This window comes from Sorghum bicolor, chromosome 1 (genome assembly GCF_000003195.3).
Source record: "Sorghum bicolor cultivar BTx623 chromosome 1, Sorghum_bicolor_NCBIv3, whole genome shotgun sequence".
Taxonomy (NCBI): Eukaryota; Viridiplantae; Streptophyta; class Magnoliopsida; order Poales; family Poaceae; genus Sorghum; species Sorghum bicolor.
Window position 1 is genome coordinate 1,964,507 of NC_012870.2, and position 136,929 is coordinate 2,101,435.

At 42.6% G+C, this 136,929-nt stretch overlaps 19 protein-coding genes, 1 long non-coding RNA gene and 1 other non-coding gene across 28 annotated transcripts in view; 11 read left to right on the top strand and 10 right to left on the bottom strand.

Moving 5' to 3' along the window:
* On the top strand, window positions 1,632–6,773 carry LOC110433542 (epoxide hydrolase A-like). Its single transcript, XM_021455901.1, has 3 exons — window positions 1,632–2,143; window positions 3,703–3,903; window positions 6,042–6,773. The coding sequence occupies exons 1-3, from the start codon at window positions 1,856–1,858 to the stop codon at window positions 6,534–6,536; spliced, it is 984 nt and encodes a 327-aa protein (XP_021311576.1). The 5' UTR covers window positions 1,632–1,855; the 3' UTR covers window positions 6,537–6,773.
* Window positions 7,102–17,246, top strand: LOC8080204 (epoxide hydrolase A). Of its 3 annotated transcripts, none has more exons than XM_021455889.1 (5): window positions 7,102–7,590; window positions 7,694–7,876; window positions 8,686–8,918; window positions 9,844–10,161; window positions 16,424–16,555. In XM_021455889.1, the coding sequence occupies exons 1-4, from the start codon at window positions 7,174–7,176 to the stop codon at window positions 10,127–10,129; spliced, it is 1,119 nt and encodes a 372-aa protein (XP_021311564.1). In that variant the 5' UTR covers window positions 7,102–7,173; the 3' UTR covers window positions 10,130–10,161; window positions 16,424–16,555. The 3 variants fall into 3 exon arrangements, with proteins under 3 accessions (XP_021311564.1, XP_021311567.1, XP_002463580.2); XM_021455892.1 differs by lacking the exon at window positions 16,424–16,555 and adding an exon at window positions 16,939–17,246 and having other exon boundaries at window positions 7,104–7,590; window positions 9,844–10,152; XM_002463535.2 differs by lacking the exon at window positions 16,424–16,555 and having other exon boundaries at window positions 7,106–7,590; window positions 9,844–10,259.
* Window positions 13,731–15,020, bottom strand: LOC110433544. The gene is made up of 2 exons (XM_021455906.1): window positions 14,129–15,020; window positions 13,731–14,021 (listed from the first exon to the last, which is right to left on the bottom strand). The coding sequence occupies exons 1-2, from the start codon at window positions 15,003–15,005 to the stop codon at window positions 13,975–13,977; spliced, it is 924 nt and encodes a 307-aa protein (XP_021311581.1). The 5' UTR covers window positions 15,006–15,020; the 3' UTR covers window positions 13,731–13,974.
* Window positions 17,520–20,758, bottom strand: LOC8079678 (acylpyruvase FAHD1, mitochondrial). Its single transcript, XM_021455913.1, has 8 exons — window positions 20,538–20,758; window positions 20,244–20,418; window positions 19,594–19,646; window positions 19,100–19,162; window positions 18,793–18,843; window positions 18,587–18,704; window positions 18,369–18,506; window positions 17,520–17,875 (listed from the first exon to the last, which is right to left on the bottom strand). The coding sequence occupies exons 1-7, from the start codon at window positions 20,655–20,657 to the stop codon at window positions 18,391–18,393; spliced, it is 696 nt and encodes a 231-aa protein (XP_021311588.1). The 5' UTR covers window positions 20,658–20,758; the 3' UTR covers window positions 17,520–17,875; window positions 18,369–18,390.
* On the bottom strand, window positions 22,732–26,442 carry LOC110432001 (calreticulin-like). 3 transcript variants are annotated; one of them, XM_021451918.1, is made up of 15 exons: window positions 26,212–26,442; window positions 25,552–25,659; window positions 25,260–25,452; window positions 24,905–25,163; window positions 24,750–24,806; window positions 24,477–24,524; window positions 24,276–24,362; window positions 24,129–24,186; window positions 23,941–24,008; window positions 23,760–23,855; window positions 23,630–23,677; window positions 23,451–23,495; window positions 23,274–23,354; window positions 23,155–23,177; window positions 22,732–23,069 (listed from the first exon to the last, which is right to left on the bottom strand). In XM_021451918.1, the coding sequence occupies exons 1-14, from the start codon at window positions 26,330–26,332 to the stop codon at window positions 23,166–23,168; spliced, it is 1,281 nt and encodes a 426-aa protein (XP_021307593.1). In that variant the 5' UTR covers window positions 26,333–26,442; the 3' UTR covers window positions 22,732–23,069; window positions 23,155–23,165. The 3 variants fall into 3 exon arrangements, with proteins under 3 accessions (XP_021307593.1, XP_021307592.1, XP_021307591.1); XM_021451917.1 differs by having other exon boundaries at window positions 22,732–23,072; XM_021451916.1 differs by having other exon boundaries at window positions 22,732–23,177; window positions 26,212–26,441.
* On the bottom strand, window positions 27,949–31,370 carry LOC8080205 (huntingtin-interacting protein K). The gene is made up of 4 exons (XM_002466112.2): window positions 31,134–31,370; window positions 28,982–29,037; window positions 28,458–28,524; window positions 27,949–28,379 (listed from the first exon to the last, which is right to left on the bottom strand). The coding sequence occupies exons 1-4, from the start codon at window positions 31,302–31,304 to the stop codon at window positions 28,299–28,301; spliced, it is 375 nt and encodes a 124-aa protein (XP_002466157.1). The 5' UTR covers window positions 31,305–31,370; the 3' UTR covers window positions 27,949–28,298.
* Window positions 34,062–37,271, top strand: LOC8080206 (probable protein phosphatase 2C 36). Its single transcript, XM_002463536.2, has 4 exons — window positions 34,062–34,560; window positions 34,668–35,035; window positions 35,128–35,364; window positions 36,647–37,271. The coding sequence occupies exons 1-4, from the start codon at window positions 34,230–34,232 to the stop codon at window positions 36,857–36,859; spliced, it is 1,149 nt and encodes a 382-aa protein (XP_002463581.1). The 5' UTR covers window positions 34,062–34,229; the 3' UTR covers window positions 36,860–37,271.
* On the top strand, window positions 40,098–43,841 carry LOC8079679 (pentatricopeptide repeat-containing protein At1g11290, chloroplastic). The gene is made up of 3 exons (XM_021462865.1): window positions 40,098–42,626; window positions 43,160–43,228; window positions 43,349–43,841. The coding sequence occupies exon 1, from the start codon at window positions 40,319–40,321 to the stop codon at window positions 42,524–42,526; it is 2,208 nt and encodes a 735-aa protein (XP_021318540.1). The 5' UTR covers window positions 40,098–40,318; the 3' UTR covers window positions 42,527–42,626; window positions 43,160–43,228; window positions 43,349–43,841.
* LOC8079680 lies at window positions 45,188–51,463 on the top strand. The gene is made up of 13 exons (XM_002463538.2): window positions 45,188–45,600; window positions 45,895–46,081; window positions 46,365–46,437; window positions 46,852–46,996; window positions 47,402–47,511; window positions 47,811–47,942; window positions 48,018–48,159; window positions 48,231–48,368; window positions 48,886–49,043; window positions 50,099–50,173; window positions 50,265–50,403; window positions 50,695–50,961; window positions 51,120–51,463. The coding sequence occupies exons 1-13, from the start codon at window positions 45,364–45,366 to the stop codon at window positions 51,291–51,293; spliced, it is 1,977 nt and encodes a 658-aa protein (XP_002463583.1). The 5' UTR covers window positions 45,188–45,363; the 3' UTR covers window positions 51,294–51,463.
* Window positions 53,925–59,066, top strand: LOC8079681 (galactokinase). Its single transcript, XM_002463539.2, has 13 exons — window positions 53,925–54,287; window positions 54,406–54,578; window positions 55,237–55,283; window positions 55,416–55,510; window positions 55,601–55,683; window positions 56,001–56,069; window positions 56,216–56,401; window positions 56,658–56,792; window positions 57,384–57,518; window positions 57,766–57,836; window positions 57,978–58,055; window positions 58,200–58,341; window positions 58,659–59,066. The coding sequence occupies exons 1-13, from the start codon at window positions 54,104–54,106 to the stop codon at window positions 58,767–58,769; spliced, it is 1,509 nt and encodes a 502-aa protein (XP_002463584.1). The 5' UTR covers window positions 53,925–54,103; the 3' UTR covers window positions 58,770–59,066.
* Window positions 66,250–69,592, top strand: LOC8079682 (probable glycerol-3-phosphate acyltransferase 3). The gene is made up of 2 exons (XM_002463540.2): window positions 66,250–67,014; window positions 68,547–69,592. The coding sequence occupies exons 1-2, from the start codon at window positions 66,250–66,252 to the stop codon at window positions 69,489–69,491; spliced, it is 1,710 nt and encodes a 569-aa protein (XP_002463585.2). The 3' UTR covers window positions 69,492–69,592.
* On the bottom strand, window positions 71,140–77,571 carry LOC8079683. Of its 2 annotated transcripts, none has more exons than XM_021446990.1 (10): window positions 77,289–77,571; window positions 75,601–76,442; window positions 74,411–74,540; window positions 73,838–74,292; window positions 73,632–73,712; window positions 73,442–73,534; window positions 72,586–72,744; window positions 72,408–72,494; window positions 72,159–72,230; window positions 71,140–71,754 (listed from the first exon to the last, which is right to left on the bottom strand). In XM_021446990.1, the coding sequence occupies exons 2-10, from the start codon at window positions 76,363–76,365 to the stop codon at window positions 71,446–71,448; spliced, it is 2,151 nt and encodes a 716-aa protein (XP_021302665.1). In that variant the 5' UTR covers window positions 76,366–76,442; window positions 77,289–77,571; the 3' UTR covers window positions 71,140–71,445. The 2 variants fall into 2 exon arrangements, with proteins under 2 accessions (XP_021302665.1, XP_002466158.2); XM_002466113.2 differs by lacking the exon at window positions 77,289–77,571 and adding an exon at window positions 76,532–76,816 and having other exon boundaries at window positions 71,252–71,754.
* On the bottom strand, window positions 79,756–81,010 carry LOC110431411. Its single transcript, XR_002448912.1, has 3 exons — window positions 80,742–81,010; window positions 80,596–80,664; window positions 79,756–79,866 (listed from the first exon to the last, which is right to left on the bottom strand). It is a non-coding gene; the product is annotated as an uncharacterized LOC110431411 (long non-coding RNA).
* Window positions 83,259–84,699, top strand: LOC8080207 (short-chain dehydrogenase reductase 3b). Its single transcript, XM_002463541.2, has 2 exons — window positions 83,259–83,528; window positions 83,643–84,699. Exons 1-2 carry the CDS (start codon window positions 83,515–83,517, stop codon window positions 84,433–84,435), a joined length of 807 nt encoding a protein of 268 aa, XP_002463586.1. The 5' UTR covers window positions 83,259–83,514; the 3' UTR covers window positions 84,436–84,699.
* On the top strand, window positions 84,841–88,287 carry LOC8079684 (tRNA:m(4)X modification enzyme TRM13 homolog). Its single transcript, XM_002463542.2, has 9 exons — window positions 84,841–85,565; window positions 85,655–85,729; window positions 85,821–86,117; window positions 86,199–86,436; window positions 86,986–87,043; window positions 87,241–87,327; window positions 87,413–87,538; window positions 87,717–87,855; window positions 87,951–88,287. The coding sequence occupies exons 1-9, from the start codon at window positions 85,441–85,443 to the stop codon at window positions 88,171–88,173; spliced, it is 1,368 nt and encodes a 455-aa protein (XP_002463587.1). The 5' UTR covers window positions 84,841–85,440; the 3' UTR covers window positions 88,174–88,287.
* Window positions 88,310–95,052, bottom strand: LOC8079685 (squamosa promoter-binding-like protein 6). Its single transcript, XM_002466114.2, has 11 exons — window positions 93,910–95,052; window positions 93,232–93,413; window positions 92,297–92,584; window positions 91,984–92,213; window positions 90,943–91,017; window positions 90,762–90,869; window positions 90,571–90,688; window positions 90,309–90,450; window positions 90,049–90,193; window positions 89,303–89,893; window positions 88,310–89,012 (listed from the first exon to the last, which is right to left on the bottom strand). The coding sequence occupies exons 1-11, from the start codon at window positions 94,500–94,502 to the stop codon at window positions 88,575–88,577; spliced, it is 2,910 nt and encodes a 969-aa protein (XP_002466159.1). The 5' UTR covers window positions 94,503–95,052; the 3' UTR covers window positions 88,310–88,574.
* LOC110434745 lies at window positions 108,486–109,868 on the bottom strand. Of its 2 annotated transcripts, none has more exons than XM_021459461.1 (3): window positions 109,521–109,868; window positions 109,129–109,267; window positions 108,486–108,712 (listed from the first exon to the last, which is right to left on the bottom strand). In XM_021459461.1, exons 1-3 carry the CDS (start codon window positions 109,691–109,693, stop codon window positions 108,662–108,664), a joined length of 363 nt encoding a protein of 120 aa, XP_021315136.1. In that variant the 5' UTR covers window positions 109,694–109,868; the 3' UTR covers window positions 108,486–108,661. The 2 variants fall into 2 exon arrangements, with proteins under 2 accessions (XP_021315136.1, XP_021315142.1); XM_021459467.1 differs by having other exon boundaries at window positions 108,486–108,709; window positions 109,521–109,865.
* On the top strand, window positions 118,143–120,825 carry LOC8080208 (mucin-5AC). The gene is made up of 4 exons (XM_002463543.2): window positions 118,143–118,390; window positions 118,564–120,012; window positions 120,117–120,150; window positions 120,271–120,825. The coding sequence occupies exons 1-4, from the start codon at window positions 118,315–118,317 to the stop codon at window positions 120,557–120,559; spliced, it is 1,848 nt and encodes a 615-aa protein (XP_002463588.1). The 5' UTR covers window positions 118,143–118,314; the 3' UTR covers window positions 120,560–120,825.
* Window positions 122,733–122,813, bottom strand: TRNAL-AAG. Its single transcript has one exon. It is a non-coding gene; the product is annotated as a tRNA-Leu (tRNA).
* On the top strand, window positions 129,802–133,944 carry LOC8079686 (probable polygalacturonase). Its single transcript, XM_002463544.2, has 7 exons — window positions 129,802–130,138; window positions 130,273–130,451; window positions 131,185–131,502; window positions 131,820–131,940; window positions 132,077–132,251; window positions 132,348–132,418; window positions 132,987–133,944. The coding sequence occupies exons 2-7, from the start codon at window positions 130,434–130,436 to the stop codon at window positions 133,709–133,711; spliced, it is 1,428 nt and encodes a 475-aa protein (XP_002463589.2). The 5' UTR covers window positions 129,802–130,138; window positions 130,273–130,433; the 3' UTR covers window positions 133,712–133,944.
* LOC8079687 (guanine deaminase) overlaps window positions 134,684–136,929 on the bottom strand; it is a 2,686-nt gene continuing 440 nt past the window's right edge. For both annotated transcript variants that reach the window (XM_002466115.2, XM_021446452.1), the window contains 4 exons: window positions 136,147–136,206; window positions 135,787–135,977; window positions 135,143–135,247; window positions 134,684–135,055 (listed from right to left, as the gene is read on the bottom strand). In XM_002466115.2, the coding sequence (XP_002466160.2) occupies window positions 134,867–135,055; window positions 135,143–135,247; window positions 135,787–135,977; window positions 136,147–136,206 (545 nt within the window). In that variant the 3' untranslated portion in view covers window positions 134,684–134,866. The remainder of the gene's footprint in view (window positions 135,056–135,142; window positions 135,248–135,786; window positions 135,978–136,146; window positions 136,207–136,929) is intronic.

The window sequence follows — 136,929 nt, forward strand, 5'->3', positions numbered from 1 at the left end:
AAAAGCATGGCAAACGCGTGGGACCTCTCTTCCCTACTGTGAAATGTCCCCCGCCCATGAATGAAGCATTGATTTTCCTACTAGAACTAGCTACCATGACAATATTCCTCCATTCTAAATTACAACATATTTTGTTTTTTCTAGATATATTGATAATATGTCTGTATATTTAGACATAAAAGTGCATAGCAAATTTTAGTTACCTATAAATATCAAAACATCTTATAATTTAAAAATGAAAAGAGTAGAAAGAAAAGGAATTTAGAGAGGGACACACCACATGTAGAACGTGTAGGAGAGAAGAGGAAAATGGATTTCATTTATTTCACAAAAGTGAGAGCTCTCTGATAAGAAAGAAACGCGGAAGGTGCGGGAACTTCTTGCAGACCATAAGTTTACTACCACCATCTCTCTCCTAAATCATAAATCATTTTGTCATTTTTAGGTATATAACTTTTTACTATACATATAATTTATATCTAGATGCATATAAAGAGCCATATATATATATATAGAAAAATGCAAAACAATTATAGTTTAGAAAGCGATCGGAAAAGGCAAGTACTACTATGTACTCCCTCTGTCGACGAAAGAATCAATTTCTAGAATCCGTACTAGTCAATTTTTTTTAAGTTTGACTAACTTTATAGAAAAGAGTAGCAACATCTATGACATAAAATGTGCATCATATGAAAATATATTCTATGATGAATAGAATGATATTAATTTGATACCATAAATTTTAGTAGTTTTTTCTAGAAATTGAGTCAAAGTTTAAAAATTTTGATTTAGGACAACTCCAGAATTTGACTCTTTCATGGACGGAGGGAGTACTCTGCTATATTAGTTAATGTGCTTAACGGGTGCCTAAAGAAATGAATAATGATTCACTAATGGCTAATTGGAAAAAGAAAAATTGTGGTTGCATTGCATTGATGGCTATGCATGCAGGCAGGACACAAGAGTTAAGGCCGGGTTGAACAGCACGGCCCGGGATATAAATTAAACTGGAAGAAATCACGGACTGGGCCGCTACTGGATTTCCGATCCGGGCTGAGCATGCCGTGCAGAAAGGCAAGCGCAGGACAAACCGCCCCTGGCAGGAGTAGCATGGTCCTGTGTTCAGAACTCGTGTCATCCTTCAATTCTTCTTCCAACTTTTGCCTTCAAATTCTTCTTCAGTAATCAAACAGTATAAATATAGATATAGATATTGTATTAGTACATATATAATTTCCTGCACATCTGCACTGCAATGCATGCGATCCAAATCTCGAAGTCAAACAATAATCTCGATCTCAGAGCCTGGCATCACATGACACTTGTTAGCGTACTACGTGCATCGGGATGCCCGTATTCATCTAGTAGATCAGTCACGTGACAGTGGACCCGTGACCCGTGATTGTCAAGCTTGCTTTGCATGGGTCTTCCTCCCCTTCCCGGCCCGGCCGCTGACAAGTGAGGATCTCGCCGCCCACCGCTGGCGCTGGGCGGTGCCGGATTGCTGCCTGCTTTGCGTTTGCGCCCATGACATCCACGTGTGTGCCCGCCGCAACTCTCCACACCCCCATGATGCGTCACCGTCCACGGCAGCTGCTGGCTGCGCTGCACGAACACGAAGAAGTTGACCCTCCAACCGCCCCGCCCCCTCCGGCCGGTTCACAGTTCACACTCGCGTCGCGTGCGGGCGTGCGCGCGCGTCTCTCTCTCGCTCTCTCCTTTGATTCCGCATATATATCTCCGCACCGCACCGGCCGCTTTGCCAGCCCAACGAAACGTGAGTCGTCGAGAGAGAGAAGCTAGCTAGCTAGCTAGAGATAAAACCAGCCGGCTGCTGCGGGCGACGACGACGAGCATGGCGGCGATCCGGCACCGGACGGTGGAGGCGAACGGCATCTCGATGCACGTGGCGGAGTCGGGCGCCGAAGGGGACCCCGCGGTTGTGTTCCTGCACGGCTTCCCGGAGCTCTGGTACTCGTGGCGCCACCAGATGGCGCACCTGGCCGCGCGGGGCTACCGCTGCGTGGCGCCCGACCTCCGCGGCTACGGCGGCACCGCCGCGCCGACCGACGTCGCGTCCTACACCGCCTTCCACGTCGTCGGCGACGTCGTGGCGCTGCTCGACGCGCTCGGCATCCAAAAGGTACGTCCACGATCCGTCCGTCCCCTTCCGTGTCTCAAAGCTGACACATGGTGGCGCCGTGTCTCTTCCTTCCCTTTCCACGAGTTTCTCATCTGATCCGGAACAGGATGTCGTGCCGGCAAAAAAATCCGGACCTGAACGTTGAGGATTCTACACCACCACAAACTTTTTATTTTTTTTTTACTGTAAGCCCGCGCGCGGTAGTTTTCTTTAAAATTGATATGTTCTTATTTATTAATTATATATAGTTTCATGTGTTTTTTCAGATGATCCGACTTTATTTATACTGAGGTTGACGACCGGGAGATAATCTTAATTTTTTTAGTTTAAAATCAGAGAGTTTTGATTTTTAGAAACGATAATGCTCTGTGCAGTCTGGTTAGGCTAATTTTGAAGCGAATCAACTAGGTCAATGAACTTTTAATTTTATATTTATCCTGGATGATGGGATAGCATATAGTATATATGAGCAGATATGGATGGGAAGCCATAGCCATATCCGATAATATATCAGTCAACGTATGATAATGATATATGAGGTGTTGCTAACCGGCCACCCTACTCTGCTCTCTTCTCCTGTAATAAACATACACATGATATATATTTTCTCCGGAATAAAAATTAATACACATGTTGTGAAGATATATATACAGTCGTAAGTTGTCGTTGTATAGCATCAGCTTAACGTGTGCATATATGTAGTAATCAACTAAACTAGCATGACAAAACAGACAGCTACCAGCATCGATTAGACTGTTACTCAACTTTAAATTAAACGCATGGACATATGTATATGTACCTACCTATGCTGTGTGCTGCTGGTCCAGCGTACATTGCTGCACATAGATTGGAGTCCCTTTTTTTTTTCATAATATAGGCCTTGTTTAGATATGATTTTTTTTAAAATTTCGTTACTGTAGCACTTTTTGTTTGTTTGTAGCAAATATTAGGATTAAAAGATTCGTCTCGCGATGTACAGGCAAACTGTGTAATTAGTTTTTGTTTTTGTTTATATTTAGTGTTATATATGTATGTGACGCAAGATTTGATGTGACTGAGAATCTTGAAATTTTTTTGGATTTTGATGAGAACTAAACAAGGCCATAATATATAAGTATATGCTCCGGAGCGCACTGCTCCGTTCGGTGTGAAACCAACTTTTCCAGACTGGGGTGTTGGAAACACCACTAGGATAATACAAGCAGCATACTAGAATAGGCTGTGTTGGAAACGCCAAAAACACACACACACATGGAAAAAATATTGTCCATATGATCTAGCATTCTAGCTAATCTATTCGTTGAAACCTCACCTCCATGTACTACTGTACTGTGTACTCTACCAGTGGTCCTGTGTCAGTATATACCGCATCGATCGATCTCAAGGCAGTCATCAGTCATCATCAGCCCCCTGGCGCTTGATTTCGTTTCTGCACGGCCTAGATATATATGTGGTGTGGTTGCATGGCATTAGCATGCATGTGGAGGAATGAATGAACGTGGTGACGTGCACTGATCGATGCATCATGCATGCATGGTGAACCTGATGAATTGAAACAGGTGTTCGTGGTGGGTCACGACTGGGGCGCCATCATCGCGTGGTACCTGTGCCTGTTCCGGCCGGACCGGGTCACGGCGCTCGTCAACACCAGCGTCGCCTTCATGCGCCATGTCTTCATCCGCGCCGGCGCCTCCGCCGTCAAGCCCACCGACTACTTCTGCCGCAACTACGGGCCCACCTACTACATCTGCCGCTTCCAGGTGTGTACTACTACACCGTAATAATTTCGATATCGTACCTACTGTACTTGTCTACATTATCGCAGAACAAGATCTTGAATTTTTACACTCCAGGATACGTCGCGACTACTCTCACCATAATATCTTGAATTTTCACTTATTATGGTAAGAGTAGTCGCGGCTACTTGTCTACATCCGACTACTCTCACCATAATATGTTATCATACATAACCCTGTGCACGTCCCAGATTTTCTTGTTCCATTTTTTTTAGAAATGGCGTTTATTATCAAATTAGTTTGGAAACTTCCATTTCTATATTATGGTTTATAGCGCTCTTATCACGTAAAATCAGAACCAAATATCTCATGCACGAGCAATTTGCATGAACTGATGCATATAGGGCACCTATTTAGGAAGTTAGGGTTTGTTTGGATATAACTTGTCGCATCTCAATTCATATGTGTTATGGAAATTAAACTGGTTTCACCGCAATTTAATCCAATACACATGGATACTATTGAAGTTTGGGTACGTATAGGAGCTATTAAAAAAAGTGTGGTACCAGCTAGGAGTGGGCGATTTGGATGGTGTGTGCGCACATGTCATCGCACAAAAAGGTGCACTAGGGACTAGGGAGATCCATCCACAACGTCGCAGTCCGGAGGTGCCTTGCAAGTAGAAGCAAGGACAGCTCGTCCAGTACGCAGCTAGCTTGCATTATTGCATTGCATTATATTGGTGCAAAGAAACTAGGACATCTCAGACACGCCAAATTAAGAACTTCGATGAACAATCACGACCAAACAAACAAACAAACTTTTTACTTTTATATTGTTTGTACGTAAACGAATGATTCTTATTCATACCGGGAATATATATATAATAGTAACAAATTAAACTAGCAGGGCTGTCAAAATGAACCCTGCGCGCATGCAGTAGGCTTATTAATTGGCTTGCACAAACTTTTGCTCATTGCTGACTCCACGCACACACGATAGAAACAGACACGTGCGACTGACTGACTGATCGGCCCCAGCTTCACGGGACACGATCGATCGACGACGACCATGATCAAAATTGCGATAGAGAACACTGGACGAGAATAATTGAACTACAGAAGAAGATCCAGTATGTGTGATGAGCATGCATGACAAAAACTCGCTCGCTCCAAACATATGCCGCTGTGTCGTCCAGCCGGCCGGCGGTCGGATCGGACGCCGGCGACGATCGACTAGCTAGCTCGGTGGGTCACTGCACGGTGCAGCAGCCGTTGGGGTTGTCGTCGTTGAAGCACACGGGGGCCTGGTTGGGCACGTACTGGCGCGAGGGGAAGTAACCATCGTCCCAAGTCGTCGTCGTCGTCGTCGGCACGTACTGGAGCAGGTGCTGTGGCGCCGGCGCGGGCACCCAGTTGCCGCCGCCGCCGTAGTAGGGGTAGGCGGCGGCGCCGAAGGCGGCGGGCCCATGTACTGCATCCCGCTGTAGTGGTAGTGTTGCGGGTACCCCGGCGGCGGCGCGGCGTACTGGTACTGCGGCTGCGGCTCCGGGTCCGCGCCGTCGCTGACGACGGTGACGGGCCTCCGCGTCCTGGTCTGGATCCGCCACCGCAGCAGCGAAGCGTCCAGCGACGTCCCGGCCACCACCACCAGCCCCGTGTCCACCGACACCCATACCTCCTCCACCCCTGCACGCATGCATGTACACATGGTCCGGCCGGCCGATCGACGACGATGAGCAAGCAAGGTGTTATGCCGCTAGTATATGCACACACAGTAAGATCGGTCGAAACATATAGGACGTACCGGCGAGGAGGTTCTTGACAACCCTGCGGATCTTGCCGGCGCAGCCGTAGCAGAAGCAGTGCACGTCCATGCGGAGGATGACCGGCGCCATTGCTTGTCGTCGTCGTCGTCGGTGACGATGAGGCCGGAGACCGTGAGTGGGAATGACATTTATAGCTAGAGGGAGGGATCGAGGAACGAAATCACATCACGCGGAGACGACGTCGATTTGCATGCATGCATGCATATGGATATGGAGGATCCTTCCATTGTGGCTTTCAAATTTTGGCTCACGTCCTTCCTTTTATTTGCTTTCAAATCACACACTGCTGAATTCAACAACTTTTTTATGTTGCACATACGTACGGTGCATGCAGGAGCCTGGTGTCGCAGAGAAGGAGTTCTCGCCGGCGACCGCCCGGTACCTGATGAAGCCGATCCTGTGCAACCGCTTCACCTCCTCGGCGGCAGGCGGCGAGAAGCCAGCAGACACGGCGGCGCCCGCCGCCCCCGTCGAGGAACCGCTGCCGCCGTGGCTGACGGAGGAGGACGTGGGCCACTTTGTGTCGGAGTTCGAGCGGACGGGCTTCACGGGGCCCATCAACTACTACCGCAACATGGACCGCAACTGGGAGCTGGCGGCGCCGTGGGCGGACGCCAAGGTGCAGGTGCCCACCAGGTTCATCGTCGGCGACGGCGACCTCACCTACCACTACCCGGGCATCCAGGACTACATCCACAAGGGCGGGTTCCAGGCCGACGTACCGGGGCTCGACAGCGTCGTCGTCATCCCCGGCGCCGGCCACTTCGTCCAGCAGGAGAAGGCCGACGAGGTTAGCCAGCATATCTACGACTTCATCTCCAAGTTCTGATGGATGGATCGACGACCATCGTCAGCTTGGCTGCTGTCTGCTGAAAACTGAAATCAACCTCGATCATGTTGCCAATTTGTTTTGTATTTTGAATTTAAATTAACAATAAGTGTATGCACAATACGTGTTTTTAATTATTTGTGACTTCGATATGGAGTGAGTTGTTCCAAGTTTCAGCGTACATACATTGTATGATCGATGTGAAATGAATAAACCATGTATTTCAGAAAATTGAAATGCACAGGCCTAATCGATCTCATTATCAATTGCAAGCAAGCAAGCAAGAAAACTTCAGTTCCGAGCAAAAAGCTAACTAACCTGCTCGGATTCAGCTTCACTAGAAAGCTAAGTAATCAAGCTGCATGCTGCCAGTATAACTTATCGTGATTATATTATATATGGGGTATTACTATACCTTTTTATTAACCTGCCTCCACATGTTATAGATTATTTTCTTCTCAAAATTTGGCAGAAGTTGAGTTTTATTTGCATTTTGTGCGGTAACCATGTGACATGCATGTTTAGGCAGCAAGCAGACATCAACCAAACACTCGCCTACCAGAATTCCAGCGAACACAAACAGGCTGTGCAAATCGCTCAATTGGGCCTGGCCCAGTTTGCGTTTGGGCCAACCCATATGGTCCCGGCTCTCCCCTCCGACACGTCGCGATCACTCGCACCGGTCCCCGCTCTCGGCTCTCCCCTCCCAGTCAACAGCAGCGGCGCGGAGCACGACGCCGACACGCCACGCACCATGGCGGCGATGACGGTGAGGCACCGGCAGCTGGAGGCCAACGGCATATCGATGCACGTGGCGGAGGCCGGCCCCGTGGACGCCTCCGCGCCGGCGGTGCTGTTCGTGCACGGCTTCCCGGAGCTCTGGTACTCGTGGCGCCACCAGATGGACTACCTCGCCGCGCGCGGCTACCGCTGCGTGGCGCCCGACCTCCGGGGCTACGGCGGGACCACCGCGCCGCCGGAGCCGTCGTCGTACACCGCCTTCCACATCGTCGGCGACCTCGTCGCGCTCCTGGACGCCCTCCACCTCCCGCAGGTACCCGCGCGCGGCTCCGTGCCTCCGTTCCCCGTCGAATCGAATTCCATAACGAAGCTTGTTGAAAAATTCCCCACATGTGTTGGGATCTCTGCGGGTGCAGGTGTTCGTTGTGGGCCACGACTGGGGCGCCATCGTGTCGTGGAACCTCTGCCTGCTGCGGCCGGATCGGGTGCGCGCGCTCGTCAACCTCAGCGTTGCCTTCATGCCCCGGAACCCCGGCGTCAAGCCTCTTGAGTACTTCCGCGCCGCATACGGCGATGACTACTACGTCTGCCGATTCCAGGTGAGCAATAGTTTCTCCTATCGTCCTTGGGATGTGCATGTGCCACTGCCACCTAATTATCAGTAACCGATGGACTGAAGAAAGGTCGGTTCTGCGAATTTTAGGCATCCACAGATTGGTTGGCAATCTGTTTGAATTGGAACGTATTTTTCTACACAATTATCATTTGCGCTGCTTATGTAAAGAAGGGGATAAAAGTGATAGGATTACTCAGTTCGCGGATTTCATTTCTTATTGCAATTCTAATACGAAGGGGCTATCTGGCTATTTCTATATGGTTTGCTAATGTGAAGAGGATACAATTGATAAGATCACTCAGTTGTGATCCAAATGCATATGGGTTACTCAGTTCTCACTGAAACGCACATGGGGCCTGTGGAGTTCAGTCGGTCACATTGTGCTGATTTACTGAATGCTAAGGATATGATGATGTTTAAAACAGTCCAAACCGAAGCCCAAAGTGCTGCACACATGTGTCCTTCAGTTTGATGTAAAGTCAATTATGCACAATTCTACGTAGTATGTTCATGCATTGGCATTTCCCATCAATTGATCTTCTAGAGTTGTAGCCTAAAATGTGTGTACAAATTTGCTTCTTTGGGGGTATACTTCTGTTGTAACTTGTTCTCTTTCTTTGAGATCTCTTCTTAGTTGGGTAATATAATATTACTCTTTCTTGAGTTATTAACCAACCTCTTGTTCTGCGGTATGTGAGTTATTTACCAGCAATTTATGATACCTGCGTGGACTGCAAAAGTTAGGATCATATATGTCTATGACCTCCATTAAAGTGTCACATTGATTGGCAGGAACCTGGACTTGAAGCAGAATTTGCTGCTTTTGACCTGAAGAGTTTCTTCAAATTGGCATTGACTCTTCGGGCCACAGGTTCTTCAGTCATGGACCTTAGAAAAATGCAAACATACGCTAAGCAAATAGAGCTACCTTCTTGGCTCTCTGAGGAAGATGTCAATTACCTTGCAAGTGTGTACTCAAAAACTGGATTTGCTGGTGGAGTAAATTACTACCGCTGCTTGGACCTGTAAGTTCGCAACCAATTTATATTCATATAAGCGTGAAATCAAATCATGATGTCCTGAAAATTCATTAAATTTCATAAGCGTGTAATCAAGTCATGATCTCCTGAATTCGTACATGTCGTATTTTCCAAAAAAACTTTCTGTACACACCAAACATCTAAACCCCATCAGCATCACCTGTTTCTACATGGAATATAGTTTTTCATGTAACACACAGGCCACAGTAGAATTAAGATGCAGTGTAGCGCTTCAAATTACAACATATTGCTTTTAATGGTAACACTTTGTGTTTTTAAAAAAACTCAGCAAGAGATTTGCTGAGCGATTTTATTAGAATAAAAAGGTTTTATGTGCTCAATAGAATAGGAATATGAAACAGAGACATGTTTTTTTTTGTTTCATTTTCATTTCAATTTGCCTTGTGATGTGAGTTGGATGCCTTGGACTGACTTTCTTTATATAATTTATTGCTTTGTATCAATCATTCTCCGATATCATTCCACTGCTATGTTAGTGTAGTCATTGTGAACATAGGAATTATCACATAATGTTTCAAAGATAGTGGCACCACTTGTTTTTTAGCAAAAGCAGAATCTCACAGACAACATGAAGTCATAAACCACAATTGAATATGAAATATGAGGAGGTTGCTGGAAATCTACATCAATGTTTGCAAAAATGTTGGAAATGTTTCTTTCATTTTTCTTCCAAAATTAGTTTTTTGAATTTCATGGAGAGAAACATGAAACTCTGATTTGAATAGTTTAGCCTTTTGAACATATAATTTTGGTGCTAGGTTAAATTTCAACTCCTTTGACATCACTCATTAACCAAGAAGAATGGGTGATTGCATTATGCATCATCATCTTCTCGCTGCATCACGCATGCATCAGAAATTAGTTACATCTGACTGACATGTGTGCACAGGAACTGGGAACTGATGGCGCCATGGACAAGAGCAAAGGTGCAAGTGCCGACTAAGTTCATCGTTGGGGACGGTGACCTGGCATACCATCACCCGGGAGTGAAGAGCTACATCCACAAGGGTGGGCTCAAGAGGGACGTGCCCATGCTTGAGGAGGTGGTGGTTATCAAGGGCGCTGGGCACTTCATCCAGCAGGAAAGGGCTCAGGAAATCAGTGAGCACATCCATGACTACATCAAGAAGTTTGAAGCTGGTGTTCTGCCACCACTAAGAGTTTCAAAGCTGTGAAGACTGATGGCTCATGTACAGAACTCTGATAGATCTACAGGATCTACTAGCAATAGAATGAACAGGGATTCGGGATAAAACAATGCATACAGTGACATATATATATATATATATGTGCATACACTAGATCTAATACAACTGAGTAGTAAGAGAGGTTAGGGTTCGACCATCGACGTTGCCGGTGAGAGCAGCTCCTGTGCTGTCCATGTTGAGGGCGTTGACGCGGTGACGGAGTAGATCCCGTCGTCCTTCAGGCCTCCACCGGCACTGACCAACGACGGCGGGGTAGGGGTAGAAGGGTGACGGCGCGGTGGTGCTTCCCGACGCCACTGCGCACTGTCGATCGGCGACCTAGGGTTGTGAGTAGGGTTTGGCGGCGCACGACGAACTTCGTGTTGTGTGCCTGTAGCCCCCTACTCCTATTTATATGTGGCGCAGCGCGTCGGGGGCCCACCAACCATAGATCGGTTGGGCGCCCCCGATCAGGGTGCGATCCAGAGGGAAAAGGCCCCAGCCGTTGGGCTGGGCCTGAGATCAACCTAACATTCTCCCCCTTGATCTCAACTGTGCTTTCTCGCTTTGTCAACTCACCCCATCACAAATCAGTGTATTGAGCATGCTTCATCTTAACAGTTATCACTGCTAGATTAGACAGCCACAAACACTTTTCTGTTTGGAGATGAATTCTCACCTTGGGCCCCTTACTATCCAGGAATCACAGGCTTTCCCTTAAACCCATGCCGGCTACATGTTCTCTGAACACATTGGGCGGTAAGCCTTTTGTAAGCGGATCCGCTAGCATCTTTTCTGTGCTTATATGTTCAAGACTTATGACGTGATCCCGGATTTTATCCTTGACAACATAATATTTAATGTCAATGTGCTTGGCAGCATTGCTTGACTTGTTGTTGTGAGCATATAACACTGCTGGCTCGTTGTCACAATACAACTTTAGTGGTTTATCGATGCTGTCGACCACCTTTAAACTGGGTATAAATTTCTTAAGCCAATTCACCTGTCCTGATGCCTCATAACAAGCAATAAACTCAGCATACATTGTGGACGATGCAGTGACCATTGTTTGTTTTGAGCTCTTCCATGATATGGCTCCTTGCGCGAGAGTGAATATATACCCTGAGGTAGACTTTCTATCATCTCCCGCGTAATCAGAATCTGAATACCCTACTATTTGCAGGTCATCAGATCTTCTATAGGTTAACATGAGCCCTTTCGTGCCTTGCAAGTATCTTAAGACTTTCTTTACTAGATTCCAGTGTTCCATACCTGGATTACTTTGATATCTACCAAGTAACCCGGTCACAAAAGCCAGGTCTGGGCGTGTGCACACTTGAGCATACTGTAAGCTTCCGACAGCTGAAGCGTATGGAACGGCTTGCATGCGATCGCGCTCGAACTTGCTCTTGGGACATTGATGTTCCCCATACTTGTCACCTTTTACAATAGGAGCAGGTGAAGGTCTACACTTATGCATATTGAATTTCTTCAATATTTTCTCTATATATGCCTCTTGGGACAATCCCAATACCCCTCGACTTCTATCTCGGTGAATCTTTATGCCCAAGACAAAAGAAGCTTCACCTAAATCTTTCATATCGAAATTTGAGGACAAAAATCTCTTGGTTTCCTGCAGTAGAGTGACATCACTACTGGCTAGTAGAATGTCATCTACATACAGTACTAGGAAAATGTATTTCCCATTCTTAAACTTTGCATATACGCAATTGTCCTCAACGTTCTCTTTAAACCCAAACTTTCTGATTGTCTTATCAAACTTTAAATACCACTGCCTGGATGCTTGCTTTAATCCATAAATGGATTTCTTCAGGCGACAGCCCATTCTTTCTTTGCCTGTCACAACAAAACCTTTCGATTGTGCCATGTATACTCTTTCTTCTAGATCCCCATTGAGAAAAGCTGTCTTCACATCCATTTGATGCAATTCTAGATCAAAATGTGCCACTAGGGCCATTATGATTCTAAAAGAGTCCTTGCTCGAGACAGGAGAGAATGTTTCATTATAATCTATCCCTTCTCGCTGAGTGAAACCCTTGGCTACCAGTCTTGCTTTGTACCTTTCTATGTTCCCTTTGGAGTCACGTTTCACCTTGTAGACCCATTTGCAGCCTACTGTTTTGGCTCCTTCAGGAATTTCCTCTAGGTCCCAAACTTCATTGGTACTCATAGACTTTAATTCATCTTCCATGGCTTCTTGCCACTTAGATGCTTCGGTGCTCCTCATGGCTTCTTCAAATGAAGTGGGTTCATCCTCCATCTGAACTTCTTCGCATTCATAGACTATATAGTCATCTGGAATAGGAGACTTTCTCGCTCTTTGAGGTCTGCCAGAAGTTTCTGCTACTGGCATTTCTTCTTGAGGTTGCTCTTGTTGGGGCTGTTGTTCTTCGACTATGGGTTCATTCGGCTCCTGAGGGACAGGTTCCAAATTGGCCATAGGCGAAAAAGCAGCAGGTGTTGTCACTACTGGTGTAGATCCAACAACAACGGGCAGCGTAAAGTAGGGTTCTTGCACCATGGGAATGGGCACGAACACCCGCTTCTCTTCAAGGTTAATTTCTCGCGCTGCCTTGCTCCCCCTGATCATCTGATCTTCTAGAAAACTAGCGTGTCTCGTTTCCACAAACTTGGTATGTCTACCAGGGCAGTAGAAACGATAACCTTTCGACTTTTCTGGATAGCCAATGAAATGACAACTTACTGTTTTGGGGTCTAGCTTTCCTATGTTTGGGTTAAATACTTTTGCTTCAGCAGGGCTCCCCCAGACACGCAGATGGTTGACTGAGGGTTTCCTACCGGTCCACAACTCATACGGGGTTTTAAGTACTGACTTGCTTGGAACTCTGTTGAGAATATGAATGGCGGTTTTTAAGGCCTCCATCCATAGACTCAATGGCAGAGTGGAGTAGCTCATCATGCTGCGCACCATATCCATTAGAGTACGGTTACGCTTTTCTGCTACTCCATTCTGCTGAGGGTCCCCTGGCATTGAATACTGGGCTACTATGCCATTTTCCTGTAAGAACCTTGCAAAAGGTCCAGGAACTTGTCCATAAGGGGTATGTCGACCGTAGTACTCCCCCCCACGGTCAGATCTTACTACTTTGATTTTTCTGTCTAGTTGGTTTTCAACCTCAGCCTTGAATATCTTAAATTTGTCTAAAGCTTCTGAGCGTTCTTTGATTGGATAAATGTATCCAAAACGAGAGTAGTCATCTGTGAATGTGATGAAGGAATCAAAACCATCCACAGATGTCACTGGAAAAGGTCCACAGATGTCTGTGTGGATCAATTCTAGTACTCCCATGCTTCGCTTAGCGCCTTTCTTTATGTTCTTTACTAACTTGCCTTTAATGCAATCAACGCATTGCTCGAACTCTGAGAGTTCTAATGGTGGGAGGATTGATTCTTTGACTAAGCGTTCTATTCTCCCCCTCGAAATATGGCCTAAACGACAGTGCCATAATTTCGATGAGGAATCAATTCTCTTTCTTTTCTTGCTAGCATCTGCGGGTATTGCATTCTCAGCATTATTACATTCAGCATTCACATTCTCAGACAAAGATAATAAATAAAGTTTGTCTTGTCGGAAGGCAAGACCCACACATTTATTATTTAACTGTAGCTTACAATCATTCTTGCTGAAATGGCAATCAAAACCATAGTCTGACAAACATGAAACTGAAATTAAATTTCTAGCTAAAGAGGGAACATAAAGAACATCATGCAACTCAAGGGTGAAGCCACTAGCTAAATCTAGAGATAAATTTCCTATAGCTTGAACTTCAGCTTCAACACCAGTGGCCACCTTAATCTGTCTTTCTCCTCTTTGAAGGGTTCTCCCTCCACTGAATCCCTGCAAAGAGTTTGCAACATGAACAGTTGCGCCTGAGTCAATCCACCATGTGGATCTAGCATAACTTAGATATAAGGATTCATCAACAAAAGTTATAATGTCCTCACCTTTCACTAGGCAATGTTTCATGAACTTAGGGCAGTCATGCTTCCAATGCCCTGTCTCATTACACCATCTACAGCGATCCGGGTCCTCCTGCCTGTGCTGGTTGTCTTGCTTTGGCTGTGCTTTAGGCTGTGAATTGCTTCCTCCCTTGTTCTGGGAGGTGGAGGCATCTGGAGCTTTCTTGTTGTAGAATGGCTTCTTGTTCTTTCCTTTCACAAAGTTCACAGAACCACCATTTGCATTCTTGAGCCTTTCTTCCTCTTGCACACACATAGCAATCACCTTCTCTAAATCCCACTCCTCTGGCTGTGTGTTGTAGTTAACAACAAAAGTCTCATACTCTTTGGGAAGTGAGTTTAGAGCTAGGTGAATGAGGAAACCATCAGCGAGGGGCATCTTTAGCTTCTCTAACTTGGCTGCCATGGTGCTCATGCTCAGAATGTGCTCTCTCACACTCCCCCCTGTGAACCTCATGTTAGTGAGTTTCTGGATCAGGGTGGAAGCATGGGCTTTGGTTGAACCAGTAAACTGATTCTTCACTTTCTCAAGGTATTCTTTTGCTGTCTCACATTCTGGGATGGCACCTCTTAGGCCCTCTGTGATGGTTTTCTTGATGACAATCTTGCACTTGCGGTTTGACTTTTCCCACTTGTACTTCTCAAGATCATACTTTGCTCTGATGGGAGCAAAGTCTCGCTTCCGATTAGCAAAAGCTTCATCGGTCTCATTCTGAGCCCTTTCGGGCTCCTCTGGCTCAGTGGGCTTTGGCTCCTGAAGAGCCAAATCTATCTCAGCAAGTGCTAGAGCAGCATCAAGTTCCTCGCGCCACAGAACATAGTTATGTCCCGTCAGCTTTGGAATTGCACTAATGAAGTGCATCGCATTCAGCGCTTGGTCTGAAATTAAACATGAAAAAATAGTGAGGACATCAACATTAAATCTAGGAAAAATAATTGCATATCTTAATTTAACGTTGGTCAAAATCAAGATATACAAAAATTAACTCTCTACATAAATTCTAATCAACGTTGAGCAGAATAGAATATATGCATAAAATTAGAACTTGGAATTTGTAATATTGCTATTATTAACGTTGGTCAAAAAATAACAATATCACAAAGATACTAGGCTTTAAAACTCGTGTCTCAAATTAAATATCCCGTTGGTTCAATTTAATTTGAGAACGAAAAAATCACTTGCGCAGCGGAAAAACATTTACTTGCTGTTTTCAGAAGCATAACTAGCTGATCTTGCTCTCTAAATAATAAACACGTTGGTGCAGATTAAGTAGAGTCAAAAACTGGGTAAATAAATATTCAAATGCTTCTGAAAAATTTAAAAGAAAAAAAGGGAAAAAAAAAATTTCTATGCTATGTTATGCTGAGCAGGCCATTCGGCCTCTGTGCGTTTTGGCCCAGCCCATGCGCGGGCGGAGGCGCTTGGCGAAAACCGCAGCCTGGGCCGGCTCGCGCGAAGCGGCCCAGCAGCGCGGCTTTTTTTTTTTTTTTTTTTTTGCTACGGTTCGCGGCCCATTAAGTTGAAATCGGCCCACGTCCAAGTCTCGCGGCGGCGCGGGCGCTGAGCAGGCCGCAACCTGGGCCAGCTCGCGCAAAGCGGCCCAGGGCGCCCTCCCGCCTGGGCTCAAAGTCGGTCCGGCTGCTGAGCGCCGTCGATCCGCAGATGGCGCGATCTGACGGCTGAGCATGGATCTCGCGCGGATAAAACCCGCCGGCCGCCGCTGGCTGTTTCCAAAACCCTAGTCCATTTTCCCTCTGCCCTTCTTTCTCAGTGGCCGACGGCGCCGACGAGCCCTTTGGCCGCCGCCGACGTTCTGCCATTTCCGGCCGGCCACCTTCTTGCTTTCTCTCTCTCTCTTCTCCAGTCTGCGTCGTAGCCAGCAGCACTAGAGTCCTCGGCGGCCGGAGGAGGTGGCGCCCCGCGGGCCCTATCGCCGGAGCGCGCGCTCCCCGTGGTGGGTGAGCGCGCCGCCGTCGATGGGAGTCGCGAGGGTGCCCTGTGCTTGGCCCCTATGCGGGGTTCTTTCTCGCTGAGTCTCCTTTTTTTTTTCTCGATCTGGATTTGCCGATTCGTGTATTCGTTCTTGCTTGGGTTAGGTTTCCCCGATCTGTGCTTTACATTCTTTTGCATTTCGATCTCGGCGTTAGGGTTTGGAAATTCTCAATTTGACTGAGGTAGGATTAGGATTTCGAAAATCCGAACCTTTTAGTTGCTGTGCTTGCTGGGTAAATCCCGAAAACCCCGATCTATTACTAGATCGGATCTGATACCATTGATAGATCTACAGGATCTACTAGCAATAGAATGAACAGGGATTCGGGATAAAACAATGCATACAGTGACATATATATATATATATATGTGCATACACTAGATCTAATACAACTGAGTAGTAAGAGAGGTTAGGGTTCGACCATCGACGTTGCCGGTGAGAGCAGCTCTTGTGCTGTCCATGTTGAGGGCGTTGACGCGGTGACGGAGTAGATCCCGTCGTCCTTCAGGCCTCCACCGGCACTGACCAACGACGGCGGGGTAGGGGTAGAAGGGTGACGGCGCGGTGGTGCTTCCCGACGCCACTGCGCACTGTCGATCGGCGACCTAGGGTTGTGAGTAGGGTTTGGCGGCGCACGACGAACTTCGTGTTGTGTGCCTGTAGCCCCCTACTCCTATTTATATGTGGCGCAGCGCGTCGGGGGCCCACCAACCATAGATCGGTTGGGCGCCCCCGATCAGGGCGCGATCCAGAGGGAAAAGGCCCCAGCCGTTGGGCTGGGCCTGAGATCAACCTAACAAACTCAAATGGTCTGGGAACTCTTGTAAACTAGTGTTGCGGATCTTTCTATTATGCATGGCATGAAGAACTGAAGATGATATATTTTGGAGAAAACAGCGAGGAAGGAAGGGAGGGAGGGAAGGAAGGAAGGTGTTTGTCGTCGTTGTCCATCGACCTTCTCTTTTATTCCATCTGCATATCGTTTTAAGCAAGTGGAGGGCATTTTGTAACAGAACATTTATATGCACGTACGTAGCATATATACATATAACCGTAAAATATAAGTGTTTCATAAAAGAGTGCATCTATCTGGCCTCACGGGGCGGCAATTCTTGCAGCAATGCTTAAATGCCTCACATTTCCGTTGCTTTTGTTTTTCCTTTTTCCCCAAATCCATGTCCGGCAAGTACTGTTTATAATAACACTATTGTTCGCTAATTTATTGTTTAAGAAAAATACTGCTAGTTGGCTAAAAAATTACGAGCCTTATGGACTGCAAGAACAGAGGAAGACGACCGCGAGGAGCAGGAAGCAGAGCAGACGAGGAGCTCAGCACAACCGCCGTCGCCGTCATCGCGACTACATTCAGTAACACCAAATGGTTGTGAACACTTGTAAAAGTAAAACCTTATTTGTTCTGCGCTGCAAGACACGCACTCGTTTCAGTGTATTTCATCGGCAGTGCACAGCACAGCTGTTTCAAATCGCTGCTGCAGTATTCTCAAAGCAGGGTAGAGAAAAAATGGGATATATATATTTTTTTGTTGCATGCAGAAAGCGAGCTTAAAGCTCCATCAATCATCTGGGAGAAAAGATACTTCAGGAACGAGTTAGCATATTCATAGATAGTCTCCCCGGACCCGGGTAAACTAAATCAAGAATAAGGCTCAACAGCTATCTGCAATTGCTCCAGGTCCAGGAAAGCGATTCACGGTGGAGGACTGCGCTTTGTATTCACCTGCAGACAACACAAGTCCGAAATAATAAGTCGCTGAATCCCTGATAGGCACCAATAGTTACTAGTGAAATTGTTAAGACCATTATAAGTTAAACAATAGCATCATTTTTTTCAATGAGGGTAACGATAGTACATATAGCACAACTTCTAACTGAGTAGTTCATATACATCAGGTTTTGATTGCTATGTATATGTGAGAATGTGAAGTAGGGCGACGTAGCTCTGGCACAGTTTCAGCATATTGGCCCTATACCCTATACATATCCACCATCTGGCTGTCTAATTGGAGTACATTTTCAAGAATTTCATCGAACATGAATATGATGCCCTTTCTGTCATATTGACCTTGCTGCAGGTAAACAGGTTTGCTTTTAAGAAATCAATTGTTTGATATTATTTTTAGTCACACAAAAAATAAAAGCATGCACCCTTACTATCTTATGTATCATCTTATTTATAGAAAAATCAGTTCCGGCTCATATGTTCCGCTTACCATTACTTTCTTGCTTATTGCATCATGTGGAAAATGACCGATTGCGCCTCTGAACATCAAACTCGACATCAATTAGGTCAGTTACACCAGCTGTGATCTTCTGACCTACTCGGACAGGACCCACACCCTCAGGGGTACCTTTTGAGGAACAAATGAATAAGCCACAGAGAAACCTTAGATGCGCAAAAACAAGCTGCACATAGAGAAAATGTCACTACCTGTTAGTATCACATCACCCTCCATTAATGTCATGAAGGAACTGATATAGCTGATCAGAAAAGGAATCTTGAATAGCATGTCACTTGTCGGTCCTTTCTGCCTTAGTTCATCATCTACCTGGATACATTTGGTAGTCAATTGTACAACATATGCTCTATCACTTCAGGCAACATTAAACAAATTCAATACATGTTTGCAGAGATACCTTTAGCCAGAGCTCGAGATCATCGGGATTAGTGACAGCCGATTTTGGAACCTGATTGATGGAGAAATTATCATTAACTGAAGTAAAAACATGGTGTGTCTACAAATTTCATGTCACTAGATGCCTGCGGAGAGCATGGAAGGCAACAAAGATGTCTCCATCTAACAACACTTCTGCACTGACTAACTTGAATATGGCATTGATTCATTGAGGTGTAATTATAACAAGCGAATACAAATAAATAAAACATACTGTCCTGAGCCACCACCAACCAACTCCAAGCACATGAAGAAAAACCATTGCTTACTACTGCACTAATTGGAGTGAAGGTGTCTTGTCCTTTAGCCAAAGTCCATGGAAGGCCTGCAGACTGCAAATTAGTGGATGGTGAATATGATAAGAAACTTAATGGTATAGTTCTTTTTGAATAAAAAAACATCAAGATATTGAGTCTACTTAAGGTCTTGGCAGCCAATTAATGCTACCAGATTTGTACACCAAGATATATTGGAAAACAATGTTATGTGAAATGAATGAAATATACTGGATGGATGAAGACAGTAGCTAGCTCGACTAAAAACATCTGACTCTTTGTTATTCATCAATAGATATGATCATGGAGAAGATCCACTCATGAGACTAAACTGCAAAGTTAGTTACTGAATTTTCTTATGTAGTAAATTGAATGCTTGTATGGTCGTACATAACATTCAACAACAATTAGAGATGACAGATGACACTACAACAACAATAATTGAACAAGTACTGAGACTCAGGAAAACTACAGAAGATAGAACTCACCTTAGCAACAGATTGAAGGTCCCTTGCTGTCATGTCCAAAGCAAGTGCATAACCTGGGAAATTGAATGACACAAGCAGTTATTTCATATTTAGTTTGTCTCAACAAATGCTTTAAACAGATCAATTAAAAAAGCACAAAAAAAATGAGGTAAGCACAAAGGAGATTAGATAGTGTATCCTTTTAACTCAAGTTCAATAATGATGAAGAGAACATATTACAAACAGTTTTGTATTTCTATATGCCATGAAACATACTTTTGTATTCCTGCCTATGGAATAACCACCATCAAATGAGCATGAGGGCTTGCCTTGGCAATTCTAACTGTTAAATTGCTCGCTTGCACTTTCCACAAAGCTTATCAAACGAAGCTATAATTGCTAAAATCCATCTGCTTCTAGCTGCCATCACTCCTTGTCAGTTTTCACAATAAAGCAGCAAGGCCGAAATAACTCTCAATGATCCTAAATAGTTTCCAGAGCATGAACATATGAATCCTAATTGATCTTACTGGACAATGAAACCATAGGAATTTTTTACTACACTTTGCAAACACTCGAATTTTTTCTCTATATAAATGAGAATATAAAGTCTTACTATGGCCCCATCGTTAATTATCTCAGGTCACTCGTTGTGACAACTCTCAAATTACCTCCGACGAAGTCCATGGCGGACGCCTCAGGAACGTCGCGCCCGCGCTGGGAGATGACGACGGCGAGCTCTACCTCGTGGTGCAGCGACTCGAGCGGCTCCGGGATCTCCACGGCGGCGGTGGCAACTCCAGCATGGAGGAACGACGAGGTCGGCTTCAGGAACAGGACGGGCTCCTGCAACACACCCAAACACAAACGAGATCAAACCAGAGAGCCGCACGGGAAGGAGGGGGAGGGAAGTTGGAAGGGCGGCAGCGTTTTGGGATCGAGGATGGGAGGCGCACAGACCGCACCTTTGGGACCGGGTTGCCGAGCTCCTTGGCGTGGGCTACGTAGTTGCGCCCAACGCCGATGATTTTCGTGCTCGCCGCGAGGAGCCTCTGCGCCGCCGCAGCCGCCATGGCCGCCGGCATAGTTGGTGGACCGGAGGCTTTCGACGAGGAAGTGGATGTGACGGTGAAGCGAATTGGTTGGTGGATAACGAGTTAACGACTCTAACTAATCGATACTGATACTGCGGCCCTTTTTTCCTTCTTTTGTTGCGGTTGAGTTACTCTTTTTTTTCTTTTGAGAAAAAAAAAATGCGGTGGAGATACATGTAAGGGCTGTTTTGCTGCTGCATACCTAGGCCCAGCATAAGATGTCCAGAGTTTGGCAACCAAAATAAAAACTCAAAATAGCTTCTTTAATTAGATTTCTAAATATTATCATCTTTTAATATGGATTTCTCAGTACTCTAAGATGGAGAGCGAGCTAGCTCTCTAGCATACACACAAGATGTAAAAAAAAAAGTTGTTGGAGGTTGAAAAAATATAGATAGCGGTTTGTACCCAAATGATAATTTAGACAATGAGTTTAAGAAAAAACTCTTGAAGATGCTCTAAACCATTACCTAGTCTCCTCTAAAAAATCTATTATCACAGTCCAGAATTTCTTCTCAAAGTCTAAAGCCGTGCAAAGTGTCTTCGTCAACCAATTCTTAAAAGTGCTTAAGGTACCTCCTACACTAGTTAGAAGCATTTTTTCCAATAAGCGTTTGATCATGTTTTAATAAAAAAACTAATAAACACTTTATAATAAGGTCTATAAACACATTAAAAAGTGACTCAAGAAAAATCTAAATAAAATACTATATAATAAAAATATATCTATAAGATTTTTAAAAATAGATTTAGCATAAAATGGGAAAAGTATCCAAAAAATCTCAAAACATCCTAGTCAATATCTAGATGTGTTTTTAAAACTTTCCTAACAAAAATATGAGTTGTAAACAATACGAATGTAACATATATTACTGTACAGTGCATTCATACTGGTTACATATTATGCTTTTGTTATGAAAAAATTTAAAAACTTGCTTAGACATTTATTTTGAGAATTTTCTATATACTTTCACGAACTCTAAATAATTTATTTTTGTTTATAGTATTACAATCTATCTACAATTTTTCTTGGAACTTTTATGAGTTTTTTTATCCTTAAATTTGAATAGATGTCTTTTGGTTTAAAAACCTTATCTAGTTTTTACCAAATTTTTTATTTAAAAATAACAAAATCACTATGGGAACCACCCCGGGGAATGAGATAATTTAAATGGTCGAGGGGGGGTGCAATTTGTTTGGTTTCAGAGTTGAGAGGAGGAAATCGGGAATAGAAAAAAAATAGAAAGAGCAAAAACTTCATGTAGCTTAAGAACAATGTTTTCTAGCGAAGCACTACTAACATTTCAGCATCAGCAATAGTCAAATTTCAGCAAAAGGAACACAGCCTAATGCCCATTTCGTCACTCTGCATGCTGAAAATTGATCAACTGTGATTAGTTGTTTCAATCACTGATTTAGGGCAGTTCTAATGCTAGAAACTACACATAGTTTTTATATATATTAATTTCTATAGACACTACATATAAAAACTATGATCCCAATGGATAGTTTCTACAAAATATTTTTTTTATTCAATCACATACATTCTCTATCTTCACATCCTTTCGTATCTTGTTCTCATGTAGATATGATTTCTAACTTAGACCTTCTATGAGTTTTGCTCTCTCTCTCTCTTATAGCTATCTTGCCACGTCAACAAAATTCTTAGATGACAGTACAATTAATGTTCGTAGAAACTATACGAGTTTGACATCAATTTTACAAAGTACTCTCTTCATCTCAAATTGTAAGTTAATTCAAGAATTTTGGAGAGTCAAAGCATCTCAAGTTTGACCAAACTTATATGGTAGGATAATAACATTTATGATATCAACTAAGTATTATTATGTTCTTCATTAATTATATTTTCATAGTATATCTATTTGATGCCATAAAATTTTGTAATTTTTTTTTTATAATTGGGATGTCTGGAGTAGATGATATGCTCAGCCAATTGGGCCGAAAGGAGGAGAATTACGAGTTTAGAACTTTCCCCGTGCTCTACCAAACAACCGGTGCATCACGTCCGGCGTCATGGGCGTTGTGCCAAACGCTGGAAGGAATCAAACAAGCATATCGACTCCATTAGGCCAGGCATGTTTTTGTCGCTGGCCAGCAAGAATTAAACCAACACGACCAGCCAAACAAATCGCCGGAACGGTCCCAACAAGAAAGCGGTGGCAATTTTTCCGCCCATGGAATGCAAATTAATATAACTTGGGCAACGACCAAAGAATATGTCTACGCAACACTGACGAAAACTTGGTTTCACGATGTCTGACTACGGCCCGCATTTGGGGAATTGACACTACAGTGGGAAAATGAAAATTGCCCTCAGTAGTGTTACAGAGGGATGGACAACTACTCGCTATATGTCGAGACCGGCGCACGCCCTGCGGCCTTCTTCTGTTGGGATGGGATGATAACTCTGTCATCAACAGCTCCGATTGAAACTGAAACTGAAAAGAAAAAGATGGTATTCCTCTACCTCGGCGTGCTCTAGAGCTCATCCTGCACAAGCATCAACAGGGAGGAACGTTAGAAGTGAAAAAACAAAAATAGAGTGGTGTCCTCGGCCTAGTTGGTATAGGGACGACGTTAACGCACATGTTTAGCCTCTTCGCTGTCCTCGGCCTCATCAGTATCACTATGATCAGCCTTGTCATCGTCCGCATCATCCTCATCCTCCTGTTACGCATAAGCAAATTGCCATTTGGCGTTAACAAAAGTTTGGATGGCATATAGGTAGAAACTTAAGCCCAAACAAATCAACCCAAAGCTTACATCTACATCTAAGTCGTCATCGTCGTCCTTACTGCTTGCAGATTCCTGTCAAAGAGAAACACTGCAAATTAATACTGAACTGGAAAAAAATATTTTGTTTCGGAAGAGAGGAATATGCTACGCATGAGTCTCTGAAAAGAACAGATTGGGATTGCAAAAAGATAGTGTATGTGTATTACCTCCTCAAGCCTCTTTTTCTCAGCCTCGTCGAAGGCAGCCTTCTCAGCCTGAAACAGATCATTATTTTAGTTGTGTGCAATTAGGAAAGTAGAGTACAAAACAGTAACCCATATAGACAAGTTGGCATACATCTTTCTGCTTGCCCCAGGTATCCACTGCTAACTTCTTGGCGTACTCAGGGTCATCAGTTATCAAAATGTTGTCGAACAAAGTTCCTGATTTAACCTAGTATGATAGAGAATGAAAATTAGTGGGGCATCGGACATGATAAACTAAGAAAGTCATTATGTTCATGGAGTAAATCAATAACCTGCCACAGCTCAATGCCAATGTGCTTCAAACTGTCAAAAGCGTAGATGTAAGGATCGTCCTTGAAATCTGCACAGATCAATAACTAAATCCATATTAACTTTCATAATAAGCATAAAAGCTGAAATGGAAAGCAGGTTTAGCCTGAGGTGAAACTGCCACTTTCTCAAAATTGAAAGGAAAATATACCTGGGTTGTCAATCAAAGGGGCCTTCCACTTGCCCTTGTAGTCTGGATTCTTGATTTTCTGGACAACACAAACATCAACTAATGTCAGCAGATGTGTCACAACTGCGGCTTGTCATGCATAATTAAGCCACTTAGCCATGTTCATACCTTTTGCTTCCATGGTCCTTTGTACTCTGGGTTAGGAATGGTTGGGGCAGTCCATTCACCATCTTCCTCATCATCCCAATCCTCTGGCTGCATCAGGTTACGAACAATGTGAAATCAAGGATCTGCTGAAGATCCGATTACAGGAAGTATATACTATGGAATAAGTGCCATAAAATACAATGGAATAAGCAAAATATGGACCTTCTTTGCATCAGGGTCAGGAATTTCCTTGGGAATATCATCATAACCCTGCAAAGAGCAATCTAAGTCAGACACCAACAATGATAAAGATAATTTGTAAAAGGCTGTTTATAATACTACAATATAGGCTCAAATTGTCATACAAGTAAATGATACTTTTACTTAAAGCTTTGTGAGCTACAGAACATAGTGGAGAGAATATGACCCAAATTACTATGCCAAGCTCAGTAAAGTGAAATTGGCCCAAAATTAAAACCAAAAAGAAATGTATACCTCTGGCTTCTTGTCCTCAGGATCAGGAATGTATTCCTTATCATCCCAGTCTTCTGGCTGCAACCATTACATTCTACATTAAGCTCCTCTGTGAAAAGAGCTCAACCAAGATTTTACAGTATTTAGCAAGGCAGGAAGAATTGTCTAAACATCACCTTCTTGGCTTCAGGGTCTTTGATCTTCTTTGGAGGAAGAATATCCCAATCATCATAGATGCTACCAGATTGCTTCTCATCGTTATCAATGAGAATGCTGTATGTGGCATCAGGCCGGATGATCAGGGTGTAAACATGTGTCAGCTGGTCTGTCTCGCATGGCACCTCCTTCTTGATCAAATGGTTCTTGCCGTTCTTAGTAAGGATAGCGTGGACCTTCTTGGTGGCATACCCGCAGATATCCGGCCCAAACATGATGCTGAAAGTGAAAATTACAGATACAGTTTGTTCAATCAACCAGTTAGAGATGTTATAGCTTGAATACACAAGGAGATCGATGGAGACCCATCTTTACCTGTATGGGGTGTCGCCACCAAACTTCTTCTGATCAACATCAGACCCAAGCAATTTCAAATAGCCACCGCCACAGTCGAGCTTCTGCTCATGCTTCACCGAGAACTGCAGCACCAGGGTCTTATCCTTGTTGCTGAACTCAGGGTACTGCGCTGAAATGGCGTAGAACCTGTAGTCTTCAGAGGTCTGGATTCCTGTACCCTCAAACAGAAATGGATGTCAGTTAAGCAACATGCCGATCGAACAGAACAGAGACCATCACGATCAGTGACTTCACAGATGTCGCTCCTCACCTTTGTCGTCGGCATCTCCGTTCCATTTGCCAGATGTGTGGTTCCACTCGCCTGCCGTGTTGTCGTCCTTCTTCCAGTCGGACTTGACCCATCGATCCTCCCATCCATCTGTTTCAGTTTCAGTCAGTTTGCACAATTCAAACGATAGATAGATTCTCCGGATAATGACCAAGTCATCTCACAAATAACAGATGGCAAACATGGGAGGCACACAACGGCAAAAATTTGAACTCATAACCCCTAAACCTTGGGGCCCAACAAAACCTATCGAGTTACCCAAAATTATTGCAAACGAGTGACAAACACCCACACGGATTACCACTGGAACAGGCTGAATCAGTGTAGAATACAGACGAAATGAAACACGCCCCGAGACCGTGAGATCAGAGATAAAACATCCAGCGGCATGTTGGGCTAGAGATCCCTCGCGGCGCGCGCAGGACTCCCACGTCCGTGAACGCGCTCTAGAACAAACGAGACCACAAAAATTAGCAACGGCCGCACCGACATCGCTCCACGAACCAACGAACAGCAATGCTAGCACATTGTCTCAGATCTAGCACAGGGGCGTCTAATAACCTATTTTTGCTAGATCCGACACACTCAGGAGGACAGGAAATCCAGAGACCACGAAGAGACGAGTGAGGTCCGGGTGTTTACCGTCAAACTTCTCCTGGAAGAAGACCTCGCCGGCGACGCCGGCGACGGACGCGAGCGCGATCAGGGCCGCGACGGCGACGGAGGCCGCGGCGGGGGACGACGACCTCTCGAGGATCGCCATCACCGTGGACGGCGAGAGGGAACGCCCACCACTTCGAGTGGAACCTGCTAGAACCTTCCGCTGATTCTTCTCCTGCCCCGGAAACCCCTCCTGGTAGTGGTGGATAGCGAGCGCGAAACGAACCGCGCTTAATAAGGAGCGGGGCCGGCCCGTGAGGTCCAGCCTAGTGTCTGACGGCTGGGGCCGCAGGAGGTGACGAGGATCACAGTGCACACGTTTGCTTGCGTGGCCCGCAACGGCTGCCCAATAGAACTCACGGGAATAGCGGATGGCCAATGAGGATGTGCCACGTGGCAAGGGCGACGTGTTTCGGAGTTCCGAGACGTGAGTACGCGCCGGCGCCTTGCCTTGGAGTGATCGCTCTTTTTTTTCCCGCAAAGTGTGCATGCCGCACACAATACTGCAAGAGGTATGCTTAATAGAGGAGTGTGAAAGCTCGTTCATTTCTTATGAGTCATATTTTTTTTTATGTTTTTCTCTCAAAATAAATAAGCCAACACCAACAGTAATTTTAGCCATAATTTTTCAGACTAGCGAAGAGATCAGCCCGCATGCTTGGAAGATCTGTGCATTGTACGTGCAAATACTACCTCTCTCCCAAAGATGATGCAATTCTGGATAACTTTCTAAAATCTCATTAAGAGAGTATTTAATTCTCCTTTCATTTAAAAGATTTTGGGTTTTAGTTTATCATTTTGCATAATAGAACAAAACACCATCTATTTTTTTAAAAAAAAAGACGATTATTCTCCATTTTGAATTTTGGCCTCAAACGACCGAAAAAGCCTAAAAGAGCCTCAAAAGACCATAATAAACGCAAATAAATTATATATTTTGGATAGAACTAAACAAGACCTTAAAATTTTTGACATTTTGCATTTCATCGTTCAAAGTAGTTCATATTTTGTATTTTGCATTTCATGAAGAACTAAACAGGTCCTAAGTTTACATAAATAGTATTGATATTTACAGCTAAGAATAATATTACTCTTTATACATATAATTAAAGATAAGATACATTGATTTTATAAAAAAAAACTACAATTGCACCATTTTGGAGATAGAGGTAGTATATGTATGCCTCTATAGTTCTATTTTGTGCTTCGAGAAAGAAAAGAGCATCGACACTTGTACCCCTCTCCATAGATTCTACTAGTCGAGAACTAAAATATGTTTTAGAATGACCACATAGAAATCTAGTCCTCATTTGCGATGGCTTTATATGGCCCCAACTTCGGCTAATGTGTTATATGGCACCAACTTCGGCTAATGTGATATTATAGACGGCATGTAGTTGCACTACTCATGAAGTGGTTTTCTTTCTTCTAAAAAACAACATAGATCCAAAGAAAGCATCGGTTTCAACTTCTTAGATTACTGCATCATGCTTATTATACATCATAAATATTAGCACTTCTATGTATATATATTTCGTCAAACTTTAAAATATGTATATTTATTTTAGCACAGACGAGCCAGCAGGTCGGATGATGCAGAAGCAATCGAGCACAAGCACATGCAATTTGCCATGTTTCTTACCTTTGAAGACACTTCACCGAGCCATGACTTGAAAACAAAGTGATCCCCCTTTTCTACAACGTTCAGAGACCACCATGTCTTGGAAATATCCATTCAAGAAAACTGTTGTGTCTCAGAGGTTCTCATTTGTTTCATACATATTTTCTGTTTCTAATGTTTGCAGCTATCTCCGAAAATACAAAATGCCAAATGAAGGTATAGGAGGATTTTCTAGTTAAAACCACATGCCTTTACAGCAGAATAGAAAATAATTCGCAAACACCATGGCAACTTGGCAACAAAGGCTCTCGGTCAATGCCAAGTATGATCGTTTCATTGTGACAGAGCAAATTTCCAGCACAGGCACAGAAAAGCACTACTGCTTCACATCATCACATGTCGTGTTGATTTAAGGAAAACATATAATGCTGGCAACTAAATCTCCAAACTAGTGCAGCAAGAATCGAACCGCAGCTACAGCATCACCTTTGTGCTCTCGGAGGGTTCTCTCTGCAATCTTCTTGTCCAGCTGCATGTTCAGATACACTTGAGAATGGCTTTTTTAAAAACTAAACATTATTTGTCAGTCGAGGTTTTGGATGAGTACCTCAAGCTCATTAGCAATAATTTCAACATCAGTAGGGTTGATCTTGACAGCAGCTAGTTCTTTCTCCCTGGTGAAAGAGTAAATTTCGTGGATGTGATAACACTGTTACATGGCACTTCTCCGGAAAGAAAAATAAACCAATTTGTCACCAATGGAGGAGATGAACCATATCTGCTTATTGTGTACATTTCAGATGGAGAGTTCATATCACCCAAAAATAATATGTTACAAGAACTACAGAATAACCAGAGTGCACAGAAATTGAAGCACTAAATCCAATTAGAGTATACTGAAATGCACAGAACACCAAAAGGAAAAGGTTAGACTAAAATTACAGAATCAAGAATGCTATATTCCAATTAGACTTTCTTCCAGAATCCATGCTACTTGCTGGTCATCTAACTCAATCAAGATCCTGGAAGCTTTATTTCCATACTGTGGTGCAATAAGCGCCACCCCTACCAAAGCTACCATAGAGGAAGTATTGCAAGGAGGTAACAGTTGTGGTCATGTTATGTGCTAACCTCAGCCTCATCGCGTTCCAGTCAGCCTCTTTGGATGAAGCAAGTGCTGCCATGGCCTGCAACATAAACAAAGCAAGTAAAAAACATTTGTACCAACATATTTAGTATTTAAAAACATATCTGAATCAAATACAACATTTTTCTACAACTCCACATTTGACTTCTACTTTTATCTATGACTTAGTGTTCACAAAACTATAAATAACGTTCAGGGGCGAAGCTTGTTATTGTTAGGGGTGCAAATGCACCCCAAAAATTGCTAAAACTGTAGATTTGGTTAGAATTTCACCATATATGCACAACCTACAACACATGTATATGCACCCACAAGGCAAGTGCACCCCCTCTAATCTACTCTAGCCTCGCCACTGATAATGGTCAAGATCATTGCATTGAGCAGATAAGAATCAAAGGTCAATAGAAAGGTTATCCATGCAAATACAATCGAATGCCACTTTGATTGTTGATCCAATGCTTTCCCTCAAGTGCATACTCCCTCTGTAAATAAGTGACTAAATGTATATCATTTTGGACATATTAAGGTCCACTTGGGCCTTTCTTTTTACTACTAACTTCTCGCGCAGTTTTTTTTTTTTGAGGAAATTTCTCGCACAGTTGTTGGTAAGAAACTACGAATGTGCAGTAAAAGTATTTTAATGATGAATTAACCGGTGTTACTTTACTCAGTCAATCTAGATAAATTTAGCAGCCAAAAAAGAATATATTTGTATATGGAGTGACAGCAAAAATTCTAAAGGGTGTTAGAAAACTGAGTTTAATAATAGATAGCAGTTGACAAACATGTTGCAAACTATATTCAGATCTGTAAGAAATCCTACAGGCATCTTTTGTGGTTAAGCTAGAAATAAGTACATAACTCGACCATGACATGGTGTTATTAGTTTATTTTGGGAAGGTAACTTAGAGCATCTCCAATTGTTTGGAAAAATTGACTTGGAAAAAATTGTCATTTGGCAACTTGCTAAACCTTTTGGCAAGTGAATTTTTCTTGTATCTCCAATTGTTTGGTAAATTGGGCTTGGTAAACATAGAAAAATAGGCCCACATATACCGGTCCAACAAATATATATTGAAGTCGATACATTTAAATTTATATTTCATCCATACATTTAAATTTATATTTCATCCATACATTTTAAATTTATATGCTTTATTTATTCGTTCACCGCATCTATGCAAAATCTGTCCCAGCATCTGGGCAGGACAGCAGCTGCCGGCCATGATTCTGCAGCGAATAATCATGCAGCAGCAGCAAATTTGTCGCCGAGAGCAGCAGCAGAACCTTGCAGTAGCAGAACCAATCAGCAGCAGCAGCAGCAGAACCATGCAGCAGGAGCAGCAGAACCAATCAGCAACTCGCGACCCGGGATACCAAGCCACGGCGAGCGCGGATAGATCCGCGCGTGAGCCCTCTGTTTTCCAACTTGCAAAAATTTAGCAAGTCCTATTCCAAACTGTTGGAGAAGGAATTTTCTTCTTTTTCCAAAAAAACAAGGATAGCAAGTCATTTTTCCAAACAATTGGAGATGCTCTTAAAAAGAAGGTTAGCACACATAGACGTGCAAACAGGACCTATCATGGCCTCATGGGTCCTGGTACAATCAACATTTGGGAATTATGAAATGTCCATGCGCCTTCCATTTGTAGGAATGTAAAGATAGCAGTTAGACTTCACATTCGTGATGGCAGTTGATTCGTAAGTGCAATGGCAGTTAGACTTCCTACTTGTGATTGCAGTGCTTCATAGTGCAATGGCAGTTAGACTTCCTACTCTTGTGGCGGTAAATCCTTAAGTGCAATGGCAGTAGTACTGATACGAGATTTTGCACAGAACAACACGTTCTGTTATTGCTACTAAACACAGTATATATTTAGTTGATGAACCAGGATTAAACAAGCAAAATTACACATGAGCTAGCTATATCAGGATTCAGGTAAATTTACAGGCAGAACTTTAGGTGAAGCATGACATCTCCGCAAAGCAGGTAAACTGCACAAAATCTAAAACCACCTATGCGTGAGGGATCCAAAAAGGCAACATCCTCCAGCTATTCCTCACTAGAGCACTACAGAGGAAACAGAGAGAAGGAATCGGTTGGGACGGGGAGGGGGGAGGGGGGATTAAACGTACGGATTGGACACGGGATGAATCGAGCTGCCGGTCCTCGACATGATCGGTGAGCTTGTCGAGCGCCTTGCTCTGCTGCTGAAGATCCTTGGAGTCCACCGCTCCCTCGCCCTCGGCGGCGGTGGCACCGGTCCCCGCAGCCGCAGCCGCCTTCTCGTCGCCCGCCGCACCCATCGCCGTCTAAAACCCTAGTCCGGATCTCCTTTTCTTCGGAGTGTGCGCGGCGCGCCTGACGAGATGGCCGTGCGCTTCTATTCCTCCATTCGGGCCTTAAGATTCGTGCACGAATAGGGGTGAGGCGCGAGAGAACACTGGTTATTACAGGGATAAAAAACAGTTATAGAAGTTTACAATTTTTCCAAAGTTTAGAGACCTTGAAAAGTTCAGGACTCCCTATAAAAAAAAGCTGAGGACCTTGAAAAGTTACATTTTCAATGTATTTAACTATAAATTTACTGTTTCGTATGAATGTCAATATTTATTTCTTAGATATAAAAATGTGCATTTGTGTACTTACTAGTCCTGTGCATTGCGTATATTCTTCAAAAACAAAGTCTGAAAATGCAGCCAAGCTCAAATTATTGGATGAGTCGTTCATGGTTTCTAACCAATTTTTTTATCCAAATTATGATTTTCTTTGTCTTTTTGATGAAGTGCTCGGATTTAATTAGCTATTCATAGTGACATGACAGGTGTTAATTTTATGCTAGTACTTTAAAACCATCCAACAACTTCTCTACGTACGTCGTGTGTGTACTTTAGAGAATCAATCTTGTTTCTATCTTTGTCCAGAGAAATCCGAAATAGAGTATGTTAGCATTTAAACATTTTATTAAAAAAAGTTATTTGAAAGGCACTTTTTACAAAAATCTATCCCTATCAATAAGACAAGTTGTGGTGTGCGCATCAACGGCTAAAACCAACTATAGGAGTTCATCGTCAATTAGAGCTGGATATCGAGCCAGCTCGGCTCGTTAGTGGCTCGACCTGTTATAGCTCGGCTCGTTATGGCTCATTATATAAACGAGCTAGAAGGTTGGCTCGGCTCGGCTCGTTAGTGAACTCGAGCAGCTCGTTTGGCTCGCGAGCCAAATCATAAAAAATCACATGCATACTTCAAATAAAGTAAATAAGGTACTTATAATTTTAACAATTCAACAAACAAACTAGAGTTTTGTCCAGCCAGCCCACTATGATCATGACCGTGACTACATGATAGTCATACTCATACAGTTTAAGCATCATCTATTGATGGATAAATTTAGGGATTCACGAATGGGCTAGGTCGAGCTACTGAGAAATAAATATTTAGGTATATAGCCGAGCCAATTTTAGTTGATAGCATGAAAATTGGCTGGCTCGTTAGGGCTCGCGAGCAGCTCACGAGCTTGATCGAACTGGTTTGTTATAAAACGAGCTGGCTCATTATAAAACAAGTTGGCTCATTATAAAACGAGTCGAGCTCGAGCCGAGCTATTAACGAGCGAGACGAGCTAGCGAGTTACGAGTTTTTTGTCCAGCCTTATCGTCAATTCAGGTAATCTCTAATATGCAAACATGGATATAGGTCTGACTAAAAGAACAATGATACATGGGTTTTTTTCTCTTCCATGTGTGCATGCGGCCAAACTGAGCATTAATGAAACAAGAGTCATCCACGCTGGCAAATTTTGTTTTAGCATCGGTAGTTGCAAAGTGTGACTCGATGCTCCAGGATTGTCTATCTTATTCCAAGCATTGATTTTTTTTGCAACACTAATGCTAATCTAAAAAGAATAAAGAGAGGCTCTTGGAGTTCCTTTTGTGTCATGGGATCCAAATAGGACCTTGTGTGAGGATTAGTGGGTGGTTTGAGGCTATATATCCTCCATTGTTGATAGATATAGAGATTTCTACAAATACCCTATAGTAACTCATTTAATTATATTTTTAAATACAGCCATTCTTCTATTTTAGATTTCTCACTTGACAAAGATGAAAAATAAGGCTAGCTTATTAGAGTGCACATAAGATATAGAGAAGTTGTTGGAGAATAAAAAGAATAGAGAACGATTTTCATTCAAATAGCTCTATAAATAATAATAATAGAGAGTGAGTTTATAGATGTTTATCTAAATATTAGACAAACACGTTCTTAATAGACGTAGTAGCTTATAAAGTAATAAAAATTAAACGTGAATAGTAACGTGACTATACCCCCTTCGTATATCAGTAGTAGTAGTTTATTAGCTGCAAGTACATTCGCGAAAAAGGTCGCAACTGGTTCAGCCGAGTCAATCGATTGAAAGAAATAGTGGATGGATACTTTTCCTTCCCTACCTACCAAGAAATTGGACAGAGTAAAGTACCGAAAAAGGACCGTGGTGGAGTCATAGAAAATTTTAGGATCACATTCAACATTCTTAAGAAGCTTGTGTAATAATAAGTATATAATGTACCGAATAATCCGCGTGATGGCCACTTGATACAAAAAGTGTATGGGGATGTCCGAATGTGTGTGTATATATATAGATTATCTTGACGTACACAAACGATTATTCTGGGCGGATCAAAGTCCTTGAGAAATCATGTGCGGGCACACCCACACCCGCCTACGATGCGAGCAATGCAAGAGCTGGAGCGGCACACCGCGCTGACCGCACGACACGCCTCGCCTCGCCCGGCCGCCGGCCGGCGGCTGCTTACTTTAAAGCACGCACGAAAAGAAAACGACTATTTTATTTCCGTAATTTTTCCATACACGAAATAAAAAAAAGGTTCCACCTCACGTCCCCACCCCACCGAGCGCGACGCGAGCGAGGAGGCAGGCGCGCACCGCGTCGCACCGAACCCGACACGGCTCGCCCTGCCCGGCTGCCCGCTGGCCGCTGCCCCACGTCAGGGCGTCCGGCTCGGCCGTTCCATCCCGTTCCGTTCCCCTCCCATTCTTCTCGTACGCGGCCGATTGCGACCCTCGCCCCCCTCGCCCCTCCCCACACCACACCACACCACACCACACCACCGAAACTGCCCCGCCTCCGCAGCCGCCGCCCGCGCCCACGCCCGCTCGTCCTCCCCGCGCCGCCTCGGGGACGCCCCGGTCGGCGATGTGGCGGGAGCATGCTGGGCCCGCTCCTCAGGCTCCTCTCGGCGTGCGGCGGGGTCTGGCCCACCTCGCCGGCCCCTGGCGCCGCCGGCGCCGCGGCCTCGGCCTCCTCCTCCTCCGGGGACGACTCTGAGGGCCGCGACGGCCTGCTCTGGTGGCGCGACCTCGCGCGCTGCCACGCTGGCGACGTCTCCGTCGCCGTCGCCCAGGCCAACCAGGTGCTCGAGGACCAGTGCCGCCTCGACTCCGCCCCGCCCCTCGGCACCGTCGTCGGCGTCTTCGACGGCCACGGCGGCCCCGACGCCGCCCGCTTCGCCTGCGACCACCTCGTCCCCAACCTCCGAGGTAATCCATTCCACGCCCTAATGCAACCTCGTCCCGCGGCCGGCGCGCCGTGAGAGTGAAACTGTATAAATAGGCAGGCAGCTGACGCTTGATTGATTTCCGCGCAGAGGCGTCCTCAGGCCCGCGGGGCGTCACCGCGGACGCCATCAGGGAGGCGTTCCTGGCCACAGAGGAAGGCTTCCTCGCGCTCGTGTCAAGCCTCTGGGAGGCCCAGCCGGACATCGCCACGGCCGGGACGTGCTGCCTCGTCGGCGTCGTGCACAACAGGACCCTTTTCGTCGCCAACCTCGGCGATTCCCGGGCTGTTCTCGGGAAGAAGGTGGGCCGCGCCGGGCAGATTACCGCGGAGCAGTTGTGCAGCGAGCACAATGCCAATCAGGAGGCTGTCAGGCAGGAGCTCAAGGCTCAACACCCAGATGATGCGCAGATAGTTGCACTCAAGCATGGGGTCTGGAGAGTGAGGGGCCTCATACAGGTCGGTCTTACCTGAGTCCCTTGTATGGTAAATTCATTCATGAATCAGAGTCTAGTATGTCTGGTGCTTATGATTATGTGGTGGCAGTGCAGGTGTCTAGATCAATCGGCGATGTATACCTGAAACATGCAAAGTATAACACAGAGCGAATCAAACCCAAGTTCAGGCTTTCTGAATCATTCAGCAAGCCATTGTTGAGTGCTGATCCAGCTATCATCTCCCGCAATCTTGAACCAAATGACTGTTTCATCATATTCGCGTCAGATGGTTTGTGGGAACACCTGAGCAATCAGGAAGCTGTTGAGATTGTTCACAACCATCAACATGCTGTAAGATTCCTTTTCTTTTAAGTTCCATAACTACTTAAGTTACTTATGTGATTTCATATAAATACAAACAGTTTGCAAAAATGTTCATGGCCAGAACCCTTAAGATCACAACTATATATTAACACCAAATGCTGCAATATCTCTATGGAGTTTTTGTTTTGCAATGGTAGCAACTAGCAATACTTTCACTACACAAAATCATCAGAACTAGGGAATTGCTAAACACGTGGTGAACCTATTATTCTACCCATGGAATTGTGGACTAGAACTATCAGTCAGTGTGATCAATTTGGAATGTCACGGTCTCCAGTTCTCATAGATTGCATTCACTTTTAAGCTCATGACTGTGTTAAAATCCAGGCAAACATGTCTAGAGTGAATACAACTTGGTTGCATTAAAATCCAGGCCTTACCATTTTGCCAGTATCGGCCTGTTCGCTTGTCTAAAAAGCCATGACTGAAAGTACTGTTCGCTGATTTTTTGTGAGAGAAAAACAATACTGAATAGCTGGCAGATTCGGAATACTAATAATTAATTCATTCTGGATGTGTGGCTGGCATGCAACCTGTATGGCTGTATCCGGACCCCACAGTTCTGCTCCTGTTGTGATCAGCAAGCTGTTACAACCTTTTATTGCTTCGCATTTAGGGTCATCTGTTAGGTATCAGTTATGGGGAAAAGTTTGCAGTGTCAACAGTGTCTTTTTAGCATATCGCTCACACGAGCTGGGCTACATGCCCACACCTCCAGCCTAAACGAGTTTGTGAGTATTGTGACCTGCTTAGCGAGAGTATGTGCTATGTGTCAACGGTGTCCTGCCCTCCAGTAATGCTGCAAGGAGGATTGTGGTCATGATATTTTTTGTCAAATGATGCAAACTGTGTACATGGTTATTAGACCTATGATTAAGTGTAATAAATGTACTACTTGCATGAAAGGAATATCGGTTCTGAGTTATTTTTGAAGTACCGGGGATGCACTACCATGAATGACATCCACCTAGTTACTTTGTCCAGTCTTATTAGTTTTGTGTATTTGTTTGGTCTGCTGCCTCTTGACGACTCACTTGGCTGCCATGGCTGGACATGTTATTGCTTTGTACACTGAAATAGCATGTAAGATGTCACATCAGTCTCCAATTTGACATGTTAAGTTACTGTGCTAGTCTAATGTGCTCAATTTAAATAGTACAATGTCCTTACAAATACATTGAATTACTTTTGTTACTTTCAAAAACAAGAGTTGCATTTACTATGATTGCTGTTTTTTTTTCTTACTCAGGGAAGTGCAAGAAGACTCATAAAAGCCGCTCTACAAGAAGCAGCGCGGAAGCGTGAGATGCGTTACTCGGACCTTACAAAGATCGATAAGAAAGTTCGCAGGCATTTTCATGATGACATTACTGTCATCGTCTTATTTATAAACCATGACCTATTATTGAAAGGTGCTCCGCAAGGACAACCCCTCTCCATCAGATGTGCCCTAGATTATTGACAGTGAGCTAGTTCATCCACTGGTGTTCAGCTCCTATGGGCAGCCATATCCAGAGTCAGCTGACATGGTCAACCGGTTGTGAAAAGCGCACAACCTCCGGCACCAGTTTCCTTTTTCGTTTCCCATTTTTGCACATATAAAATTGACAAGTTGCTGAAAATGGCCAGTTTCCCCTCTTGAACTATGTCGGATAAAATGCGGATACTCTTCGGTTTTGGAGATATATGTCTAGGCTCTAGAGCGTGAGGGAAGTTTATAAAGGCTTACAGTATGTAACTTCTGATCGGTTCGTTCTCTTTCTTACAGCTACAGCTAGTTCGTTTTGTATGTGACAATTGGCAGCATGTTTAACCACAGCCCCCTGGCGTTTGACAGCGACCCGGTTACAGTACTCGAGGCTGTCATGATCAGAGTTGGTATTCAAGCATGAATTAGGATTAGTGAGATGTGATGATCAATCTCCCACTCGGGTTTTTGCAGGAAACATTATGGGTTCAGAAAAGTCCAAACGTTTCTAGTCGTTATTTTAGACTAAAAGGCTTGAAAGCAAACAGCTGGTGTGAGCTTTTGCCACTGAAAAATTGCAGAATTCTCTTATTTTTTCATGAAATGTACAATTGTTCTACCGGATGATTCCACCCAGCCATGGTTTTCCCACGTGCCCAGGAAAAGAAACGGAGCCGGAGAAGCCACAGTTTCCACCTCCCTTCGCCTAGTTCACTTTTTGGGCGAAGTTTTTTTTTTTTTTGAGCCGTTGATTTTGCTGGAGAAGCCACAGCTTACAGCTCTCTTCAGCGGAAAAGCCACAAATTTCAGCTCTCTTTGCCTCTTATTATTATTTTTTTTGACTGGCTTCGCCCAGGAGCCATACCAAAGGAGGCCTAAGTGCGGAATCGATCACGGGTGATATGAATGGAGAAAACATTTATGTATCAATGTTTTGTTTTGGTAGATTTCTGTGAAGCAAACATGATGTGTCCGGTCAGGAAAATAGAGTAGTGTAGCACATGGTTGATAGAAATCACATATGCACACAGAGTTTGAGTTATTCTGAACAAATTGAATGGTAGTATTTTGGACAAGTTGCATTCCAATTAAGCTAAATATAGAACAACTAGAGCATCGGATGTTGGAAAAGTATACTTATATATTAACTAGCAAATATGCCCGTGCGTTGCAACGGAAGAAAAACATCAAATGACCCTAGAAAGTGATGACATAATGTTACATATCTTTTATATTTATCCTTTTTATAAAATTTAAAGTCCATAATTTATTTTATTGATAACAATAACATCTATGGTATTAGATAGTTAATATTTACAATAATATGTAGCTTGAAGACATATTTATTTAATAACAAAAATAGAAATTAGTTAAACCTTATCTCACTCTAATATTACCTCTTAATATACTTCAGTATTATATTAAAACATGAGAAGTTTGATGCTAGCATTATTTTTTTATTTAGATTAGGATTGCTATGAAATATGAATCAAGCATCACATTAAATAGGCTACCATAAACTTTTTATAATAATTGGAGCAAGATAACTACAATTTTAATTTTACACTAAAAAGCATAGGCAAACATTTCCAACAAAAAAAAGTGTACTAAAATTTGTGATATTTTTTGTTTACTTCATGGATCTACATATGTGGAGCTGAACAAAATTTGTTTTAAAATTTTTAGATTTTTCTATGAATTACTACGCATTTATCAATTTTCAGCTGATTTTTTTATTTAGATTAGGATTGCTATGAAATATGAATCCAGCATCACATTAAATAGGCTACCATAAAATTTTTATAATAATTGGAGCAAGATAACTACAATTTTAATTTTATACTAAAAAGCATAGGCAAACATTTCCAACAAAAAAAAGTATACTAAAATTTGTGATATTTTTTGTTTACTGTATGGATCTACATATGTGAAGCTGAACAAAATTTATTTTATAATTTTTAGAATTTTCTATGAATTACTACGTATTTATCAATTTTTAGCCGATTTAAAAAATAAAAGAAAAATAAATTGGAGATTTTACATTGGGAAATCTAGGAAAACTTTTATTCTTTTTTTCTTCCATCATACCGATTCCGGACTGATTGGGTGACGGACGGGAAAAGGAAACAGAGGTTTTGCATTAGGAACCCTAGAAAGTTTTTTATTTTCTTTTTCTCCTCTACAAACTTGGACGGAGGAGGCCACCGCCGAAACCAAACCGAACGGGACGGCGACAGGAGACGGAAGATTGGCAGGAAAAAAAGCAGACTGAAATTTTGACTCTTTATAGATAGGTATAGATAATATGCAGAATATTTTGCGAACCCTCGCAAGCATATACATGGTGTTGGAGAGCGATGATCCCCCAATGCTGTGCAACAGACCAATTAAATGTAAACCTTCTCTAGAATATTAGGTAGTAGGTAGAACACCACTATATAAATGTAAACATTCTCTAGAATATTAGGTAGTAGGTAGAACACCACTAGAACATCATCGAATCTAGTAACCTGCAAGTATGCTAGTGAAATCAAGTTAAAAAAGCACAAAACATCATAATTGAATCTAGTAAGTCTCCGTAGTTGAAGGCTTGCAAAAGAGTAACATGTTCAGATTAATACATTGTACTTGTGGAATTGGGGCATGTAATTCAATTAAATCATGTAGATTTATCCAGCATTTAGAACAGAGCAATCTCGAGGATGTTGGATGCATATGCACCCTGAACTTGATTCACCCATGCATCCAAATCCAAACTACATAAAGGCAAGTACCGTATAGTTTTTGGATTTTAGGTTAAAAAAAGAAGTACTGCAACCAAACCAACATCTCCCATGATGAAGAGAAGTAACTAAAGATTGAAAGCACTAAGGGGGTGTTTAGTTCCTCTTTTTTCTTAATTTTTTTTAGATTTTGGTCTATCATTTTGCACCATGCAAAATTTTTGACAAAAAGGTAGTTATTCTCCATTTTGGATTTTGGGTTCAAGAGGCCAAAAAAAAAACTCAAAAAGAGCCTCAAAAGGCTTTCACGAGGATAATAAATTCTGTATTTTGGATATAACTAAACATGACGTGAAAATTTTAGCATTTTACATTTTATGACTCCAAAGTAGTTGACATTTTGCATTTTGAATTCTACGGAAAACTAAACACCCCCTAAATTTAGGACTACCCCATTTCAGAACTAAGTTCAGAGATCGACTCAAATCAGCTCATGCATATAGCCATATAGGTAGAAAGGAGTACTACTCTGATTTATCAGACATTGGTACGTCGACCGTACTGAGAAAGTGAGAATTGATCATACAATTTTTTTCCCAAGCTCATATATCCCAGTTGGGCCGCAGATCCCAGATCAGCTGGGCCCGGAAATGGGCTGATTCAGACGACACAAAGTGACAGGCCTCGGCGAGCCGGCCGGCATGTCGATGAGCTCCCCAATCCGATTCCGATGCTGTGCTGCTGCGCCACCGCATCCCTCTCGTCTCCGTCTCCTCCCTCGCATGCCGCCGACCCCCACGCGCGCCTCAGGGCGGCGGCAGCATGCTCCGACCTGCCGGGCGCTATCGCCGCCTTCGCCTCCATGTCATCCTCCGCCGCCGCCAACGCGGCCGCGCGCCCCGTCCTCCGCACCTTCACCGCGCTCCTCAAGCTCTGCGCGGCGCGCGCCGACCTCGCCACGGGCCGCGCCGTCCACGCGCAGCTGACCGCGCGGGGGCTCGCCTCCGAGTCCCTCGCCGCCACGGCCCTTGCCAATATGTACTTCAAATGCCGCCGCCCCGTGGACGCGCGCAGGGTGTTCGACCGCATGCCCGCCAGGGACCGCGTCGCCTGGAACGCACTCGTGGCCGGGTACGCGCGGAACGGGCTCCCCGCGCTCGCGATGGAGGCGGTCGTCCGGATGCAGGGGGAGGAGGGCGGGGAGCAGCCCGACTCCATCACGCTCGTGTCGGTGCTGCCGGCCTGCGCCGACGCCCGGGTGCTCGGCGCTTGCCGAGAGGTCCACGCATTCGCGCTCCGTGCGGGGCTCGATGAGCTCGTCAATGTCTCCACGGCGGTCCTTGATGCCTACTGCAAGTGTGGTGCGGTTGAGGCGGCGAGGGCGGTCTTCGATTGGATGCCTGTCAGGAACTCCGTGTCTTGGAATGCCATGATTGATGGGTATGCTGAGAACGGGAACGCCTCGGAGGCTCTGGCTTTGTTCTGGAGGATGGTCCAGGAGGGTGTGGATGTGACGGATGCAGCTGTGTTGGCAGCATTGCAAGCGTGTAGGGAGCTTGGATGCCTCGACGAGGCAAGGCGTGTCCATGAGCTACTTGTGAGGGTTGGCTTGAAGTCCAATGTGTCGGTGATGAACGCGCTTATCACCACGTACTCCAAGTGCAAGAGGGCAGACCTTGCTGCCCATGCGTTCAATGAGCTGGGCATCAAGAAGACACGGATCTCGTGGAATGCCATGATCCTCGGCTTCACACAGAATGGATGCTCCGAGGATGCTGAGAGGCTCTTCGCTAGAATGCAGTTGGAAAATGTGAAACCAGATTCGTTCACCTTAGTCAGCGTGATTCCTGCAGTCGCGGATATTTCTGACCCGCTGCAGGCAAGATGGATCCATGGGTATTCTATCAGGCACCAACTAGACCAGGATATCTATGTCCTGACGGCCCTTATCGACATGTACTCCAAATGTGGCCGTGTTACCATAGCCAGAAAGCTCTTCGATTCTGCAAGGGACAGGCATGTCATCACCTGGAATGCAATGATCCATGGTTATGGTTCGCATGGTTTTGGCCAGGTTGCAGTTGAGCTATTTGAAGAGATGAAGGGCACTGGCAGTTTGCCCAACGAGACAACTTTCCTCTCGGTCCTTGCAGCTTGCAGTCATGCTGGTTTGGTTGATGAAGGGCGGAAATATTTTGCTAGCATGAAGGACTATGGGCTTGAACCTGGAATGGAGCACTATGGTACCTTGGTGGATCTTCTTGGACGAGCTGGGAAGGTAGATGAAGCTTGGTCTTTCATCCAAAACATGCCTATAGAACCTGGCATTAGTGTTTACGGTGCAATGTTAGGTGCTTGCAAGTTGCACAAGAATGTTGAATTGGCTGAAGAATCAGCACAGAAAATCTTTGAGCTGGGCCCAGAGGAGGGGGTGTACCATGTCCTCTTGGCAAACATTTATGCAAACGCTTCAATGTGGAAGGATGTTGCGAGGGTGAGGACTGCTATGGAGAAGAAAGGACTCCAGAAGACTCCTGGATGGAGTATTATCCAGCTCAAAAATGAGGTCCATACCTTCTACTCCGGAAGCACAAATCACCAGCACACAAAGGAAATATATGCAAGGCTGGCTAAGCTCATTGAAGAGATCAAAGCTGTGGGATATGTGCCAGACACTGATTCGATACATGATGTGGAAGATGATGTCAAGGCACAGCTGCTTAACACCCACAGTGAGAGGCTTGCCATTGCATATGGGCTCATTCGAACAGCCCCTGGCACAACAATTCAGATAAAGAAGAACCTTCGAGTTTGTAACGACTGTCATAATGCAACCAAGTTAATATCTCTAGTGACAGGACGGGAAATAGTCATGAGAGATATTCAACGATTTCACCATTTTAAGGATGGTAAATGTTCATGTGGAGACTACTGGTAGTGAAATACTGAAGGCAGTCTGAACTCTGAATATCCATCTTTGAGATTATATAGGAAAACTTCACTGGAATATGAATACAAGTATACGATTGAACTAACAGGTAAAGCTAGTTATTCTATCTGTTTCACACACATCATGTTTTGATTGGAGCATTCTCTATGTTGATTTCATGAGGAGTGTATACCATGTTTTTTTTATAGTCAGTGTAGTTACCCTTTGCATTGATGGTTCTTGGTTAAGCTAGTGAAGTCCAGCAGTTCTTATGATCTCTTCACCATTTCAGGGAACCTACAGCCTACTGTAGAGTTACAGGCTTACAGCAGTCCATTTGACTATGTCCTTGATACATTTTTAAAGTTTTTTTTCTTCCATACAAAAAGTAGTGCACAAGATATTGCTTGTTGAGGACACTGCTTTTCATCTCCATGCCTTGTCTGAAGCTAGATGTGTACATGATGAGATTAGCACTGGTAACTGAAGAAATAAGTGTTTTTTTTTCAACTAGTGGATGAGGATTATAATTCCGAAGATGATAGTTCTGTTGTGGCACTTCAGTATGGCAGTAGCGTTAACACAAGAAATCCAGCAAATAAATATGCAATTTATAAATGTGGTTGTTCTATGTACTTGCAGTCACTCTCACAAACCATGAATGCTTCTATGGAGGAGCTGGCTCGATGCCCAGGAATTGGTGAGCAGAAGGTACTGCAACGTGCACACATTGGTTATCCCTTTGAAAGAAACTGCAAACTCCCTATTTTGAGTTTTTTTTCTTCTACCGAACCCTGTTTCCCTGTTTAATATGTGTGTGTATTGTTTTAGGTAAAATGCCTCTATGATTCCATGAGCCATTCAAACGGGTTTCTGCCTGCCCAAACCTTGTAGTACCGGATACCCCTAGACCGAGAGAAAGCAAAAGGTCAACCTTCATCTACAGATGGCAGTTTGCAAGATGCGGTAGAGAAGCCAGATGCGGCAAAGAAGAAGAAAGGTTCTGATGTAAGGTTGTCCCTTATTCCTTTGCCAAGTATTCAGAGAAGATCCGCAGCCAGGGCCATGATGCAGCAAACGAGGCCGGTGAAGGTATTAGCAGCTCAACCATGGAAGTTGTCAAGTTGACAGGGCGAGAGACTAGATTAGTAGCAGTGGGGTTAACGGTACTAGAGAAATGCTAGTTCGTGCCTTCCTGTTAGGTGTTAGGTGCCTGTTGTTGTTGTACTCGCAGAACATTTTCCTATGTATGTTCCCCTCTTGTAACGTTCACCCTCAGAAGCATGCAAAATGTTCTAGCACGTAACAAATCCTTTTGCCTCCTCTTGTCTCTTGTGAGAAGAAATGACAAGGCCATGCAAAATTTTGTGCTCGAAAGTTTGATGGCCGTGAGAATATTAAAATCACTATAAAATCTTCAGAGCTTGGGGGGCAAAGCTAGAACTCTAGTGAGGAAGCCAAAAAAGGGTGTCATTGTTGCTGTCCAGAGCAGTAAACAGAAAAAAAAAACAGTAAGGCCGATGTCTCAAACCGATTTTTTTTTTATGTAACAAACCGATCTAATTAAGGTGGATCAAAGACACAACGCACCTACAAATTAGGATATCTGGAGATTGGAATTTTGAAGACAATTAAAGTCATGAATTCCAGCAAAGAGGTGCAATCATTTTTTTACTGATTTTTGAACAGGTACACCAAACAATGGGTTCATTTCAACGAACTGCCCATAAAAAAAAAAGAAATTTGGTCGCCTTCGAAGCAAGTTTTGTATGCTTAAAAAGAAAGGGGTTGATCCTCCTGTAGAGGTCATCAAGACAGACATCTCTTATATTGGTTTAATGAAGTCCGATTGAAGAGGACAAAGAACCAATTGTTATTGGAAATCAAGCTCAATCCACTTAGCAAAAAGTGTAGCGAAGTCATTCTAAAAACCATGAAGAGTCAAAACATATCAAGTTTGATTAAATTATAGAAAAAATAACAAAAAATTATAACATCAAATAGGTATATTATAAAAATATAATTAATAAAGAATCTAATGATACTTAGTGTTTAGTTCCCCATAAAATCCAAAATACAAAATGTCAACTATTTTGGAGTCTTGAAATGCAAAATGCTAAATTTTTTAGAATCATGTTTAATTCCATCCAAAATGTAGAATTTATTGTTCTCATGAGAGCCTCTTGAGGCTATTTTTAGGTTTTTTTTGGCCTCTTGAGGCCAAAATTCAAAATGGAAAATAACCACTTTTTTGCTAAAAAAATTTTATGGTGTTTAGTTCCATTATACGAAATGATGGACCAAAACTCAAATTTTTTTGAAAAAAGGGGAACTAAACACCCCATTAGTTGGCATCATAAATATTATTATTTTATAATATTAATTTGGTTAAATTTGAGATGCTTTAACTCATCAAAAATTTTAGAATTATTTATAATTTGAGATAGCGAGAGTATTTATTAGAAACTTGGTCAAACGAGAAATACTTTAACTAATGCATATACCATAGTTGTATTTTTTTAGAAAAGAGATAGTACATGTGATTATGCCTATACCATAGTTGTATTCTTTTTAGAACAGAGATAGTACATGTGATTACACAGGGAAATTTGCTTTCACGGAGGCTCTCCACGCTTGTCAGCACGAGACGTCACCCCAATGAGTGGCTATCGAAGGGGAAAAAAGGGAGAGAGAGAGAGAGAGATCACTCCATGACAAGGTGTAGGCGGCCATCGCGCGCGAAGCGAAAACAATTCGCGCTCAAAGACGCGGCGGCGCTCTCCCGTCTCTTCTCTTGGACCCTCCCTTCCCGTTTTCCCGCCTCGCTCCTCCTGGACTAGGGTTCCATGGATCCCGCCACCGCCGTAGTCTCCGCCGACGGGAGCGCATTCCTGCAGTTCGTCGACTATGCCATCTCCATGCTCTCCTCGTCCGCCGGCGATGGCGACGGATACGAGTCTCCGGGGGACGGGCCGGCGCCGGCGCGGCCGCCCTGGGGGTGGGCGGTGGCGCAGCTGCTCAAGTCCTGCTGCGCCTACTCCAGCGGCGTCACCGCCGCCATCCTTCTCTCCGACCTCTTCCAGGTGAGGTTGATTCGGCTCGCTGTGTGGCAGTAATTGGGTTGATTTTTTTTTCTACCAAGTCCATGCTACACGTCTCAAAATGCATACATTTTCCGTAAGCTGACGCGGACATTTGTTTTATGCTTTGTGCTCTGCTCGAATTTGAAGCTAATGGCAATGCCACGAAGGAGTTTTAAGCACATAGTCTCTACAAATATTTGTACATGGGCAATTTGAACCTTTTTTTTGTGCTTATTACCATATCTTTTTTTTGTACAGTCGAAAGTAGGATTAAATCCTGGCTTCTCTTGTTAGTCTTGGACAGAACAGCGAAAATCCCTGACCTCGAAGAGGAAGGTCGAGCTGGCCAAACTTATGAACACGAAGAGTAAGAGGAGGAGACTTCCAAATACTGTTACAATCGATTCTATCCATGAGAAGAACTTTCTTTCTCCCAATAGTGTCCTTGAAGCTGTTGTCATTGACGTGTTTGTCCTTCCTGGTATGCTTGTACACTTGCACTATACTTCTATGCTATGAACAAGCTATAGTTGTCAGTAACTTCCCTGGGTAGTTGAACAATGCAGCATCGTAGGGTTCTCTTTCTCTCTGTTAAAACCATATGACTGCCACGCATAATTTCTGAATTTCTACTCATTGGTGCAGCAATACATCGAATAGAATTAATGGTCAAACCTGCTTACAATTTTAGCTCACTTTTTGATATATGACTATCAACTTGCATTTCTCCACAGCATCCTTAGTCATGTGTCATTCTTCTCTAGGTACAAACATATACATGCTTACCTTGGGAGACATGTGGAGCTCATCCACAATCGACCTATATTTACACCGAAGGTAGAGCTGACTAATATTGCTTAGTTTATATTTGTTTAACTGATGTATGCCAGTAAAGAATGCGTCAGCAAATTTGGATGGAAACCTATGTATGCAAGGAATTCTGCAATGCTAACTATGGTTATTAGAAATTATTGTTGAACTTTGAACACTCTGAATCATTCATTGCCCTGAAATGTGTATAATATGTAGTTTTTCTGATTTACATAGATCTTTCTGATTTACAAAAGTTAGATTATTGATCCATCACCCCAAATAGTGCGTGCTATCACACCCCCTGGCGTGCTCAATCATTAACTTGCATTGTCAGTAATTTATCTTTTGGAGTGCAGTTCAACGATACCACATTCATTTTTATTTCGTTTTATTGTATTACTCTTGGTATTTGGAATACTTATACAAAATTTGTATCAGGTACTATGACTGCATTGGACAAAATGGTGTATTGAAGAAGGGTCGAGAAGTTATGCTCACAGGATGTTGTCTTCGTACAGCCATGGAGGGATCTGGCCATGCTCGTATTTTGCCAACAGAATACATGGTGATATTACTGGATGAGGTAATGGTTCATTGTATTTATGTGTATGAGGCAGTATTGCTCAGAGCACATAAGTTGGCAATTTATTACTTTCTAGGTAAAGTTCCTTTGTATAAGTTGCACATTCAGTTGGCGCAAAGTCACAGTGATTTTTCATGCCACGGCAATAGGCTAGGAACTTAAATATTTTGATAGAAATGTCAAAACTAATTTATGTCTATTTTAAATATGCTGCAAATTGTAAAACCCTTGCTTCTTCCATGAATTGAGGCTTGCAATATTGTACTCGTTTCTTTTCGCTTAGAAAAAAATACTGCATGTGCTTCTAGTCATATAATTTCAGCTTTAGCTATTAGAGATTAAATTGGTCAAACTGCTGCTCAGTAAAATTTGTTTTTTTAGTTCACACACGTTTTATTTGTGCAGGACCAAGATGAAGATGCCTTGATACTTGCTGCACAGTTTTGCACCTATTCATTCTCTTCTGTGATTCCAGAGGAAAGTAGAAACAACGTTCCATACTCGTTTTATGCCAGGTAAAGTGATATTTATGGGTTGTTATACTTACGAGCATAATATATATTTACTCAGTTTTAGTTTTAGTATCTATAAAATTTGCAATTAGTTTCTTCATTTTCTGTGCTCTTTGATTTACAAAATCTGGACACAATCATTTTTTTTATTTTTTAAATATTTGTCTGGTAAAATATATGGAGACATGGTCACTATGGTTTGCTGAGAAACATGCGGGAATCGAGGGCTTACTACTCACTAGTCTACTACTTTGTTGCACAGAGTTTCAAAACACTTCACCTTTTTTTCTTCTCTTTTGCAGGATTGAAAAGATTGAGTCGTTGGATCCATTTAGATGTACAGAAAGAATGCAGGTCATTCTTGAAGACAATGATGATGCAAAGATGAAGTTAGTTTTATGGGGAGAGCAGACTTTACTTGCAAATCTGTTCAGGTTCATTCCACTCTATATAAGAACTAAGGACCAAATATTTATTCAGACTACAATAAGCTAAACATATTATTTCAGTGTAGGGAGCATGCTTGCACTGGACAGACCTTTCATAGCAAATTTTATAGACAATAATCATGAGGAGTCCCAGGAACTGTGCCTTGAATATGGCAGTGCAACACAGGTTTACATGGTGCCAATTGCTCACCAAGAGGAACAGGTTTGTAGGGATATATCTTCATAGTTCTTTCTGCAGAACTCCATTTTACTAATATGTAACGTGTGTGCTAGGTGCCTTTTACACCTACTACTCAAGCAAAGAGCCAAGGACCTCGTCTGTCATGTGTTCGGACTGATAATGTAGCTTCACAAGTAACATTACCACGTGATTTGCATGGTTCAGTTGATTTCAGCAAATACCCGTTTCGAGTATGTAACTTACCTTCATTCATTAGGGTCTTCTCAGAAGATAGATTTTGCAACCATGATGATGTTTGGAACCTGAATATTTACCACTTTAGCCTTCAACAACTCTGCTTGTGATACTATCATGTTTAGCTAAACATACTGCTTAGTTTGCCAGTGTAAAAACTGAAAGCATTGATCTCTTATTAGCTATTACATCTCATAATATGATCAGTCTGGAGTAGTTCTTCTCAATAAATATTGTGCTTTTATTCCACCATCTTTCTTCTTAATCACTAAGTTGTGGGTGTCCATTTGCTCACTGCTTACACTTTTTACAAGATTGGTTCCAAAAGTTCCTTAGCATGCACATGCAGATATTACCCTACCATCAGTATTGCTGTTTCCCTTTTTATTCTCTTCATAAGTAGAAACATACTTCTTGAGAGTAACACCTGATCTTTCATGCTTTCTGTCATTATTTTCTGTTTCTCAAACTTCAAATGATCATGTTTTCTTCATGCTTTTGTATAAATTTTAGGCATATGTAAGTGACCTTCATGATAAAATGGTGGGAATCAGTCTGTTTGGTACTGTAACTAGTGTTTGCAAAGTAAGCACATCAGGGACTACATTCTATTTGGAGTTAGAAGACACAACAGGAGTTGTTCTGATGAAGCTTATCTTTATTGGACCCTGGTACCGCCTTTTCTACTTAAGTGATGGCCTATATATTTATTTTCTCGGCCATGCATTCCTTTCTCTGAAATCACAGGCTTGTTTGACGATAAATATTGTATCATTATTTCTGTTTGTCATGCTAAATCCAATGAGCCTCATGTGCAATACCCCCCCCCCCTGCCCCCGCCCCCTCTTTTTTCAATGGTTAGGTTGACAAGCATCAACAGTTTGGATGAGTTTAAGTGCGAGGTCTTAGATTCCTGATGCTGGTCAGCACAATGTTCGTAACACACTTAGGCACTGACAGTATCAAACTGCTTGTGCATCTGTGTTATCAGGAGTGGCGAAGCTAGAGCAAATTAGGTGGTGGTGCACTTGCCATGTGGGTGCATATAGTTGTTATATAGGGGTGCATATATGGTGAAATTTTAGGGAAAAAAACCATTGTTTTCACAAATTTTGGGTGGTGCATTTGCACCCACTAGGATCTATATAGCTTTCCCCCTAGTTATCAGTATGGTATAATGATTGAAAGAAAAGCTATCCAGTCTTTGCCTTTCTAAAAATTGCTTGTTTAAGAGTTTCACATACGAAATCAATTTGATTTACAACAAAACGAGCAATTCCCCTCTGTTGCCTGGGCACATGCACTGATGTTATGAGGTCATAAATTCATAATACATTAAATTGTTTGTCACTGGATCTGTTGTCTGGGCTGAGTGCTCTGGCATTTGATATCTAAAGCCAAAAATCTGTAGTAATTTTAATATCTTTAGGATGACATGTTTTTGTAATGATAACTAGCAGCTAATAACTTGATATGTGATGGCTGATGCTATATTTTGCTACATCCATCTGACAGGCTGCTGCTCTTGATCTTTCAATAAAGTATGAGGCTTTTCACCTCAATAATAACCACTATGCTGTCTTTGCTATTCCAGATTCCATCATTCCTGCCCACCATTCTTCACATATCTGTTATTTTGACATATTGTTGCTTCCTATGCCAATTGAACTGTTTATGTCCATCATGCACCTTCCATAGCAGTATTTAAATGTCTCTTACTCTGCAGGTCATTAGGTAGAGTAGGAGTTGGGCATATGGTGTACATCTCTGGTTTGACTTGCGCCTTGAGTTCAACAAATACGTAAGAAGCATTTTCCTTTATGTTAACATTTACTATCTATATGGTACTATGTGGGCAAAGTTCTGATTGCTGGCTATCTTATGGTTAAAAGCCTTGAAGTCTCATGGCGTGAAAAGGAGCAAGGGTCCCTATTTGTTAACTTAAGCTTGCTGCCAGCACTCCTGAACTCAACGTGCCTGCATAATTTATCACCCTTGTCAGATCTTCCCTGCTCGACAAACAGAACACATGTAAGTCTTCTTTTTTACTGCCGTGAGGTTGCTTCCAGAGCTTTTCTAGTTTAGTTGAATTGGCATTTTGCTAAAACTATTGATACCATTCTAGAAAATGACTGCCAGATCACCTTTAACATGCTCCCCATACGGCAAAGACAAAATATATTAAAAGGGCTATAAACAGTCACAAATTATGTTTATTTCTGTTCTCAGAACTCCATTTCATTCTTCAATAGTGACTTCAACAGTGACCAAATTGTTTTCTGATGCTAACATCCTTTATTTGTTTGACGCCTTGATGGTCAGATATCCCGTGTTTGGGTAGATCACATTGATTGTGACAGTTTAAAGGTGTCACTGTTCCATAGCATTTGCGGCAGCGTTGTGAATGAACATTCAGGTGGACTCCAGTGTTCATTTTGTAAGTGTGCCTGCGAAAGTGCATGTGTGCATGGCTTTCAGCTGCACTTGACCATCGCAGACGACAGTGGAGAGGTCTTCGCTTGGTGTGTTGGGCAAACAGCTGTCGAGTTCCTTCAGATATCACCTGATGAATATCTGGAGCTCCCGGAGGTATGACCTACAAAAAATATACAGCAGCACATAACAAAACATTGTCTTTTGAACTTGCCATGGCAAACAAGCTTCCACCATTAGCATGGGTACGGTTGCATGATGGAAACGCATTACTCTCTGTTCTGATTGAAATTTCGTGATGGTAAAATGATCAGGACGAACGGGCAATGTATCTCTGCACTCTCCAGAATGATCAGGACGAGGACGATGGTAAAATGATCAGGACGATGGTGGCTATCGCGAATACCAGGAAGCGAGCCGATCGATGTGCTGTGGGTGATGAAGCTATCCCAGCTTGGGAGATCACGAGAGCCCAGAAATGCGAATGAGTTGATTTAGCACTTTGAGAAAAGAAATGCTGATGCTGAAACTTAGTGTAATACATGTGTTTCAACCTTTGGTTTTCGAAGGTGCGTCATCAATTCATCATTCAGCAATGCTGCTTAAGTAAGCTTAAGAACGATGGTTAAGATGGGTTCTTCATTGACAAATTGTCAAATTCCGAGAGTAAGACGTCGAGGAAGGCCTAGCATTTGGATCGGGGCATCAGCATCATGCTTAGGTTCATGTGGCACCGAGTATTTCGGTGCTACTAGTACTACACATAGCTTTGCTTGGCAATGCAGCCAGCCGAGTTCAGATTTCTCTGAAACGGTGCCTTTTACATCTTGGGACTTGTACCCAGCAAACAAACGATGCCACCGGTGAGTCTGCAGGTACGTTGTGGCGCGCTTGAGCTCGCTGAGCGGCGATTCAGGTTGTCTGGTCGAAGAAGCCAACTGATGGTTGGTCGAAGAAAACAAACTCTGATGGTGGATCGTGAGTTTATTTGTAAAATTTGATAGAATACCTCAATTACTTGCACTACTTCCATCTCAAATTATTTATAGAAAAATTATAAAGATCTATGAGATTAAGTAGATATATTATGAACATATAATTAATGAAGAATATAATGATACTTAGTTGGTAGTACAAGGTCCCGTTTGGCATAGATTAACTTCACTAGTGAAGTTGATTTTTTTAAAAAAAGAGTTTCACGAGTAACTTTCTAAGTAAAATTGAGCTATTTTGAAAAACTTGATTGGCAAAACAGCTTTACCAGTAACTTTATGCATAGATAAAAGAAAGAAAGAAATAGAGGAGAGATATGATAAACTACTTTTTTCGGCTTATCTCAACTCTAAGTGATAGAAGAAGAAAAATAAGTGTTTGGCAAATAAAAAGATACAGCTCACAACAGTTCGTAAAGCCGTTGTAAGCTGTGCCAATCAGGCCCTAAATGTTATTATTTTATCATATAAATTTGGTCAAACTTGAAATATTTTGACTTTCTAAGATTTTTGGAATGACTTATAATTTGAGACGAAGGGGTATAAAACTAATTATCACATCGTGAGGAATGAAGTGACGATTTACATGTTCCATTTAGCAAAACAAAAACATAAAAGTGAGAAGATGGACTAATTTATCTCTCAAACCAAACATCCTAGATGTTCCCAAAAGAAAACATCTTAGATTGTACTCCTACCAAATCTCTAACGTTTTATTGGCACAGTGGTTTTCTGAATTTCGGATTCAAATTTCCTTTTATTTTCGATTGCTGAGCCCCTACGCAACCGCGAGTAACGTCTCGCTGAGTTTGAAATCACAACGTGACAAATTGACGTTGATAGGGTATCGAGTTGATTTACTCCCGCTTACGCAGTCAATCAATATACAAAGTGCACAAAAATAAAAACTTTTGTGTTTTAGATGATACGATGCGCACGGTGTTGGGGTGTGCTTCTGTCCACGTGTGCCGCACTTGGCATTGCCTAATCGAATGGATTACTTTAGTGGCTCTAAATGATGCGACGCGTCTTCCCGTCATAGAGCGAACTGTAAGCTTAACTACAGAGCTAACTCAGGCATAAAAATAAAAAAACTTTATAAGAGAGATAAGTGGATCATGTATTAATGATGAAGAGCTAACTACTATATTAGTGGATTAAGATATGGCTGAAAAAATCCTTATAGCTAACACCTAACTGTATTATTAGCTTTGCTCATAGCATCCGAAGTTAAGGTATTGTTTGGAGAACTTCTTGTCTGCAACGTTTGCTTCTTCACGGAGCTTGAAAAACTAGCTCTCCTAAACTAGGTAGTTTTTTCAAGCTAACAAAAGCTCTAAAAGCTACTGTACACTTTATGATAGAAGTAGAAAATTTCTCTCAAAACAGTCTTCCGAAGTATTTTTGGAAAAGTTATAGCTCCCATAAAGAAACAGGCTCCCCTAAATAGATACTTCTCCACGAAGTACTTTTGAAAAAAACAATAGCTCCCCAAACTTCTTTGCGCAAGTTTAAATGTGTACTTTTTTAAATTAATTTATAGAAAATGTTATCGTACTTATAGCACTAAATAAATATACTATCAAATGTGTTCCATAATTAACCTAATAGTAACCGCTATCATAAATACTTGCAATATTTCTTTTTACAAATTTAGTTAAATTTAAAGCAATATATAATTTCCCAAAAACGAGAATTATATTTGCTACATAGGGAGTACAGTATACTCCACCCTTAGAGTTACTCTAAGTTAAATTATTTGAAATTTATAGAAATGAGCATTAGTACTTATGCCATCAAATTAATATAACTATATATATTATAAAACATATTTTTATCATTTGGTCTCCTAAGTGTTCCTATTCTTCATTATAAAGTTGGTCGAATTATTATCGGTATATATTTTGGGACAGAAGGATACTGTAAATCATAATCACCAGTTAATTAATAATCGACAGACCTTATCCTGGCATCCGATCCGATCCGATCCGGATCCAACTGCCACGCCCGCACCCGTGCCACGTGGATTCCAGAACGCACGGGCGGCGGCACTGACCAGTAGGCCCAATCCATAGGAGACAAGAGAGCTCATCAGCACGGGATCTCCCGACGGATACAAGAAAGGGGTAGGACAGTAAAAGCCCGTAGCCCAGAAAGAGAGAAGGTTCTCCAAGTCAATCACAATCACGAGGAGTCATCAGTTCATCACGCCATACAACACGGACAGCGACGAGACGACGACGCCGGAGAGTAACGGCGAGTCGGCCGCGAGAGTGAAGGCGAGTCGGCGACCATCAAGGAAGGACATGGCCACGTTGCCCGGCAGCGCCCCCGCCGAGGCGGCGGAGCTCGTGCCGACGCTCTCCTCGCTGGAGCCGGTCTACGGCGCGGGCGCGCAGCTCGACGAGGCGCGCCTCCGCTTCGCCCGCCTCGGGGACCGCTTCCACGCCGTCTACGGCGCCCGCCCCGCGCTCTTCGCCCGCTCCCCAGGTCCGTCCGTCTCCGTCGCTAGACTGCTCGCGTGTGTGTGTGGCTGTGTGCTTGAGCGGGGTTGAGACTGAGACTAGCCGCGCCGCGCGATTGTGCTGCGGATTGGCTATTGCTGCAGGGAGGGTGAATCTGATCGGGGAGCACATCGACTACGAGGGCTACTCGGTGCTGCCCATGGCCATCCGCCAGGACATGATCGTCGCCATCCGGAGGGCCGACGGCGGCCAGGTGCGGGTCGCCAATGTCGACGACAAGTACCCCCTGTGCGTCTACCCCGCCGACCCAGATAAGGTACCAATGCCCTCCTCTGCTCCCTGCTCTATCCATCTAGATAGATTGGTAATACAGTTTTTGGGCGGTGTTGTTCCGATCGAGGCTTCATTTCGACGGTGATTTGGGGGAAAACAGGTTTCTGTCACGGAGAATTTTTAGGCGAGATTCTCCGGCCGTGCTCCAACTAATCTGCGTTCTTAATTTAATTTACTCTTGGAGGGGGAGGTAAGGCACGAGGATCTCGTTCTCGTTCCTACCATTGGAGCGCGGCGGCGGTTGCATTGCTTCCGGTTAATTAGCATATCGCAACAAAAGGCCCGTGACGTGGGACCTGGGTCGGTTACCCGTGAACTTGATAACCTCAGGTGCGTCACGGAACTGACCTGCTTTGGACCTGACGGTCCTTCCCTGCTACTTTCAGCGCAGTGGGAGCTAGTATTGACTAAGGATTGTTTCAGCTGCCCGATGGCACTAACAGTCAACTTGTAAATGCTGCTAGTAGTTTCTTGGCCGTGATACAGTCAATGTATACCTTGTGCTAAAGTAATTCTTGTGTCAGCTATAGATTTCCAATTACTTCGTGGCTATAGTAGTACCAGCTCTGCTTGCTGCCTAAAAATATGCTCTTATTTGTTTGCCTGGCCTTAACAACATTAAGTGTTTTGTTCTGGTGTAGGAAATTGACATAAAAAATCACAAATGGGGGCACTATTTCATGTGTGGGTAAGTTACAATTTTGAATTCTTGCTGCAGAAACCTGTATATTGAAGTATTTTGTTCCCAATTATTTTTATTGTAGAAAATGAGTATGTCAGTATGTGATATGTTTGTATCCACTTGATTTGCAATCTGCAGATACAAGGGAGTTTACGAATACTGTAGATCAAACGGGATAGATCTGGGCAAACCTGTTGCACTTGATGTTGTTGTTGATGGCACAGTTCCTCAAGGTTCAATTGAGCTCTTTAGTTGTACAAATCTTTCCTTCTGTTCAAATGACATGTTTTATAAAGGTTTGCTGGTGTTATTTCTCTTATTAGGCTCTGGATTGTCAAGCTCAGCAGCTTTTGTCTGTTCAGCAACAATTGCTATCATGGGAGTCCTTGAGAAAAACTTTCCAAAGGTATTACTTTAATGCAATTAATTTTGTAAAGCACTAATATGTCGCACAATTGGCAAGAAACAAGTGCCTTTTTGCCTTTATATCAAATGGAGATTTAAGTGGCAGATGCAGCAGAAGTAAACACCCTGCTTGTTAATGACTACAAATTGGATAGCCAAATTTGATGGTGGTTTGCTGCTTATGCTGATGCATTGTTTTTGACATTGACTAGATTGGCAATCAGATGAATTTTCACCCATTTATATTATTTTTACGTTGTTTAGCACAGCAAACTTCTAGTGGTCAATTGGTAAACTTACTATATTCAAACCATGCAGAAAGAAGTTGCTCAATTCACTTGTCTGTCTGAGCGCCACATTGGAACACAGTCTGGAGGCATGGATCAGGTAATGCAATCCAGGAATTTCTTGTTGAGATTTGTAGGGTGTTTCTTATCTTTTTGTAAGTAATGTCAGTTGCTAAAGTAAATTAAAACGCTTTGCTTAACTCAATTGATCCTGTTCCCATTTAACATTTCATTGTATTTTTGTAGGCTATATCTATCATGGCCAAACCTGGATTCGCTGAGTTGATAGATTTTAATCCAATTCATGCAACTGATGTCCAACTACCTCCAGGTGGTACATTTGTGATCGCCCATTGTTTGGCAGAGTCCAAGAAAGCAGAGACAGCTGCAACAAATTATAATAACCGTGTTGTGGAGTGTCGCTTAGCAGCGGTAAATGAATAATTAGTTTTATTATGGGCTTGCTTCTAAAGTATTTTCAATCTCATGCTCCTTTTTAGTACTGTATATATTGTGCCATTTCACCTATTGCACCAAAACAAATGACTAATATCTTAATAATACTCAAGTATTATCAGTTGTTTTTTTATATATAAAAGACAACGAAACAAGTAACAGGTTATACAGACAGAAGGTTTCCTTGTCATTTCTGTTTGTTGAGCTAATAGCTTTCCCTTGCACTTTTCAGATTGTTCTTGCCATCAAACTAGGGATGGATAGGAAAAAAGCTGTCTCCTCTGTTACAACCCTCTCCGATGTTGAGGGTCTATGCGTTTCTTTTGCTGGGAAAGAAGGTTCATCTGATCCTGCAATAGCTGTGAAGGTGCACGACTTTTAACATGACTTTAGACTATTGGCAAGAGAAATATGGTTATGACTGAAGAATTGCCTGCCTCATCTTCATTGTTTGTTCTTGAAGAGAGATTCACAACGTGTTTTTATAATTTTATTTGTCATCTGGTTCTGCCATTTCATCTAATTTATTTCTTGCGAACACATACGCGGACTGTGCATAATCACATTAAGAAAGAAATAAAAGATGACGCTGTACCCAAATCACAAAGGCCAAACAACCAATACTAAGCCCTTGCCTTGATGGGCCACTGGGTGGTCTGCCAGTTTGGAACCTTTTAGTTCCCTTTTCTGCATCTTCTTATTCTTCCCTGAGTAGGCAGATTAATTTCAGTTTGAGTGGGCAATTTTTTTTCAAGTCTCTTTTCTAGATTTCCTTTTTACAGTTTCGAACTTTTGATACTGTGATGTTACTCCGTAGGATGGTTTATCTTTTTGATGTTGGGAAAGGATAATTTGATTTTTTTTATGTCTGAAAAAAGATCAATACTGTGCAAGATGGAGTAGCAAGGATTTATTTTAAGCCATAAAGTTTTCCTCATATTGCTGTGCAATATTGCAGAAACTTTTGCATGAGAATCCATATACAGCTGAAGAAATAGAGAAAATTACAGGTGAAAGCCTGACATCTGTCTTCCAGAGCTCTCAAACTTCCTTGGATGTTATAAAAGCTGCAAAGCACTACAAGCTATTTCAGGTGGATATCTCTCTCTCTCTCTCTCTCTCTCTCTCTCTTTGTGGGGAATATTTTCAGGTGGATCTCATGTGCTTATTATTTGTATTCTTGACTCTTGTAGCCATCTAAGTTATGCTATTTCATGAAAACAACTGCATAGGGTCAGAGGACCTGTTTGCAAGCTTAGAACACTTTGAGTAGAAGCTTGCTAGTTTCTTTTAACATAGATGCTACTTGAACTGTGTGGTGATGCTATTATTAATTTCAGCGTGCGACTCATGTCTACTCTGAAGCAAGGAGGGTTTACGCTTTCAGGGATACTGTCTCCTCAAAACTCAGGTGGGTTTACTATTTGTAATGTGCTTCTTCCCTAGGTTGTGTGTATTATCCTCACGGTACTTTGGAAATTGATCTAAAAATTGTGTTTTGTCATATGATACAGTCATTCTTCTGCTGACACGTAATGTTGTCTCCGTGCAGTGAGGAAGATAAGCTTAAGAAACTTGGTGATCTTATGAACGAAAGCCATTACAGCTGCAGCGTGCTATATGAGTGCAGGTATCTTTGCAGTATACTGATGGTAACAGTTCAAATTCATTGTGGTGATTTTTGTGCCAGGCTGTTTATATTAACTATCATCACAAGGCACTTGGTGTTGCTTTGGGAAACTTATGAACATACTGACATATTTCACTATACCAGTTGCCCTGAGCTGGAGGAGCTTGTGAAAGTCTGTAGAGACAATGGAGCACTGGGAGCACGTCTCACAGGAGCTGGGTGGGGTGGCTGTGCGGTTGCTCTGGTCAAGGAGCCCATCGTCCCTCAGTTCATTCTGAATCTAAAGGCAAGCTCAATGTCTCATCTCTCATTCTGATTGCTGCATCCAAAATTCTTGGCAGTAAGCAAGCGCATGACATATAGAAAGTTACAGACATACGTTGTCCATAGTCTGTTCTGTTGTATCCTGACTTGTATACGTAGTCCCTGCCTAAACACCGCCACAAGAATCGCATGGCTTGATGCATCTGAGCTTACTTAGGTTGGCTACCACGATCCTGTTTATAACTGCATAGTATGACGGTGCATGCAGACACAGATTCTTCTATGGCTTGGCTTTGGTTCTGAAGTCTATCAGCTAGCACTGATTTCTGATTTATGCAGGAAATGTACTACAAATCAAGGATTGAGAGGGGAGTAATCCAGCAGGGTGATCTGGGCCTGTATGTTTTCGCGTCGAAGCCATCGAGCGGCGCAGCCATATTGACGTTGTAGGCGGGCAGAGGCAGCCTCCATTCTTTTACGAGCCCGCTGTAAATTCGTAGAGTCCGTACCCTGGTCCCAGATGTGGCCCTGTAAAACATGGAATAAGTTACTTGCATCTCGATGAACACCGAACTGTTGTAAAACATGGAGTATTAAATTATCTCAGGCAACACACGCATTAGGCATGTTGCTCCAGATTTGAGAGACGAGTTCGTGGCTGGCTGCCATGGATGAATGAAGTTAAAAGAAAAGAGGAATAATCCGAATCTTATCCAGAGGGCGTATCTATCTATGCCCCGTTGTGTAGCTCGTCTCCCTTTGGATCATAATTCAATATGTCGAGCTAACTCTGGAGGAGGATATTGTGCAAAGAAAGAGAGCCAGCTCCTGTGAGAGGGGTTAAAGCCCATTTGTTGATTATGGGGTCTTAACTATGTTTTTTTTTTGCCCTAGAGGGTTATTTTTCTTGTGTACATAAAACTCTCTTTTCTCCATCTTATTTGAAGGCCAAAGCTTCTGTCGTTACGTTAAAAAAATCGGAATCTATATACGGATGCAACTTGGACTTGATATCCGTAAATAGGCACATTGTCATAGACAGTGGTCAGTAGGTACTCCCTCTGGTCCGTATTTCAATTTACACGCCACAACGTTGACATGGGTCATATTAACTCAAGCAGACGAGACTTTTGCATGCTTATTTATTGAAGGAGTTTGTTTAGCCGGTGCATGCATGCGAAATCGTTGGGCAGGAGGCGGCGGGCGCAGGTGAGCTAGCCAGCCCTGCCCGTTTTAATTGCAGTAGTCGTTGGGAGGTAAGGCGAGTCTCAATGCATGTTTCATTAGAGTGTCATACACATTAAATAGGGTGCTACATAAGCAAAATTGCTGACTTGGCAGGGTCATTAAACGAAGGAGTTTCATCATATGAGAGAGGAGTTTCATCCCCATGAAACTTCTATGGCTCGGTTACCTAGTTTATAGTCTTGGTAACTGTGCCATGAAACTATGCATTGAGACTGGCCTAAACTCCCAACACGAGCGCAGCGCACGATGCTGCTTTATTTCCTCTTCCTTGTTCGCCTAAGACCCTGTTTAGAATGGAGATGAAAAAATTTTAGGTGTCACATTAGATGTGTTGGAAGAATGTCGGAAGAAATTTTTAAAAATTAATAAAAAACAAATTACATAGCTCGTCTAAAAACTGTAAGATAAATATATTAAGCATAAGTAATCTATCATTAGCACATGTAAAGTTACTGTAGTACTTAAGACTAATTATAGACTAACTAAACTTAAAAGATTCGTCTCGTGATTTTCAACCAAACTGTGTAATTAGTTTATTTTTTATTTACATTTAATGTTTTATACATGTGCCCAAAGTTCATATGGGGAGGCAACGGACCGGAGGAAGTTGGAAGTACGTACATACTCCCTCCTTGCTTACAAAAAAAATATTCAGTACAGTGACACATTCTAGAAAGCTTAATTTTAATTCTTTATTTTTATAAAAATATTTATCAAAACATGACATATGTATATTTTTATAAAAGTATTTTTTCAAGATAAATCTATTTATATAGTTTTTATATTTTTAAATTCAATAACTTAAAACTTATTTATAATTTATATTTTTAATATCTGACTTAAACTTTATCAAAAACAACTTTCTTTCTTTGTGAGTATGGAAAAAGTACATAACATTTGAGCCGCTTCTATGAATTCGAATTTGGGGCAGTTGTATTATACTCCTGTTCCATTTTTTTTTTTTGAGAATCTCAAACTTTATTGACGGTGACGGTGAGGCGTGAGCGAAGGCCAGCCCATGCCTGCATCTGCATGTGCGATGGACACTGGAGACTGGACCTGCGCCGCTGGCTCCGCGTTTTCATTTGGCCAGCCCAGGGCCCAGGCCAGGTCTCTCCATCAAGTCCTCCATCTTTTCCGAGGCGCAACAAGTCCACAACTCCGTTGACCATTTCATGCATCATTGTCCGATGCTTTGGGGTCCATAAACTACTGGCACAGCACATTGGACTCGTACCCCTAAAACCTTAGGCTTGGCTGCTGTAGCTAATCCTAGGACTATTTAAACTACTCCTTTCGTTCTAGATTAAATCAACTTTTAGAATTGTCATAAATAAAACTATTTCAAATTTAATCAAATTTTATAGCAAAAGAGAAAGGTATTATAATACTAAATTAATATAACTAGATATACCATGAAATATATGTTCATGATATACTTATTTGATGTCACAGATGTTACTACTTTTTCATATAAAGTTACTCAAAGTCTAATCTGATACTAAGATTTTTTTTCGTGTAGAGGGAGCAACGGTACAGCAAAGTTGTAGCACTAACACTTTAGCTTAGTTCTAACTACTCCTAGTTTTGGACCATTCAAACTACTCACATTGTCTCACATCAAATCAATTTCTAGAATTATTCTAAATTAAACTATTTTAAACTTGACCAAATTTTCTAAAAAAAATAGCACCGACATTTATAACACCATATAATGAAATATATTTATTTGATATCATAGATATTACCCTTTCCATAAATTAGTTGCTCAACCAGAAGATAATGTGGCTTAGGGTGATTGTAACAGTTGAATTTTTTGGGGGTACAAACTACAAAGGGTTACCTGCACAACAGAGTTATACGATCAGTAAGTGTGTCCGCAACAGTAAAATCTACTCCCTCCGTCTCTGAAAGAATCAATTTCTAGGATCCGTGCAGTTTGACTAACTTTATAGAAAAGAGTAACAACATCTATAATATAAAATACACATTATATGAAAATATATTTTATGATGAATCTAATAATACTAATTTGATACTATAAATCTTAGCATTTTTTTCTAAAAATTTGGTCAAAGTTTAAAAAGTTTGACTTAGGACAACTCTAGAAATTGATTCTTTCAGGGACGGAGGGAGTAAATCGCTAGCTGACGTGGCAAGTAAAGAATAAATCAAACCATAAAACTATAGTATTCTGATCATGCCAAAGAAAGTGTAGAGACTTGGGTCGCATGGATTCTCATGGCGTGCGAGACTATCGCGGAGGGAAGCGCTAGCATCGCGTTATTTTACCCTCTCTCACCTTCACTTCACGTGGATGAAAACATGATGTCAGCTAGTGATTTCACTTGTTGGAGGCGCCCTAAGACTATCTCCAACAATCGTCACCCAAAATACAAGACCTATTTGTCCTTTAGGTAGCGCTACAGGTAAAAAGTTCTATACCTATTTTTAGTCTTCTTCAACAACAAGACCTAAAAGACAACAGTCTCTGCAAATGGGTCTCGAGGAGAGAGGATACCCAAATTTGGATTATGCCTCTCCTGATACCCAAAATGGGTCTTTTGTATGGGTACTCTGTTGGAGGCTATAGGTATTGTGTTGGAGATCCATTTTGTGTTTGGGTTCCCAAATGGGTCTCCTGTTGGAGATAGCCTAACATGTTTAGTTCACTCAAAAACCCAAAATTTTTCAAGATTTTCCGTCACATCGAATCTTGCGACACATACATGGAGCATTAAATATAGTAAAAAAAATAAAAACTAATTACACAGTTTGTCTGTAAATCGCGAGATGAATCTTTTGAGCCTAATTAGTTCATAATTAGACAATATTTGTCACAAACAAACGAAAATGCTACAGTGCTCCGAACCATAAATTTTTGCAAACTAAACAAGGCCAGGCTTTGCTGTAGCTACTTCTAGCTTTAGACCATTTAAACTATGAGTAGGGTTCTAGCACTAACACCTTTGCTTGGCTCAGGCTACTCATGACACAATGTTCTCTTCTTTCAGAAATAAATCAAATAATAAGTATATTTTAACAAAAAGAAAAGTCATATGTGATAGATTTTTACTCTTGATTTCTTTAAAAATGCATTTTCAATAGCTAAAAGGATTAATATCATCTACGTACGTTAGAGGCACTATTATGAATGTAAACCTAGTGAAGCAAGTCATGGGTCAATTCAGTGAGAACCATCCGTACGGAAAACAATGTGCAAATATATGGCTGATGTGTGGCCCACGAAATATCTTGTTTGTTTGGCTGATAAGCCATGACAGAAAGTATTGTTGGTTGATTTATTATGAGAGAAAACACTGTTGAATGACTGATAAGCTCAAGCGAACAGTGGCTGTACCATTTTTTCCGTTAAACTTGCCTATAATTAATTTGAATAATCGTCCATAAGTCTTTGCAAAACTTTGACCTCTAGTTTCTCTAGCTAGTCAGAAATATATTTATTACCATAACCACCGGCTCGTTTTCTATCTCTTTCATCACCTCTTTCAGTCCTTGGCCGCAATGAATGGCAATGGCTGGAGCTCCGAAGAAAACGCGAGGCGGCAGCCGCGGCCTCCCCGCTCACCCGCTCGCGTCCGTCGCGCGCGCCTCTCGTCGTCGTCACAATCCGTGAAGCGCTAGCGTGCAAAACCCCGCGTACAAGACTTGCGTACACGTACGCCTACAGCAGTACAGCGTACCATATGACCATGCGCGCACCTCAAGTGGCTCCACGACCTCTCTAAGGGCTTCTCCAGTGGCTGTCACCAACCGACTCATGCTCCGACGTGGAACCTGATGAGTCGACTTTTATCATTGGAGAATGCCGACTCGTCGAGGAGAGAGAGAGGAGTCGATGCAAGATCTTGCATCGGTTCATCCGAATAAACAAATGAATCGAGTACGCGCCGCTTGAGCCCTTCCTATCCACGACGTTCGTCATCAGCCTCGCCTGGCACCGTCGCCCGTGCTGCTTGGGCGCGTCCGCCACTAGAGGTCCGCCGTGACTTGTGCTGTCATTCGAGGCGCTCGTCCGGCCGCGTTCGCCACTGGAGGCCCGTCCATCCGCCCCTCGCCGGCCTTGACCATGAAGACCTGCGCTGCTCACTGGAGTGTCGCTGTGCAGGGAGATGGTGCACCGCTGCATGCCTGCATGCGCCTGGGCAAGAAGAGGATGGAAGAAGGGGAAGGTGGCGCCCGCAAGCGCCCTCGCCGGCCATGCCTGCACCGGTGGATCCGGCTGCGCCCACGCTGGGGGAGAAGGCCATGGAATGCGTCGCTGCTCGCTGCGCCGTCGGAAGAAGAGAAAGGGGAAAGTAGAAGCCGATAGAAAAAAGAAGGGATGAGTCGGTTGGTGGGCTCCACACCGTTGGAGAAGTTTTTTGAGCGTATGAGTCGACTTCTCCAGGATTCGGTTTTGGGCGGACGTGGCCCTCTCTCTCTAAAAAAGCGACTCAACGACTGCGGTTGCCCTAACTGGACGCGAACTCATTCGTCCTCTCTCATTATTAATAATTAATTAATCAATTAATCAATTACTACGACCTTTTATATGTATACATGTAAGTATTTATTTATTATATACTACAATAATATAATGGAAATACGTATGTGCGATCTAGTAAAATGCGCCAGGGATTTCGATGTTTGCATGGGATCCATCCAATAATTGTGAGTAGGCGAGGCCAAATTTCCTTCGGTATGCACTATATATGCAGTTTGTATTACTTTTTCTTTCTTTTTTTAATTAATTAACGAGGGGAACGAATTCCATTGGATTGGCGGATCCGGATCCGATCATATCGATAAATACCCTGCATCTGCATGCATATTATACAATAAAAACGAATACCATACTCATGCCCAACAAATTCAAAAGAACACATCATGTAGTGATATGAGACTCAAATACTATATATACTCCTGTCCAAAAGCATTTTGTAAGTTATTACATCTTACGATATGACATCTCAACCTATCCATTTCTTCATACATACATGTATACTGCTGATTTATTCATTCTCCGTCCCATCATGGCCATATATATGTATACACAAACGTCGTTTCAAATATCACGGACATCAATTGTTTCTGATTTTGTCAAAGTATTTTTTTCAAAACCCTTGCCATATATATATGAGTATAAGCTAAGCTAAGTCGGTTGAACTGTTAATTCCAATCCATCACTGGTACTGACAGCAGGGGTGATTGACGGAAAATCCAAAATCATGTTTTCTCTTATGGCTCGCTAGATCTTTGGCTGTGTCACGTACACTTCACCGGGACGTCGTAAATTGTTCTATCGCGTATACCAGGCCAGAGGAAGTATTAAAATATAACTAAGCAAAAATATGAGTACAGTAGTATGTCTATAATTGGAGTCCCGAAGCATCGCAGCAACTAATGTAGATTCATGCATCATTGTCAGGTCTAATACCGATGTCACAATTGAAGGAAGAGGAGACAATCGGTAGTAGAGTTAAAAGAGAAAGGTACATTAGGGGGTTGATTGGTTGGCTGCATATGCCTCTTAGCTTGGCTTTGTAGATACGCAGATTTTGGGCGGTGTTTCTAGGGAGCCAGGCTCAATGGATGCAGGTGATTACCGAGCTGATAATGTAGGGTATGCTTAGTCGTAAATATCAAGTGATATTAATGTGTTTTAAAGAAGTTCAAGACATTAGAAGATAAAATACGAACTTTATTAAGAGTATATATTGTACTACTAAACAAAAATCATAATCATATGTATATCATTTTTTTTTTACGAGGCTAAGTAGGTATAGTCAACTAAACATAACTGTGTTGTATACGCTCAGCCCGTCGGACTACCCCATCCAACAAGCTGAGCGTAGCCTCTACTGATAAGTGAACCAATCACCCCCTACTTGTTGGTGGAGTTTATCCATCCAAATAGCTCAACAAATTTTTAGCTAGTTATGTTTAGCCGGAGTTAACAATTTGCTCTAGATGATCAAACGGGGTCTGACAATTACCACAGTATACCACATATGCTATATATATTCTTTCTTTTGTCAAGTTGCAAACTCCGTCCATGTCATGCACTAGCTATCATATTAGCGTATTTATTTTGGGATTGAGGGAAGCTCACATATTAAATTATCGAGTGTTGCATGCATGCAGCATGCGACACCACCCATCGACGGAAGGTACTCGATACTAGTCGTTTGGTTCGCGTTTCAGTTTCTTCAAAGCTTAGGCAGCATATAGGCCTTGTTTAGATACACCTAAAAATCCAAAACTTTACAAGATTCCCCATCACATCGAATCTTGCGGCACATGCATGGAGCATTAAATACAGATAAAAATAAAAACTAATTACACAATTTGTCTGTAAATCGCGTGACGAATCTTTTAAGCCTAGTTACTTTATAATTGGACAATATTTATCAAATAAAAACGAAAATACTACAGTGTCAAAATCCAAAAAGTTTTTGGATCTAAACAAAGCCATAGTCTCCCGCTCGCATTTATTCATTGAGAGACAAATACTGGCCACAGATGTATATATATAACGCAGATGGCAGATGCCATTGCCGCCTAGCTAGCAGCTAGGTCTTCCGATCCACTGCTCCATCGCACAGCACAACGCCTGCCAAACCTGCAGCCATTGTCGCGCGCGATCGAGCTACTAGCTACCTAGCTAGTCCCTGCAGCCATGTCCAAGGCCTTCTCCAAGTCCCTCTCCCAGCTCAACAAGGCCCTCATCAGGAGGCTCAACGCCCTCGTTGTCACCCGCGCGCAGCCTGCGCCGGCGAGGTCGTCGTCGGATGGTGGGCGCGTGCCGCCGCCGCCGCCGCCGCCGGACCCGGTGGACGCGCTCCCGTCGTCGGCTGCGGCGGCAGCAGGCGGCGTCGCCGTGTGCAAGGTGGAGGGCGGCCTGCTCAGGTCCTCCTCCGCCTTCCCTTACTTCATGCTGGTGGCCCTGGAGGGCGGCGGGTTCGTCAGGGCGCTGCTCCTCCTGCTGCTCTACCCCGCCCTGCGCCTGCTCGGCCACGACACGGCGGTCAGGGCCATGGCCGTCGTGACCTTCCTCGGGCTCAGGAAGGACGCGTTCCGGGCGGGCAGGGCCGCGCTGCCCAAGCTGCTCCTGGAGGACGTGAGCGCCGAGGTGTTCGACGCGGCGGTGGCGCCGCCGGCGCCCCGCCGGCGGTGCGTGTGCGTCAGCGCCATGCCGCGGGCGATGGTGCAGCCGTTCCTGGTGGACTACCTCGGCATCGACGCCGTCGTCGCGCCCGAGATGAGGGAGTTCAGGGGGTACTACCTGGGCGTCATGGAGGACGAGAGCGAGGTGCTGCGTGGGCTGGACGTCGAGAAGGTGATCGCCGGAGATAAGGGCGGCGGAGGCAATGACGACGACGTCGTCTTCGGCGTTGCTGGACTCGGGTCCTCGTTCGCCCAGCTGTTCCAAAAGCATTGCAAGGTTTGTACTGTACGTCCCAGCTGCTTCAGAAAAAGATGGTGTCCGATAAACTCGGCGGTAACTACGCACCTACTACTGCAGTCACCTTCTCAAAAATTGACTACATTATTTATTAGTATATTAATAATAACATGCATCAAATCATGTCGATTTGACACATGACAATGGCAATATAACAACAACTAACTCATATACTCCTACATGGTAGTCGAAAGATATACAGATAGATTGATATTTAGACAAGTCAACCCATTTGAACTTTGACCAATTGTATATAAAAAATTATATCAACATTTCTATATCCACATATTTTTTGTTTAAAAATATCCAAATATATTTATTACAACAATATGCCTTAATCAATTTAATGATACTTATCTGATATCATAAATTTAATATTATACATAATCAAACTTGATATTCAAAATGCAAGACGCGCGTGCAATTGTTTTTGGGCCTATATATAGGAAGTACTTGTCACATATACTCCCCAAATATTTTGTCACGGTTGTTGGTTAAACTTAAATTTACCCCAAATATTGCTAATTTTATGTTGGTTAAACTTAAATTTGACTAGATTTATAGTAAATATTAGCAATATTTGTATCTTCACATAAGTTTGTTATAAAAATGTATTCAAAGGTTAGTCTCATAATTAATATAATTTTTTTTGTTATACATCATAAATATTAATGATGTTTTGTATATAGTTGATTAAAATTAAATTTGTTTGACTTCTTAAGAAGTGAATGACACTTATTTTGGGATGGATGGAGTAAGTATATATATATATACATGTGTTCATGTTATATATACTTTGTAGTTTGTGTACATATGAAGTCGTTGCACAGGCACGCACGCTGCACGCACACTCGCTCCTATACGAATACACGTGCTAGACCTGTCAGGACTTTGAGTTGTTTGAGACTGGTATATATGCTCTAAAATCTCACCAAACTATACTAGCTATATGAGCTGTGCTGTGAACAATTAGAATGGCACCAAACAATGTACTGTACTAATTAAGACAATTTTGAGCAGGCAGTCTGCGTCATCTTTTATAAACCTTGAAGTAATGAGAGTAAAATTAGGCCCAGCACTGGAACGTGCTTGAGTGCACTGTTTGACTGCTCATCGTGTCATCGTGTGATGACTTGAACGAAATGAGAGTAGATTTGGTGATACATTTGGGCACATGAATTGCTCATGCATGGTTAAGAAGGTCAGCACCATGTATACCTACTAACTACTTATAACTAATTAATAAAGAGTGTTCCTCGTTCTAAAATATTACATATACCTTAGCTAGATAGTAGCACCACCAATTGAAACTTCACTTGACCTCGACTAAGTGCAAAAGATAATAAAACATACAAAGTGCTTGATTTGAAACCTTAATTATGCTCAACTTCTTATGAAATGGTGCTTGATTTGAAACCTTATGATCAATTCCGTCGTGGCATTTTTGGAAGTGTTATTGTAACTGTGGCTAAACATTGATGCATGTGTCTATACATGCATGGCGGATGCAGGAGGTATACGTGCCGACCGAGTCGGCACGGCGGCGATGGCACGCGCTCCCGCGGCGGCGCTACCCGAAGCCCCTCATCTTCCACGACGGCCGGATCGCCTTCCGTCCGACGCCTGCCGCGACGCTCGCCATGTTCATGTGGGTGCCACTGGGCGCGGCCCTCGCCGTCGTCCGCAGCGCCACCTTCCTCGTCCTCCCGTCCTCGCTCTCCGTGCCCCTCCTCGCCGCCCTCGGCATGCACAGCCGCCTCATCGCCAACCCCTCCTCGGCGTCCAAGAACCTCTTCGTCTGCAACCACCGCTCCCTCCTCGACCCGCTCTACGTCGCCGCGGCCGCGGGGCGCGCGGACCTCGCCGCCGCCACGTACAGCATCAGCCGCGTCTCGGAGGTCCTGTCGCCGATCCCCACGTTCCGCCTCACCCGGGACCGCGCGGCGGACCGCGCCGCCATGCACGCGAAGCTGCAGTCGCGCGGCCCCGGCGGCGGCGGGCTGGTCGTCTGCCCCGAGGGCACCACCTGCCGCGAGCCGTACCTGCTGCGTTTCAGCCCGCTGTTCGCCGAGCTCGGCCACGACGTGGCGCCCGTGGCGCTGCACTCGTCGGTGGGCATGTTCCACGGCACGACGGCGGGGGGATGGAAGGCGCTGGACCCGCTGTTCCTGCTCATGAACCCCGTGCCGGCATACATCGTGCAGTTCTTGGACACCCTCAAGTGCGGCGGCGACGGCGGACCGGAGGCGGCGCGCGCCGTGGCGAACGAGCTGCAGCGGCGGATCGCGGAGGCGCTGGGGTACACGTGCACGGGGCTGACGAGGAAGGATAAGTACCTCATGCTCGCCGGCAACGAAGGCCTCGTCGACGTCAACCACGGCGGCGGCGCCAAGAAGAAATCTCCTACTTGTGCTACTAGATCTGAATTTCCATTGCAGGCTTCATTGCTTCAGTGAATGAAGGATAACAAAAGGATAAAATTCTGTGTTCAGTTTATTTTATTAACAGTTTTACAGATATATCATATATGATTTGGGTTGTATATACTTAATTATTGTAAGAGCATCTCCAACGGTTTTGCAATTTTTGTTTTGTAAAACAAGGAGTTTGCCAAGTCTCAAATCAATATGCAAGTCACAAAATTGAGTGTCTCCAATGGTTTTGTCAAAATTGAGTTGGCAAAACCAAATGGTGAACCCGGTCGTTATTTTTTCACACGCTTTTTCTCTTCGCGGCGTCCACTCCGTCGTGTGGGAAGTCTCGCGCGTTCTCCCGCGCGTTGTGTTGCGCTGCTGCCTCCTTCAATTCGCGCTAGTGCGTTCGCTTCAAGGAAAAAAGTGGGAGACGGAGTACTGCAGGCCGCCAGAGTTCACCTTACGTTGATTGAAGGCCGGCCTGAAGAGGTTGGTGTTCTAGGGGATCGTGAACCAGCTGGTTGGCCATGGGGTGAATCATTCGCGCGAAGAGGAGTTTCTCCTATATGGCGCGAAGAGGAGTCGGAGACGTGCGGGAGACCGAAAACCGCACGGGAGGAGAGACCGATCGGCCTTTGCCAAGTCGTTTAGGGTTTGGTAAAAATGTCAAGTTTCCTTCCTCATTTGCCAACTTTGCCAAAATACAAAAGTCAAATGCAAAATCATTGGATACCTCAATTTGAGCTTTTTGGCAATTTAATCAAATGCAAACCTCAATTGCAAAACTGTTAAAGATGCTCTAAGATAGTGAATGTGCACAAGTCGCCTTAGTGTAAATTTTGACAGATGTATTTTGAATTTATAAATTAAAGACGTGAGTTCGATCAAGTGGTTATACATGCATCCAGCGCCACTCTTTTTTCCATTATTTGTTTATTATTAGGTCAAACTAAGATTTCTCTTTGAATTCCTCTGTAGGTGTTTTGTTGGAGGTGTTAAAGTTTAACATGTACTATAGCTCTTTCGTTTTATTTAGCAATTAGTGTTCAAAGACTAATTAGGCTCAAAAAATTAGTCTACTTTATACATGTGTCCAAACATTCGATACGACAGGAGTTAAAAGTTTACCGATGCGGCCTAACTCGATTATGCACATGCAACTCAGCGCCACTCTTTTTTTCATTATTTATTCATTATTAGGTACAAATAAGTCTTTTTCTTTTCAATTCTTCTGTAGGCCCGCCTAACTCGAATTCGCAATTACACCTCACCTGTATCACTGTAGACGCTAACCCATGCAATTCCGTTTAAGATACGCAATGTCTTGTTGAGACCTGGGCAAGAAAGAACTCGCTGTGCTGAGTGCTGACCACATCACTGCTAGTGCCAGGAGGGGGTCCTTGACTCCATGTTAACTAGATGTTGCTGTAGTCAGTTTATATACTATCTTATCTTGCTATAATCCCAGCCAGCAACGTCTTAACCACCACCCAGTTCTGACCTATTGAAATGCCGGCACTGGCACGGCCTGACAAAGCCCGGCAATTGACGCCGGCGGCTTCATTACCATGACGCTACAAAAAAATCAAACTACTTTTCCTGTGTCCTGGTCATTAGTTTGCTGCTTTTGAATTCTATACAGGTGACATTTCAGCACATGCTAAATCACCTGCAGTTTATGCACATGATCTTTACATACCTATGCATGTTGCATTTCGATTATAGCTTTTCCGCAAGCAAGATCCCAGGGCCAGGACGATACATTAACATCTGCCAACACTCTTTTCCATGACGAACCAGGATTTACAATGGCCATTAACATCAGCCAATACTCTTTCCATGATGAACCAGGATTTACAATGGCCCCTCATTACGAACCATTAAGTCGGGGGCCGATTTTTCCAAGTTGTAATTCCATAACCAAAACGCTTATTCTGTTTCTTTTTTTTTTTCTGTCTGCCCTGGGTAGTGATCACCAGACACTAACCTGCTTTGCTTACCACTGTTTCTTTCCCTTCTTCTTTTTCCTACTACTATTGCTACTGCTACTCTTCGCATTGCTTCCGCTACCAGGAGAAGCCGGGTCACCTTGTGCCCCGAATGCAGTTTCAAACATTCCAGAGTTGACTGCATTCTGGAACCACTCGAAGAACTCTTCCTCGTTCAGTCCTCCATCCATGTTTACACCACTTGGGGCCTTACCACCCCTCTGTGCTGAGGTACTCCCCTTGCCACTACTCTGCCTTGCCATGTTGGCATTGACATGAAAGGTTGCCTTGTGAGTGTTCGCCGGGCATCTCATTCCCTGGAAAAACAGAAATTCAAATATCAAATCACGTATCCATTACTTCTTTGCCTGCTTTCATGTTCTACAAAAGAGAAACTTCTGTCTGCAAACAAAGCAGAGCCAGAGTTTTTACACCTCTGCATGCCGTTTTTGGTCAAAGTTGTTTCTCAGGAAGCGAGAACGACAGTTATTTTGGGACGGAGGGAGTGATCACAAGATACTCGCGCCGTTTTTAAATAATATGGCATGGACATTTATGACAAACTAATAGTTCATTTTTACCTAACTAGCTTGTCCTAAACGTCATATATTTAAAAATGGAGGGGGTAACAAAGTAAAAATGATGACCCTTCATGCAGAACAAGCAAATGTTTGTGCAAATAATGAATAGATCTGAATTTTTTTGAGAAAATCTGAATTACCTGACAGTTGAACCACTCAGTGACATCAAATATGTAGCTTTCTGCACAAACATATGCATGAGGTAAATCAAGCTGCAAAACAGAACACATCATACCATGTCAGTCACAACTTTGTGATGCCTAGGTCTTATGTTTGATGCGTACAGTACAACTGCTCTAGAAGTGGTGCACAAATATATCATTTTATTTCCTGAAAGAACTTAAGTTTTTAAAAAGCAAGATCAAAGGTTTGAATAATTTTGCATTTACCTTCCGCAGCATGCCAAATAGAACAGATTGAAAGGACTGTTCAACCCATCCATCGCCATCTTTAGCTTGATGGAACTCCTTGCAGTCCTGTAATATAGAAAATATGTTAGTTAATTTAAGACATTTAATAGTAGCACGGTATTAGAAATCACCCATTTCACATGTCAAAAGAAAGCACCTGACACCATCTAGCTTGTGATTTAGCTCTTCCAGTATAAATCCAAAGATGCAAGTCGCCGCACTTTTTGCAAGCTATTCTTCTGGAAAGACCATAAGGACCTTCATCAACACCTTCTGAAGGGCTGAACCCATGTTGGAAAGTACTGTTTCTTCCATTCTAAAAGAATCAGAGAAATCATGCCAATCAGAAATGTAATGAAAACCCTTTCTAAGGATGAAATAATGCAACAAACAGGATGGTCCAATGAAACCAAGAACTGCCTAAAAGGGTGTTTGAGAACACCTAGAAGTAATAATGTTTTCCTCTAACAAACAAACCCACTAACGCACGGAACAAAACACTAGAGTGATAAACTATATAATTCCTGGATGAATTGAATTTTAATGGCTGCCAAATGATCATTTATGGGTCATGTTTTCGAAATTATAAGTAGTCCAGAGCTGATTGTGACCATATGTAAAGTTGAGTTGCACGTCCACAAATGGCCAAAGCCCCAGATAATATGGTTAGGCCAGTAGGTGACTTCATTCACTGTAATCCTCTTCTGTGATTCTTGGAAGAACAATGAGTTACAAACTTGCCCAGTGATATAATGTAAATCCATGCATGCACCTAAAAATGTAAACGCTCCAAAACTAAACTCTCCGAAACTAAACTAGTTCCAAACTTGTCGAAATTTGGATAGTTTTCAGTCCAGTGAAAGTAACCAGCTTCCCTACTACAGTCCTCACAGGTCAGCGGTAGTTTCAGGTAGCCTTAAGAATGCATGCTTGAACTACCTCCAAGTCAAGAATGGGAATATAGAGAAGTTTAACAAAGCACAAATGGCAATCATAAAGGAAATCAATAAGACCTTTTGAGAAACACTCTGCCTGAAGTAATTCAGGAGATCCTCCCTCCTCAACTCATCATCATATGTCTTGCGTTTCAGTGAATCAAGAAGAATCTGTGCATTTAGTAGGAACCTCATGAATATACATGACCATAACAAAGATGCGTCGTGATTGGATCTATGATTAGCTTGACAAGGAATACACACAAACCTCATATGCATTTTGAAGCTTTTTAAATGCATCAGCAGCTTTATCGTTGCCCATATTCTTATCAGGATGGACTAACATAGCCTGCAAAATCAGTAATCACTGTTAACAATGATTATCATGTCACAGCTTTGAAAAACATTAATTTAAACTGAAAGGTGGCACGTGCAAAAATAAATCATATGCTTTAGTTCAACTTTTAGCATCACCTTTTTCTTGTATTCTCTCTTAAGAGATGATACATCTATGTTCTCATATCGACGGAAACCTAATGCTGAATAGTGGTCAGTGCAGTTCAGTAAACGAGCCACTTCATCTTCAGAGGTCAGCTCTTTCTCAAGTCCACTTGTTGAAGGATCACCAGGACCTCGATCTGAAGCTGGAGCATATCTGGCTTGGGAGGCGCTATCTGCTGATGGCTGAAATTCTTCAAAGATATTGCCTTGTCTACCTGAGCTTTGCTCCGAGTTCCTTGAAGAACCATTGAATTTCTTATTATCTACATTGTCCCTTAGGAACTGCACTAGAACATCACTAGAAAAGAAAGATAAGTTCAGGCCCAAAAGCAACCCGAGCCATCCAACATAGCATCTCGCACAATACATTGAATATAAACAGGCAACGAGGAGAGCTATTCGTTCACGTTTCACGAAAATGAGAACACCTGCATTTTGGAAACAAGGGATATCACCACTTAGTTATCAAGTAGTACTGCATTTACAAACTGTAAATTTGAATAAACTACATCCCAAATAAAATATGAGTAAGTTGCAGAATATGACCTCCATGAATTATTACACAAGTTGTCATCCAAAAACTTCCATAAAACCATAAGATTACCACTGCAAGCACTGAGATAAGCAGGATAGCAAAACCTAGACCTATGAAGGCAATCACAGAAGCAGCAATCGCCTGAAAAAAAAAAAGAGTAGCGAAGATGAAAAGAATGATAAAGCACAACGAGCATAGCAATTAATGATTTAAAAAATAAACAGCATGGCAAGAGCAAAAACAATTAAAAACAAAACCAGACATAATTCGCCTAGCAAATTAACAATGGAATCACATAATAGAATAATATAATAGATAATAATTATATATTAACTGATACCAGACTTTGAGTTTCAGTTCACACACAGCATTTTGAATTATATTATCACATCATATTGAGAAATCAGTAAGTAAACAAAATATGAATCGAGATGAAATAAGATTGAGCACGTGAAATGCAGGATCATATGAACATGGTACTGTACATTTGAATGTGAATGATACATGTCGCATGGCAACTAAACTCATTTTTAATATCTAGAGAGTAATGACCATTGACCAAGATCATCCATAAAGTCTTCCTCTACCATAGATGCAGTATGCTGTGTTTTTTTATCACAACAGGAAACCTGAATTTCATTACTAGTATGCTGTGTTTTTTTATCATAATGGGAAACCCGAACTTCATCACTAGTATGCTGTGTTGCAGCCACTTAATCGAGAAAATGAAGTAATGAAATGTTGGCGAGCAGAAGATTGGCAATTCGGTCTGCATTTATTGTAAGCAGGCACATATATCATCATATTACAGAAAGCACAAAAATGTGAGGTCAAATGAAGGATCCTAGAGCTAAAACTTTCATTAAACCACACAAAAGAAAACATCATGTACGAGTGTTACATGATATACAGTTTCTTGCTCTAAAGGTTTTGCTAGCAAGATGCCATTACCGAAGTTGCTCACACATGTTAATTCACAAGCAAAATGGCATTTTCATTACTGAGGTTAATAAGCCCAATGTTATTTTGATCCGTATTAAAAAATGTGAAAAATGAAAAAGGTCACCGGCGACCTTTCGATATTCTAATATCTACTTGCAGGTATTGTGTAACAACTATGAGAAATATCATAAAGTAAGCTAGGACACATTGACATTGTCAATAAATTTGAGCAGAAGCCTAAGGGATAGTTAAACCATACCATGAATATGAGCATCTTTTTTATCCCAATCATTGCAAAAGTTGACAGCATGCTGCACCAAAGTACTGCTAGGAGGGAGTTTGTCCCCAACCGTAGCAAAGAATCAAAGCCCCTTAGATTGCAGTCTAGCCAAACCGTCAACAAGAGCAACATCAACCTTCCAGCATTAAGCATCCAAGCTCGAACTATAGGATAAACATATGCAGTTTTGCTTAAGACATAGGCATGCCCTTTGTTCACAATAGCCATGTAAGCGTTGATTGTTGGCCTTCTTTTGTCGATAAATCTTTTACCTTCCTCAACTAGATATATCATGGAAGCTCTAATAATGGATGCAGCCATGCAAGCAATGCACCTGGTCTTCTCCAAAACATTTCCTGCCAATCCAGACGATGTTGTTTGCTCAATCGAAGAACTTCTACCAAAACCGCGCCTAGAGGCTTTCTTGCTACCTCTTCTATTTTTAGTACCTCTTACCGAAAGCTCATTTTCTTCTGAACTGCTTATATCAAAACTGGTATCCATTTGTTGCTTTTTTCCAAAGGATGATATGCCATTGTTTCTGCTGTTCCTTTTGCTGCTGCTTCCTTTCTTCTCACTGCTTCCTCCAGGACCCTTTGATCTGCCTTGAACATGTGAACTTGGATTTTCACTGTCTGCAGCACCCCTTTCTGGTGTACTTAATACATCACCATCAGTTGTAGTTTGCCAGTTCGGTGAAGCATGATTGGGGCCACTCTTGCTTTGATTTCCTTTTCGTGCCATAATTTCACTTGAAACTAGGATACTCAAAGATACATGAGGTCTAACACATTATTCCGTTCCTTCAGCAAAATCAGTACCTATGGGTGCACCAAAACATAACACAAAGATACATGAGAAAACAGGACAGATCAAATGATTAATTAGAAGATAAAAGAACTAGCCATACATGTTCAAAGTACTCTACTAACGTAAGGGGCAACTAGCATCATTGTCTTGGCGTTTTGTCGACTTGGACACTGAATGAAGCATCCACATTGCTCGGAGTGGAGTGAACGGCACTGCATGCATACATGTCTTATCTAGACACATACCCAACAAGCCAACACCAAACACTGTGCCCAGCGTTTTCTCTCTCAAGCCCTGGTACCACCTAAGCTGATACAAACAGTCTCATATATAGGCTGGGTCCAGGATTTCAGGTATTGCAGCTAGTTGCATTTCCATACAGGGAGTTAAGCCACCAGATAGCCATGCTCCTACAATGCAGTTGCAGCTCACATACTTATCCAATACTGTAACTGAAAATGGGTTAAGCTCTGCTTCCCTGGTGTTACAGAGCTCAGTACAGCAGCTCTCAACCAGGGGCGGACCCAGTAAAGGACGGGTGTACACATCTACACCCAATAATTTTTGCAAAGGAGGAAAAAAATCGAAGTTTCTAGGCATAATACATGCATACTACACTTGTAAAGGGCGGACCCAGTAAAGGACATGGGTGTACACATTTACACCCAATAATTTTTGCAAAGCCATCGAAGTTAGTAGGCATATACATGCATATACACCTGTAATTAGATTCAGATCGGATTACAAATAGTATGTTAGGGTTTGGGCGCGCGATATTTTTTACCTATATGAATTAGGTTAAGGTTTGGGCGCACGGTTTCGCACAGCAGGAAGGGAGGACCAAGGGGAGGGAATACCTAGTGTCCTGGTGGTGCTCGTCGCCGGGCAAAGTGGCCAGTGGCGAAGTAGGACAGCAGCGACGGTCGAAGGGACACCGGGGCTGCAGAGGGCGGACGCCGTGCCGGAGATGGTCGCGAGGATGCTGGGCCCCAGGTGGTGCTCGACCGAGCGCAGTCTCCTCTCCGGGTTGCGGCGCGGCGAGCGGATGGAGGAGATCGGCCGCGGGCGAGACGAGTCCAGGCGGTGGGCCAAGGGGCGTGCGGGCAAGGGGCAATTTAGTCCAGCTTACCTCTCTCTCTGCTTCTTGTGGCCAACTTCACGTGTGTAGCCTGTAGCTAGAGCACAGGCCGGTCAGCCTGCCGCGCAACGGTGAAACCAAAGAGAGAGAAAGGCATGGTTTAGTTTCAAAAAAAAATAAGTTTTTTCATTATATTAAATCTTGCAGCAGATATTAAATATAAATAAAAATAATTAATTATATAGTTTATTTGTAATTTACAAAATAAATCTTTTGAGCTTAGTTAGTCTATGATTATTGGTTAGATAATAATTGTTAAATATAAATGAAAGTGGTACAGTAGTTGAAACTAAAAATTTTTGCCAACTATACAAGACTAGAGAAAAGAGCAAGAAGATGAAGTTAATTTAGAAATTATGATAAAAAAAAATGTAGTGGTATGTTTCGGAGATGCATGAAATTATATTGATATGTCAGCTATAGTCTTTTTATTTTCTTTCTTCTCTCCTTAGTCGATTCTTCCTACTCTCGATCTATCCACAGAGGATGGTGGTTGTCTCTTCTTCCCTCGTGACCGAGCTTGCCCCAATGTTTCACAAGGTGCTCACTTAGGCATGCTTATGCGCTAGTTGGAGGGGCACTATCTTACCTAGGGGGTAGACACAGAATAGCGGCGCGCCCTAGATCCAAGACCGTGTTGCTTGAGGAAAGGACGTCGGGTAGCGGTAGAGGCGACAAGCATGCCTGGAGGAGGCTAGTGGTAGGCTCAGCCAGAAGGAAGGCATGTTATGGTTGCAACTAGAGGCAGCGGGTAGATGGTGGGAGGAGGACACACAGAACGATGGACACAAGATTACATAGACGATAATTGTAACCTAAAGGAGATAGAAGCAGCGCCGACAGGTGAAAAAACGTGAACGAGAGGAGACATGTTCTGCAGAAGGTGGATGGATAAAATTAGATAAAGTGTTGCCTTATGTCAGGAAGGATAAGGTGCAATAGATAAGGTGGACTAGGTTTTTTTAATATTTCTATTTCTATGAAACTTTAAGTCCATACTACTTGTTTTTGCATATCTAGGAGTTTCTCCTTGTCGAATGCTTTTACGAGTGGCATCTCTGGGTCCTTTTGTTCATTCATGCCAAGAGTCTCCTCGTTATGAGCCATCTAAAAAGACAATGAGGGAGGATTTAGATTGGAGATAAAATTTTATAATAGAACAGGACAAAAGTAAGCATAACTTTTAGCAATTATCAAGTTTAAAGGTAAGCAAGAAGTAGGCAAAGATAAAAAGCATGCTAAAACGTCCAGTTCTAACTATACTTGCGTCCTACAGTGAGCATTGCTCTGATACCACTTTGTAATACCTGATTTTAAAGACAAAACCAGATATACACCATATGTGAGTCTTAGAATTCAAATCTCACATATAGCTACAAATAAAGGGTAATATCAAAAGACAATGCATAAATATATAACGTACTTGGTATAAAAGAGATAACCTTTGATAGGAAACAGCGAATAGATAACTCCAAACTTCAGGTATTAACTTCACTCTACAGAATCCAACTGACTGGTTGATCACAAGCCTAACACTCCACCTGAAGTATGGGGAAAATAGCAAGAGTGAGTCCATGTTGAACTCCACGAGTATAGCAACTAGATGTATAGCTCCCACAATCTCATGATCAACGTGACATAAATAATGTAAAGCATTAAACAATAATTATGAGCATATTAACACAACAAGAATCATCACCCTTAATGTAGATGTCCCCAAGGCCGCTCCTGACCGTGAGCTCGGCTAGTATACCAGTTTTAAAACTCTGCAGAGGTTGTACATATTTACCCATGAGTCATGATTTACCCTTTCGCCCAAGGTGATCAGCCTCTTAACCCACTACCAAGGAAGGTCGGCAGGGATCACTATGAAGTCTTTCAAAGGTTCGTCTAACAAGTTAGGACCGCTTGGTTTCATTAGTCAGTCTGTGTGATCCAACCGCAGGAATTCACGGTCTGTTATTCTCCAATTGCGCCACATGGGTAACCGCTAACGAGCTAGAACAGTTACTCATACTTAACTAAAGCCAGAGCCATTATAGCCCTCATAGTTGCATTGTTGTCCCGGATGATCACGTACAGACAAATCATCAAATTGCTAAAAACTCATTTTTATCGTTTATTACTTAACATTAATCTAACCATAGGATCATGGTCACAGAAATAAAATCCAAATGCTATACTTGCCTTAATCCAATTGCTCTTGCTTATCCTTTTGGTTCTGCTGGTCTTACTTGTTGCCAAGTATCTGATCTTGATCACTAAAGCACTCTTGACCACCACGAGTTGCTCACCGTCTAAACTCGATCATTGATCAACATCACACAAACAAACGAAGACAAACATATACAAAGCAAACAAGGCTACAATTAGAACAGTACACCAAACATATAAAAACAATATGAAAAGTTTATAAAATGAATCTACGTAGCGCTACGATTACACGAACGTAAAGATCACGAAAATCAGAATTAAAACGTAGAAGTTATGAATTTTCTAAGATTTTCCTATAGAAAAATAATTAATTAAATAAGATCATGAAAATAAAAGGTTTCAAACTGAGTAAACAATATTACTAACATGTAGATCTTTCAAAGATGAATCTAACGCAATTTGAATGGATCAACACGGAATTAAAATAAATATTTTATAGCCAAAACAAGTTCAATGGCAATTGAGTAAATACTGAAAACGTATTTTCATTCCAAACCGAGGCTTTTACGTTTTCAAAAGGACAAAATGTATTTGCTTAAAGGCGCCAGGGACCGCGGGTTAGATAAGAGAGAAAGGGAAGGGCTCTTTAGCAAGATTGACCCCGAAGGGGTAAGTTCTATTCTCGTCCGTTGATTTGAGATCCGATGGTGGAGATTGACCCAGGGCATTGGTGGTGGCCGCGGTGTGTCCCCACGGTGGCGCCATGGTCGGAAGGTTTCAAAACCTCGCCAGAGTTCGGTGATCCAACGACTCAGTCCACGGTTTGATAAAATAAAAGCACAGAAACGAGGAGAAGCTCCTCTCAAACTCACCTTGGGTAGAATCGCAGGCGAGAAGGGCTTGGGAATGGCCGACCACGCGGAGCGGCGGATGACGAGCTCCTGCATAAGTTCGGTGACAGTTAGCATGACACAGAATGCGAGAGAGAATGAAAGAAAGGGCTCAGTGGCATCGTTACTCAAACACGAAGCTCGGCAAGGCCTCGATTTTGCCAGAACGGCTGCGAGTTACGATTTCCATGACAGCGATCGAGATGAACTCGTTCGGCGAGATCCAGGACGCGGCGGCCACGGGGGCTTGGGCTCAAACAAGTTGAGGAGGGGGGAAACGAAGCGTGAGCGTGATCCCGGAGATTTATAGGTGCCACGATGATTTTCTACGGCAAATCCCGGGGAAATCGGGAAGGGAGGCGCGGCTTTCCTGGACAGAGGCCGGTTCGGCCATGACGTGAGGTAGAAGATGAGGGAGTCCCTGTCAAGTAGGTCCCAGACATCAACTGCAGGAGAGAGAGGGGAGAGCCGTGCTGGGCCAAGGAGAGAGGGCGCGCGGCTTGGGCCGACCTACTCGCGGCCCGTGAGCGAGTGAGGGGGAGGAGGAAAGGGGCTTGGCCCAGAAGAAAGGGGAGAGCTGGGCCTGCGGGTGGGGAGAATGGGGTCGGCCTTCGGCTGCTGGGCCACCAGCCGAGGGAGATGAAAAGGGGAGGGAGGAGAGGGCCTTCGGGCCAAAAGCAGTGGAGGGAGAGTTTTTGTTTTTCTTTTGTTTTTTATTTTTATTTTTTTCTTTTATTCCAAAGCCATTTCAAATCCATTTTAAAATCTATTTGAAATATTTTGACTTTGCTCAAAACCACACATTGAATAAAACATATGCTCCAATATGAATGCACAACCATGTTGCTAAGCCTATGGTAAATTTTAATTGAATGAAAAATATTATTTTCCTATGTTTCATGAGCACAAAAATATAAAATTAAATTGTTTTTCACCTATTTTAAAATGGGCAAATTTTAGGGTGTTACATTAGCGTAAGGTAGTTTTCTTTTTTTCTTCAGGGGTATCAAGTAATGCAGTTAATTACTGGAATCCTTGTAAATCTGCGTGCTGTGTTCGCACACTTTGTACACTCTTTCTGTGCTTATAAATACAACCCAACGGATCTTTCAAAAAAAAAAACGTGAATTCCATGGTTCATGGAGGCAACTGTAAATTCCACTGATTCAGCCAAGGCACTGTATGTGCATGCTCGAACTTGTGAATACTTCAGAAAGCATGTACATGAAGTCTGGTGGTCAGAAGAGAGATGCACCCTGGCTGTCGCTTAGTATTTCTCTACCCAATGCACAATGATTGATCAATAGCTAAAAAGCAAAATGGTAGGATTATTCTCTCCTAATTGCTGGTCCAAACTCAGAAAGGGGAGACAGAGAGAGAGAGAGATAAAGAGATGAGAAAACAAGAGAGTGTGTGTGTCCCTAGGACGAACAGCAAGCCAAGCTGGAGGTGTCATTTTCCTATGCCCTTTGACACCCCTGTCTGAACGCGCCGAGCAGCAGTCAGTTCTGGCTGGCCGGTCCAGGAGTAAGCAGGCTACCAACAAATTCAGCTGACCTCCATACTTTTAAGCTGTAATGTACTGTGAATGAATTCAAAATTTCTTTTGGATGATCCATGCTGTTGCTGTCGCGTGCACGCATGGTCTGGCCCTGCATGGGATCGAATAACAGCAGTTGGCCAATGCGCCACCAAGCTAACAAATCTGCAACTTTTTTTTTCTCTCCAGCGATTTGGATGAAAATGCCAGCAAGCACTACCCTACCTGTTCAATTATCACAGGTCACTGAGATTTTTTTTCTCGTGCGGTGACACGTAGGAGTATTTCATTAAGAGGAGGATAAGAAACAAGAGTCACACAGTTGATCGAGGCTTTACTAAAACCAATCACTGATTGATAGATTGATTGATTGATATCACTGCTGCTCTTGACCTGAGACAGCGATAACACAACAGCAGATGGAGTTTAAAACAGAGGCGGCACAGCTAACAACGTGGCTGCACAAGATCCGATGATCGAGAGAGCATTGAGCCATTGACCATCTAGAGGCTCCAGCTGCAACTGCCTTTGCTTTTGCCTTTTGCTTTGCTCCGAGTCAGCCGCCGTTGATCAGGCAGGCTCATCAACACTATCTCTGTCCCTCAGGAATCAGGATGTAGTAGTAGCAAGTCCTGCAAGCAATCCGCGCATTTTTCTATTGGGAGTTTGGGACATGAACATAACACCACCACGAAACTAACAATGCAACGCACGCTACCATAGTAGAAAATGCAGCTGTTAACAAGCGAATTGGAGTACTGATGAAGCAATCCTGCAGGCTGAATTTTGGTTTTGAAAACCTCACTTGAGGTTTCCCATGCTTCTTTTTCTCATAATAAAAAAACAATGAAAGCATATGGTGTCGTCTAGATTTGCGTTAGAGATCGCATTTTTTTTCAATTCATTTCAATATCAAAATAGTGGCCAAGTAACAATGCAAGGCGATCTTGTCTGGCTTAGTGATGAGCAGTGCCCGGGGCAGAGGAGGCATGCCAGCCAGAGCCGAGGGAGAGTGCCATCGCTGTGTCTGCCTCACAGGGTGCAGTCGCCCATGGCCTCCACATGCATGATGCACCTCGTCACTCACTGCCGCCGCCTCCTCCTCCTTCCATCTCGGCTCCATCAAAACCCTAGAAAAAAAAATCAGTTTATTGTCATTCCGTTTTATTTCTATTTTACAGCAATATTCAATAACTAGTTTAGCAGAGGGTAACGACAGTCAATCATGTCCTCTCGACTCTTTTTTTTTAAAAAAATAAAGTTGGCGAAGAAATCTACACAAAACGAAGGGCTATATAAACTCATGCCAAGTCCATCCCTGGCAACGCGCTAACGAAGCTAGCAAGCATCGGCATTCGGCCATGTCCAAGGCAAGGTGAGTGTCCTGGCTGGCGGTGTCCATTATTTTTGTTAGGTTTCACCACGGGCTGCGACTTGTGGTGCAGCTAGCTCGTGCAGTGCATTGACACGGCTGCGTCGTCGAGTGCAGGTTGGACGGCAAGGTGGCGATCGTGACGGGCGGCGCGAGCGGGATCGGCGAGGCGGCGGCGCGGCTGTTCGCGTCGAGCGGCGCCACGGTGGTGATCGCGGACGTGCAGGACGAGCTGGGGCAGGCGGTGGCGGCGTCGGTCGGGTCCGGCCGGTGCGCGTACGCGCGGTGCGACGTGACGGACGAGGCGCAGGTGGAGGCGACGGTGGCGCGCGTGGTGGCGGCGCACGGGCGGCTGGACGTGATGATGAGCAACGCGGGCGTGCTGCTCCCGACGGGGTCGGTGATGGACATGGACCTGGCGGAGCTGGACCGCGTGATGGCCGTCAACTTCCGTGGCGCGGCGGCGTGCGTGAAGCACGCGGCGCGGGCGATGGTGGCGTCCGGTTCCGGCGGCGGCGGCGGCGCCATCGTGTGCACGGCGAGCGTGGCGTCGCTGCAGGGCGGGTTCGGCCCGGCGTCGTACACGGCGTCCAAGCACGCGCTGCTGGGCCTGGTGCGCGCCGCGGCCGGGGAGCTGGGGAGACACGGCGTGCGCGTCAACTGCGTGTCCCCCGGCGGCGTCGCCACGCCCCTGAGCTGCGCGCTCATGGGCGTGGGCCCGCAGGAGCTGGAGGCCATGACGGTGCCGCACAACGTCCTGCAGGGGAAGGTGCTGCGCGCCGACGACGTCGCGGAGGCCGCGCTGTTCCTCGCGTCCGACCAGGCCGCCTTCATCAGCGGTCATAACCTCGTCGTCGACGGCGCCATCACTGCCGTCAACCCCGCCGTGCTGCAGACCGTCGGGCTGTAAACGCCCAACGATCGCTGCCACAGTAGATACATGCATACACACATAGATACATACTTTGAGTGCAATGTTTCATCGTTCGTTTTTTTTTTTTTTTTTTGCATTGGTTGGCATCAAGAAATCTGCTTTCGTTATTGGGATTTCCCTCTGTTCATACACCTATCCACCATTGCTGAACCTGAACACTCGTGGTATGCTTTGCTGCGCCATGAACGACGAACTCTGTAGAACAAACAGCTGCGCGCCTGCGCCATTGTTGTTGTGCCATTTCATTTGATTTCTTTCATGGAACCAAACCAAACCAAACCAAACCAAACAGATCGTGCAGTGCAAGTGTGCAAGTGCAATGCAAGTGGGTGGATTTGGATTCGGATTCCCAACTCTGAACACGACCCGAGGAACTTTTGGGCAGGGCAGCCACTGAATCACGTGGCGCTGACAAAAAAGCGCGTGGACTGACAACTAGTCGTTGTGGTTGCAAATCGTAATCACTGCCGTTTGACACCTGACAACTGCAGAGAGATTAGTTTAACATTTGTGTGTCTGATTGAACAGACTTTGAGATCTTGCCCTAGCAGCAAACCAGGGACGGGACCAAAGTTTCGAGGCCAGCGCTTGTGCTTGACGGGCGTAGATAGATAGACAGTGTGCAGTGCTGTTCGCAACTGAAACAGTGAACTTTCACTAGTCTGACTGACTGGAAGTGCTCGATTATTGCTTTGTGCACAACTTTAGTCAACGGCGGAGGACTTAGTCAGCTGATTTTAGGCACTTCACAATTAGTTCTGGCGACCAGTGGACTAACAAGTAGTAAAAGGCCACAATCGTTTTGAAGAATTTTAGATTTAGCAAGGCCCATCTTTTCCCTGGGCTAATCTGGACCGCTTATACTCGATCAGACGGTCGTTCTGCCTCTACGAAGTACGAAGGCCGCCCTTCGTCTTCCTCCCCCACCTCGTTTCCGTTTCCCTCCCCGGCGTCTCCCTCTCCTCGCCGCCGCCGCCAGAGATGGGCCGTGCGCCAGCGAACGGTAAGCACTCACTGCCGCCGCCGCCTCCTCCTCCAGGACGTTGCCACTTCTGGCTCCCCAACAAGCGCCGCCACTGCGCCAACTCCCCTCTCCCGTCCTCTCAGTAAGCGACTCCTGCTGAGCCTCCTCGCTCGTCAGCCTAACCCCATAACCCTAACCCTAGCTCCTCATATTCATGCTCCTGCGCCTCAGGTATTGCGGAAACCACCTCCCTGAGTCCGCTTCCGGGGCCGGCCGCCGCGTCCCCTGCCCCGTCGACCCCTCCCAGTAAGCCCACTGCCCCCAGAACCCACCCACCATTCGGGGTGGCTCCAGCATCACCGCTAACCCCCGTCTTCTCTTCTCTTCCCACGCGCAGCACGGTGCTCGAGGAGAACCTGGAGGCGCACGTCGGCAAGTGCCCCCTGAAGAAGCAGGTCGCCGCGCTCACCGCGCAGCCGTACTACTCCAAGGGCATCAACTCCGGCGCGGGTGAGGCGGGCTGCGTTGTGACGTCGGCGGAGAAGCGCGCGGCCGTGTACAGGCTTACCGAGGAGGAGTTCCGGTGTCTGCTCGGGAAGATCCGGTCGGTGCATGTGGCCACCGCTGCGGCCATACGGGAGTCCTACCTGATCACCGGTGCTACCGATAAGTGGATGAACGGCCAGGTCGATAGGTGGGGGCAAATGCACATCCTGGGAGTGTATAGCTCGTTGTTCTAGCGGGGAGTGATTTCTATTGATGGATTGGACTACAGGAAGATGCCGTACCAAGAGAAGCATGTCGCTCAGCAGGCATCCATTGTTGGAAACATGGAGGCATTTGGCCTGCTGCGGAAGGGTAGCGATGAGGTGGTTGATGGGGAGAATGCGGCGGTGAGTGCTCAAGCAGTTGTGGAGTTTGGAGCTGGAAGAGGGTACTTGACTCAGGTGCTGGTGGACTGTTATGGGATCACGAATGTGTTCTTGGTTGAGAGGCGGTCCTACAAGCTTAAGGTCAGCAAGTCTAAACAAATCATTATGTTTCTGGATAATAAGATCCACTTGATCTGTATTAATGCCTGTTAGTTACTCTATCTTGTTAAATGCAGCTTAACTTCCACAAGGTCCTCAAATCTGCATCATAGTTAGGCTCGCTCAACGACCAATACATTGTCTCTCAATTTTCTTGCAAAATGGCGTGTCAGTTTTTGTGACCTCTTGGCTTTTGCATTTCTACTATCCTCGATGTAGCCTGTATTTTGCAATCGAATGTTAAGATACATTGACTTATGTACTAGTGCAATGTGTAGTTGTGTGTTGTTTCTAGTGAGGTTAGTTTATGGTCTTAACTTGTTCCGCTTTTCTGAATTTAATACCACTGCAGTTAATTTGGAGACATTTCATTTTGGATATAATGTGTTATTTTCTAGAGTAAGCTTGAATGTACTATGAAATTTCTCTAACACAACAACTTGCTGTTATGCTAAATCTAATTTGTCCAAGATATATAAGCTCTTTCACCTCCTGATTAAGTACCCGTTCTCTTCCCTCTGCACTTTTTAGGCCGATCGAAGCTTGCGTCAAAACGAAGATGTTACCTTGGAGCGTTTGAGAATTGATAGTGAGCTTTCTTTTCATTTCTGTATTTATTGGGTTATATCCAACGTAATGAATTTGAGTGTCCTGCACTTTGCAAGCACCTTCTTGAATGAATCTTTCGGTGTGCGACGCAGTTGCTTCATTTGATCATTTATATTTCTGTGCTTGTACTTTTGTTTATAAATATAAGCACTGATTAGAATCATAAACACAATACAGTTGAGGATTTGAAACTGCACGGAGTAGAGGCATTGAGGGGACTCCAGTATCTAGCAATTGGAAAACATCTGTGTGGACCTGCCACAGGTTGTCCTAGTTTTTGAAATTTATGCCTTCATTTCATGTTGAGAAAAGTTGAGAATATCTAAGAGAACTTATCTTCCATCTCCAGATATGACCATGATGTGCTGTCTTCCTGAACGATATGAACAAACAGAAGAAAACAGCAAACATAGTCTTCAAGGCCTTGCTCTAGCTACCTGCTGCCACCATCTTTGCCAATGGAAGCATTACACAAGTATTTTCCTTTTTTTTATAAAAATGCCAAGCATGTCAACACAAAAAGGAATTTGAATCTGTTTGTCACTTTCACTTCATCTACAGACTACAGATATACAAATGTTTGTCTTCCCTTGAAAGTTACAGCAAAACTTGTTAAATTGTATGCCAAGTAATTTGTTTTCTTATCACTGCAGATAAATCGTTCCTCTTGGGACTAGGTATCACAGAGGAAGAATTTCATGCCATGACATGGTTTAGCAGCTGGGCTGTGGACGGTGATCATAGCTACCCAGATTCCCCAGTGGGGGCTGAAGAAATGTCCTCTGAAGTCAGGTAGGGAATTATCAACCGTCATAATCCACTTTCTAGAACTTCAACTTTATATTGAAAGCTTGATATTTGTTTTATGTCATTTTGTGTTGGACTAGAGAACTAGAGAAGCCTGATCAGGACGCCATCGGAATTGAGAGAATAATCCGAAGTATACCAGCAGGGGAGAGGGCCTCTCTGGGATCCATGTGTAAAGATATCATTGATACGGGGAGGCTATTATGGCTTGGGCAGAAGGGTCTAGTTGCTGATCTTGTAAGCTATGTTCCATCCAAAATTTCACCAGAAAACCATCTACTCATCGCAAAATGTACATCTTGATTAGGCTGAAAAGCACGTGCATGTATTTCAGCCCTGCAAATTTGCAGAAACTTGGATCGTAAAAGATAGTTTCAACAAATACAATCTTGAGTTTTTCAGCGACATTCCAAGAAATATTATGTCTCAACGATTATAATACAAAAAAGATGTTTTATTCTGATGGTTCACAAAATCTCCGCATGGAATGAATTCTACAATCAAATGGATGAATGGAATGGAAGCACGTTAGGCTGTAAATATAGTTGATATTGACGATATATAAGCTTACAGCAGCAACACTGCAACAGGATCCTGCTTTAAATACAAAGGAACTTCACACGGTAATATGTTCCTTTGATCTTAGCCACCACACTAAAACTCTCGACTTACAAACAACAGCTAGCCTTATTCCATCCTAAAACTTACATGGCTCCACGCTCCAACGATTCCCATCTGAATGTGGGTGCAGCATAAACCCTGGGAAAGGTGTGAAGGAGTATGCCCACGCAGACACAAACCACAGCGACTCCCATCACAGTCAACATTGCTGGCCTATAAAGGAAGGTTTTTGTGGTAGAATTTGGATACACCCGTGCCTGACGGCTGCAGAGGAGGCAACTTGGCACTGCTGCAGACATTGGCCTGCAGATCTCGAGGCTAACATCGCCAGGCTTAACACCATCAGTTATTACAGAGCATATACTGCTCGGAACACCGAGGACAACATGGCCTTTGCCAAGATGCTTATCAATCTTCTTTTGGACCAGATTCAGGTAAGCATCATTGCCTCTCTGCCGAGCATAGTCTTCTGGGGTAAAACCTGTTTCGTCCCGTGCATTGCTCCAAGCACTAATTCCAATCTGCATGGGATAGGTCAAAACAGGGATGTTAGATATAACTAATACCAGTCAACTCTATTAATTAAATTAAAAATATACGCAATGCATGTGACATCTGGTAACTCATGTATTCATCACTTCAAAATTCAATGTATGTGTAAGTCTGTGTTTTGTGAAATAATAAATAATAAAACATCAAAAGAATGAAAATTTACTGGGTTTCTAATGATCTACTGTTGTAAATTAATATAGCTCAGCTTGAGTTGGTGGAAAGGAAGAGGCAAAATTCCAAAAACTAGAAAAGAGAATACCAGCCCAGGATCATCGGTCAGCACATCCAACACATCCTCTGCATCACTTGTGGCAGCTGCTATATGGAGGGGGGTAATCGTTGAAGGGCCCAGAGCATCAGGTCTAAATAAGTATGTCTGTGCAGTTCCCTTCGAGTTTTTATTTGGTTTGTATCTCAGCAGAAATCTAACCATGTTAACAGACTTCCTCCGTACAGCAGCATGCAACAAATTTTCTGAAAGCACCACATCTTCTGGAGATCGGGATCCCACATCAACAAGGCCAATAAATAAGAAATCTAACAGCATTTTGATCACAGCACACCACTCCCGCTCCATGGCAAATACACCAAGATTCCTGAATCTCCACATGTTAAGGGCAGCTAGAGACGTATCAGTTTCATCCTCTTTAGACATTCTGTTCGCTCTATGAAGAAGCCAACCCAGCTCATTTATAAACTCCAGAGCTTGGTCCCTAGCATCATCATTAACATTTGCATGTTCGTTACTGGAGGACTCAAATATGCTCTCCAGCTCAGAAACCTCAGAGCATACATCCTTCTCAGCAATTATGAAGGGGAAGAAGCCATTGCTAAAACCACTATCTTCAACCTGAAATTTCAGGGGGGGGGGTTTCAAGGTTACAGAAGAAAACCAAAATAACCACATCATAAAAAGTTCTATAAGTATATGTTGTTCTCAAACAAAAGCTATATAAGTATATATTTGTTCTCGAACAGAAGCTATATACGTATAACTATCTGTACCTCTATAAATCCTCTTCCTCTTGGACCAGGAACAGAACAACAAAAACTGAGGCATTCGATATCCCTATCCTCACACTCAGCATTCTCTGCTATAAAGTCCGTGTCTTCCTGGAATATACAACGTCCTTCAAATGAACAAATTAGCCTGCGAACATGAGAAGATGGTATTTAGATGTAAATGGATAAGCTGAAGGAAACATCAAGGTTTATTTTTATATACTTCAAGAATAAGTTAATCTGAATTAAAGATGATAAAGTACCTTGAGGAAGTACTGAGTAGGTTAAAACCTTCGACTCTGAAATTTATTGTTGCAGAATAAGGTGCAGCAACAGGTTTGACACATAAAATCTTGCAGTAATCATGAGAACTGGGTGCCAGGGGTCTGTCCAACATAATTTGACCTGCAGTAGCATGAATAGCAAAGCTTGATAGTTACAAAATTTCCTACATAAGTATCCAGAATGAAGCTTGCACAGCAGCATCACTGTATAAGAGCAGCAAAGTGCCTGGGATTGGCTCACCATTGAGCATAAAAGCTAAGTGGCGTCGAACCATCACAAATACCAAGCCAGATGCCCAAAAGTCATCAGTGGAGCTACTCAAAAGCTTATCCAGGTGTAGGCTCATATTCTCAGAAAGCTGTAGAAAAGACCATTAATAACCAAACAAAGAAGGCACTATTTTGACATGAGAATTCAGAAAGGAAGCATACCTCTTGCCATGCAGACTCAACTAACCGAAGATATACTGTTAGAATAATACAGCCAGGTCTAATATGGCTTTCTATATCAGTAGGGCTACTCGACAACCAACCAAGAATCTGAAAATCAGGATTTAAGTGTTAGGTTCAGGATATATTTTCTTGCCGCGCGCTGAGAGAATGCAAAATTTACCTGTGATCGCAAAACTGGAGGTAAGTCACCGGGAACTTTATCGAAAAGCTTGAAGACAATCTTATCAGTTCGGCACTGCAAGCAAAACCATAAGAATCAGGTGTTTCACAAGATGGCATCTAAGCATAGTAAGGTGCAAATCCATATGGAATAATACGGTAAAATTAGCATATTGGTGTTTGCGTAAGTGCTGCCAAGACTATGGCTCTTAACATGAATTCTCTTCATTAAACTTTCCATATATGTCGGAAGGCTGTCCAGCTCATATTAGTCCTTTTCAGTATTCACATGTCATTTTTGTTCAGCAGAGATGCAATCAAAAGCGTGTCTGATTGAAGTATGTATCTTTGAAGAAAAATTTAGTGGCACGTAGTAGCTTTTTGCTTCTAGGCTTGGATCTTGGAGATTGAACACTTGTTTGGTTCACTTTTCTATCAGAAACCACTCTAGCATATGTTTTAATTCTTGACAGTGATGGCTATCACAACTTCTAGTAAAGGTATTAAAAAAGTCAGGTAGGTGTAAAAGTAAAAAGGTTGAACGGTTAAAGGTAGGAGTTATAAAATCCCTAAAGCCAAGTATGGATTCACAATCTAGTCCTACATAAACCAAACGTATTGATGTCTCTTTCCCTCATTCAGGTGCACTCTAAATCTTATTCCAATTCAAATTCCAACCTTGAATATTCTCCACCTAAGTTTGTTGCCAATAACAGCTTCATGCATATGAACATATCCTATTCCAATAACATATTGGTCATTAGTGAGTTGTCAATTTCCCATTAAAAATTTTAGCCAGCCAAACTGTCTCATTAATATATAAACCTGTTAATATACAGGTTGCTAAGTCGTAAGAGAGCTCACAATCTACCCTTTACAATGTTTTCAAATAATCCTGACTAACCAAGATTGACCTTGATTAATCGCGGTGTATAACTAATCGCCATGGCACAAATAAACCCAACTAATCATGACTAGTCGGACGACTTGATAACCTTGGCCCTTTATCATTCTATGTGTTTGCAAGGAATAAAAGACAAACCTGAGTGTCTCCATTTGAGCTTGACAATGATTGTGTTGATGTTGAATCTGAGTTGCCACTAGTCTGTGGTGGACTTTGAGTAGAATCTTGCTGCATCCATGATGCACAGTTAGGAGAGTCAGCTGTCTTAAAGGCAGGTGTAGGTGAACCTTCTTGCCCATCCTCAAAGCCTTCCATATCATTGCAAGTGTCATTCAGATCAAAATCCTTAAGCTTGCATGATGCAGGCTCTGTGCAGTCAGGGAAAAAAATTAAGCTGAAATTGTTAATCAGAAAACAATTCTGAAGGTTTAACAGTGGTTGTCCATCATACCTGGAGTTACCACCATGGTAGCCTTTGATTGTACTGGCACAACAGATGATGATGCCTGTCCACAGTGACTACCATTCACAAAAGGCAACTTAGAGTTAGATGGCCCTGCAGCTTCTTCTGCAACATTAGCTGTTCCAGAGGTTCCAGCATTCGATCCATTTTGCAGGCTTTGGTATGCCTCCAGGAGTTTACATAGTTCTTTTGGCTCCAGTGATTTGGCAACAGACCCTAGGTTCTTTAAAAGAGTGGATAGCAACTCCTGGCTGTTTGAATGCTGAACATTGTCAGCTGCAAGGAGAATTCTAAGAGTCATGTACCTTCCTGAATATACAAGTAATTCTGCAGAATACATATATGAAATATGTATGTGGAGTTCATGTGATTCGGTAAACAGAATACAGATTCCATGATTGCTGGATTGATCCATATGGAATAATGAAGATTGAAAAGATAATGGATTTTTTCTTTGATAATAAAAAAACTTTAAGATTCAAATGCTCCGGAATGGAAATGAGGGAATGTCCACAATATCCAGAAGGTCACACAGCTAGTAATTGCAGCATTCTGTCAGTGAAAGATGCTAAATCTCAATATGATATCCTAACATGCAGCTGATGGAGGAACTTCCTGTGACTGAGCAATCCTATGATTGTATAAATAAACCAATACACGAAACTTCAAGCACATTGAATACCATGTAAAATCCTCATGGTCCTAAGATTATTAAATTTTCATCATGTCAAATAGAGTAAGAACTCATATACTCCTGTAAAACATAGTATGGTCGCTAAACTTGATCTAAGTCTACTCTATACCAAAAAAATTTCGCCAAAACATTACAGACACGATTTCATAACACTGAAGGGAAAATAAATTATACAAGTATCATAGAAAAGAAAAATGTATATGTGGTATAGCAAAGTTAGCAAACTTACAGTTCAAATTAGCACAGATTCCAATAAGACTCAACAACAAATAATTGCTGACTTTGTCCTCAATTGAAGCAGTCCCACCAACTGCAGTATCAGGGCGGGTTTTCCTCCTGCGTCTATTGTGGCCTGCTAAGCGCCGCCGGCAACTTCGCTTCCCTTCATCGAATTCTTGAAGAAGGTGAAATCTGCACAAGAACATGTACAATACTTACAGAGAACTTGGGGGGAAAAATGTTCCTCAAGTACAGTGTCATGAACACATTACTTAATCACTTTTTTGAGGTCTATAAGCATGAAACTATTTAACCACTTCCCCCAGCATCAATCCTTAAACCCTCTCTGTGGCTCTGTGCACAGTGAATGCTCTGATATTTAAACTAAACTAAACTAAAATTTCCTTGCAAACAATTTTCACTCAAATATTGATAAGCCTAAACATTATAAATGTGCCTTTTCATTTATTTCCTTCTCCAGTTGTTATGGATCATGCTGATTCTGAGATTCTCAAAGATCAAAGGTTGGAAAATATCATGATGGTCAAAGTTTGCACATGTCTCAAGTCTTTATCTAGCTGCGCTAAATATAAACTTGCATGAGATATTCTACCCATTCGTTCTTGTATGAACGAACAATTGCATGTAATTGAAAGGTAATAGAAGCAGGTAGAAGCATAAAACTAACCTACTACATTGCTGGCAGAACCTCTGGACGGTGTTCCCAACCACAGCGGTGCTGGCCTTAGCATGCATCTCGCAGACCTTGTGCCGACGGTGGTAATCCTTTGCTGCAGTCAGATCTGCTCCACAGCCCTCAACCTGACATGCTGGCCCACTTGAGCCGCCTCCTTGCACCCTGATCTTCTTTCCATTCCTCTCATCCTCGTTTACATCGCTGTTCTCCATCGCTTCAACACCAACAGCAGTACCCCCAATTCTCAAGCTGAGCGACCCGCCACCATTCACGACCGTGTCCTGATCCTCTGTCTCATCATCATCGATGACCACAACCCTTTTCCTCTTATCAGTGTCACCTCTCAAGCCACCATTTCTAGCCACATCTTCCTCAGCTTCCTCAGACGATGACGGTGAGCTGTTCAATCCTGAGCCATTCGCCGCCTGAGCAGGCACCGGTGTGGCAACAAAGCGCTGACTGTCCCAGCTCCAGTCGTTGAGGTCCCAGCCAAACACCCTGTTCTCCCGCCTGTTGAGGTCAAGCTCGCCCAGCCCGCCGCCGTACAAGTGGCTGCTTTGCGTGCCGAACCTGGCGGCCTCCATGTCCCCTCACCTCGCAAAACCCTACACAAGCCTTCTTCGATCACAGCTAGCCTCCCAGACTCCTATACGAAAGAGCGCAGCAACCGCAGGAGCCGAGAGATCTAGTCGGCTCCCCTCCCGCTCTGGAAATCGACGAACGTGACGCCCACGCAGCCCCGGATCCACACCAGAGAAACCCACATGCCCTCGCGCCTCCGCCCCCGACCAGCGGGAATCAGAAGCACCACCTCCAATCCGAGCTCATGCGGCGCGAATCACCGAAATAGTCCAGGGAAAACAGAGAGAGAGTACCGAAGCGAATCAGCGGGGCACCTGACCGGGCGAATTGGCGGCCCAGGCCGCAGCTCCGTGGACAAATCGAGCTCCGGAGTCGACGAGCTTAGCGAATCCGGCGGGAGGTTGAGGAATTTGGCGGGGAAGCTTTGGTGGGACTGCGGCAATGGAGTCTCGAGTTTTGGGGGAGCAGCAGCCGCAGGGTGGAGGGGAAAGAGCAGAGAAAGGCGAGGTGGGATGGCATGTGTGAGTGGGGAGATGATAGATGGGGATTGGGGACCCGTAGCGTGGTGGCCAGTGGAAATAGGGCCACTAGAAATTGTATGCCACACACCAGCGGCTACACGACAATTGGCACCGTGCAAAGAAAAAATGGAGTGGATCCATGGCGTCTTTAGCCAACTTTATCAAAGGTTTTCAATGCAAGTGACCGGAGGATCCATTATGTCAAAGTGTACTTCATAGGGTTTTAGAGGCTTCAGAGTATAATTGAGTGTGTTTTTGAGATAGAGTCGTATTTAAACTCTATTCGGTTTGAAGACGTTAGAGAAGAGGAGAGGCACAACTACATGCGTCATAAGATAAGATATAGTGGCCAAAAGAACTCAACATACGATTACTATGATATCTGAACGAGATGTTGTGATGTATGCCATATTTGACTAGGTTGCATCGACACGTCTAAGAGAAAAAGGTAGAGTCCATGTGGACTGCACTGAAGGAACAAATCTTTATATGATGTATGATACTTGTCACAACTTAGCAGCCATAAAAAGAAGATGGAAAGTATAGCATCACCATAAAACCATACATTTTAAGTAATTGTACTCGCATGTAGCTTACAAAGCCAGCAAAGAACACGTACATGAAACGAGCATATCGAATTTGCGATTGGAATAGTCATTAGTAAAACCATCTCAAAATGACTAGGAAAAGTTTGTTGTTTTGATAAGAACATTATTTAGCCATTTATATACTCCGCCATCCCAAATTATAAGCTCTTCAGTGAACTTGTAAGCTTGTTTCCATGCGATGGACATCATATGTCTTGTTATCTTTGTTATAATACTTCATAAAGTGAATATGCTTCTATCTGAAACAACAGTTAAATAAAGTTAAATGTGTTAACTAGTCCCTTTGACCATTTAGCTTTATCTATAAGTTGGTGCATCTCATCATGTGACTTTTATTTCCTCATTTGTACTGTGCACATATAACTTATGGAATCTAGAAATTGTGATCTAGGGTACCAACGTGTTTGTCACAAGCTCTCAACTTACTTCTCCAACCAACTTCAGGTACCACACCGTACCACTCATTGCCTTGCCATTAAAATGTTATGAAGCGAGTTTTTTTTAATGGGAGAATTGGCTGTGGGACATGTGGAATGGTGGCTATTTGCCAGCGGACACTAGAAAAAATTAGATTGCTCAAAGACACTCCGTTTCTTGTCAAATTTGCTGGCGGACAATACATCTAATCAAACATTATTACAAAATAGATATAAAAAATCATATAAGTGCTAGAAATTATATTATAAACTTTTTACACTCTACATGATGAGAACTATAGTGTAAAAATATTGTTTTGCACTGAAATGACCATTTTGCCCCTCTTCATAAATAAACAAAGATAACCATGGTTAATTAGTTAATATATTAGTAAGATACTAAAAATACTAAACAACATTTTTATATCTATTTTGTATAATTTATAGTATAAAAGATTTTATAGTATAATTTTCTAGCACTTATATGATTTTATATCTATTTTGTATTAATGTTTGATTAGACGTAGTGTCCACCAGCAAATTTGACAAGAAACGGAGTGTCTTTGAGCAATCTAATTTTTCCTAGTGTCCGCTGGCAAATGGCCACAATTCTACATGTCCCACAGCCAATTCTCCCTTTTTTTAATTGAGGATAAGTTAAGTCGAGCTTCTTTGTTTTTAGAAAAAAACTCACAACATCATAAGTTAACTACAAGGACTATGATTGACTATGCAAGATGCACATAGTTGTGTGCGTGTGTGCATAGCACAAACTCCTTTCCATGGCCATTTCAAGATCAACTAACATGGTTACTTGTGTGTGCCATGCCCATGCGTGCCTATCAAATTGTTAATCCAAATCCAAATAGTGTGCCATCGGGGCCACACCTACCACGGTTAGCTAACAAATTAATTCACTCCAGTTGTCGATTCGATCGATATATCAATTCATCTCTCGACGACACTGCATATATCACTTCGCTTGTGGTGTTAGCTATCATGGCTGCCACCATCAGGGAGAGAGCTAACCGCACTATAGATATGCTAATGCCATATTGTGGCCAAAAGATTATATATAGATAACATAACACTGTAATTAAGATGCATGGGTGGATGGATGGAGAGTATATTATGACTAGCCGCTGACTGCATTCATCATATGCCGGTGCATGTGTGCGGTTGTTGCATAATCGCCACATAAACATGCATGGGATTACCACCTCGTCCTCCTACGATTCGTCCACGCATCACCACGGGTAAAAAAAAGTGCAGACAATTGGTTGTGGTGCAATGGTGATGGGATTATCGGATAATTAAAGGACACAACAATATTCTGTGTTTTATACCCTTCCTCCGTTGAGGAATGGTAAACGTATTTGACTAGACGAGAAAAAAATTAAACTTTGATGAACAATTAGTCAAACTATATATGTAAGATAAGATATTTATTTTTAATCAATTAGGTATATATGATAAGAGAAATTAAGAGTTAAAATCTACTATGTATGATTTGTTTTTTTATTATTTTTTCAAAAGGTAGTTTTGTCTCAAGAGAATTTTTACAATGGTTGTCGAAAAATGGATGGCTCTCGTGAGCCGATCCGACGGCTAAAAGGACAAAGGAACTAAGAGGAACCAATTAGAGAAGCACCAAGTGGGTACTAAATGGTGGGGACCATATGCACTAAGTGCATCCTAAAATTGGTGGAATAAACCCGGTGGGATAATTCTATTTTCAAAATTTCTTTAGGTAATTAAGGCCGGTTCACAGCAGAGGCGGAGCAGCTCCGCGGCCACGCGCTCGCTACCGCCGCTGAGCCCGCGACGTGCAGTGTGCTTCCTGCTACGGCCTGCGTTCGGCATGACCGTGGTGCTCCTACTCTGACAGCTCAAGCCAGGGGCAAGGCCAAGTAGGAAGAGGAGGACGCGACCGGCGACGCTGTAGACGCTGTCGGGTAGTGCTTCGTGCCTCACACCTGCTGTTGCTGGCGCTCGCTAGGTCATGCCGGCGTGGGTCTGCCTTCGTGCTGCTGCCCGATGCGCGATGGCAAGGCGGTTGCGATGCATGATGCACAATGCACGATGGAGAGGGTGAGGCAAGGCGGCGGGGATGCGTCTTTCGGGTTCGCCTGCACGCAGCGAGGGGTGCGGGAGGAGCCACAATTACAATCCCAACCTTCCTCTCATAAAATCAATTAGCATTAATAATTTACTTAGGAACGAATCAAGAACCTCAACCACCGTAAAAGAGCTCTTATTTCAAACAGTAAACAATTGTCATCTGTTGTTTAGCCATGGTTCAGGCTAAACGATCAAAACAGACACTTAAACGGGCAAAATTGTTTAAATACCGTTTAGTCGAACAGTGAAATAAACACATATTTGATTTTGTTAGGAGATAAACCTTTTAAATTTTGACCAAATAAGTACAAAATATATAATATTTATTATATGTAATAAGTATCATTAGATTAAATATTAAAAATATTTTTCATAATAAACTTATTTGAAGGTAATACCATTTTTTATATTTATAGTGAAATTCAAAAATAAAAGCCCTCGAAGAGTGAAATGATCATTTATTTTAGAACGGATGGAAAAGTTAAAAAATTTTGCCTCTTAAATCAGTCTCAATGGGATTTTGTCGGAGTTTCATGAGCACTAAATATGTTGATGTGACGCTATATTAATGAAGAAAGAGATGATAATAGTTTTGTGGAAGAAAATTTTATAAAGATGAAACTCTTCTGTACTATTTTCAAAATAGAATGAGTTGAAAACTAGAACTTAGGGCCTTGTTTAGTTCACCCCAAAAACCAAAACATTTTCAAGATTTTCCGTCATATCGAATCTTGTGGCACATGCACGAAGCACTAAATATAAAGGAAAACAAAAACTAATTGAACAGTTTGCCTGTAAATCGCGAGACGAATCTTTTAATCCTAATTAGTTCATGATTTGACAATATTTGCCACAAACAAACGAAAGTACTAAAGTACCAAAATCCAAAAAATTTTCACAACTAAATAAGGCTTAAATCCTCCATTGGGACCGGTCTGAAAGAATCTCTTTTCTTTTAAAGAAAAACTGTGATAGTAGTGATCGAAAAAGAAAACGTGATAGTCATTCTACGTGTAGTAGGAACACGTTTTCGTGCACGAGCGTCGAGTCTACCTTGCCTGCCTCTGAGACTTTGTTTAGTTTTCACCCATCTCATCAATATATATAGACATATATATGGAATACTAAATATAGATAAAAAATAAACTTATTATATAGTTTGGTAGAAAATCGCGAGACGAATCTTTTAAGCCTAATTAGTTCATTATTAACCTTAAATGCTACAATAACCTATATATGCTAATGACAGATTAATTAGGCTTAATAAATTCGTCTCACGGTTTCTAATCGAGTTATGTAATTAGTTTTTTATTAGTATCAAATATTTCTTTCAACATCCTACAAACATCCGAGTGGCGAGACACTAAGGCCTTGTTTAGTTCACCCCAAAACCAAAAACTTTTCAATATTCCCCATCACATCGAATCTTGCGGCATATGAATAGAACATTAAATATAGATGAAAACAAAACCTTACACAGTTTACGTGTAAATCGCGAGATGAATCTTTTTAACCCTAGTTACTTTATGATTGGATAATATTTATCAAATAAAAACGAAAGTGCTACAGGGCCAAAATCCGAAAACTTTTCAGATCTAAACAAGGCCTAAACTCATATTGACCATCGACTTTATTTTTTTAGTGGAGTACTCCACAGTTGGACAACTAGATTCTAGATGTAGCAACAACCATAGTAGTCCAATACTGACATGGGAGTAGGCAAAACGTTGGTTGTCTGAGTTGAATGGTTCATCTTCGCTTATCTTATAAGCTATACTTTTTCTTTTTTTTCTCATAATAAATCAGCGAACAATATTTTTAGTCATGAATTTTTAGACCAGCGAACACGCACCTCCGTCTAAGAAAAAAGATATAATTCTTACATTTCGATGAGTCAAACATTTTAAACTTTGACCAAAATTATATAAAAAAATCTAACAATTATGATACGAAATAAACACTGTTAGTAATAGAATATATTTTTATAATAAATTTATTTGATTCATAAATATTAATATTATCTTTTATAAACTTTATTAAATTTGAACCAATTTGACCATTATAAAACTCATAATTATATTCTTTAGGTCTTGTTTAGTTTGCGAAAAGAAAAATTTTTGGATATCACATCGGATATGTCGGCACACATTTGAAATATTTAACGTGGATTAATCAAAAAATAAATTACATAGCTCGCCAGGAAATTGCGAGATGGATTTATTCTTGATTAATTTGTCATTAACATATGTTAGTTACTGTAGCATTTTGGCTAACCATGGACAATTTGTCTCTTGATTTACAACCAAACTCTACAATTAGTTTGTTCTATTTATATTTAATACTCTATGCATATGTCGAAAGATTCGATAGGATGAGTGACAAGTTTTTAGGGTGCGAAAGTAAACATGGTTAGTGGTCGAAGGTTAGGACCTGGGTTCGTGGATGTCAGTCCAGACGTAATTAACCGAAGACCAAAGACTGAACCGAACTGTCCGAGACCGAGACCGAACTGGCCAAGTCTGAACTTTTCGATCATGAGTTCGGTCTCTGCTTCTAACTAACCGAACTTTGTACAGTTAGTTCAAGTTAGTTCAAGTATAGATGTCGGTTAACCGAACTAACCGAGAAAATCGAAGTTCTCTACAGCAATTAAGAAAGCCCAAGAAAGATGCATATCCCATTATCCCATACACGTAAACCCTAGAACACATTTCTCTCATTCTGTTCATTGCCTAGTTGAACCCGTCCCTGACCTCGAGTCTCGACGCGCCGCGCGCCTCCGTGCCACGCGCGGCTCCACCTCTGGCCTCTGCATCCACGCCTTCATGGCTCCTCCTCTGCATCCGCGCCGCAACCTCGCATCCATCCCCAACACCGGCGAGCACGAGCAGGCGAGCACAAGTCAGCCGGCCAGTCACACCCTGCACCCCACCGCCACACCTGAGACGCCAGCCAGCGGGTAGCGGCCATAGAGATAGAGAGAGACATCGGCCACTCGATCTGTTAATTGCTGCAGAGAGAGACAACGCTCAATAGAGAGAGACTCTACATGAGCCCTGCATCTGTTGATTGTTGCGACCTGTGACTATGAGGCATTTTGTTGAAGTGCTACGATATCTATATCAATTGTCTTCTGTTGTAGTTAGTACTTGAATAAGAGAAGCAAGACATTTATATTATTGTGTGTGAGTATGCTGCTGAAATTTTCTACAAATTCTACTATTCTTTTTACTATTATGTTGATCTGATTAGTTGGATCGTGACCGAGATCGAACCGAACTAACCAAGATCGAAATTGCTCGGTCTTTATTGTTTGAACTGGTCGATCGGTCCTTGATTTTTTATGAGCAAATTTTCAAAATGATCGACTACCCGATTGCCCGAAGTGAGGATGCATGGATTTCCGTGTAGAGATCTTTCATCTGAACAACTTTTCTGACTATCTGCTGGGAGCTGGATCCAGGATGATCCCAGTACCAGGTGCTCAACCGGGAATCTTCCGGTCCGAACGTTCTGACCGGAGACCCCGTCTCATGGTTCCCTCGCGATGGTTCCCGCGCGCGTGAGGTTGACAGGTACGTATGTTTTCTTTTTTATTTCTTTCTTTTTTGTTTTTTGTTTTTTCTTTCTTTTTTTCTTTCTTCTTTTTTTCTTTCTTTTTATGTTTCTTTTTTTTTCCCTCCCGATCGTTGCTGTTAGTTTTCTTCTCTTTTATTCTTTCTTTTTTCTTTTTATTTTTCTTGCTATATTTTTTTCTTTAATTTCTTTTTCTTTTTCTTTTTCTTTCTCTTTTTTCATTTTATATTCCGTTTGGTTCTTTTTTATCTTTTTTGTGCTTTATTTTTATTTTCTTTTTTTGTTTTATAGTATTCTTTGTTTTGTATCTTTATCTTTTTTTTATTCTTATTATTTTTCTGTGATGTTTACGTGCTGATTTTCTATTTTTTATTTTTTCTTTTGATTTTGTTTTTTCTTTTATTTTTTAATTATGTTTTCTTTTATTCATGTTTTATTTTTTAATCTTTCTTTGTTTCTTTTCTTTAATTTTTTCCTTTTTCTTTCTTTTTTTATTTTATATTCCATTTGATTATTTTTCTATCTTTTTTGTGCTTTATTTTTATTTTTATTTTTTGTTGTATATTATCCTTTGTTTTGTATATTTTATCTTTTTCTTATTATTATTATTTTCTTTGATGTTCAAGTGCTGATGTTCTATTTTTTATTTTTTTCTTTTGATTTTGTTTTTTCTTTTAATTTTTAATTATGTTTTCTTTTATTCATGTTTTATTTCTTAATTTTTCTTTGTTATTAATCTTTTTTTGTATTATATGTGATGTTCTATAATACATTAAGTGTTGTTTTGTGGTTAATTCAACGATGTTTACTTAGTATACATACAATGTTCTATAATGTGTTGAGTGATGTTCTATTGTGAATTTAGTGATGTTCGCTTAGTACACATGTGGTGTTCTATGATATATCTAGTGATGTTCACGTAATATATATACGATGTTCCATAATGTATTTAATAGTGTTTTATAGTGTATTTAGTGATGTTCAGTTTAGTACACATGTGATGTTTTATAGTTTATTTTTAGGATGTTTTAAAACTATCCATATGATGTTCTTTTAAATTTTTCTCTATTACATGTTTTTTCCTTATGCTTTGCTCTAGATTTTATTTTTTTGTTTACATAATGTATTTATTTATTTATTTTAAATATTATAATATCAGTTTCATGAATCTAAACTAGAACACTATTTTTTAAACTGAGAATATTTTTTTACGAAGATGGAACATTTATTTTATGAACCTAGAACATTGTCTATCATAAAGAAAAATGTTATATCTTTATAAGATAAATGTTTATTAATAAAATTTTATCTAAATATATCCATGTGAGATCTTGTTTTGAAGGATTTATTATAAGAAACACTATAGTATAATCGGATTTTGATTTAGATATTTAGTTTAGAAGCTATGACTTTTTAAATTTTGTTGATGAAAGTGGAGAATATATGAATGAAGTGGGCTCTGTAGAATGGACAGCTTCTGCTATACCACTGCTGGACGCGGGAAAATTTTGGGCGGGAGTGCGCCGGACGCGGGATTCCGTGCGAACGGCCGGACCGCACGCGCCCCCGGTGCTCAGCCTCGTGGACCGTGGTCGTGGGACGCGACCACCCGTTGGCCCACGCATGCTACCCCCACCGTCAGACTCTCTTCTGTACGGGACAGTGTTCCAGGGGCTGAGGCCTAGCTCCAACTTTTCACATTTTCTATAAATAGATAAAGTATTAAATATAGATAAAAAATTAATTATATAATGTAATTATAAATTAAAAGATAAAATCTTTAAGCGTAGTTAGTTCATGTTTAACTATAATTACTAGCATAACTGACATCTGCTAATGACAGATTAATTAGACTTAATAAATTTGTTTTTCAGATGAGCTATGTAATATGTTTTTAATTAATCTACGTTTAATATTTTAAATGTGTGACGGTATACCCGATGTGACATCAAAAAAATCACAAACTAAATAAGGCCTGAGTAAACTTTAGTCCTATCGCATCAAATAACATATGTATGGAGTATTAAATATAAATTTAAAAAATATTTAATTGCATAGGTTATGATTGATTTGCGAGATAATTTTTTAAGCCTAATTAATTTATGATTTGACAATGTAGTGCTACAATAAACATATTGCTAATAACAACTTAATTAGGTTTAATAAAATCGTCTTATGGATTAGTGAGAACTTCTATAATTTATTTTCTTATTACTATCCAAATACTTCATATGATATTGATGTGACACCTCTAAATATTAGCCCTTGAATTTAAACACTCCCTTAATTTTAAAAATGATGAACCCACACCCTCGTTTTGAATCCGTTTTGGGACTGGAACCCATGGATTTCTTCCCTGAATTTTGGCGAAATCGTGCACAATGCACTGCAAAAACTACTCCTACATCTACATGGGAATGGGCAGTAGCAACCGTTTCATCAGCCAAGTCCCTACTGTATTTCGGTCCGTCAATTCCACTGTAGACCACAAAATATCTCACTCGGCTGAGTCAGCTCCTCCTTTCCAAGGAGCAACAACGACAACGAGGTAGTTCCAAAAATCTTTATAAAATAGACATTATAACACTTTTATTTATATATTACCCGACTATGTACTAACTATATTTAAAAGATTTGTTTCGTAAATTACAGATAAATTATATAATTATTAGTTATTATTTTTGTCTATATTTAATAATTTATACATATGCTGTAAGATTTGATTTGACGAAAAATCTGATTTTTTTTATTTTTTTTAACTAAAGCCGTAGATAGAGATATTTTCCGCGACACAGCTCCGGGCAGGCCAAGGAGTCATGCACGCAATACAACGCTGCAGCAAGCTAGTACGGCCGTACGGGTACAGGAACAAGCAGGTGTGCAATGTCTGGCTTGTCGTCACGGAAAAAGCTCTTGCGTCCTTCGCCCAAAAAAAAAAAAATCTTGCGTTCATGCTCCTCATAACCAGATGCCATCTATGATTGCATTCTATGCTTAATCTCTCGTCTACCAAACTATTACTCCAAAAAGAAATACTTCATCTCGTCTCATGTGCGTACGTACTTAGTGCATACAACGGAGTGGTCATCGTGAGGGTGCTACTGTCGTTTGTTCATAATTCGTGATGTTATTTTTTGTAAAAAAAAATCCTATATTTATACTCGAGTGTTTTCGATCGTCTCTATCAATACATGTTTCTTTTCACTAATCAACAAACGGCATGTACTTGGTTTATCCTTGTCCGGTGTGTCGTTTTTAAGGAGCACTACATGCGAAGTTGTTTTCTCAAACAATTTATCAAATTGGCTCTAGCTTCACCGATAGAGTTGTTTATGGAGCTAAAGCCAAAAAATTTTTGGCTTCACTAATGAGACATGCAAAACAGGACCGTAGAATGATAACCTTGAAGCATAAAAACCGAGCCCATGTAAACAACATGGAATACTTTAGTTCACACATTTTCTATGCTAAATTTACTGACCGACATTCTCTATAATACTCTCTCCATTTGTGAAAGATACAATTCTCACTTTCTTACGAGGCAGGTAATTTAAAGTTTGACCATAGTTATATAAAAGTATTAACATTTATAATATGAGATAAGTAGCATAATTCTGAAGATAATAATGTCAAACAAAGTCACATAGTTTTACATCTTTTGTGCATAGAGGGAGTATTTGTTACGAGCTGGAGTGACCATGTGGCGTGTTGTGCTATATGTAGGATGGAGGGTGTGAAAAACATGGGCTAGGAATATAAGAGCAACTCTAAGAAACTCTCTATATCCATCCTAATTGATAACAATAGAGATTTTGGTGAAAAATTCCCTCCAAAAGCTTTTTTTAATTGGTTATCAAAATATAGGTCATCTTCTATTCTGAATTTTTTGCTAATCAAAGATAGAAAAGAAGACCGACTCTCTCTAGAATGTAAATAAGATATAGAAAAATTGTTGGAGAGTAGAAAGACATAGAAAATAATTTTTATGTAAATTATGATTTAAACTGAAGTTTTAGAAAGATTGTTGCGGATGCTCTATTACGTAATAGGTCAGGCATGGTTTGATGATGCTGATTCTTGCGCGCTTTGCGGCCAAGAACCTGACACTCACGAGCATCTCTTCCCGGGTTGCATCGTCGCTAGTGAACTGTGGTACCACATCCTGGCGCCGGTCGGGCTGGTGGTGCTCGCCTCGTTCCCTGATTGTGGGGAGAAATGTTGTGGAAGGAGAGAAACATCTCGCAGAATGCGTCCATGCTGTATTATTTTCTATGTCCACTCAAGTGTATTATTTTTTTTCTCCTCCTAACGAAAAAGGAGTGAATGACCTGATCGTGGAAAAAAAAAATATCAGGGCCGGACTTAAAGAGCTCCGGTAAATTAATTAAAGAGATATCAGGAGGCTCGCTCGGCAGAAAAGTTATGATTGAAAGTAAAGATTCGATCAAGCGAATAGTAGTAGTAGGATGAGCTAATTATAAGGTCATGCGGCCGGAAGAAGCTTAGCCATGATACATGGTACTGTACGTCTGATGAATTGAACCTGGCCGGCTTGGCAATAGGACGATGGGTGGCCGGCCGATGGAGGCTTGCATTGCATTATATTGTTGGTCGGGTTGGAGGCTTGCATTGCAGCCGTGTTGGACCGGACCAAGCAAAGCACTCACTATACGTGGGCACACCGTATAGTACGTGCATGCATGGTCCAGCCGCGCGCTTTATCGGGGTTGCTTTTTTATATATTTTGGCTGTGGCGGCGATGAACTAGCTAGAGCACGCCTAGGCTGCACGTACGTACGCACGGTGGCGATGGATCGGCCCGCTACGCGCGCTTACACCAGTTCTTCCTTTCTCTCTCGCGCGCGCCTCGCGTCGACACATGTGGCACGAACGCGAGACGTGACCACTCGATCGGACACGGACGGAGCAGCCCCTTCAATTCGTTTCCTTTTCAATGGACACGTCGTCGGTTTCGCCGGACCAGTACCGCCAGATTATTAAAAGGGAGGAGAGAGAGGGAGATCGAGAGATATATGCCATTATTCGATCATCACGTACAATAATGTAACGCACACGCATATGTCTCTTTATCCATGTGTCTCTCTCTCTCTCTCTCGGTTCTGTTGATTGGTTGGTGAGTGGACGGCGAATGGTGAGGACCAGGACGGCGAGGAGAATTGTTGTTGGATGGAGACGAACGAACGAGAAATAAGACAACAACTCTAAAATGACATTCAAAAAGCAAAGTTCATGAAATTAACAGTCATGGAGTGCAGCGTCGCAGGCTCACCAACTCTACTGTATAGACCTTTCTGATGCAACACAAAACAATAAGACAACAACCTTTCCATGCGATGCAACGGGAAACAATAAGACAATGACACTTTATACACATGTTGTATCATTACAAACATTTAGTTTGTAGCCAAACATCGCTTTTACACCCGTGTCAATGAAACACCAGAAAATTAACACTGAAACACATAATTCAAATTTATCTTTAAACATAACTCTCTATTTCAAAATATATGGCTGTCTATAAATCGCCAGTAGTTTCCGTCATCATACATTAATAGCGGAATCATGAAAAATCACAAAAAGTATCTAAATTGTTATTGGTCAAAAAGTTCAATAGGCTGATGATAAAAAAATGATCATTTGCTACAACATTCACATTATAATAATCCAATAATCAACATGCTAAGCATCTGACACCGGCAATCTCGCAACCGTTTCTCATCCCAAAATTGTGTCTTGTTTTCAGCCATCTAACACCAATTCCACAATTATAAGCGCCTTGTTTCACCCTTCCATAAGTCATAATAAAACATGAAAATTCACAAAAGGTATCTAATTTGATAGGCTAAGAGTGTTAAGTTGTACACGAAATTACTCTTTTACCCCAGCGCTGAAAACACAAGTACTTCCTCCATCCCAAATTGTAAGTCATTTTAAAAATCTTGGAGAGTCAAAGTATCTCAAGTTTGATCAAAATTATAGAAAAAATTACAAAGTTCTATGCCATCAAATAGATATACTATGAAAATATAATTAATGAAGAACATAATGATACTTAGTTGATATTATAAATGTTATTTTCCTGCTATATAAATTTGGTCAAACTTGAGATGCTTTGACTTTCCAAGATTCTTAGAATGACTTACAATTTGATACGGACGAAGTATATTTTAGGCTGTCTACTATCAATAATTTTTAAAATAACACTACAAGAATCTTGTTAATCGGTGACAAAAAATTTCTGTCACGAATCACTAAAAAACCGTCACCAAGAGGCATCTATGATGGTTTGAGAAATCATCACGGATTGAGCGTCATGGATTAACCTCCGTGACGATTTACCAATATCCATCACGGATTAATGAAATCAGTGACAGTTTTAAACCGTCACGGTATAGCCCGAAGCCTAGTTAGCCCAGCCCAAGTCCATTTCCTGTGACGAAAAATAACTGTCACAGATAAATTGCCACATCATCTTATATGTTTACATGGATGATGACGTGGATAGTATCTCAGCCGATTTATTAACAGACCAAATTTAATGATGGGCCAATTTTTAGCCGAATTCCAACAGTTTTTATTTTTCTGTTTTTAGCCAGTTTAGTAGCCCAATTTCAGCCATTTTGCAGCCCAATTTCATAACCAATTTGCAGCACAATTTTCAGCCCACTACCACAACATGTACAACCCACATACATAGCCCATTTTCGCACATACAGCCCACATACACAGAACGTATACAACTAGCAACACATTATAAAAAATAATAATCGTATATTTCCATCCAACATGTTAACACACAAAGTTTCATAAAACATCCCATCAACCTTGCACTATGGCATGCTGATGCAAGCTGGCAAGCTTAAGCAAGCTAGACGTATCTAGAAGTTGGAATGAGACTTCAAGCGGGAGCCACACGAGCCACATCTTTAGCCGATGAATCTCCGATCTGCTAGAATACAGTTAGTTATTATTAGTGGCAAGAAGTCTAGTAGTTAATACATGTGTTTCAAGGAAGTACTCAATAGAAAATATTTTCAGCAATCAGTGAAACAAATAGCTATATTAATCTGAGCAAAAACATCCTACTTGAGATAATGGAAAGGATATAAAGATGAACTAGAGTATTAAATATATAAATTAATCAGGTTGTTACAGGAATAGTGGTTTAATTAAATATGCAATATGCAGAACACTTTCACCAGATGGAACAGACATTTGGGCTAGCAACAAAACTGATAAATGTATGTAAGATATTATCTAATCGACATCAAATCAACCATTTCAGACTGAAAACTGGTCCTGCTTATCAAGATTGTTGGTATTAGTTACATAATGAATCACACCTGCGAGGCAAAGATCATGTACCTCATAAAAAATGTTGGCCGACCACACAGACCTGCTCAAATCTCTACAAGGGTGGACCGAACCTCTGCTCCTGCTAGAAGTCCTGCGGAGCCCAAACTCCAGCACCTGCACGGGGCCAACATGAACTCTGCCCATATTCCTACCGGCAGCAAACCAAGATGCGTCAGTTAAAGTGATATGGATTACGATAGGTAACACTTGGGAGTAGGAAATCGAACATATGAGTACACGGTCTCCTCTGAACTGAACGACATCAATGTTGAATGCTGCCATGCCGGCCAAGGATGACGCATCCGAGGGTACTTAGTACACCGGCGGGAGTAGTCTCAAGAACTCGTGAACCAGAAATAAAAAAACTCGCAAATTTGGAGGACCGGGGAGCAGATCTATACCTCAACGATGATTTGCTTGCACAGGTTCCATGAAGCGCGCATGAGGACGGCCGCCGCCGCCGCCGCTGATTTGCGCTCGCCTGCGCGAGGTCGCTGCGCTGCGCGCTGCCAGCCCTCAGGTCCAGGGCTCCTACAGCCGGCGGCCGCCGGAAGGACCAGCACGTTGCGCACATCTAGCGGATCCGTGGGTCTCGGGCGTCGTATCGATGGGCGTGGGCTAGGCCACCGTCGCCGCTTACATCGCACAGGGCAAGCTGCGCGCCTCACGCCATGAGATCCCAGCACGCTAACTCAGCACCTATTGCCGTCACCTTTGTCTCCATGAGAGGGACTGAGGAGTGATTGCTCTAGGGTTTGGTCAGTTTATACGGGTTCATTTTAGATGGACAAATCTCAGCCGTCTGTTCAGATGGACGACTAATATACCTCAGCTGATAGGTTTTTTCTTGGACCGGGCCGAATGGATTGCTAAGTGGGCTGCATTGAGTTTTACAATTTTTAGAGATTAGTTTTGATTTTTTATTTTCATCAGTAAATTAATCAATGCTTTAACTCTAATTTGGACTATACGACTTGCCAAACAATGTCCATCAGTCAGAAAAAATATGTATGAATGAATATTTAATTTGAGCTTACATCCTAAAAAATGGGGGAAAATGAAATGTTTTGTCATATATTATACAAACTTCTATTTCGGTGACTTCGACGAAAAAAACATTAATACCGTGAAGTCGTCTAAAAGTCCTAAGAATTGGCATAGGGGCGTAATATGGGTGTATAAGCTTGCCATAAAATTTTGAGATCATTTTAGCAAAGGGAACATATACATTGTTCACAAATTGATACATCTCTCATAAAGTTTCATATTCCTAAGTGAGAGATGTACTATTTATGAGCAATGGATAGTAAATTGGTTTCAAAAACTTTGAAACTTGCACACGATAGTATTTATTTATCCTGCTTCACGTAGGGAAAGTTTAGTGTATAAAAAACGTTTTAAAAGTGCGCTTCCTAATGAGCTTTCTATATATACATGTGAATGAAAAAACAAGCCATACAAAATAAAACTAAGAAAAAAATAATTGGCATCCAAACAAATGCTACAGATTGGTAGATCATGATTTTAGAAGAATTTAGGAAAAAGAATCATCTTATTTGGAGCTAGCATGAGGGAGAAAAACTTGTTACAAATTTTTACTACAGATTAAAAAGAGAAAAGCTTGTGTTCTTGTTATTGATTTTCCAGTATTTAAGGAATTTATTTTTCTGATAAAACTCATATGAAAAGGTAATGTCCTAATGACATGTAGGGTCCAAGCATCAGTTTGTTTTTTTATTTTTGATCAAAAAAAAAAGTTGACGCAGATGTCATCGTGATATTATTTTTGCGTGACTGAACTTGTTCCTCTGTGGAGACATGTACGAGTTATTACTAGACTATAAAAAGCAAACAAACAAGATTTGGGACAAAGCTTTGATGGATGCAGCGGTGAGTTTTGCTTTTCTCCATTACCAGGTCTCAGGTTCGAACCAGATCTATAGCAAATTTTTCCTATTATGTTTTCCTACTATTAATTTTTGAGAAAACAGTACTGAAATTATGAGTAAATAAAAGGGCTTAATAAATACCTAAATTATATAAGCATATGTGTGGGAGTGGGAATGTGTTTTTTTTTTCGTGAGGTGTTCTGTATTGGATACCCACAGATTGCACTTCTTTTTTTTCATATTTACCAAATGCTAGACTAACTCTGCTAAAAAAACAAGTAGAATCTCAATATGTCACTCCATCGAAACTAGCGCAGTGGTAAGCCCATGACTGTTTTGAACTCGCAGGTTCCAAGCTCAATTGCCATGGCTGCACTTTTTTTCCCCTATTTTTCCTATTACCAAAACTACTTAAGTGTATTCATGTAACAAAGTTGTCGCAAAAAATATATAACAAAGTAACAAAATTATTTTGTTCAAATAATTTAACAAATTGTCTTTTGGGTGTAATACCTTTTGCAATCACATTTTTTATTTTTATTTACACTAAACATTGATAGCAGGCCTACTCCTACTAATTTGGGCTAATTAGAGTGTGACTAATTCAAAATTCATATACCGTGACGATCCTGATAAAATCGTCACGAGTTAGTGGGCTGAGAATATCCAGTGGGCTCATCCATGACGAAAAAATGAATATCGTCACGGACTGTGCTTGTGAGACCAATGTTAGTGACGGTTTGTAAATTCGTCATCGAGAAATCATCACGGATTAGCAAGTTTCTTGTAGTGTAAGGTACGATATTTCTTAAAGCATGGCATTATATGCTAATGAGGATTAGCAGATAATTAATTCTCCTCAGCTCCCGATCCTACTCCTTTCTAGGAATCCAATTAAACCACTCCATCGAAGAATAAAGGAGGAGCTCTCCTAAATGGGCTATAACTTTTGCATATGAAACAAAATGAGGGACGAGAAAGACGGGTGCATGCAGGGCGTGGCCCAAATACAGTACCCGTCAAAAAAAAAACCCCGGCGTTTGGCCATCGTGAGATTGATTGTAGTTCGCTGATCATATCTTGTACCAATCATGAAGCTGCAACGGGTCTAACACCTACCCGTGTTTTTTTTGTTTCATAGATCTCTTTTGCCTCCTCTTACCTCCCTTTGCTGTAATCTTCCTTTTGTAATTTACCCTAACTACCTTTAATAAAATTCCTGTAGGGGCCATGCCCCCTCCAGTTCTTTCAAAACAATCATGATGAAAGATTGCCCCCTTCGCATGGCACTACAGAATGCATCCTGGGAGACGATTTCCTTCATTGCAGCTTACTGCTGCTGAGGCCTTGTTCAGTTCGCGAAATTTTTTGGATTTCGCTACTGTAGCATTTTCGTTTGTTTGTGACAAATATTGTCCAATTATAGACTAACTAGGGTCAAAAGATTCGTCTCGCGATTTACATGCAAAGTGTGTAATTAGTTTTTGTTTTCGTCTATATTTAATGCTTCATGCATGTGTCGCAAGATTCGATGTGACAGAGAATCTTGAAAATTTTTGGAAATTAAACAAGGCCTAATAATAAAGGTTGCTTCTTGGGGGAAAAAAACACGGGTAGGTGTTAGACCCGTTTGAATGCCTGCTGAGACCCAAACAAACTTCAAGGACCCAGAAAATGGAAACGGGGACTAGACGTGTATGACAAGTTCAGAGACCTACTGTAACCTCACTCGAAGATTAATTATTATTTTTTAAACTACTGCTTCTCAATTTATGTAGCAACGTGGAAGATGCTTGCACATGAAAACGCACCGTGAATATGGCCCCGTGACAGTGGCGAAGCTAGAGCAAATTAGAAAAGAATGCATTTAACTTATGGGTGCATAGACATCTTTTATAAAAGGTGTATTATGGTGAATTTTTGGACATAATTACTGTTTTTATAATTTTTTGAGGGTGCATTTACATCCCCAAATTAACATGTGGCTTCGCCACCGCCTCCTGACCATCATGGCTGTTGTTCTACAGAGATAGTCCCCAATTACTCTCTCTATCCTAAGTTATAATTTATAAGTCATTCTAAGAATCTTGAAAAGTTAAAACACATCAAGTTTGATTAAAATTATAGAAAAAAAATTATGATATCAAATAAATATACTATAAAAATATAATTAATGAAGAATTTAATGGACTAACTAGGTTTAAAAGATTCGTCTAATGATTTACAGTTAAACTGTATAATTAATTATTTTTTATATATATTTAATGCTCGATGCATATACTATAAAATTCGATGTCTGAGGCCCTGTTTAAATTGGAGATGAAAATTTTTTGATGTCACATCGGATATGTCGGAAGCATGTCGGGAGAGGTTTTTAGAAACTAATAAAAAAACAAATTACATAGCTCGCCAGGAAACTGCAAGACAAATCTATTAAGCATAATTAATCTATCATTAGCACATATGGGTTACTGTAGCACTTAAGGCTAGGCTTAAAAGATTCGTCTCGTGATTTTCAACCAAACTGTGTAATTACTTTATTTTTTTATGTACATTTAATGTTTCATGCATGTGTCCAAAGATTCGATTGGATGGATGAAAAAATTTTAGGTGGGGAACTAAACAGGGCCTTATAAAAAGTTTTTATGTTTTTTTTGAATGCATCAACTGTCCAACATTTCTCGCGGCCCGCGGCAAAGGCACGTGGTCCCCACTCCCATTGATCCCCCGGCAGCACCCCGCCGAGCTATCGATGGAACGTTCCGATGGATCGATGGGTATAGGATCCGCTCCGTCCTGTCGCTCCGCTCGTGCCCGTGCTCGTGCGGGTAAAAAAAAAGCGGATCGGGATCGGCGCCATCGCCAGCAGCTCTCTGCCTGTGCCTGTGCTTTTCGACGGGAGCGGAAGGCGAGACCGTCGGATCGAGACCAAAAAAAACCCTCCGATCCGTCCGAGTCGGACCGACGTGTGGGTGTGGCGTTGCCGCCTTTTCTTTTAGGAGGAAAAAGAAAAACAAATTGCATCTGCAATTCTGCATGCATGCCGTCGATCGGCTTCCTTTTGGTTAATCCACAATGGACGCATGGGCATGGCCCGCCCAACACACACTTGCGTTGCGCGCTCGGCCTTAGCTGCTAAGCAAGCCGATCCATCCATCGCATCCAACACCCATACTAAGCTTCGCTCGCTGATGTGGCTAAGAGCAGCGAGACCACGCCAGCGTCAAGTCAGTCAATAACACCTGGGTGGGCGTGGCCTGGGTGGCTACACACCTACTGGACCATACCAAATCTTTGCTTTACGTACTACTACTAGCTAGTGTTATTTTATAGAGTATATAGTATAATACAATGTACTCAATTCATTCTAAATTATAAGACGTTTGACTTTTTAACATATTATAAATTATAATTCTTGTGTCGTGACTTAAGAACGACTTAAATTTGACTATGTTTACATAAATTTATTTAATAAGCCGAGTGATCAAATTTAGGAGTCAAAAGTCAATTTGGAATGAAGAAAGCAATAGACAACCCTGTTTGGTTTGGGAAGTTCAACTTTAACTCTCACCACATCAAATGTTTGGACATATGTATAGAGTACTAAATGTAAACTATTTACGAAACTAAAAACACAACGAAAGAGTAATTTGTAAGACAAATCTTTTAAGCCTAATTAACCCATAATTAGACAATAATTAGACAATAACACGAAAATGCTACCGTACTTGTTAAATTTTAACATCCCCAACCAAACATCCCTTACTCGGATCTGCGTTCCTTCGCCTATTTAATTGATTTCCTAACCGAAGAGTTTTTTTTTTAAAAAAAAATAAGTATAAAAGTACTCGTAATAACAAAGTTGAAGCAGTTCCTTTTTGTGTACGTACTCCATGCCTTGTATACACCCACAATCAGATCGATCCATGGGCGACAAGATGCATATATAAAGCAGATGCCCACGATCGATTTAATTAAGATCGATTGCTCCAATTCGAATCCAATCTGCTTAAAAAACTTGTACTCATACGTGTATTTGTCATCACACACTTATAGTCCTATAGTACGTGCCGCTGCTCCATTAAAAGCCGCTTCAAGCGCCATGGTTTCCATATGCCTTTGCCAAATTAAAAGCTAGCTTCGACGCAAGCCGCCGCATGGCCCTTACGTACGTATTTCTGGTGAGAGAAATTAAAGCGTATACTGGTCATCACATGATTCGGTTCCTTTGAAAGTTCAAAGCGCCCTATTTCGCCCTTATTATTTTCAAACAAATACTATTCTCAGAAACTAGCAAAAAAAAAAAAACATGAACGGGAGATCAACAATTTGTTTTGTTCGATGATCATGGATGCTGTATTGCTGAACCATGAACACGTTTATTGGTCGATGATGAGACAAATAAAAAGGAGAATGTGACCGCCTTTTTCACAGTTACAAAAACAAAGCAGTCCTGGATTATGATGTGTGATTTTTGTGACCATGGAGGTATATATGGATGGAATGCAAGTGCTGTCCTCTGGTGTGGCCATTGGACTTGTTGGGATGCCATTCTTTACTCTTGACCCCTTGACATTGCCTTGCTACTTGCGGCTAAAAGAGGGGATATCCATCTCTATCTACCACCTCTTATCCCAGCTTTATTAGTAGTAGGAAAAGAAGAGCAAGATAGATATAGCTCAAGTCAAAAGTAGTGATGTATGAGATGGCACAGGCAAATCAGTGAAAAGAAGCTATGAATGAATATGATGCATATACATTCGAGACACCAGCAGCCAGCTGTGAAAACCTCATGAAAACCTGCCTTTTCCGGTCGTTCCTCTTGTCCAATGATGGTGCAGGCAAAGCAAAAGCCAAGCCAAGCCAGCGTCTGCAATCTGGCCCGTTTTCCTCCTCAAATTGATGCGTTAAGCTAATCATGTATGACCTTTTTTTTTGCCCCAGATTTTTCTCCACTCTGCTTCTTTTTGAAACATGATAAAGACTAGTAGTTACATGTGTGTTCAGAACTTCAGATGGAGATGCCAGCGTGGGTGAACGTACGTAGCTTACCCTGGAATGGAGTAGCTGCTAGCAACACTTGCTGACTTTAAAGCCCCCCTTTGTACGTTTTAGCATAGGAATTTCATAGGAATTGTTCGAGAATTTCGCACAAATCAACGTATTTTTATAGAAAAAAAGGTATTTGAGCTTACCATCCGGATCTATCAACCATTTAGTAGTATTTTTCTCTCACAACAAATCACCGTACAGTACTTTAACACGGAGTAGAAAGCAAGAGAATTTCTGGATTCCAAGATGAGCCAAAGTAGGTACGAGGAAGTAATAAGAATATATTCTTCTGATGACATGTGAAGATTCCCATTGCCTCACTCAGTCACTCTTCATCATCAAGGCTATGCCACGTCAGACTCACTGTAGCCGCGGAATGGAGAATGCCTGTGAAGAGTGAAGACAGCTTTGGTCTGGCCCCTTATCCTTCCTTTCCTTTAGGGTACCCTACCCAACGAAGAAATGGCTCCAGCCTTCCAGAGCCTGACAAGGATCTTTGAAATGCACATGGCATGAGCTACCAAGCCACCAAGGGCAACCTTTTTGGTTTCGGAGGCTCATGCTTCCTGCCCACTGCCCCAGTGGCCCAGTTGGTCCAAAAGCTTGCTCACTGTCCCAGTCCCGGCCAGTTGTGCTCATGGTCACGGTACAGTTGTTTTCTTAAAAGGCAAGTCTAAAACTGTGCAAAACTCTGTCAGAGAATAATAAGACTACTTGTGTGACAGTGTGATCATGTATTGTTTTGCAGCAAGTCTTGGCCACGAGGGGATGAACGCTAGATTAGTTTTTTCCCAGCGATGAAAAAGAGAGTCATTAATACCTGAGCACAAGGTGCTAATACATGGAGAAGGTCATAGGAGTATGAAATAGTCATCAGAGAAAGCAGCTTTACCAATGAAACCCTAAGCTTTTTGTGCACGAAAAGAAAAGAAAATGGTCATGTTGACACCGTTTTTGGACACGTGTCTGGGATGATAGGATAAGGTGGCAGTACAATGCGGGTTGCCGATGGGGGTGGTTGCCGATGAGGGAGAAGTTGAGTGTGACTAAGTCTACAGGCAGTAGTATGGTGCCGATGACCAGGTAAAGGGATTGCCGATGACGTGAAAGAGGAGTCCGGAAACTGCCAGTTGTCATGTGGAGGAGTTTCGGTTTGTTACGAAGGGTAGTTTTATTGTTTCCTTAGTTATTTGCATCGTTTTGTATATGGATTCCGTGTAATTTGGAATTCGAGTTCTAATCGTGTCCGGTCGTAGCTCTTCGAGCAGGGTATAAATATAAACCCTAGGACCTTGTAATAATCAATCAAGAAATCAATCAAACATACGTTTTTACTCATATTCCAGCATCTACTTTTCGACGACTTCGTCATATTTTTTTCTTTTTATTACGAGTTCTTAGGGATTCGTCGACTTAAGCTCGACGTGTTTTTGAGTTCCGCGTGAGTACCTCTTAGCCGTGACATCCGGGCGCATCGCTGTTGTCAGGACTAAAGTATTCGAGTTATCACCTTTGCCGATAGTAAGGTCAAATCGGCTGGCACGCCTTAACGTTTGAATCGGGTATTAGCTCTTTGTGTTTGCAGATCCGTTTTGCATCAACAGGTCACAAATGAAGGTAGTCGATTCATACTTGTATGCACATGTTTTTTCTTCTAAATTGGACAGCAAAATGGCATCTGAGCCTTCAGAAATTAGAAGAGGATGTCACTGTATTTTATTTTCATCAGTGCAAGTGCAGACTGTAGGGCAGTAAAAATGTAAGGCAAATAACCTTGGTATCTCTATTTTGCAGAGAGAAACCCCGTCAGAGAGTCAGAGTGATGCTACAAGTGAACCAAAACGACCAAACTCCCAGTGAGATGAACACACACAGGAAAAAGAATTGCACCTAGCTAGTTTGGTGCAGTGCTCCGACTCCAGACATTTGTTTTTTGCATGGAAAAGGATGCAATGTATGCACTGCGCTCCTTGCTGTCTCCCCTGTTCTAAAGTTTTAAAAAGGAGCATGCATTGCATATCTAATACAATAGTTATCCGCTTTGCCGCTTTGCCCCTATTGCTTATGCTTTCCACTTTGTGTCACACAGGGGCACACAAGCTTTGCTCCCCCTTGTACTTAAATTTGCATAGCCCCTTTGTCCTACCCCTTCCTTCCCCACTGCCATTTGTTTGGCCATCTCCAGCTCATTCCCCTCGCCACAGGCTGCTCAGCTCAGCAACATCCTTGCTTGCCAAGATCCCCACCTTCATCAATGGCAGCTGCCAGCCCTCTTGCTCTCACATTCTTCTTCTGCTGTATCCTCCTCCTTCAAACAATCTGCTGTTCAGGTCAGTATCATTTTAAATTTCTGAAAAAAAATCTTTCCTTTATCGTAAAGCTTTTATCTACCTGTTCACACTTAGGCAGCTACTGATCAGCAAAATGCTGTTCCATTGATGCAGTATACTTGATGAAATTTATTTTACCTTCCTGAAACAAAGTATGTTTTCTTTCATTTCAGGCGTATTTGTGGAGCTATCATATGATTCGACACAGGTCAAGACACTATCGAGCTCAGTCGTCACCGAGTACAGAGTCATGGTCACTGCCAAGCAGCATGCCTACCTCTTCTTGAAGCCGTTCGTGTGCAGAGAGAAGCCATGCAGATCGGAGCCTCTCGCCGCCGGTGGCTCATTTGTTAACGAAGTTCTTGGTCCTAACCGGCGTCTCAACGTCAGCAACATCGTCGTCACGGCCACCGACACGCAGCTCGGAGCGCTGCGCCGCACTTTGCAGTCGTTTCACGCTTCTCTCGGCGCCGCCGGATTGGCGGCGAGCGTCAAGGTCTCGCCGGAGCTCTCGCTGTCTTCTCTGCGAGTCGTCGCCAAGGATCGTGATCGTGCCAGAAAGAAGCGGTGGGGCAAGGTCATGGAGTTCGTCAGGAGGACAGGCTCGTTTGTTCTTGTTCAGGTGGAGACAGAGGCAGAAGCAAACGGTGAGGTTGCGGTGGACGCGGAGATCGAAGAGGCCGTTGCTGAGGTTGCCGCCCTGTTGCGCGCCGGCGCCGGCGTCGTGCTCCACGTCAAGAGCCGTGCGGCTCCAATCGCGGTGGCAATGGCAAAGCTGGGCGGCGATACCAGCCGGGAGAAGAGGCTCTTGGGTGTTCTGGTGGACGTGTCCTCCCCTCGGCGGGAGCTCGGCGAGGCAAGAGCGACGGCGCACGACGAGTTCTCTCCGGTCAGCAACCCGGCGACGACGCCCGTGAGCAACCCAGTGACCGTGCCGGCCACGAACCCCGTGGCCAACCCGATGGCTCCGGGATTCGTCACCGTGCCGTCGACCAACCCGGGCAACGGGTTCGCGACCAACCCGAACATGCCGCCGCTGTACCCGGAGCCGACGACGCCGGCCACCATGCCCATGCCTGACCCGACGACGCCGACGATGCCGCCGGTGACCGTGCCATCCCCTTTCACGAACCCGGTCTCCGCGCCGACCACCATGCCGGGTACAGTGACAAACCCGGCAGCCCCTGCCGTGACGAATCCGGCAACGACGCCGTCGCAGTTCCCGGGCACGTCGCCGGTCACCAACCCGGTGACCACGTACCCGCAGCAGGGCGGCGTCGGCGTCGGTGGCGGCATGCCGGCAACGCAGCCAGTGTACCAGCCTCCGGCGACGACAATGCCCGGCACCGGCACGGTGCAGCCGGGCGCGCCCACCATGGCCGGGCAGGCATGGTGCGTCGCCAAGTCGGGGCTCATGGACACCACCCTCCAGGACGCGATGGACTACGCGTGCGGCATGGGCGGCGCCGACTGCTCGGCCATCCAGCCCATGGGCGCCTGCTACAACCCCAACACGCTGCAGGCGCACGCCTCCTACGCCTTCAACAGCTACTTCCAGCGCAACCCGTCGGCGGCGAGCTGCGACTTCGGTGGCGCCGGCATGCTCGTCAACGTCAACCCAAGTAAGCCACCACCCGGAACACACAAATCTGCTACAAATTGCTAGCTGCACTGTTGCACATCTAACAGAACACTCGCATTGGCTTTTGCCAACCAATCTTTGCAGGCTCAGGAACTTGCATGTACCAGACATCATCAGGGTAAGAGCGATCCTGATCCATCTCAAATTCTCATTCTGCCATCACCCATACTCCATAGATGCAGTGCGCCATGGCTGTGTTCTGACGTGACTGCATCCATGTATGTTGCAATTCGTGCAGTTTCGGCGCCGGTTACAGCCCGGGGACGACGGGCGGCGGCGTGCCCGGCGGTTACACTCCGGGGATGTCGGGCACCGGTTACAACCCAGCGGGAGGGATGTCGGGCACCATGGGAGGGGGCTCCGGTTCCACGGTGCTGAACGCCAACAACCCTGGGGGCTCCATGTACGGCGGCTACGACAACCCGACGGGGCTCACCGCGGGGTCGGCGCCGGTGTCCTGCGGCGGCTGGGTCGTCCTGTGCCTCGTCTGGATGGTCACCTTTGCGTTCGTCAAGGAGAGAGTGTAGAGCCCACCTCGAGCTGCTTCTCATCATGGAATAGGATCACACACTGCAACATGTTTGCTACTCAGTTGTGTTGTACATATGAAGAGTGAGTTTTCATAGAGAAGAGAGAAATAGATGTTTTGTGTGTGTTGTATGTACATGGGAGGCAGAGCTGAATCTTAATGATGCTTGGCCGTACATGTTGTAGGTGAACATACAGCGTAGAGTTCCTTTTCCATGGACCATGCTTGGTCTAGTGCAATGATATGGTTTTTTTTTATGATTTATCTCACACTATCACCTAATCGGCTCCATGATACTACGATGGGCCTGTTTGACAGGAGCATGTTTCACCGGCTCCTAGTTCACGGGGCCTATATTATGTATCCATTGGTCATTTGGGCTTGCGATAGTGGTTTGTTGTTACTGCTAGGCACTCCCATTTCACATGCCTTCTGCTACTATCACACAGATTTCACAAATCGCAACGCATGCTAATAATACCAGCACTGGCAAAATTTTAAAGTAATGGTGTTTGAATTGGGATCATGCTTGATCAGGAACTATCTTAAATTCTTAATGAAAATATGTCCAAAAAGAATTGCTATTGTAGCAACTATCTCAAGATTGACATTTTTTTTAAAAAAATGTCATTAGGTTTCTTGTAGACCAAACTTTCAATTTGTCTTGGATTCTACCCAACTCCACTATGCTCACCTCCTTGTTGTCCTGCGGTACCTTTGTGGTACTATGTCTCACCAACCCTTTTATTGTCTTTCTCACTTTTTTACTCAACTTTGACTAGATATACAAGAAAATAGGCTCTAATATTTATAGTACATAATTAGTATTATTAGATAGATAATTGAATCTATTTTTATAATAAACTTATTTAGAGATACAAATATTGCTAATAATTATATAAACTTAGTCAAACTCAACCATCATGAATACACCGTGGTGACACTTAAAAGGGAGAGAGGACTAGTCCAAAACAATCACTTGTTTTAAAGGAGTATGGAATGAAACCCTGTGAAATTTATTGACAAGTGATATAATGTAAAACAAAAAGAGTAGCATGTCACATTGTATGTATATATTCACTTCGGTTAAAAAAATAATATGTTCTGTTGGCTTTGTTACAACCTGGCGATTTGATCCACTTGATATGATTCACAAGGGAACGTCCACACGGTCTGAATATATTTGATCTTGTGGCTGAAATCTATAAGCCTCAACATTTTTGTACAAACACTACAAGTCCTTTTTTAGCTTTAAAGAAAAAAGTAATGTCGAGAGTGGCTTTTGAGCAATACAAGAACAAGAGTGAAGAAGGAAAAAATAATGTGAAGAGTGGATTTGAACAATACAAGAAGGAATACGAAGAATAAGAGTAAAAAAATAGAAAAATAAAATAACAACATCTGAAAACAGGAAAAAGAAAAAAAGAAAAAAACAATAGGTGAAACACAGGAAAAATGAAAAAAAAAAGTGTACGGAGGACAAGAGTAAGAAAAGGAAAAATAAAAACAATAGCTGAAAACAGGAAAAAGAAAAAGGGGGGAAACAATAGGTGAAAACAAAAAAAAAATGAAAAAAAGGCGGAAACAGAAAAATAATAATGTTGAGAGTGGGAAAAATAAAATAACAATATCTGAAAACAGGAAAAAGAAAAAAGAAAAAAACAATAGGTGAAACACAGGAAAAATGAAAAAAAAACAGTGTACGGAGGACAAGAATAAGAAAAGGAAAAATAAAAACAATAGCTGAAAACAGGAAAAAGAAAAAGGGGGGGGGGGGGAACAATAGGTGAAAACAAAAAAATGAAAAAAGGCGGAAACAGAGTGTACGGAGGACAAGAGTAAGAAAAGGAAAAATAAAAACAATAGCTGAAAACAGGAAAAAGAAAAAGGGGGGAAACAATAGGTGAAAACAAAAAATGAAAAAAAAGGCGGAAACAGAAAAATAATAATGTTGAGAGTGGGAAAAATAAAATAACAATATCTGAAAATAGGAAAAAGAAAAAAACAATAGGTGAAACACAGGAAAAATGAAAAAAAAAACAGTGTACGGAGGACAAGAGTAAGAAAGGGAAAATAAAAACAATAGCTGAAAACAGGAAAAAGAAAAAGGGGGGGAAACAATAGGTGAAAACAAAAAAATGAAAAAAAAGGCGGAAACAGAAAAACAATAATGTTGAGAGTGGGATTTGAACCCACGCCCTTTCGGACCAGAACCTTAATCTGGCGCCTTAGACCAACTCGGCCATCTCAACTTGTGTGATTTTTGAAGATTTTATATTTTACTAGTACGTTGATACTATTCAGTATTCAGATGCAGAGCTTGTCCAGTTTCATCAAACCATCATCCAAAATTACCATGCATCGCAAAGGGATATGACGAATCATTCATTTACGGTCATCGCTCCAGCTTTCCTCACCATGTCAACAACTCAACATCGTTCCTATCTGCGTGAGCCTGCTTTTTTTTTTTTTTTGACAAGAATGAGCCTGCTTCATCATGTACAAAAGTACCAGTCACATTAGACTACAACCATATACAATTTACTAGTTGATCACAATTCACAAGATCGTCATGTCATTCTTCTTCTTTAAAAAAAATAAAGAAAAAACTGCTTGTCTTGCATTGTTCAATCAACCAGGACAGTTGTTGAAATAATCATTATATTAGTGTGAAAGTCATGAGATATACATGTTAAGCTGACCAACTACTAGCTACGCAACTACTCCTATGGCTTAAGGCCCATGAGGCTTGTGAATGAAATGAACACACCAGCATTGTAGCACGTGCTTTTCTTTTGGCCCACAAAGCATTTCCTAGAGTCAATCGCAATGAAATGCAACCTGCAGAAATTCAACAAAATATGACGATTTCCGCCAAATCTAATACTTCGTACTACTAGTTACCAAAGCTTCCTATATATAAAAAAAAAAGTTACCAAAGCTAGAGTGCTAGACTTGAATGCTGTTGGGTACCATGACAGCACAGGGCCACAGATACAGATAGATTGGTCACCTCTCTCGAAAAAAATAAGAAGAGAGATTGGTCACATTCTCTGAAGTGAGGTGCCTGCCTCAAAAGTCACAAGTCGCCTGTGCAGAGAGAGAAATGCACGGGGAAGGGAAGAAGGAAGATATCGCTGCTCCTTTCAAAATTAAATCCTAAAACTATGTCAGCAACTGCGAATCAGGCGATGATTGAGTGCTCGCGTTTGCTCCGTTGAGCATCCGTAATATGTGTTCTGGGCTTCGAGCAGCCCTCAAACGCGGATGTTCCGTAATGGTATAAAGAAGCACTTTGCAGGATTCAGATATTTACATGAACATTTTCTTAAATATCAACGGTATTCTATACTAACTTTATTAGCTTTTATCAAAATTTAAGAAGTTTGATTCAATATAGATTTGGCATTATACCCCCCACCCCCCTTTTTTTTCTTTGAGATGGAGGTAGTACATTGGAAGCTTGCACAAACCACCACACTGGTCTCCCTTCCAACCGGAGCGATCGAGAGCCATGGGACCAAAATCCAAATGCCTTTAATTCAACCGGAGTATTGTCGGATGACACTGTATGATTCCGATTCTAGCCATTTCATCATATCGAGCAGGCCCAGGAAGGGAGAGGGAGGGAGAGAGAAGATCGAGGAGCGAGCAGTGACTGACTGGATGCCTCCATGGTTCATGGGCAACCCATGTGCCAAAGAGTACACAAGCATAGCGAATCCGGTGATCTGCGGGCCGAGTACGTACTCCTGCATTTTTGCCATTTTCTCGCAGCACACGCAAGCCGTTCCCAGTACAACGTTTCAGTAACTCTTCACATGTGTTGTGTTGTGTTGTGTTGTGTCCTTCCAAAGGGCACTCCCGCACAGGCATGCATGCTGCACTATGTAATGTTGTAGCAGCAGCAGCAGCAATGCAGATCTGATCACTCCATTAGGCTCTGGAGCAAATTTATTGCATCTTCTAAACAGAAAACAGTCGAGCTAATTGCACATGCTATTGCTATCTACTTATCTACCATCTTGCTGAATGAACAACATGCAGCTGTCCCTAATCTGATCCTACAGGCTACAGAAGTAGGATACATAGTACAGCTCATTGGCTCCTAGCATCTATTCAGAAATCATTGGTGACCACTGACCACTGCATTGTTGCATGCAGATTATTGGAGACGCACGGCATTGCTATGGCCGTCCTAGCAGTTGCCAGTGCTGCATGCCAGTGCACATGAGAAGGGAATCCAATTCACCGATCCCAATGTAGAAACTTGCATCGCATGGGAGATACACTAGTCCCTTCATAATTTTACATATCCAGGATGAGGATCCCGACAGCTAAGGGCACGTTTGGGATCGAGCCTGTTCGCTTATTTAAAAAGTTATGGTCAAGAATATTATTCGCTGATTTATTGTAAGAAAAAAATAATATCGACTGATAGAAAAATACGGCTTATAAGACAAGCAAACGGATCCGACGCTCAGGCTCCGGCTATGGGCTCGCCGAAGCCAGAGTCATAGCAGAAGTATCGAAACCGCGGTGCATACCATGATACGTTTTTCATTGAAGGAACAGAAAATACAAACAGACCTAGGAAAGGTAATCGCAGGATAGAAGCGCTCCCTCCGACCGTTGGAGCAGGGAACCGCACCAACCAGGCACGGAAAAGCGCTAGACCTACTACACCTACCTCGTACATACTCAGGACGACAGCGTTCCTAGGGGCTTGGGCAGTCAGCATTGGATTCTATCAGCATCTGAATCTGAACGAAACATCGCATACCACCTGAAATCTAACACCTCGCTATCACAACGAACGGAAAACACAGCACAGCAGCTGTCTGCTTCAGTTGCCCGCTTGCTGTCTGTCTACAGACACAGCACGCACGCATGCCTACAGATCGTAATCCAAAACCTGACGAGAGCTTTCTTTTCTTCTGTCAAGATCTGGATCAAGATCGTAAAACATGGGCAAAGGGCCAGCCGAGCTGCATATGCATCCATGAGGGATTGAGAGATGAGACGTTTGTTTCCCCATCAGTCCTCCTAATTAATCTCTGGAATTTCTTCTACATGCACGCAATCATTCATGTTGTTTTAACCACAACACCACTAATGATAACTGTTCTGGTCGCTGCATCATAAAAGTCTGCACTGCATGGTGCACCAGATCGATCTCCCTACCGTCGAACTGTTGATCTCCATCATTGACAAAGCGTCACCTCACCTCGCTGTAAGACTAACAACAGCTCCTGTTCACCTTTTAAGACTACTGGCACTTAATTTGTTGCTGCATGCGTTAATGCCGATCGATTGATTACCAGCAGTGCTTTGCGCACGGAAACAAAAGGACCCCCCTTCCCTCGGGAGGTCACCATAATGGCCGGCCATCCGCTGCTGGCTGCTGCACAGACGCGCAGCCTGATTACGGCCAGCTTAGCCGGCCGGCAAGGCTGCTTCTGCCTCACACACGAACACACGCGTGCGCTCACCCCGGGGCCATGCTGCTGGCCGGTTGCCTGTGGTGGTGGACTGGTGGTGGTGCCGCCGCCTGCATCCAATCGCAAAAGTTTCAGCGCCTTTGGCCTGATGCAGGCATGGCATTGGCATTTGCTTGCCATTTGGGCCTTGTTTAGTTCACCCTGAAAACCAAAAAGTTTTCAAGATTCTTCGTCACATCGAATCTTGTGGCACATACATGAAACATTAAATATAGACAAAAATAAAAACTAATTACACAGTATTTGTCTGTAAATCACGAGACAAATCTTTTGATTCTAGTTAGTTTATGATTAGACAATATTTATCAAATAAAAACGAAAGTGCTTCCGAAATTTTTTCGGAACTACACAAGGCCTAAACAAGGCCTCCGTCTTCTACTTCTACCCTGTCGCATCGCAGCCAGTTCGAGAGAGTGCGAGAGTGGCATACTGGCATGGCATCTGCTTGCATGCCCATACAAACACACGAGACAAAAACGCCATTTGATTTCCTCGTATTTTTTTACTTCCGGAAGGAGCAGTCAGTTTGAATTGCAGCCAGTTTGATTTCCTCGTATCTGCATTCTGCTGGTTGTTCATAGTATCTATTTGCGTGCTTTCTCTGAAGTTCTTCAGACGACTGACCTCCAGGTTAGAGAGGTCACGCCGGCGATCTTAAACTAGTGGTGTCAAATTATGTGTTAGTAAGTAACCGCTCATGTCAACCACTTTAACCGGCACATAGTCTAGTTCTTTTTTCTTTTTTTTAACTGAGGTAAACCCCATTTCCATCATCACTAAAGGAAATACAATGTCTTAAGAAAACATTATAGAAAGACAGAACGGGCAGAACCTAGAAAAACCTTACAACTACAGAAGCTAACAACTGATATCAGAGAATGTTCATTGCATTGCCATTGCAGTGCCATGCCCCTCTACCTCCAGATCAGAGAAGGCATGCACGCAGCTGACAGTAAAAGATGCCGACGCAGAAGCAGAGACATTGAGCTTGAGCAGACACTGGCAGTGTCAGGAATGATTGGCACTCTCCGATTACCACCAACTGAGGTCTGAGGGAAGAGATTAACAGCAAAACAGAGGAGTTAATAAGAATATCTTTACCAATATAAGAGCACGGCCGGGTAGCCGAGGCCCGAGGACAGCACACCACCACCACCAACACACATAGTGACATAGGAGTATTTTTTATTTGCGCTGGAATTTTCTGATCAGGTGTCGCTGATTAGATTTTTCAGCAGAAGAGACCGGAGACGAGACGAGACTACGTAGAAACGAACAGCAGAGGCCGGCGGCCGTCCGCCGTATTCTGCTGCTTCTGCATATGCTACTGGCGCACGACCGCTTTTGGACGCTCTGCAGTTGGAATCCAAACAGAAGATTCCTCGGTCGGTCACGAGCTGGCCCTCTGAGTATCAGCAGACCGGCCCGTGCAGTATTCTGTCTTAAAAAAAAGTAGAAACTTGGTGATTCGTTCCTGTATGGTATGAGAGTCAAACCCACTGTATATAGCTCGTATCCGGGAGCCAGATAAATGTCATGTTTGGTTACCCTACCAATCTAGGCCATTTTGGTTTGGCTTCAAAACCTCCTTTGGCTACACGAAAGCCAAAAGCCAATGAAAAGGACCAACTTTCTCTTAGGATCTACATAAAAAACTGTTCTTAGTATAACTTTCACAGTATGTGGGGGTTGCTTCCACCCACGGTGGGATCGTTTTTTTATGAAGATTACTCAATTTGTCACTCGTTGCTACCAGTTTATTATTTTCTCTCAATTCCTATCTTATGTCTGAGAGAAGAGTGGAGCGCACGTGGTACGATTGGGAAAGAACCCACGACTAGGGTTTTAGGACGGGCTGCGACGCTCCTCGATCCCAACTGGTGGATGCACGGCTCCAGGACAAGGCGTCTCTCTCCAACGAGCATGCGGCGACTACCTGAGGGTAAGCCTGGGCGTTTGGTTCCTCGGTTCGGTTCTTCGGTTTTTGACACAAATTTGGTTCTCTACAAATAGGAACCGATCGGTTCTTCACAAATCTTGGAACCGAGCAAAATCGGTTTCGGTTAGTTCGGTTCGGTTCCGGTTCCGACCGAACTAACCGAAAATTTACACAAGTATAAAAAAAGAATAGAAAAATAGGAAAAAAAATATTTCTTTAAAAGCAAGATGTCATTATTTTAAAAAATGTGAGGATGTGAGGCTATGAGAGGGTGCCATTCACCTTTTATATTTAGGGTTAAGGTGGTATTAGGCCTATGTTGTAAGGTTTATTGGGCTTATTTTATGAATTTTGGTTCACTCGGTTAACCGAGCCTGGGAACCGAAATTTGATCGGTTAGTTCGGTTCCTGAGAACTGAGAACCGAACAGCTAACCGAAATTTTCAGTTCCGGTTCCGGTTATTTCGGTTTCGGTTTCGGTTCTCGGTTATTTTTGCCCAGGTTGACCTGAGGGTTGAGGCCACCCTCTATTCTTTCCCACGACGCTGCCTTAACTAGGGGTCTATCTATCATGGTGCGGGCAATGGGCTAACACCTTCATCTCCCCTGCAAGGCCGGCAGCTAGTAGGCAAGCCTAGCCCCTGTGTCCTCCATGGCCTCCTCTGCACGTTGTGGGTTGACATGTGGGGCTCTCTAGCAGTAGCTTTCCCAAGAAGCCACGTCTCTTCAACCAAATGACTTTTAGCTTTCTCACAGCCTACCACTCACAGCTTCCAATAACTTTTTCCAAAAGTCATAGGTCAACGAGACACATCCTTAATCTAACCGAGAATATATGCTCTTTTGTTGTCTATATGAAAAAAATACATGAGATAACATAATACAAGTTTTAACATGATTTTTATGTAGTTCTTACTTTATCTTTTTATTTATTGTATAATTTTATTTAAAACATATTAATATCACTTGATATGTACTAATCGTAATCTAACATTACTAGCTAAGTCGATGCCTGCATCCAGTGAGTCTAGCTCCATAGCAATATCCAAAAATCTACGTATATATAGAACAAAGGCTATTTTGCATCCATGAGCTAGGCCTATAAGGCCTTGTTTAGTTTCCCACCCAAAATTTTTTCATTCGTCCCATCGAACCTTTGGACACATGCATGGAACATTAAATGGAGATAAAAAATAAACTAATTACACAGTTTGGTTGAAAATCGCGAGACGAATCTTTTAAGCCTAGTTACTCCATGATTAGCCTTAAGTGCTACAGTACCCTAAATGTGCTAATGACAGATTAATTATGCTTGATAGATTTGTCTAGCAGTTTCTTAACGAGCTATGTAATTTGTTTTTTAGTAGTTTTTAAAAATCCCTCTCGACATCTTTCGGACACATCCGATGTGACACCCAAAAAATTTTCATCTCGAATCTAAACAGGACCGGCAATGGCTTGGATCTTGTGAATATATTGATATAAACAAATAACCAATTGTACCCGTAGCTTCGCAAGGAGCCAAATAAATCCAAAGTCAATTATACTTATAAAAAATAATTTTCCAAAAATTAATATAAACATGTGTAAAAGTATATATTATGATTGATCCAGTGGTCATCATAATATAATATTAATATTAATATAATACCCGTGCACCTGCCCGGTCCCTCACTCCATCGTTGGCACCCTGCTCTGCTCGGCTCGGCTCTGCTGCTTTGACCCTGCACTGCTCCTCCGGTCGTCCTCCACGGCGCCAGCGCCACCCACCATCACACATGACACATTCACGGCAGCAGCCAACCACCGCCCACAAGGGACCAGGGGCAGCAGGGCAGGGGGTGCCGCGACGGGGGCGCACCCCGGCCCCAGCGCGGTCAGTCACCCACGCCGCCTCTGCGCTGCACTGCACAGCGTGGCATGATTGGGTCCCTGGCCCCCTTTTCCCCCGCACTGCGCTCTCTCTCTCTCTCTCTCTCTCTCTGCCTCCTCACCCTCCTCACTGCAGTCCCTCCCAGCGGCTCGCCAGCCACCTGCTCCCCTCCTCTCTCCCCGCGAGCAGGTGAGGAGAGAAGAAGGAACAGAGGCCGCCGCGCCGCTGATCCCGGCGGCCCCGGCGATCCACCGACGTGTCCTGGTGGGTGGCTCTCGCTCCTGCTCCGCGCCTGCACGCGCGCGCCCACAGCCCACTGTTCGTCACAGTTACAGACGCCCGCTCGTTCTCTTTCCCGATTGATTGATGATGGGCCTGCCGGGCCGTTGTCGTTGCAGGCGGGTCCAGCCACGGCGGCGTGCCGCATTGAAGGCGGGCGCCGGGTCTCTTGTCTCCACAGCTAGCTAAGAGGGTTCGGCGTCGGCGGCGTCGGCAGCGGAGGCTGTGAGGAGGACCAGGAGCAGAGCAGCCCACGGAAACGGAGATCTCGCCGGGGAAGATGAAGAGATCTGCATCTGTGAGTGCCCCACCCCCCCCCCCCCTCCCTACTACCTCCTCCCGTGCCCGCGCTCCTCGTCTCCCTCCTGGCCTCCCGGGATCGCTGGAGGGCCAAGGGACGATGGATCGTGCCGTTACCCGTCACGGGGTTCCGGTGAGGAGAGCCCGACCCACCCATTGCCCTTTCTGCTCCATCTGAATACCGCCGTTGGTCCGAGGGGATCGCCTAATGGCCTGACGCAGCTGGTGTTGTCCTAGATCGATCCTGCATTCCTGCGTGGCGTTTGCCGTTTCGTGGCATTGCCGCGTGATCTGTCGTCATCAGTTCGCCATATTTATGCCCAACATCTGGAGGCTCATGTCCACCACACTGTTTGTTCGTTTTTCCCTGAATATTCATGTTCCCAAGACTTGATATAACGCTTTAGTGGAGGTGCCTAGTGTCACCTTGATCCACATCCACAATTCAATAAAACAATTTTCATGATAGGTAATAGAAGAGAAAACTAAATGAGTTGGCCATCTTCAGCTTCCTTGCCGTGTTCAGATGCTATAAAACCACCCCGATGCAGATTTGAGTGAAACTTTGTTTTCAGATGGGTATAATTCTGTTCAATTTTATTGTTCTATGTGTTCCTCGGATGAAAAGTTCTTCATGTTACATGTTATGTAGGTGACGCAAATTATTAGCACAGGTATATGTGATTGTTACTGAATCTCCCTCTCTTTTTTCCCTTTGGAATTTGTGCCAGTTGTTTCAAGTCCTTTTGGTTTTCATAACCATGGTTGAGATCCAGTGGTCCACCGTATCCAGCATATACTGCAAGGACATGCCGCCGAATGTATATCGGCCTCACAGTGTCACAATAACTGAATTTGGTGCCATTGGGGATGGTGTGACCCTCAATACAAAGGCATTCCAGAATGCAATCTTCTATCTCAATTCATTCGCGGACAAGGGTGGTGCGCAGCTCTTCGTGCCTGCTGGAAGGTGGCTGACAGGGAGTTTTAATCTTATCAGCCATCTCACTTTATCACTGGACAAGGATGCGGTAATAATTGGATCTCCGGTAAGATGATTTGCACACTTTGCACAAAGATAATTTGTACTCTAATAATATTCTTTGGGTTGTCTGTTTGTTACATTATGCACATGATCAAGGCAAACTTATATTGCTGAATCTTATCATTAATCTAGCTTTCTTCTAGGAAACGGTAGAAAGGCCTTGCTAAAAAAGGTTTCAAACCATGGCTTTTCTGAATCTTATTAAATGCTAAAAAAATCACTTCCCTTAAAAGTTTTAAAACCTTTTGTTTTTTCTGTGTTGAATAGCAACTTTGTTTTTTTATTATACTTCAACTGTAATGCCCTGAATGCATCCTGCAGGATTCATCTCATTGGCCAGTTATTGATCCTCTTCCATCCTATGGACGAGGTAGAGAGCTTCCTGGAAAAAGGCATCAGAGTCTGATTTTTGGATTAAATCTGACGGATGTAATTATAACTGGTTAGTAAATCTATAGTTGCATCACCCCCATATTCTTCAAATATCATTTAGTTAGCTTGTCAGTACTGTAATTTTTTTTTTTGGATTTTTGAAACTATTGCCTATCAGTACTGTAAATGTTGCTACTCTTGGGCAGGTGCTAATGGTTCCATTGATGGTCAAGGAGCTATTTGGTGGGGCTGGTTCCGCAACCACACATTGAATTATACTAGACCACATCTTGTTGAGTTGATGTATTCTACCAATGTTGTCATATCTAATCTAACCTTCAAGAACTCGCCGTTTTGGAATATCCACCCTGTATACTGCAGGTTGGTTTTCTAGATAGCCACTTGCTTTCTGTTCAAACATAAAAATTCATTCACAATACAAATATATTATCTGGAGTGCTTTTGCTACATAAACAGCCAAGTGCTTGTCCAGCATGTCACAATCCTTGCGCCTTTGAATTCACCAAACACAGATGGTGTTAGTCCAGGTAATATGACACTTGTAATTATTCAATATGTCTAAGCTTTCATAATTTATTACATTGTTTGCTCCTTCCCCTCCATTTGGTTCTGCACCAGGGAACTTTTGTTACTAAACAAGCTAGGAGGAAAAGGGAGAGAAACTTTAGTGATTGAAATGTCACTTGACATGTTCTCTCTCCAAGATTTTTTTTTCTTCTTCTTTGTGCTTTCAAAATTCATTTACTTTTGATTTGTATGGCTGAGATCTCTCAATATATGCAAGCAATTCTTTTGTGAAGTGGTTAATGGGGACAGGGTTCGGTCATAACCGAAGGTATCATGTCCACATCAGTGGTGACATACTTTTGAGCTTCAGATTACTGTTATGTAGTGATAAAAATCAGCGAACCCAGACTATCATAACATGTGACCAGCCTTTTGCTTGAGACGCGACCTCAACCCAGTCCTCCAAATCTATGATAAACCAGTAGTTAAGACTTAAGAGGTTCTTCTTTTTTTTATCTTGGGTCTGCACTGCATTGCCATCAATCATATTTGCATCTGTGGCACTAATACAACTCCAAACCCATGCAGACTCCTCCACGAATGTGTGCATCAATCATTGCTATGTAAGAAATGGTGACGATGTTATTGTCATTAAAAGTGGCTGGGATGAGTACGGCATTTCATTTGCTCAACCAAGCTCCAATATCAGCATAAGCGACATCACAGGGGAGACAAGGGGTGGTGCAGGGATTGCCTTTGGAAGTGAGATGTCAGGTGGCATATCAGAAGTCCGGGCTGTGGGCCTCCGCATTGTCAACTCCCTTCATGGGATCAGAATCAAGACAGCCCCAGGGCGTGGAGGGTACGTGAAGAATGTGTACATAGCCGATGTGAGCATGGACAATGTTTCAATGGCCATCAGGATCACTGGAAACTATGGTGAACATCCTGATGACAAATATGACAGGACTGCTCTCCCTGTGATAAGCAATATTACAATCAAGGATGTGGTTGGCGTTAACATTGGCGTTGCTGGTATATTGGAAGGCATTCAGGGGGACAATTTCAGCAACATTTGTCTGTCCAATGTTTCCCTCAGTGTACAATCTGCACATCCATGGAATTGTTCACTTATTGAAGGATATTCTAACTCAGTGATCCCAGAATCATGCGAACAGCTCAAAAGCAATTGTAGACAGACACCCATTTGCTACGATGGAAGCGGTTCTTCAGCAATGCATGTGCAGCAACCAAGACATACATCGAGCACCAGCCGGTTGCTAAATCCTTTACTGGAGTTGGCTTCATTTTAGTGTAGGTAGAGCTGTGCTTGTTATTATTGCTGCAAAGGGGCTTGCTTCACGGAATGACCCCTATTAGTCATGTATATCTGATTCTTGCAATTATTTGTGCTTAGAGTGCCGCTTGCTTCATGTATATAGCTGTTGAGATGACTATTGATGTATCTTGCCTGTTTTGTTCCCATTTTTGATATGTGAATGCAATCTGCATAACTTATGGTTTTGAACATGATTTTTCTTTTTAAGAAAAGGTACAAGAAATTAATCATCTTCTAGGAGGGCAATTCTTACACTAGGTCTATACCTGTGTGTTGCCACGGGACCAAATAAATGAAGCAATTCAATAAGAAAAGCATAAAAAAAACATGATGGTGTTGAGATCTTACATTCTTACACTACAACCGCCTCTATCAGGGGTATGGTCTTATCCTACTTTGCACAGATAATTCTCCTGAAGCCTGGACTATCAGGATTGCTAGTCTCCTTTTATTGTATTCGCCACAGTAAATCATGTCATACTGACAGTGCGCACCAAACTGAAACACACAAACCAAAAAAAAAAAAAAACCATGTTTAAAAGTGAAGTCATTGCATGAGCACCTTAGTTTGGTACTGATCATGATTCATATATCTACCTAACCAATTCACCACAACAAAGTACATGTTTAAAAGCACTATTAAAATTCAAAAGTGCCAGAAAGAATACTGCTAATCTCATTACACTATTGCTTAATTTGTACGCAAGTCATCAGCGTCCGCACTTTAATAATAAACACGCAAAAGTGCCAAAAATGCTGACCAGATTTATCCCTCACCTCTGATCCCCTTGTGTGCTAGTCTTGTGGATGTAACTTAGATTCTCGTAGTGAAAAAAATCTCCAAATAGTAGGTTTGGGTTACATTGGATTCTAGAATCTTAGAATTTTATTTTAGAATCCAAGCGTTTGGATCTCATTCTCATTTTTTAAAGAACCAACTGCTCACTGAAGGACAAGGAGTGACAGCATTCTTATTTTCAGAAATGGAAGCACAATGATAAATAAAGTGTGTTCAAATTGACAATTTGTGGCCCATCACAAATAACATAACACCAGAGGTTGTGTTATTCTTTTTGAGAATCAGAGGGCTATCACAATGTTAAATCATCCCACCAAGTATTTCCATGGATCAATACATTTGGAACTTCTCTTTAGTCTTCTCAAATACTTGTTCAGCAATCATGGCTCCATTTCCATCTGCCTGCTTTATCTCCATGTTGGCCTTCTGGTAGAACCCAGTTCCTCTGAGAGCATCAGCAATGAAATCGTCAAATCCAATGGCAATTGCAGCTTCTGCCTTGGCTCCATACACCAGCCTCTGCAGTACAACATTGAACAAGTTTGCTATCAGCAACATACTCCACATATTCTATCACATGAAGAATATTTAAGTTAAGAAATCAACCTTAATCCGGGATAGATGAACAGCACCAAAACACATTGGGCATGGCTCACAGGATGCATAAATTTCACAATCCGACAGCTCAATTTTCCCAAGCTTTTTGCAAGCCTAGTGTACAAAAGAAACAATGATTAAGAGATGAGTATTGTCTTGTCTTAACAATGGAAGGAAAACTAATGTAAAATGCAGTAAACACTGTGAATGAAAAATATTTCAGAATTATAGTCCCAAAAGTCAGGCAGACCATACAAGATACATTTTTTTTTGTTCAGTGATCTTGAAAGCATCTATTTCCATACAATCTACTGCTAATGAAAAAAAATAAAAAAAAAGTTATGAAATCTTAAAGACCAACCATCAGTTTTAACTCCTCACAGGAATATAAATAAATTTAGTCAGCTATTGATTGTTTCACTTTAACTGACTTCAGCTGCAGATAATCATCTTAAGTTACTGGCACTAAATTTGAACCTTGCAAATTGAACATATGTGTGAAAGATGAATGTAATATTTGACTATTTCCAAGCTGAATTTGGTACTAACACTAAAACATGGAAGGAGTAACCAATTGGATGGTCAAGGCCCAAGGGTCCACACATTAAGATGCTGCGGTGCAAGTTAGAGTGCCAGTCGACAGAGCATCCTACCTCTCTTATCGCAGTTACTTCAGCGTGCGCAGTTGGATCGGTGTTCTTCAAAACCATGTTATGGCAACTGGCTATTACTTCATCATTGTGGACAACAACTGCACCAAATGGTCCCCCGTCACCGCAGTCAACTCCTCGGTATGCTTCCTCAACTGCTTTTGATAAAAATTTATGATCCCTGTCTTGTACAGCTGTTTGATAAACCAAAGCTCAAATAAGCAAGTCTTTTTTCACAGTAAGGAATACCAGTGTATACAGGAATGCATAGATTGTATTAGTTGAATCTTGAATTTCATGCCATGCAATGAAACAGCGGCAAGAGAATAGAGAGTCTAGTGGATGAGAAGACGACAATGTCACCTTCCTGATGACCAGCAAATGCTGAAGCAACGGAGATCGTTCCATCCTTGGACTCCACAACTACAAGAGAGGGAAAGATCACATACAAGCCATCTAAGTTAAATAATATTTAGCAAGTCCAAATCTAAAAGGAAGAAAGATATAACTTCTTAGCTAAATTAATTTATATACCATTCAGCTCACATGAACATTCTATTCAAGAATGATGAAAAAATAGCAACCATATTATTACATAAGCAGGCAAGATGCTTTTGGAGGAAAGGCGATCAAGGCCATAAAGGAAGATTGGTGTACACAGATTATGTTGGCCCGGCATTCCACTGTTCCACAGCAGGAAAACAAATTGGCAGCAAAACTTAGACTGTCAGCAGATGGACACTGTGCAGCTGCCAGATAGATTGTACAATTGATTAACCTGGAGCAGACAATGTACCCCCTGATAGCTTTAGCTGCTCAACGGTGCACACAAGTTTTCATACAGATTACTAGCACCGCGATTCATAACTTGGCAAGTGTATAGCCTCTTTTCGCATGTCCTACATAGAAATTACAAGGCTAAGCTACTGTGATGCCTCTATAAGTTGGAAAGAAGGCAATTTTCACCTTTTCCAGTTCGAATATGTATTGGCTGGCAGGCAGTAAAAGCAGAATTGAGACACCGACGAACGTATTGCCTGACTACAGAGCAAACAGAATGGCCCAAATCCCACCCCTCCTGCTGCAACACTAAAAATCTACTCCTCCCAGTCTGTCGCTACGAAGTGCATCTTCAGTTTAAACTAC

What these genes read in the sequence shown, in the direction of transcription:
- LOC110433542 (XM_021455901.1), top strand. Translation starts at nt 1,856, where the DNA reads ATGGCGGCGATCCGGCACCGGACGGTGGAGGCGAACGGCATCTCGATG. An exon ending in ACGCGCTCGGCATCCAAAAG is followed by an intron (nt 2,144 to 3,702) that starts GTACGTCCACGA and finishes GAATTGAAACAG; the next exon opens with GTGTTCGTGGTGGGTCACGA. An exon ending in ACTACATCTGCCGCTTCCAG is followed by an intron (nt 3,904 to 6,041) that starts GTGTGTACTACT and finishes CGGTGCATGCAG; the next exon opens with GAGCCTGGTGTCGCAGAGAA.
- LOC8080204 (XM_021455889.1), top strand. Translation starts at nt 7,174, where the DNA reads ATGGTCCCGGCTCTCCCCTCCGACACGTCGCGATCACTCGCACCGGTC. An exon ending in ACGCCCTCCACCTCCCGCAG is followed by an intron (nt 7,591 to 7,693) that starts GTACCCGCGCGC and finishes CTGCGGGTGCAG; the next exon opens with GTGTTCGTTGTGGGCCACGA. An exon ending in ACTACGTCTGCCGATTCCAG is followed by an intron (nt 7,877 to 8,685) that starts GTGAGCAATAGT and finishes ATTGATTGGCAG; the next exon opens with GAACCTGGACTTGAAGCAGA.
- LOC110433544 (XM_021455906.1), bottom strand. Translation starts at nt 15,005, where the DNA reads ATGCACTTCATTAGTGCAATTCCAAAGCTGACGGGACATAACTATGTT. An exon ending in GAAACATTGCCTAGTGAAAG is followed by an intron (nt 14,022 to 14,128) that starts GTGAGGACATTA and finishes AACTCTTTGCAG; the next exon opens with GGATTCAGTGGAGGGAGAAC.
- LOC8079678 (XM_021455913.1), bottom strand. Translation starts at nt 20,657, where the DNA reads ATGCCGGCGGCCATGGCGGCTGCGGCGGCGCAGAGGCTCCTCGCGGCG. An exon ending in TCGGCAACCCGGTCCCAAAG is followed by an intron (nt 20,419 to 20,537) that starts GTGCGGTCTGTG and finishes GGTGTGTTGCAG; the next exon opens with GAGCCCGTCCTGTTCCTGAA. An exon ending in ATCTCGAGCTCTGGCTAAAG is followed by an intron (nt 18,705 to 18,792) that starts GTATCTCTGCAA and finishes AAATGTATCCAG; the next exon opens with GTAGATGATGAACTAAGGCA.
- LOC110432001 (XM_021451918.1), bottom strand. Translation starts at nt 26,332, where the DNA reads ATGGCGATCCTCGAGAGGTCGTCGTCCCCCGCCGCGGCCTCCGTCGCC. An exon ending in CTGAGGACAAGAAGCCAGAG is followed by an intron (nt 24,525 to 24,749) that starts GTATACATTTCT and finishes TGCTCTTTGCAG; the next exon opens with GGTTATGATGATATTCCCAA. An exon ending in TTGGCATTGAGCTGTGGCAG is followed by an intron (nt 23,856 to 23,940) that starts GTTATTGATTTA and finishes CTATCATACTAG; the next exon opens with GTTAAATCAGGAACTTTGTT.
- LOC8080205 (XM_002466112.2), bottom strand. Translation starts at nt 31,304, where the DNA reads ATGGGTGCGGCGGGCGACGAGAAGGCGGCTGCGGCTGCGGGGACCGGT. An exon ending in TGGAACGCGATGAGGCTGAG is followed by an intron (nt 28,525 to 28,981) that starts GTTAGCACATAA and finishes CTCTTTCACCAG; the next exon opens with GGAGAAAGAACTAGCTGCTG. An exon ending in TTATTGCTAATGAGCTTGAG is followed by an intron (nt 28,380 to 28,457) that starts GTACTCATCCAA and finishes CTGAACATGCAG; the next exon opens with CTGGACAAGAAGATTGCAGA.
- LOC8080206 (XM_002463536.2), top strand. Translation starts at nt 34,230, where the DNA reads ATGCTGGGCCCGCTCCTCAGGCTCCTCTCGGCGTGCGGCGGGGTCTGG. An exon ending in CCTCGTCCCCAACCTCCGAG is followed by an intron (nt 34,561 to 34,667) that starts GTAATCCATTCC and finishes ATTTCCGCGCAG; the next exon opens with AGGCGTCCTCAGGCCCGCGG. An exon ending in TTCACAACCATCAACATGCT is followed by an intron (nt 35,365 to 36,646) that starts GTAAGATTCCTT and finishes TTTCTTACTCAG; the next exon opens with GGAAGTGCAAGAAGACTCAT.
- LOC8079679 (XM_021462865.1), top strand. Translation starts at nt 40,319, where the DNA reads ATGCTGTGCTGCTGCGCCACCGCATCCCTCTCGTCTCCGTCTCCTCCC.
- LOC8079680 (XM_002463538.2), top strand. Translation starts at nt 45,364, where the DNA reads ATGGATCCCGCCACCGCCGTAGTCTCCGCCGACGGGAGCGCATTCCTG. An exon ending in TTGCTCACCAAGAGGAACAG is followed by an intron (nt 48,160 to 48,230) that starts GTTTGTAGGGAT and finishes CGTGTGTGCTAG; the next exon opens with GTGCCTTTTACACCTACTAC. An exon ending in AATATCTGGAGCTCCCGGAG is followed by an intron (nt 50,962 to 51,119) that starts GTATGACCTACA and finishes TAAAATGATCAG; the next exon opens with GACGAACGGGCAATGTATCT.
- LOC8079681 (XM_002463539.2), top strand. Translation starts at nt 54,104, where the DNA reads ATGGCCACGTTGCCCGGCAGCGCCCCCGCCGAGGCGGCGGAGCTCGTG. An exon ending in GGGCACTATTTCATGTGTGG is followed by an intron (nt 55,284 to 55,415) that starts GTAAGTTACAAT and finishes TGCAATCTGCAG; the next exon opens with ATACAAGGGAGTTTACGAAT. An exon ending in TTGAGAAAAACTTTCCAAAG is followed by an intron (nt 55,684 to 56,000) that starts GTATTACTTTAA and finishes CAAACCATGCAG; the next exon opens with AAAGAAGTTGCTCAATTCAC.
- LOC8079682 (XM_002463540.2), top strand. Translation starts at nt 66,250, where the DNA reads ATGTCCAAGGCCTTCTCCAAGTCCCTCTCCCAGCTCAACAAGGCCCTC. An exon ending in TGTTCCAAAAGCATTGCAAG is followed by an intron (nt 67,015 to 68,546) that starts GTTTGTACTGTA and finishes TGGCGGATGCAG; the next exon opens with GAGGTATACGTGCCGACCGA.
- LOC8079683 (XM_021446990.1), bottom strand. Translation starts at nt 76,365, where the DNA reads ATGGCACGAAAAGGAAATCAAAGCAAGAGTGGCCCCAATCATGCTTCA. An exon ending in AAAAGATGCTCATATTCATG is followed by an intron (nt 74,541 to 75,600) that starts GTATGGTTTAAC and finishes TTTTTTTTTCAG; the next exon opens with GCGATTGCTGCTTCTGTGAT. An exon ending in CACAAGCTAGATGGTGTCAG is followed by an intron (nt 72,495 to 72,585) that starts GTGCTTTCTTTT and finishes TCTATATTACAG; the next exon opens with GACTGCAAGGAGTTCCATCA.
- LOC8079684 (XM_002463542.2), top strand. Translation starts at nt 85,441, where the DNA reads ATGGGCCGTGCGCCAGCGAACGGTAAGCACTCACTGCCGCCGCCGCCT. An exon ending in TGCCCCGTCGACCCCTCCCA is followed by an intron (nt 85,730 to 85,820) that starts GTAAGCCCACTG and finishes TCCCACGCGCAG; the next exon opens with CACGGTGCTCGAGGAGAACC. An exon ending in GGAGCGTTTGAGAATTGATA is followed by an intron (nt 87,044 to 87,240) that starts GTGAGCTTTCTT and finishes AACACAATACAG; the next exon opens with TTGAGGATTTGAAACTGCAC.
- LOC8079685 (XM_002466114.2), bottom strand. Translation starts at nt 94,502, where the DNA reads ATGGAGGCCGCCAGGTTCGGCACGCAAAGCAGCCACTTGTACGGCGGC. An exon ending in TTCTGCCAGCAATGTAGTAG is followed by an intron (nt 93,414 to 93,909) that starts GTTAGTTTTATG and finishes GTTCTTGTGCAG; the next exon opens with ATTTCACCTTCTTCAAGAAT. An exon ending in TGACCGATGATCCTGGGCTG is followed by an intron (nt 89,013 to 89,302) that starts GTATTCTCTTTT and finishes TATCCCATGCAG; the next exon opens with ATTGGAATTAGTGCTTGGAG.
- LOC110434745 (XM_021459461.1), bottom strand. Translation starts at nt 109,693, where the DNA reads ATGTGCGCAACGTGCTGGTCCTTCCGGCGGCCGCCGGCTGTAGGAGCC. An exon ending in GCAAGCAAATCATCGTTGAG is followed by an intron (nt 109,268 to 109,520) that starts GTATAGATCTGC and finishes TGCTGCCGGTAG; the next exon opens with GAATATGGGCAGAGTTCATG. An exon ending in CGGCCAACATTTTTTATGAG is followed by an intron (nt 108,713 to 109,128) that starts GTACATGATCTT and finishes ACTGTATTCTAG; the next exon opens with CAGATCGGAGATTCATCGGC.
- LOC8080208 (XM_002463543.2), top strand. Translation starts at nt 118,315, where the DNA reads ATGGCAGCTGCCAGCCCTCTTGCTCTCACATTCTTCTTCTGCTGTATC. An exon ending in TCAAACAATCTGCTGTTCAG is followed by an intron (nt 118,391 to 118,563) that starts GTCAGTATCATT and finishes CTTTCATTTCAG; the next exon opens with GCGTATTTGTGGAGCTATCA. An exon ending in ATGTACCAGACATCATCAGG is followed by an intron (nt 120,151 to 120,270) that starts GTAAGAGCGATC and finishes CAATTCGTGCAG; the next exon opens with TTTCGGCGCCGGTTACAGCC.
- LOC8079686 (XM_002463544.2), top strand. An exon ending in ATCCACCCTGTATACTGCAG is followed by an intron (nt 132,252 to 132,347) that starts GTTGGTTTTCTA and finishes CTACATAAACAG; the next exon opens with CCAAGTGCTTGTCCAGCATG. An exon ending in CACAGATGGTGTTAGTCCAG is followed by an intron (nt 132,419 to 132,986) that starts GTAATATGACAC and finishes AAACCCATGCAG; the next exon opens with ACTCCTCCACGAATGTGTGC.